At 44.7% G+C, this 144,179-nt stretch overlaps 1 protein-coding gene across 2 annotated transcripts; it reads left to right on the plus strand.

Annotated features, from left to right (window-relative positions):
• Positions 1-4,359: 4,359 nt before the first annotated feature.
• Positions 4,360-91,350, plus strand: B4GALNT4 (beta-1,4-N-acetyl-galactosaminyltransferase 4). Of its 2 annotated transcripts, none has more exons than XM_073658739.1 (21): positions 4,360-4,945; positions 9,129-9,369; positions 18,092-18,195; positions 18,270-18,362; positions 19,924-20,019; positions 20,106-20,196; positions 21,319-21,419; positions 23,630-23,697; positions 38,801-38,879; positions 40,416-40,482; positions 40,565-40,696; positions 43,012-43,121; positions 43,212-43,312; positions 43,484-43,560; positions 61,889-62,999; positions 63,125-63,414; positions 74,745-74,898; positions 80,049-80,121; positions 80,214-80,367; positions 81,784-81,910; positions 90,120-91,350. In XM_073658739.1, the coding sequence occupies exons 2-21, from the start codon at positions 9,219-9,221 to the stop codon at positions 90,235-90,237; spliced, it is 3,297 nt and encodes a 1,098-aa protein (XP_073514840.1). In that variant the 5' UTR covers positions 4,360-4,945; positions 9,129-9,218; the 3' UTR covers positions 90,238-91,350. The 2 variants fall into 2 exon arrangements, with proteins under 2 accessions (XP_073514840.1, XP_073514839.1); XM_073658738.1 differs by having other exon boundaries at positions 4,360-4,875.
• The last annotated feature ends 52,829 nt before the right edge of the window (positions 91,351-144,179 follow it).

Below are 144,179 nucleotides of genomic sequence, written 5' to 3' on the forward strand. Positions count from 1 at the left end.
GCAAAACCCGCAGGTGCGGTAGACAAGCAAAGCAGAGCAAAACCTGCATGTGTGGTAGACAAGCAGAGCAGAGCAAAACCCGCAGGTGCGGTAGACAAGCAGAGCAGAGCAAAACCTGCAGGTGCGGTAGACAAGCAGAGCAGAGGAAAACCCGCAGGTGCGGTAGACAAGCAGAGCAGAGCAAAACCCGCAGGTGAGGTAGACAAGCAGAGCAGAGCAAAACCCGCAGGTGCGGTAGACAAGCAGAGCAGAGAAAAACCCGCAGGTGCGGTAGACAAGCAGAGCAGAGCAAAACCCGCAGGTGCGGTAGACAAGAAAAGCAGAGCAAAACCCGCAGGTGCGGTAGACAAGCAAAGCAGAGCAAAACCCGCAGGTGCGGTAGACAAGCAGGGCAGAGCAAAACCCGCAGGTGCGGTAGACAAGCAGAGCAGATACACACAAGGTACTTACAATGAAGTAGCGAGTGGACACTAAACTCACAAACAGAAGTACAGAGACAACGAGTTGGAGTTAGGTGCAGGTTCAGACACTGCAGGAAAAGGAAACATAAGAACATAGACACAAACAAGTAACGGGCTAGGACAATGTTAAGACAGGAACTGAACCAGTAACAAGATACAGGAACGAGCCTGGGAACTCAGCCCCCAGGGTGGCGGAAACAGACTAGAAGTCACAGATACAGGCAACGGGCCTGGGTATACAGCCCCCAGGGAGGCGGAACAGACTAGAAGTCACAGATGCAGGTAACAGGCCTGGGTACTTAGCCCCCAGGGTGGCGGAAACAGACAAGATACAGGACAGGACCTGGCAACTCAGTTGCACAGTACACACTGAAAGAAAGTGTTGCTCAGGCACCTCCCACTGGGTGGAGGGGGTTTAAGTATCCAGTGACTCACAACAATAGGCTGGGGACGCATTAGAAGTGCGCACACAGTAACTACAAGAATCAGGCAGTAACCGCGCAGCCGCCCTAAGCAATCAGACAAGAGACATGCACACAGCAGATACTGGAGCAAAGTGTGCAGCCAGGACTGATAGGTAAGATGGTGGTCTTGCATGGTGGGAGGTGGTAAACCATGCCAGCACGCCGCCAGGGATGTTACACATACATTGATAATGAATATAAAGGATACTGTATGTCCCAAGTTACACAGTTTATTCTCCCACAATGATGATTCTGCTGAAAGCTGAAATCTACAATAAGCAGAATCTTCCAGCAGATCTTACATACTACAATATTTTTTGTGTGACTATCACACATCTTCTGTGATTATCTTCTTATATGCTGATTGTCTTGTGACCGGCTCTGCCATTGTCATCAGGCAGCTCTTCCCATGTGACACAACAGTTCAATGACTCTCAGCCGACTTCATGCTTAGAATATATTTTTTATGACTTGATAAAGGCCCGGCGAGGCCGAAACGTTGCACATTAATAAAGTTACCTAAAGTAGGACGTCTGGTGCCCTGGTACCGGGATAATTTTTGGCATTGATACAACCTCATGTAGGTTGTTGCATGGACCTGATACTTGCAGTAGATGAATCCGGTGCAAGGAATAGAGTGGTGCACGTGATTCATCCAGTGCAAGTATTAGCTAAAAATCCCACACTTTTTGCTCTTATTTTATTCTTACTGCTCCCCTGAGTATGTGATTTTTATTTTTTTAATCCACCATACGGTTCCAGAGATATTTTTATGGTCTTTACTAAAGGGCGGCGTGGCTCACAGGATACTCTGGGGTGTGTCTTTAGGCTGCTCTGCATTATTACACTGTAAGTCACGCCCCCCCATAAAAAATGAACACTAAATAAAAAGGAACCGTACAGTATATTTAAAAAATCTATATATTTAGGGGATCGGCAGGAATAAAATTACAGCAAAAACTGCTCACTGGTGCCAGATCAGCTTTAAAAAAGAAGGGTTGTTCCCCTTGCAGGGTGACATTGCAATCATCAGAGGTGGGGTGACATGACATTTTGCAGTCCGGACTTATTTCTGTAAAGCCCCCTCATTTCCCATAACTTATTCGGTACTCACCCATAATATATATATATATATATATATATATATATATATATATATATATATATATATATATATATATATATATATATATATATATATAGTACAGACCAAAAGTTTGGACACACCTTCTCATTTAAAGATCTTTCTGCATTTTCATGACTATGAAAATTGTACATTCATACTGACGGCATCAAAACTATGAATTAACACATGTGGAATTATATACTTAACAAAAAAGTGTGAAACAACTGAAAATATGTCTTATATTCTAGGTTCTTCAAAGTAGCCACCTTTTGCTTTGATGACTGCTTTGCACATTCTTGGCATTCTCTTGATGAGCTTCAAGAGGCAGTCACCGGAAATGGTCTTCCAACAATCATGAAGGAGGTCCCAGAGATGCTTAGCACTTGTTGGCCCTTTTGCCTTCACTCTGCGGTCCAGCTCACCCCAAACCATCTCGATTGGGTTCAGGTCTGGTGACTGTGGAGGCCTGGTCATCTGGCGTAGCACCCCATCACTCTCCTTCTTGGTCAAATAGCCCTTACACAGCCTGGAGGTGTGTTTGGGGTCATTGTCCTGTTGAAAACTAAATGATGGTCCAACTAAACGCAAACCGGATGGAATAGCATGCCGCTGCAAGATGCTGTGGTAGCCATGCTGGTTCAGAATGCCTTCAATTTTGAATAAATCCCCAACAGTGTCACCAGCAAAGCACCACCACACCATCACACCTCCTCCTCCATGCTTCACGGTGGGAGCCAGGCATGTAGAGTCCATCCGTTCACCTTTTCTGCGTTGCACAAAGACAAGGTGGTTGGAACCAAAGATCTCAAATTTGGACTCATCAGACCAAAGCACAGATTTCCACTGGTCTAATGTCCATTCCTTGTGTTCTTTAGCCCAAACAAGTCTCTTCTGCTTGTTGCCTGTCCTTAGCAGTGGTTTCCTAGCAGCTATTTTACCATGAAGGCCTGCAGCACACAGTCTCCTCTTAACAGTTGTTGAAGAGATGTGTCTGCTGCTAGAACTCTGTGTGGCATTGACCTGGTCTCTAATCTGAGCTGCTGTTAACCTGTGATTTCTGAGGCTGGTGACTCGGATAAACTTATTCTCAGAAGCAGAGGTGACTCTTGGTCTTCCTTTCCTGGGGCGGTCCTCATGTGAGCCAGTTTCTTTGTAGCGCTTGATGGTTTTTGCAGCTGCACTTGGGGACACTTTCAAAGTTTTCCCAATTTTTCGCACTGACTGACCTTCATTTCTTAAAGTAATGATGGCCACTCGTTTTTCTTTACTTAGCTGCTTTTTTCTTGCCATAATACAAATTCTAACAGTCTATTCAGTAGGACTATCAGCTGTGTTTCCACCAGACTTCTGCACAACACAATTGATGGTCCCAACCCCATTTATAAGGCAAGAAATCCCACTTATTAAACCTGACAGGGCACACCTGTGAAGTGAAAACCATTTCCGGTGACTACCTCTTGAAGCTCATCAAGAGAATGCCAAGAGTGTGCAAAGCAGTCATGAAAGCAAAAGGTGGCTACTTTGAAGAACCTAGAATATCAGACATATTTTCAGTTGTTTCACACTTTTTTGTTAAGTATAGAATTCCACATGTGTTAATTCATAGTTTTGATGCCTTCAGTGTGAATGTACAATTTTCAGTCATGAAAATAGAGAAAAATCTTTAAATGAGGTGTGTCCAAACTTCTGGTCTGTACTGTATATATATATATATATATATATATATATATATATATATATATATATCACTGGGGGATACAGACAGAAAAGGGCCACTGCGCAAGAACAATATATGGGGCCTTTGCAGCTCAAGAGCCCCTAAAAATGCTTTGGAGGTAGAAATGGGCCCCCTTACCTCTTGGGCCCCTATGCAGCCACACAGGTTGCACTAATGATATGTCCACCCCTGATATATACAATATATACACACTATAAATCACACATATCTTCATTGATATTATGTAACCCAGCACACCAATCCCTCATTCTCCATCCACACTCCCTATAAATGCTGCTTTTATTTCCAAAGTACACAATGCTGCATCCTGGATCAGCTCTTAGCATCACTGCAAACCACAAAGGCTCCTCTCATCAACTTGGAACCTACCATCCTATCTCATAGGGGGATATATTGTCGTGTTTATTAGACTGCAACCCAAATAACCCCTTGTATTAACTATAACCTATGTTATTTAAATCGAAATCAACTTTATAATTTAAAATGACAAAGGTTTGGAGAAAATGATATGGATAGCGGCATATATAAAAAAGCAATATTGCCTCGGCCGCCCCCGGATACAGAATGGTTTAGCCCGCAAGGTGTGCGCGCGTTGGCGTGGAGATGGACGCCGGGTGCAACTTACCTCTTTGTGGTCCCGTTAGCCTAGGCATTCGATTGGTCAGCTTCTAAATCGAAGACGTTTGATTGGATGGCGCATGCCAGTGTTCAGAGTGGTCCCGTTTCAGGGTTGGTTGCTCTGCAGCGTTGATGCTCTGTAGAGGAGACAGAGAAACAGGGAGAGAGAGAGACAGGAGGAGAAGAAAGAGACGGCTCCAGGCTGAGGCTGGGACAGCTAAGCTACTTGAGAGGAGTGAGACAAGAAGAGTTCAGGACGCTCCATTCAGTTCTCTGATTTGACGGGAATAGAGACCGCTACCAATGAGTGAAGAGAGGATGCAAAGAAAAATAGACAGTCGCTGGTAGGGAAAAAAAGAGACGTCCTGGCATTGAGACACCTGTGGGGTGAGATGGTAATCATGTGAAGAACGCGAAGAGGGGCGTGAAGGACACCCAGACAGTGAGTGACCGACCCCCGGAGAGCTGGTGAGAGGGGAGGGGGCGACCTCACACTGGGCCTGTGGATAGAATGCATCACTTGAGTGACAGCTTCAGGGTGAGTGGGAATCATGTGCGTGTCTCTCGTGTCGGCTATTTGCAGTGCAGAGACGGTGGTGGAAGGTGTCTGTGACTGCTGTGTCCTGGAGGAGGAGAGCTGCTCCTCACTGTGTGTCTGGAGAGTGTCACCTCTCACAGTGATGGCTGGCTGCATCTGCATGGTGCCTTATGTTTACTGTGTAGCCATAGATGGAAGGATTGTCAGAAGAGTGATACAGTATTCCCTGCTCAGCCTACAGTCCCTGCAAAATCTGACAGTGATCCATTGCAGCCAGGACTGGCATGTATACTGTGCCTCGTTGCAGCCAGGACTGGCATGTATACTGTGCCTCGTAGCAGCCAGGACTGGCATGTATACTGTGCCTCGTTGCAGCCAGGACTGGCATGTATACCGTGCCTCGTTGCAGCCAGGACTGGCATGTATACCGTGCCTCGTTGCAGCCAGGACTGGCATGTATACCGTGCCTCGTTGCAGCCAGGACTGGCATGTATACCGTGCCTCGTAGCAGCCAGGACTGGCATGTATACCGTGCCTCGTAGCAGCCAGGACTGGCATGTATACCGTGCCTCGTAGCAGCCAGGACTGGCATGTATACCGTGCCTCGTAGCAGCCAGGACTGGCATGTATACCGTGCCTCGTTGCAGCCAGGACTGGCATGTATACCGTGCCTCGTTGCAGCCAGGACTGGCATGTATACCGTGCCTCGTTGCAGCCAGGACTGGCATGTATACCGTGCCTCGTTGCAGCCAGGACTGGCATGTATACCGTGCCTCGTTGCAGCCAGGACTGGCATGTATACCGTGCCTCGTTGCAGCCAGGACTGGCATGTATACCGTGCCTCGTTGCAGCCAGGACTGGCATGTATACCGTGCCTCGTTGCAGCCAGGACTGGCATGTATACCGTGCCTCGTTGCAGCCAGGACTGGCATGTATACCGTGCCTCGTTGCAGCCAGGACTGGCATGTATACCGTGCCTCGTTGCAGCCAGGACTGGCATGTATACCGTGCCTCAGTGCAGGAATTCGGGCACCAGACATCCTCCATTGGTAACTTTATTAGTGTTTAAAAATCACAATGTTTCAGCCTGGCAGGGTCTATGCATATCTTGCTTTTTTATGACTTGATAAAAGCCCTGCAAGGCAAAAACATTGTGATTTTTCTGTACTGATAGTTTCCAAAGGATGACTTCTGGTGTCCTGGTCCCTGGATTTCTCAGACAGATATATACACTGCTCAAAAAAATAAGGGGAGCACTTAAACAACAGAATATAAGTAAATCAAACTTCTGTAAAATCAAACTGTCCACTTAGGAAGCAACACTGATTGACAATCAATTTCACATGCTGTTGTGCAAATGGAATAGACAATAGATGGAAATTATTGGCAATTATCAAGACACCCTCAATAAAGGAGCGGCTCTGCAGGTGGGGACCACAGACTACATCTCAGTACCAATGCTTTCTGGCTGATGTTTTGGTCACTTTTGAATGTTGGTTGTGCTTTCACACTCGTGGTAGCCTGAGACGGACTCTACAACCCACATAAGTTGCTCAGGTAGTGCAGCTCATCCAGGATGGCACATCAAGGCGAGCTATGGCAAGAAGGTTCGCTGTGTCTGTCAGCGTAGTGTCCAGAGGCTGGAGGCGCTACCAGGAGACAGACCAGTACACCAGGAGACGTGGAGGGGGCCGTAGGAGGGCAACAACCCAGCAGCAGGACCGCTACCTCCGCCTTTGTGCAAGGAAGAACAGGAGGAGCACTGCCAGAGCCCTGCAAAATGACCTCCAGCAGGACACAAATATGCATGTGTCTGCGCAAACGGTTAGAAACCGACTCCATGAGGGTGGTATGAGGGCCCGACGTCCACAGATGGGGGTTGTGCTCACAGCCCAACACCATGCAGGAAGCTTGGAATTTGCCACAGAACACCAGGATTGGCAAAATCGCCGCTGGCGCCCTATGCTCTTCACAGATGAAAGCAGGTTCACACTGAGCACATGTGACAGAGTCTGGAGACACCGTGGAGAGCGATCTGCTGCCTGCAACATCCTTCAGCATGACCTGTTTGGCAGTGAGTCAGTAATGGTGTGGGGTGGCATTTCTTTGGAGGGCCGCATAGCCCTCCATGTGCTCGCCAGAGGTAGTCTGACTGCCATTAGGTACCGAGATGAGATCCTCAGACCCCTTGTGAGACCATATGCTGGTGCGGTTGGCCCTGGGTTCCTCCTAATGCAGGACAATGCCAGACCTCATGTGGCTAGAGTGTGTCAGCAGTTCCTGCAAGATGAAGGCATTGAAGCTATGGACTGGCCCACCCGTTCCCCAGACCTGAATCCGATTGAGCACATCTGGGACATCATGTCTCGCTCCATCCACCAACGTCACGTTGCATCACAGACTGTCCAGGAGTTGGCGGATGCTTTAGTCCAGGTCTGGGAGGAGATCCCACAGGAGACCATCCGCAACCTCATCAGGAGCATGCCCAGGCATTGTAGGGAGGTCATACAGGCACGTAGAGGCTACACACAATACTGAGCCTCATTTTGACTTGTTTTAAGGACATTATATCAAAGTTGGATCAGCCTGTAGTGTGTTTTTCCACTTTAATTTTGGGGGTGACTCCAAATCCAGGCCTCCATTGGTTAATAAATTTGATTTCCATTGATGATTTTTGTGTGAGTTTGTTGTCAGCACATTTAACTTTGTACAGAACAAAGTATTCAATGAGAATATTTCATTCATTCATTCAGATCTAGGATGTGTGATTTGAGTGTTCCCTTTATATTTTTTTGAGCAGTGTAGTTACATAGGTTGAAAAAAGACCAAGGTCCTTCAAGTTCATCCTTTCTTCACCAGTCATATTGTATTAGCCATAGGGACAGCTTGGGCATGTATCATAGGTGATGACTGCCACCAACAATCCACTCTGCATTGGCCAGGGTGTTTATATACAGAGGGCACCACAGTGGGGCTTTGCACTGGTAAAAGAAAACACAGCCATGGCTCTAGTATGAGCTCTAACTAATAATTACTTTCTCTTTGTGTAAGGGTGTTTTGGTACAGAAACTCTCCAAAAACAGGATGAATTAAAAAAAACTAACTAGTTTTGGTTAAAGAGTTGGGGTATGTGCACACAATCTTTTTTGCTGATGATTTGGAGTTTCCACTCAGTTTCTGCTCCAAAATGACTCTGTGTGAACGCACCCTTTGGCTTTCTGCACATTGAGGTGTTTTTTAAGGAGATTTTGAAGCAGAAACTCCAAATCGTCCTCAAAAATTTCAAAACGCCTCCAAAAACTTGGAGTTTCCGCTCCAGAAATTCTTCAAAAAGACTTTGTGTGCACAGAGACTTTGGGTATGTGCACACAGCTCCACTTAGACGCCAGTGTAGCAGCCAAAATTTCCCAGGCGAAACTGCTTCCAGAAAAAGCCGGCGGTCATTTTCTTGAGGCGGCTTTGCCATCATCCTTGTGGTGTTTTTTAATCTATACTTGACTACATTTCACTCTTCCAACATCTTTCACTCTATACTTCCGAGTTAAAACAACCCAAAGAATGAGCATGTCACTTCTTCTAAACGCTTCAGGGTTTCCGAACCGACTTAAGACGGAAAAATGTGCACAGCAGTGTCGTTTTGATGTTCCCGCGTGTTATGTTCATTTTATTGGAAGCTTTTGCGCTCCCCCTTTTTTTTTTTTTTTAGATGGCTTCTGGGAAGACTCCATGTGCACATAACTTTGGAGAGTTTCTGCTCCAAAAAGTCCTTAAAAAAACCCCTCAGTGTGAACATAATCCGAAGTGTCATATATTGATTTGAAGATTAGCACTTAAAAATGTCCCATTCTGGGACCCACAGAGGGCTTCACAGTTTTCCGATGTCTTGCCCGCCCAGTGATAGACCTTTTGTCTTGTGAATTCAGACTACTAGATCAAATAATATTAACCTATTCCTTACCGGTAATGTTAGCCTCATCCTGTGGCAATAGCCTGGTCATGGACCCACAGAAGAGATGTGTCATATACAGTATATCTATTTTTGTTTTCCGTTGATTGCTTTATTACTTTGTTTCTTTTATGTTTACAATGTAAGATCAATATTTACAGATAAGTGAAACACATTGTTCTTAAACTGGAAAACCATATGCCCCACCTGACTGCATTTCTCCACTGACACTGACAGACAACCCCCTTTGGCTTGATGTGCTCTGAAAGTGTGTGAGGGAGGCCAGCCCGCGGCCCCACCGCTGCGCCTGGTGATGGTGCCGGCAGGATGCCTTGGTTGCCAGTGAAGAAGATCCGTAGGCAGTTTAAACTGCTGCTCTTGTTGGTGCTACTAACCTCAGCCGTCTGGGTCACCTACCTACATATCAGTCTTGCACGGCAGGGCAAAGCTCTTCGGCTGCCATTCGTCTACAGTAAAGGTAATTTCTTTTTTTTTTATTGCACCTTACCTACATTGTTTTCCTATATTGCAACTCATTGCCATAGTATTGTTCTTTTTTTGCTAAACCAGATTTTAACTCCGAATACTTAGATATTGCTTTTGCAACAGAAGAGCAGTTACTCGAGAAACGTGCATGCAGATGTAGCTGAGCCGAATCTGTGATTTAACTTTGCATTGCATCAGATTTTCATGTGTAAATCTCTTCTAGCACCTCAGTTCTGCAACATGTGGAATAGGAATACTTTTTGTACGGCAGCTGTGCAGGATCCCCATGCATAGCAATCAGGCCGCTGTGTCTTGAGAGAATCTTCATTTAGAAAATATGAAAGATTGGGATTTTGGCCACTTTTGGCTTTGTTGATGGGAGGAGCCCTGTAATTAGGGATCTCAGTGGCTTGTTATAACTCGGTATTCACTTGGCGAGCCCCGTCGCTCCCCTCCCTTTGCTGTTCCTGTGAATCAAGCATGGTTCTTCCAGCTGGCAAGAGAGGAGTAGCAGGGAGGAGGTGAAGCTGTGGGATCCCCTCACTAACAGAGGGATGTGTGTGCCCAGGAAAGACCTGCAGCACTGTACACATATGACTGGATTGTAGCAGGCAGCACTGGGAGCGGTGATATGGTTTTATATGAAAGTGATTAGTCACAGGAGATCTAATCCCCCTGACCTGTACACTCTGCTCTCCATAGCAGATCACTCTGCTCTGTGTGCAGAAGCTTCTGTATATCTTCTATCTCCTCCTACAATGGATTATGTTTATACAAACATGAAATCCTTGTGTGCCCTTGTATGTGAAGTGTCCAAATATTCCATTTCTAAGGTATCTTGGTTTCCTGCACAAGTACGATACTGCCACTTAGTCTACGTTCACATATCATGTTTTTTTCAGCGTTTTTTTTATGCAGATTTTTATGCCAAATTTCAGCTGCGTTTTGCAGTACCAGCAAAGTCTATGAGAAACCAGAATTCTCTGTTCACACATCGTTTTTTTTTGTTTTGTTCAGGATTTTGTGCTTTGCATGTTTTTTGTTTTTTTTTGGAAAATAGAGCATGGCACTTCTTTCAGCGTTTTTTCACCCATAGGAAGTAATGGGTGGTGAAAAAAAAATGCATCAAAATTTGCATCAGCGTTTTTGATGCCAAAATTGAATGGGCTTCTTTTTTTTCACAGAACTTTATGTACATGCATAAAAAGAGACAGAAGGACAGTGAAAAAAGCGCACTAAAACTGCAGGAAAAATCCTGAACAAAATGCCCTTGAAGACCATGTTTTGCAATAGATTTGTAACGCTAAAAAAAACATGATGTGTGAACATAGCCAAAGTCAGCCATTCCAATGTCTGCACAGCCCCTGCCCGGGACATAGATCTTTGTATATTTTCCCTGCTCCATGAGTTGACATTCACGAACTAGGAAGATCAGGATGAACAGTGATAAAAGGCACGTCCAGCTATGGGATTGATGCAGTGCAAATAAAACTGAATTGAAATGGTTAATAGTACTGTAAATGTGTGATAATTATCAGCTACATCCATGACTGCAGACTATGGAGGCTCCTGCATTAGCACCTTTAAAGGTAGTTTTTTTTTGGTTTTTTTTTACATAAGTAAATTACATTTTTGTACATACAGTCGCGTGGCTGTATTTCCGTGGCTCAGATTGAGCAAGGAACAATGCGGTCTATTTGCTATGTCCTTTGTTGGGCCAGTATTTAAAATGGGGGGGGGGGGGGGAACAAGGACTTGATGGTAATTGACTATATTCATTGCATACGTTGTAAATCTTATATTCCAAGACCCTTCCGATAGACAAATAAAAATCTTTAGGGTCTGTGCACACATTGCACTTTTTGTTGCGTTTTTTTTCTGCTCAGATTTCTGAAGGATTTCCTAGTATCAGCAAAGTGATTGAGATTGCAAATTAAAAGCTGCAGCCTGTGAAAATCTCATGCTTTTTTTTCCCTGGCTGAATTAGAAATCTGCAGCATGTGAATTCTTTCAGCGTTTTTTGCACATAAAGAAAGTGGGGGAAAAAAAAGCTGCAAAAAACTCAACAAATCTTTTTGTGGCATTTTTGGTCAATAAAATTAACTTTATTAAAACATGCACTATAGACTAAGTAAAATGCACCCAAAATATGCTGCGAAAACACGTTTTGAACGCAGCATATTATTGCCAAGAGAACAGGTTTTTGGCAAAAGCGCTGCATGTGAACATAGCCTAATGGATAGGAGAATTTATTTTTTTTTCAGCATATTTGAAAATGACTCCTGATAAAAATGGAGCAAAGTCTGATGAAAATCTGATCCAGCACAATGGAGATCTTTTTTTTTATTATTATTTTATTTATTTTTTTATTTCTTTTTCTCTCTTTTTTTCCATTTATGAGACAAGAGAAGTAGCACAGTTGAGCACAGAGCTCTGCTGGATGCTTGTGGGTTACTCTCAGGGCACTTTACACTTGGAGGTGTTTTGGTTTTGCTCAGCGAGTAGTGACATGTTTTACTTTAGAACAAAGGAAAGAAATGCAGGTCTGTCTGCTTGTGTTCGGACATTTTCTGCAGTCATCCAGAAGCCGGTAGTATTCTGCCTTTGATATACTTAGTGCTCGGAGATCTTCTTCTCTCACTAGCTGCTGCTGCTCCTCCTTTAGAAGTGATTGGTTTCACGGTTCCTGGTTTAAGTTTCCAAACTGAGACTAGAGGAGTTTGCCATGAAAGACTTCCATTCAGAGCAGTCTCTATTTAGTCTGGGCACGCTCACAGTCTCTCCGAGTGCCAGGAAGAGACCGCCTATGTGTTTAGGGTGCTTCATTAACTCTCTCCTTGCTCAAGAGCTAAACTACATTCTTTCTCAGTGTACTTTGTTTTGTTGGTGTAGTGGGTCCTAAAGTGAAGCTTAGCATCCATTTATAAAACCTCCAGGTACCCTACATAGGGTTCTCCCATTGTGCACGACGTGTATTGTCGCTGGATTACCCTGGATGTCACTACTTTATTTGCAGTTGGTTCACTTTAATTTCCTCATCTGACCATTATATTTTCAGCACATTGAGTACATCCTATGTTTATGAAGAAGATCACTGCTTGTGGACCAATATTTAAAGTTGTATTTAATCTTACTTGAAGGGGGTTGTCCACTACTTGGACTGCCCCTTCTGAATCCGTATGTAGCCCCTCTTCATTAAAATAACCCTTGTACTCCCCTCTGATGCCAGTGCTGTTCCATTGGTATCGGCACTAGCTCTCCCGGGGATGGCGTGACACTGTTATGTCACACAATCACTGCTGCCAATCACTTTCCTTTACCACCGACGTAATTGACGTCCAGAGAAAGTGAGAGCTGTGGCTGTTCTCTCTTTTCCTTTTGATGATCTGTAGGAGAGGAGAGTGATGCCAACGCTGAATGGCTGCAGGGCTCGCGTGACATACTGTAACAATGTCATGCCATCCCCAGGAGAGCCAGTGCCGATACCAGTGGAAAAGCGCTGTCACGAAGGTTAGTAAAGGTGTTATTATTTTACTGGGGGAAGACATAGGGATTCAGAAGGGGTTCTCCAAGTAATGGAGAACCCCTTGAAGAGTCGTCTCGGAGTATAATATTTCTGAACACTGTTGTATCATAGCATACTATTATTAAAGGGTATTTCCAGTGTCGGAAAACCACTGTGCCCCGGCAGCAGTTTGTTTAAAAATAACTTTTGCTTTTCTCATCCACCCTGGGTCTAGCGCTGAGTCTTTGCCGCTGCTCCTGGAGTCTATTACTGTCTGCTACTGACATGCTGATGTTTTTTTTATAACACTGCAGCAAATTAGCAAAACTATGGGCATCATGAATCACAGCCTGGCTGTTCAATTGTGAGAAGGTATAATATTGTCTGAAATGCTCCAACATTTCAGAGAAAATATATCTTGAATATCCAGGAACCATAGTTGGAGACCGCTCCCGGCCAGGTCTTCCCAGTGCCGCTTCAGGTGTCTGGCGGGTCTCTCCCACGTTTGTTGGTATGGAGAGACCCATCAATCACCTGAGGCAGCACTGGGCAGGGGCATTGCCGGACTAGTCTCTTCTCCAGTTATGATCCCCGTCCGGATCTTCAAAGTATATTTTCTCTGAAATGCCGAAACATTTGCGAGAATAATACAACTGGCTGCAATTCATGCTGCTCGCGGTTTGGGCAGCATGGATCAAGTGACGGGTTCCCTTTATATGTGAATCCGTCAATGAGCTAGTTCTGATCTTACTGGAGAGTTTGTCACTCTTTTATCTGTCTTTTTTACCTCTAATCAGATGATTTATGACCACAGACCACATCAAAGTCGAGTGTGCAAAGAAACAAAGAGCCTGTAAAAGACAAACGGTGCAACATTTTTAATGAAACCCAATTGCAAGAATTATTTTTAACCCCAAGTACATGCATTCATAGAGAACCTGGCAACAGATTCATGTTTCCCAAACCATGGGTGGCATAAATCAGATACTGTCTGCACATTTCAGAGAAAGCATACTTTGAAATGTTGGCTGTAGACTATCTCGGCTGACTGGTCCAAGGTGGGTTCCCTACTGGATTCTCCCTGCCCCAGTCCAGTAGACTGATAGATTTCTCCTTTTGTTTCTACATAGGGAGAGACCTGTCAATCAAAGGGATTTGGGTGGGAGAAGCCATCCGGTACTTGTCTCGCAGTAATCAGCTTAGAGAGTCCTGGCCGACTTTTAAAAGTTTGTTGTCTTTGAAACATGATGGATTCCCTCATAATTAAAACAAATTGTCCCCAAAGCTGGACAGTCTCCTGTAAGCTTAACCACGGGTCTTGTATGTAATCCTGAGCTCATCCTTCAGTATAACCTGTAACATGTACAATGCAGGCAGAACGGGATTTATGCCGCGAGGTTGAGAGCTTCGGTCTCGGGTTTTGTTTCCTAGTCATGTGTTGGAAAAACTCTGGAAAACATTATTCTCTGAAATTGGCCATAGAAATTAGATGTTTGCAGTTCACTAGAAAAACCAGGACAGATATATATTCATATATATATTCTCCAGATTTGTGGTTGCTATTGTGTTACATTCGCAGTAAGATTTGAGATTTTGCACTGAAAGAAAGAAAATGCACAGAGGAAATTGACCTAAATCTACAACATGTCGTCTTATGGATTTTACTACTCTGTATGTAACTTGTGCATATTTTATTGCAGATTTTGAAAACTATATTGTAGCAAATTTGTACTTGTGAACATGTCCTTAACGTGAGTTATGGTCCCCCATGGGTCACTAAAAGGAAGGATGCAAAAGTGCTCAACTGAGCTTTATTGTAAAGAAATCCAGATTTTCATGTATGGTTGTCCTGAAGAAGTTGGTGGACTCTGAAACGCGTTGACAATAAACCTACAATTTTATTATACCACTAATTGTGTCGTATTCCGGAGAGCGCGGAAACACTTCCAAACCTGCAGCTTAAATCAACTGAGCTTTATGCTTCTTTATCCGTTTTCTTTCCTTGGAGAAGATGGCATTGTACAATCTCCCGAACTTTTCATGATCCATAAATGCTCTGTTCTGCTCCCCCTTTATTTCCACTATTGTTGGGGACCTCCGCACTCAGACCTTCAATGGTCAAAACTTCAGATATGTCACAAGTTTTTTAAAATGTCAGTTACGCCTCAAAGAAATCTGTGAGCACAAAATGACTGTTCAAACCAAGCACAGGCGCTCAGTGCACACAGCCTAGTGCGCCTTCTTACCTACTTGGTTTCTATATATTTCTACCCCAATTTCTTCCTTCATTGACAGCCCTAACTTAATAGTCAAAGTGTAGATAGATGGAAAACAAGAATGTGGGCAGGTACACTGAACTGCTTGGCCACACCAAGGGTGCACCGAGTGCCGATGCTTGATTTAAATAGTCATTTTCTGCTGACAGGCTCGCATTTAAAGGGGTTGTCCGGTCCAAACCAAAAAGTCTGCAGTCACTCTGTGTGACAGCAGACTTATGAATCCCCCCCAGCACACACACTGTTTGCTGCCGGGATTCGCCTGTATCTGAGTCAGGACCGGAGGCTATGTATGAGTTGTACATACTCCCGTCCAGAGAGCGTGGCCTCCATCTATATAATTGTATTGAATTGTATCACTCTATTCAAGTGTATGGAGCAAGGCTGCTCCCACTGGCCGGGAGTATATATAATTCATACATGCTCTCTGGTCCTGGGTCAGAAACCGGCGACATTTCATAAGGTAAATTCACAGCCCGAACTGTCAGAATAGAGAGAGGGATATATACTGTCACAAGCCCCCAAATATAATAAACTTGCACCCTTTAGTGCCTCTCATATGGCACTAAAGGTTTTTTTTTAGCCTTGTTTAATCTAATAAATGTAAAAAAATTATGTGGGGTCTCCCCTATTTACCAGCCAAGGTAAAGCAGACAGCTGCGGGCTTATATTATTAGGCTGGTTATTGGGCACTTTCCAGCCCACAGCCACTCCTGAATTGACTCATCACATTGGATGCACCAATTCTGGTGCTTTTCCTGGCTCATCCATATTGCCTTGGTGTGATGGCAATCGGGGTAATGGTAGTTGGGGTTGATGACAGCTGTGATTTGTCCAAAAACACAGCTGACATCAAGCCCTGGAGTTAGTAATGGAGAGATGTTTATCAGACATCCCCACTACTAACCCGGTAATAAAAACACACAGAAAAAAAAAAAACGCTTTATGTGAATAAAGACACCCCCACACTAACCCTTGTTCACCAATTTATTGAAAAAAAAAAATCCCATGCAGGTCCGAAGTAATCCGCCGAATCCGAAGTAGTCCAGAAAAGAGGACCTGAAAGACATAAAAAGACAGAAATAAAGACTATAGACTTCCTCATTCACCAATTTATTACCAAAAATGTTCCCACGATACGGCCGCTGATTGCAGGGCTCACGTGACATAACAATGATATGTGAGCCCCGTCGTCGATGGAACAACACCAGAGGAGCGTATAGGCTGTTTTTATTTTACATGGGGGAATCTAGTAATTGAGAAAGGGTTGAGTAGTGGACAACCCCTTTAAGCTTGTATAAAATTCATGAGGTTTTTGGGGGGTCTTCTTCAGGAGATGAAAATATAGAAATCTTTAGGGCAAGGGAGATTTCCAGGCACGGAGAGGCCATTCTGCCGATGGCTTGCAGTGCTGCGGTATTTATGTAGGGCAGTACAGAGACTCGGCACTGTTCCCTTAGAATCCAACCAAGGGCCGCTCCGCCATGTTGTTGGGTTTCCTCCCACACTGCAAAGTCACAGTAGTACAAAAGGCCAGTTTGGAATTTAGTGTGTCCCTTGGGGGGACAAGGTCCTGTATTTTCAAGGCATATCTAAAGCTGGCCATGGACCTTAGACAGCGGTCTACCGACAGCCTTGGCTCGCATCCCCTCCGTACGCTTGCCGAGCATCGGAAGAATGGCGACAGCTTATCTCCTACAGAAGCAAAACGATGGGGCATAGTGATGTTGTATTCATTGTCTAGTTCTTCTTTCCTTCCACATCATCTGTTGGGGAAGAGTGGGGAGCCCCGCCATACTCATATAAGAAGGTTGGCCAGTGCTGGCCAAATTGGTGGGATCAGACCCCATTAATTTGATATATATGGGGGTCCAGTTCTGTGGCTTGGGCTCCAGTCTCACCATCAGTGAGATGCTCGGAAATGCTGCAAAGCTGTCAACAATTTACAAGTATCTAATGGTAAATGTTATACGTCCAATCAGAGGCTGGGATCATGCTAGCGATTTTTTAGTAGCCAGTGCTATATTACATAAAGGGGTTGTCCGGCCTTAGGGTACAAGTATGCAGTCACTCTTTATGACTGTGGATTTGTGAATCCTCGCAAAAGCAGGCACTGCGCACTGTGAAGATTTTCCAGTGCCAGAAGTGGGCAGTCATGTGAACGCAAATATACGATTTGCTTACTTCCGGCCACATTCCAACTAGACATGTCCAGCCTCTCTATACTCTTCCATTGAGCAAGGCCGCACACGTCTAGTATGCATGTGACTGCATGCATGCAAATCACATACTTGCGGTCATGCCCTTGCCGATCCCGGCACCGGAGAATCCTCACAGTACGCATTGTGCACGCTGCAAGGATTCACAAGTCTGTAGTCACATAGAGTGACTGCATACTTGTATCCTAATGCTGGACAACCTCTTTAAGACAAGAATGGTAGTGCTGGCTAGAACTTTTTTACCCCTAACAAAATGTGTAAAGTCTCCCTCCACCCAGAGTATCTCTTTTAATAGTACATTAATGATTTTATCACCTGAAAATGTGCAAACTTCTTACCTTGGTGTAACGTTCTGCACCCTGAGGTCATCAGTGTATTGGGGTGAGTAATCAATGTATTACTGTGAGCGTGCCCAGGCTAAACAGAGCTGTCATTGTATGTTCATACTGATGTGGATTTTGGAGCAGGATATAAAAAAAAAAAAAAAAAAAAAAAAAGCTTCAGATTCTGTTTGAATAAGGCTCCTATTGATTTCAATGGGAAAGCAGAGTGCACATAATGTTTTTTTCTGTTCTGTATGGGGAGAAAAAAATCAATAAAAGCACCAACATTTATTTATTTTTTTTTTTTTGATCCATGTCCAAATATGCTGTATGAACACTCGCTTAGTTGTATTTAGTTTTGTCTTACTGTAATTTTCCATTTTACGACCAGATGGAGAAAAACTTGAAGGAACGGATGCCGGCCGAAAAACGGGTAAGGTGCAGGCCTCTCCTCCTCACTCTCAAGCCGGAGACTCCAGCGAGGAACTCCCTACTGTAAGCAATACAAGGTATGGGAATGAAGGCCTTTGAGTGCTGAAGACATTTTAACACTTTGTTCCTTACTACAGATGGACGCCCTTGGATGGAAGAGAAGCCAGCGAATGCATCCGAGCCTAGAACAGGTGAACCTCACCGATACCCCTGTGCCCTGGGATGAGAAGGTAAGTGCTTTCTTCTTGCAATTCAGTAACGCAGGGCTGATTTGATCCGTGCAGCGAAATGAAGCTGCAGTGTCTGTGACCTAGTTTCTTCCTTAGGAAGACAGTAGGAAATGTTAGTACAGCCAGAGAGGTAATGACGACCATACATCAAAGCGCATTGCCACCTAAATTACCAGTAAATATATGTTCCGCACTAGAAAAGTAACATGCTGCTTTGTTCGCTGTTGACTCTGCACATCCTTTTCTGGACAGCCGCGTTCTCAGCCACTGATTATAATGGGCTGACCTTGCTGTCGCTGAGAAAAACTGAGCCGATCTGACCAGAGACAGCGGCCCACCACGTTGATCAGTTGTTGTATGTAACTAAGCACGTATACTAGGTGGACTGTAATTATCCAAATCTATAATGTAACTTAAATTGCCTCTTTTGGAAAAATCACAGAAGAAGAATGCCTTTTTTGGTGACTCCCCTTTATGAGCCAGAACACAAAGCTGCTCTGAAAATAGGTCATATAGCGGTAAACGTAAAGAGGACCTGTCACTTGCTAAAAAAAATATGTTAAATGCTTTGTAAAAATCCCCGAGCTGCCCTGATTTTGCCACTATTTTCCATTTTGCGCTGGGTTGCTCCATTGCAGAGATATTCACATTTGTTTCTTTTGGAGCGCAGCATGTGAAATCTCTGCTTGCAGTGTAACTGACCCTTTCTTATGTCTTCTTTGGCAGTGTGCACATTCACCCCTCTGTCCCAGATGCTGCCAGTCACAGCTCGGCAGCTGATCTAGCAATCTCAGACACTGGTTGGCAATGTGTGGCAGAGAGGGGTGAAAGCGTGCGCCCCCAGAAAAGACTCTAAAGAAATGCCCAGTTGGACTGCAAGCAGAGATTTCACATATTCTTCTCCAAATGCAAGAATGTGAACATCTCTGCAATTGAGCGACGCAGCGCAAAATGGAAAATAGTGGCAGAATTAGGGGAGCTCAGGGAATTATAAAAGATATTTAACACAATTTTTTGAGCAAGAAACAGATCCTGTTTTAAAAGGATGTGTCACATGCCATAAACAGGCAATTGCTTTACCTGGTGTCAGTGCACTGTTGTCCTGAATCTGGAACAGATTTTACCATTGATTGGATATGCCCCCCTCTTACCTGTATGTAAATCCATTCTTTTCAGACAAGTGGGCGTTGTCTTCAACTCTTTGTCCTCAACTCTTCTTTACGTGCGCAGTCATGAGGACCGTGCCTAATTGGCTAAAAATATAAAATTTATATATAATAATGAGCGGCCATATCTTAGGTGCCTGGCTGTTTGCAGACTAGCATAGTCAACTCTTTGCTTGAGTGAGACCCCTGGCAATGAGCTGATCGCTGCGGCACCTGAACTTTGAAAGGGGTGAGATTAACTCCCTATAAGCCATCTATAGTTAAAATTGGAAGCTTTTATTGATAGTATTGGAAATTATTCCCTGGCACAGTCACCTTGCAAGATGCTAATCATTTGCTGTAGCAGTGGTTCATAATAGGGAATGGCCATCTTTAATGAAATTCTTCTTCTAAAGTTCAAGGGCAAAGTGAACCTCCATGTATTTGAGGACTGGTGTGGAGGGTCTGTGCTGCACCTCAAGGCAAACCTCCATTTCCCCCTGTATCCTCATGTGAGTATCTTCTCTCTTTTTCACTTTCTCACTTCGTTTCTTCTCCTCCCTTCCCTTATCACTTGGTGTTTCTTTCTCTTCTGTAGACTCGCACCACCGTCACTAAACTAGCTGTATCACCCAAGTGGAAGAATTATGGATTAAGGATATTCGGGTACATTCACCCTTACAAGGATGGTGGGTGTGAAATATGGAATATTTCCATTAACCGTCTCTCTTATCACCTCTTCTTTCACACTGAGGAATGATGGACTAACCCTGGACTTAACTTGCCTATAGTTTACAAAAAAGTCCCTTCCAAAGGAACAGTATTCTAGACACCACTTTTTTTTCATGGTTTCTTTATAGGGTTAATCCCATCTTCATAAATGGGTATCACTGGGTAGTGCTTGTAAAAACAAGCACTATTGCAATTTACTGCTTACTGAAATTTTTTGCCTTTCTCGAGATATTAACATTTTACAGATCGTTACCCAGGAGACCGACCACCACTACTGTCTAGCTTTTTAAGATCTGGATTTTGAGGTAACAGCACGCGCTCGTGATCATGGCCTACTTCAGAATGGGTCTTTATAAGCTCAATAGAAAAGCACTTGTAGGCTCTACTCATGTTCTGCTATCTAGCAGCGGTGGTCGGTCTCCAAGGTAGCCAGGAAAAAAAAAGGCATTAAAATCTCAAGAATGGCTGAAAATTTTAACAAGCAGTAAATTGCAGTATTGCTTATAATTACACGCACTATCCGACAATACCATTTGAGGATGGGAATAACTCCTTAATTCCTTACACTCATCCAGATATCTCTTCTAGTTCTCGGCCGTTTTGTAGATGTTTTGACACCACATCCTGTTCTTCTCCTCTCTTGATGGGCAGAATCTTCCTTGTGGGTGTTGTGTGGATCAATATTGTAATCTCCGTTAAGACCCACAGCCTAAGAAGTGTAGAGCATGTGAATGTATGTATTTTTTATTAGGTTTACTCCTGGGGCGTCATTGTTTGTGTACATGCTGCTCCTCCAGGAGACATTGGCCATGGCTGCTTTACGCGAAGGGGTGTGGGGGATACGTAAAGCCATCTCTAATGACCCCTCTATGGACCGTCTAATTGATTCTGCAGAACGCACGTATACACATCGCCTCCTCTGCAGCACTCGGAGATTAAACCAGAACTGAGGATTTCCTTAGTTGTTGGATGTTCTCCTCGCTTCTAACCCTATTTATATAATCTCGGCGGTGGCCTGTCTTATTCCATTTTCTGCACATCACTAGTTCTTGTCTCAGCTGCTGCTTTTTCCTCTGCAGGGGACTTTCAGTTTGCTGTGGCCTCAGAAGATAACTCTGAGTTTTGGCTGGGCACAGAAGAAAGCCCATCCAGTGCCCAACTGATTGCTTATGTGGGAAAGGTAAGGGCATCATGAAATAATCCATCCTTACATATATACATTCATTTTGGCGGATAGAATTCCTGCTTCTTTACGTCTGATTTTCCACTTATTGCTTGTTGGTAAGCTGTGAAATAAATGGTAATTGCTACGTAACTAAAGAAAAATATGGATACACTGTGGTATATTTATCACCCACGCTATGCCCAAGTATTGGCAAACCTCCCCCACTGTCTAACCAAGTGCTGTGCCTCAGGGGCCGTGCATAACATGGGGGTAGTCCTTTCCTCGTACCCCGCCCCCGCAGAGCCAACCACAACACAGTATATACTCTTTACACTGAGTATTCCCTTCCTCTTCTCGCCAGAGTAGTTTTAGGTTTTTTTTGCACTTTTGTTTTTTCCTACTTGACTTCTAAGAGCTGTAACTTTTTTTTTTTTTTTATATAGATATTTTTCCATTGATATGGCTAATTAAAGGGTTTTTTATTATTTGCAAGACCAGTTTGGAGTTTTGATTGAGACCATTGACTTTACCACAAAGTGTACTAATAAACCAAAAAAAATACAAACCATCAAATTCTGCCATTGTTTTTGGGTTTTGTTTGTTCAGTGTTCATAAAGTATATATAATATACTTATGAGCACTTATATATAATTTATTTATTTATTTAGGCCTCCCACGGGACATGTGGGATCATGTGATTACTTGCACTATATATTGCAGTCCGTTGTTATTACAGTATATAGTAAGGCTTCACAGGAGTACCCAGATGGTGGTGACGGGTGTCTTTGCTAGGCCCCCCGGCAGCCATTGCAATCCATTGGCAACCTGTTAACACATCGAAGGCATCGGACCCCCGCCCCTCTGCTCCTTTCCTCTTAAATGCTGCTGTTATCTAAGAGATTAAACTGTTGCAATTAGACTTGGCTCCAGTCATAGCACTTAATTTTGGGTGCCATGTGCATAACACAGATGGCACCTGCGCTTTGTGCAGCGGGCTCTGCTCTTGAGCCTGCTCCATATACTGATGATGCATTTCTGCTGTACATGTATGGCACTTTGCCAAATGGTTAATATGTGGAAAACGAGAATAAACGCAGAGCACTACTTGGTGATAATCTTGTCTTGGCACTTAGATCAGGTATTAAAAAATAGAGGTCCTCACTTTTTTGCTGTTGTGACAGTCACACCAGCTGTAACAGTGTTTTGATTGGGCGTACTAGCAGCTGATGCACCCGGGAATTGCCACGTCGGGGTCCAAATACTAATCGGGGCATATGGTGATGTAAAAAACTACAGTGGAAACTTGGTGAACTACAAGTAGCAAAAGAACATTTGGCATCTAAAACATACACGTTGGGTAGATGTAACCCCTCTTCGAAAGACCAAGACAAGTATATGTGATCTGGTATAAGTGTTGGGTCAGGTGAAGAAGAGGTGCCCCCACACACACCTGGAAAGCAAATTTTAGCGCTGGAGCTTGGAGTGTTCTCCTGGTACCTGTAGTTCCACAAGTTGTATTTTCTTACATGACCAAAGGATTAACGGGATTGTCATTGAAATAAACATGGTGTATTTTGGTAAAAAAATACCAGAGCCCATTAGTTATTTGTTGTGTGCGTGCTGCCCATTTGAATGGTGGGGACCCCCTGGATGCATTTTTCATTAAAGCTGGATAATTCCTGGAGCTTGTCTAACACCGGAGTAATCAGTCCTTGTAATAAATTGTGCATGCAGCTGTAATTGGTCCAGGACGTGGCGGGGATTTATCCCGAGAGTTGATCTGATTGAATTTTCCAGAGTAAGCCATGAATTTCTTATGCACTGGGATTTCTCACCGCTGTCTCGCTGCACTTTTTGCCATATGACTTAGTTTGGAGAAGTGTTAATTAAGAAGTACATTTTACAAACCTGTGACTTCACAGCCGGCCCCGCTTACTTGAGTACTCGCTTGGGCGAGCAATCCCTCTGTATCCGGCATGTGGGCCATCAGCTCAGCTTCATGATGTGTATATGGGATGTGATTACAAATTTTTTTAATATGCAGACGGCAGCTGAAACTTGGTCCAGGCAGGTTTAATATTCATCATGATAAATTTGGGGCTTCCGCTCAAGAAGTGGCCTTTTCATCCAACTTTACACCACTTATTCATTGGCTTACTTTGCACCAATATTTTGCATTGCAATTGCCTCTTGCACGATCCTAACATGACTCTTTATTGCCTTAGGTCGGCTCTGAATGGACGGCTCCGGGAGAATTTACAAAATTTAGCGCTCAGGTTTCTAAACCTTTCAGGTACGGCACAATTTTATGTCCAGTCACATTGTTGTAGGCAAACGGTGCAGCCGTGTAACAATGGATGGTGATGGTAATGGGCTTTTGCCTTTGTTTCCTTGCATGTAATGTTATTTTACCTTCTCCCAATGAATCGCCCACACTTTTCTGGTTATGCTGTGGTCTGCCAGACATTTTCCCTGCTGTTAAACTGGCTTGGATGGTGGTTGTCATGTTGAGATAACGAGACAGTTCATCATTTGTGTTATGTGGCTTTCGATGCCGTATTTTGCGCCAAATTCTTCAAAATGTTGCAAGTGCTTCATGAATCAATTATTAAAAATAAAATATGTTCTATTTTTTTTTTTTTTTTTTTTTTTTTTAAATCGTTTTGCCACCTTTAGCTCAAAATGTTGCACGTTTTGCAAAATGGTACAAATTTTGCAATTAAATAACTAACGTACATAAAATTACTCCAGAGTAAGAACGGACTACATTTGATCCAAATCCAATTTTTTTTAATTATTTTTTTTTATTTTTTTTTTTTTAATCGTGTTCATTTTTTTAAGTTTCCTTTAATGAATCGGTCGAAGACATTTTGAAAAACCACAGAAAGCAGAGTTGTTGTTATTTTTTTTTTTGCATTTTAATATAAAAAAAAAAAATTTTGAACAAGAAATCTGAAAGATAACTGAACAACAAAACACAACTTTTTTTTTTTTTTTTAAAAAAAGGTGCAAATCGTTTGAATTTGTAGCAAATCAAAAAGTCACTAATTGGGAGGTATTCACATACAACAGTGATGAAAATGCCATGATGAATCAGGTCCCATGTCTGTTAAATGTGGCTTGAGATAACCTCTAACACTAAACCGCCTGCGCACCCATCCTTTACAGCTTCATGTACTAGTTGTCGTTGCACCGTTTTGTGGGTTTTCGCCAAGTGTCTGTATACCGGGAGTCATGTATGGTTGTTAGCTGTTTCTGTTGGAATCTATAGCGTAGTTTTTTAAATATTATTATACTAACAGGGAGGGAAGACTCAGCAAACTAGTGCCACCTACAAACACAAGAGTGACATAGTGTTGTGATACATATGTTTCTGCTGGGTAGCGAGCTAGTCATAATCTTAATATGTCATCAGAATATGGTCTATGGTTGAATCTGTTTTTTATCGGTCGACCATGACAGCACCACGAGAGAGGGAATCCGCCCACCAAGGACAGGAAACCTACAGGCTTAAAAGGGGGCGGCCCTCCCTCTCACCTCAGTTTGGTTTCCTGTCCTTGATGGAGGAAGCCGGTCGCAGGTGAAAAACGTGGATGGCGACGGCTACGATCCTGCGCCCCTGTTTGGGGACCGCAACTCCAGCGTTGGCCGATGCTCGTGCGCCCCTATATGGGAGAGGCACAGCATCCTGAGGCACTGGGGGTTCTTTTTTTTTTGTTTGCAGTGGGGCTGCGCCCCTGTCTGGGGTGGCATCCCCTTTTCTGCCTCAGCCAGGTGCGCCTCCCGTGGGAGTATAGGCCCTGGCTGAGCCCCAAAAGTGCGGTGGAGTCTGCATTCCAAGTGGGGGTGACAGCCCACCATCACCCTCCGTAAGTATGGGGAGGGGGGGCGAGGGCCAAGGTGATTGTGTCCCCTCGCCCTGCCCTGAGTGAACGCAGCGCGGTACATCGCGAAAGCGCGGCTTACCTGTGGAAGCCCTGACAGCATGCGTCCTTGCGCGAAGCTCGTGCAGCGCGTACTTCCGGGTCTCGGTAAGTCGCGGCCCGATGACGTCACCGCGACTCGGCGATCATGTGCAAAAGAGTGCGAAATTCCAAAAAAAAAAAAAAGGAAAAAGTGTGCTGATGCGCTGCTAGAGGGGAGGAGCCATAACCTATTTAACCTATCAGGTAACATGGCTCAGTGCTTCCCAAAGCTTCATTCTTTCATTATGGAGTCTGAAGGTGTCCAGTTGCAGCAGCAGCAGGTTGAGCAGCCGCCATCTTCACCATCTCAGCGGCTGTCTGGGGAGCCCCAAAAAACGCATCGCGCACGTGGTTCTGGTAGCCGGTCCTCAGGAAAACGGAGCTCGGGGTCTAGGTCTGGTCACCATACCTCTGGTAGAACTGACGAATCTGCAGCCTCTAGGGAAGGTCCCCCGGCTGAGAAGGGTCCTTCCTCCAATCCGGTACCAGCTGTTTTTTCTTCCTGAGCTGCCTGGGTAAGTGATCTTCGAGTAAGTTCACTTAGTAATATGGTATCCCTTCTCCCCTTCCATATTTTATCAGGGGAAGAAATGTACCGCCAAGGCAAAGCATATACAGTGTGCGCTATGCAAGTCTCTTCTTCCTGACGGATACCCTAAAAAGCTATGTCAGTTGTGCATAAACCAGACACTGGCAGAAGAGGGTCCTGCTCTAACTTCTGGTTTAAAAACCTTAGTTAAAACAGAGATTCACAAGGTCCTCTCCAAGAGAGTTAAAGAGAAAATGAACTCGGACTGTGAGATCTCCTTAGTCTTGGATGACCCCCTATCCTCTCCCTATGAGTCGGATTCAGATAGTGCAGACTTTTCCTCTGCTTCCTCCTCTGATAGTGGTGTGGGACAAAATTGCTTCCCCCTTGGTGAAGTGGACGGATTGATTAAAATGGTTCGGTCCACCATGGGCATCACAGAGGCCGGGCAGGAGAAGTCAGTCCAGGACATTATGTTCGGGGGGCTGGGTCAAAGGAAGAGAAGGAGTTTTCCGTTGAACGAAAAAATCCAGGGCTTAATCCTTAGCGAATGGAAAAAAACGGAAAGGAAGGGCGCTCTACCTCCATTCTTCAAAAGGAAGTACCCCTTTGAGGAATCGGCCTCTTCCTCCTGGGAAAAAGCCCCCAAGATTGATGTGGCCATTTCCAAAGCCTCTAAGAGTTCCTCCCTTCCTTTTGATGATATGGGAGCTCTTAAAGACCCCCTGGATAGAAAGGCTGATTCTTTCCTTAGAGGGACCTGGGAGACTTCGGCGGGAGCCCTAAAACCCGCGGTGGCAGCTACTTGTACCGCCAGGTCCCTAATGATCTGGCTGGACCAGCTTGAAGCCCATCTTAAAAACAATACCCCCAGGAAGGAAATCTTGGCGGACATGTCTCTTCTTCAGGGGGCGGCAGCCTTTCTGGCGGACGCATCAGCAGATTCCGTCAGATTAGCAGCAAGGTCGGCCGCCATGTCTAACTCGGCCCGGAGAGCCTTGTGGCTAAAATGTTGGCTGGGGGACATTCATGCGAGGACAAGACTCTGCGCTATCCCTTGTGAAGGGGGACATCTCTTTGGGTCGGTTCTGGATGAGCTACTGGATAGAGCAAGTGACACAAAAAGGGGCTTTCCTAACCTATATCTGCCCCCACGTACAAACGTCCTTTTCAGAAAAGAAGGTTTCTACGTAATAAGCGCCAGAAGGGTCAGGATAAATGGGAAGACCGTAGACCAAAAGGTAAAGGGCTCCTGTTCGGATCCTCTTCTGCTAGCCAAGGCCCCCGAAAACTGAGCCAATGACTCGCGGCCCAGGTAGGGGGGATGTTATTGGGCTTCTTACTTGCCTGGACAAATATCTCTTCTAATAATTGGATCCTTGGTCTGGTAGGTTTCGGCCTGAGACTCGACTTTCAGCGAGTCCCTTGTGGGAGGTTCGTCCTGACCCCAAACCGGTCCTCAACGCGGGAGCAGATGGCCCTACAAGTGGAGGTCCTGAATCTGGTCCATAAGGCCGTCTTAGTGGAGGTCCCTATAGCAGAGAAGGCACTGGGGTTCTACTCACCGTTGTTTTTGGTCACTAAACCTGACGGATCCTTTAGGTGTATTGTTAACCTTAAGGCCCTGAATACATTTTTGTTAATTCCCACCTTTAAAATGGAGTCCATTAAGTCTACTATAAAACTATTGTTCTCAGGCTGTCACATGGTAGTATTGGATCTAAAGGACGCATATTACCATATACCTATACACAGAAGCTTCCAAAAATACCTTAGAGTGGCCTTGGTCATAGGGGATGAAATCAGACATTTCCAATTTGCGGCCTTGCCATTCGGTCTTTCTATAGCCCCTAGAGTATTTACGAAGGTGATAGCGGAGGTGATGGCTCATGTACGGGAACATAATGTGTTAATTATCCCTTACTTAGATGATTTTTTGATCATTGGAGACTCAGCCTCTCAATGTGTCTCCCATCTTAAATTGGTCTCCTCTATTCTGGAAGGCCTGGGCTGGATCCTAAATCTGGAGAAATCCAGGGTAGTCCCTTCGAGAGTACAGCAGTTCCTAGGTATCATGCTAGACTCAGACCTCCAGATGTGTTTCCTTCCAGAAGCCAAAAAACAGAAGGTCAAAAGGCTGGTGGAAGGAGCTCTTGCGAACCCGGTCATGTCCTTTAGGGCTGTAATGTGCTTACTTGGTACCCTGATATCTTGTCTGCCGGGGGTAATGTGGGCACAATACCACTCCAGAGTTTTACAGTGGGATGTCCTACAGAATGAGGTCTCGTTACATGGGCACTTGGAGAGACGGATGTTCCTATCTCCCCGGTCTATTGACTCTCTACAGTGGTGGGTGAATTTAGAATACTTGTCTCGAGGAGTTCCCTGGGTGGTCAGAATATCTGAAATAATTACAACTGACGCAAGTCTACATGGATGGGGAGCTCACTTGGGGGATATGATTGCCCAGGGGTCCTGGTCGGACGCTGAGGGAGCTCTTTCCTCTAATACTAGGGAACTACTGGCAGTTGATAGGGCTGTTAATCATTTCTTACCATTCCTTCACAATAAGAACATTAGGATCCTGTCCGATAATAATATAGCAGTAGCTTATATTAACCATCAGGGGGGTACTCGTGCTGGATCGCTAATGAGAGTGGCGGATCATCTCTTTCAGATCTCGGAACACCATCTCCTCTCTTTAACAGCCCTCCACATCAAAGGGAAAGAAAATTCAAAGGCAGACTTCTTAAGCCGTCATTTTTTAAGGCAAGGCGAATGGGAACTAAAACAGGACATTTTTTCCCTATTAGTCCGGAAATGGGGTCTTCCGGTGGTGGATCTCTTCGCCACAAAGCAAAACCGGAAGACAAAGGTTTTTTGCTCCCTAGATCCGAGAGAAAGGCCCCTGACAGTAGACGCTCTCCAAATCCCTTGGAACTTCAGTCTGGCCTATGCCGTCCCACCGTTAAACCTTCTGCCTATGGTGCTAAGAAAGATCAGAGAGGACAAGGCAAGGGTCCTCTTGATCGCCCCCTTTTGGCCCAAAAGACCCTGGTTCTCATGCCTGAGGAACATGTCCATCTCTGACCCTTGGGTCCTGCCCGAAGTTCCGGATCTCCTCAGCCAGGGTCCAGTGCTCCATCCGCGAGCTCCGGGCCTCCACTTGACAGCGTGGAATTTGAGAGGTCCTTGCTAGAACTAAAAGGTTTTTCCCAGAGTCTGGTATCTACTTTATTACGTAGTAGAAAGCCTGTCACTATCAAAATTTATGCAAAAGTTTGGAACAAGTTTTTATCTTTTTCTAAATCTTTAGTGGATAAGGGAGCGCCAATTGGGAAGATTTTAGAGTTCCTACAAAGGGGCTTCGAGCTGGGGTTAGCAACGAGCACCTTGAAGGTCCAAGTGTCAGCACTAGGTGCCCTCTATAACTGTGTCCTCGCAGAAAACTATTGGATTTCCTGCTTTATAAAAGCAGTTGGTAGGTCCAGGCCGGTTACCAAAACTAATGTCGTTACATGGGACCTAAACCTGGTTCTGAAAGCGTTAGCTGGGGCACCCGTTCAACCGATAGATTCTGTATCCCTGAGATCTATTACCCTCAAAACAGCGCTTCTTGTAGGCCTAACATCTGCTAGGAGGATTGGTGATATTCAGGCTCTGTCCTCTGGCCCTCCCTTCACCCAGGTTCTGGACGACAGAATAATTCTTAGAGCAGATCCAGCATACTTGCCTAAGGTAGCTTCCCGGTTTCATAGACTTCAGGAAGTAATATTACCCTCTTTTTGTCTGAACCCTAGTAATCAGATAGAAGCAGATTTCCATGCTTTAGATGTGAGAAGGTGTGTGGTTAGGTACCTTGCTGTCACTCAGCCCTTTAGGAGAGAGAGTTCCTTATTTATCTCCTATCAGGGGGTTAGGAAGGGGCTTAAGGTCTCTAGATCCACCATAGCTAGATGGATTAGGGAGGCCATTACTCTAGCCTATGTATCCAGCGGAGAGGAAGCACCGCGTGGCCTGAAAGCTCACTCTACCCGGGCGGTGGCAACCTCATGGGCAGAGAGGTCTGGCGTCTCGATGGAGGACATATGTAAGGCAGCTACCTGGTCTTCTCCATCTACCTTCTATAAGCACTATAGACTAGATCTGGGTGCTTCGTCTGACCTCACATTTGGGAGAAGGGTGCTCCAAGCGGTGGTCCCTCCCTAGAATCTTCATCTCTGCAATTCTCTCGTGGTGCTGTCATGGTCGACCGATAAAGAGATTAGTTACTTACCGGTAACAGGATTTCTCGGAGACCATGACAGCACCCTTATATTCCCTCCCTTCACCCCTTTTTGGGAGCACTTCTTATCTGTTTTCATTCTTTATTCTCACACATTGGTGTTGTAAGAAAATGTATATACTGTTTGTTTCATGATTATGTTGCTATGTCTACTAACCGGGCGGTCCTCTCAATGCTCTGTAATCCAAACTGAGGCGAGAGGGAGGGCCGCCCCCTTTTAAGCCTGTAGGTTTCCTGTCCTTGGTGGGCGGATTCCCTCTCTCGTGGTGCTGTCATGGTCTCCGAGAAATCCCGTTACCGGTAAGTAACTAATCTCTTTTTTGTGCAATTTTTTTTTTCCCCCATATTACAAGTTTATTATAAATAAATAAAAGCCTTGCAATTTTCCACTTGGGCTTTTTTAGACACATTTTTCCTTTGGTTCCAGGAAACAACACATGTACATAGCCACAATGAACAGGCGCTGACCCTTTCTGTTGTATTGAAGTGTCTAATGAGCTTCTGCTCAGGTTATCGTGAAGGAAGGGGGAGCCGCTGTGATGTCCCCTATTGTGATTGGTGGACTCTGTGTTGTGTCTTTGTAAACCTCCAATTGTGGATAAGAAAACTCCAGTAAATTCTTTCTGAAAGGATAGAAAGTTTGTGTCTTTAAAAAAACAAACAAACCTCTTTAGTGTAAAAATCAGTGTAAAAATTGCAAGATTACAATTTTTTATAGATGTAAAAAAAATTGACAAATTTAAAGAAAAGAAAAATACATATAACACAAACCATGATTTTAAACAATAAGTCATTTTATGACGATATTTCCCCTTTAAGGTATTGATGCTGTTAGTATTTGAATGTAGGGGGAATTAAGAGTCGGAGTGGTGCTGAACACACTCTTGGTTGCAGTGTCATGATTTTCTGATTTATGTTTCTGACGTTCTGTGTACTTTCATGCAAAATACCCATAAAAACTACGATTAGACAAATTGGTTTTCCGTTTACCTCTATATGTGCACAACCAAATAATACATTAATGAGGACATAGGGAGAGTTTATTATAGCGACATACGTGTACCCTTAACAGGAATAACCAAGATGTAACCAGAAAGGGACTAGATAAAGGGGTTGTCCACTACTTTGACAACCACTTTTTAAATGCTGTAGCCCCCCCGGAGTAATATACAAACATATTTTACTTAACTCCCGCATTGATGCCGCTCCTGCGATGTCAGTTCTCCCAGTGCTTGCGTGGCATTGAGTGCTGCAGCTGATCAGCTCTCACACTTTCCTTAGAAGTCCAGGCAGGTTCAACCCATTAGTGGCCACTGATAGGCCACGGGAGCACTGCAGCCAAACAATGTCACGTGAGCGCAGAGTGAACAGACATCGCAGGAGCGTCACCAGTACAGGAGAGGAATATAAGCATTTAGGAAGGGGTTGTCCAAGTAGTGGACAACCTCTTCAAAGGTATTTGCCTTCATTTTTCATTCTATTGTTTTTGTTATAGAAGTTGTCCACTACTTGGACAACCCCTTCCGATACCCCACGCTTGGCACCGATAAAATTAAAAAAGCTTAGAATGACCTCCCGTGCCGGCGCCATTCCAGCGGTGTCAGCACTCGCGGTCCCAGGGCTTTCGTGCGGTTGTTATTACTTGTGAGCCCAGCGCCCAATCAGCACTGGCGTCACTGTCCCCACCTTTGGACAAATCGAACATCAGGAGGAAATCTGGGCTGCAGCTGATCTGACTTCCTCTTCACGTTCAATTTGACAGGAGGCGGGGACAGTGACGCCAGCTCTGATTGGGCACCAGGGTAAAGTGTCGCAACAACCGCACGAGAGCCCTGGGGAGAGCGAGTGCCGACACCACTGGAACGACGCCAGCACATCAACCCCTTTAAAAATTAGATCCCCTCCCAGTTACGACAAGTCAGAACTTATTGCTGGTAATCTAGAATATAAAATCTCCATTATTATTTTCTTGCTTTGGTTCCACCACTGCACGTGGTCACAGTATCTGTACACAGAGTCTGACAGTCCTATGTGGACCAGCTGCTCGTGTTTAGTCATCTTCGCTTCTTCTCCTCCAGCTCTGCTGTCACTGCGCCTTCTTTCCTATCCGTTCCTCGAGCAGCAGGAGGCGCTCAGCTCCGGCATTGTTCCCCTCCACAATGTCAGCGATGCGCGGAGCATGCCGGCAGAATGATGATTCCACTTCATCGAGCAGCGTTTCTGCCTCCCGAATATGTGGAGAGAAGCCTTCAAGTTTCTCGTCTAGCGCTGTCAGGGCTTTCCCCAGGGCATAGAGACGATCCTCTAATGGATGCCGGCGTTGTCTTATCCGTTCTGGGATTACTGAATCAACATTCACATATTCTGCAGACATCGTGACAGGAGAAACAGAGTCCATGCTCCGTACCTCCCAATCAATGGCTTCTGCTGGCACCATCCCTATTCTGTTTATGTCTATTGTGCCAGCGGACACCATGGGGATTACATCAAGGCCGACTGTGCCAAGTGCTCATGAGGCCATATTCACTGCCCCCATTTCCAAGCATTTGGCTGGCACTGAGGGCACATACCAGGCAGCACCTGCGGTATGAACCGCTATAGATGCTGCACCCATCTGTTCGTTGTTGCTTACCGCAGAGACCCGGGCCACCGGAACAGAATTTTCCCTCTCTGTATCATTTATGTCGGGAGAAGTAGTATTGCACGACGACATGTATTCTCCATCTACCAGGGGCTGGACCACCTCTGGTCCCAATATGAAAGAACCGCTGTTCTCCAAGCTGAGGCTCGAAGCCTCCAGATCTGTAGTCGTGGCTGTCGCAGACGTTTCTTCTCCTGCTGCTTCTGACGTCATCTCCCCCTGCATCGCTGTCATATGTCATTTGCTCCCACGATTCTCCACTCTGTGCTAAATCACTTAGTTCCCTGTCGGAGCTGTCAGCGTCTTCCTCTATGGCGGACTCTGGAGATTTTGTGTCTTGGAGGAAAAGGTCATTTTGCTTCACAAGTTCTGCATCCAGTATGAAGGTCTTTCTTGCTTCTCGGTTGACGCTGACTGCCTCCTTTACTACGTCACCACTCAATATTAGCTCCAAAAATCCTTTTTATCCAGTTTCTGTAATTCTCCAAAGTCCGCACCTTGAATATGCTCCTTTTATTGCCTCCATCTATTCCTCCGCACATCCTTCATGTAGATCTTCTTAGCAGCTCATGGCTTTGTCTGCAGCGGTAAATCCATGGTTAATAAGCCGGTCTGCACCCTCTGCCATAATATACGTTGCCTCCTTCTTGGCTGACCCCTCCGTGCACTTCTTAATATTCCCACGTCTGAGTCCATTGTCCTTCTCCAGGTATTACTTTCAATCAGAAAATCCTCTTATTGTGTGAGTCATACAGATGGCGTCAGAGGGAGACACACGTAAAATAGATTTTCCAGTGCTCTAACAGACGGATGTATGCGCTGATTATCCACACATGTTTGCGTCCATGCTTCTGATCTTCTACAGAGCCACCAGACTTATTTTTAGCTTTATTTTATGGGCCGTGCTGCGGTTTAGGCTTTTATTGAAGTCTTTATATTGCAAATTCCATTGTAAAACTTGGTAACGTCATGACCAGACTGAGACGCATGGAAGAGTGAAGTTCGTGCAGTAAATGGCTTCAAACCCTACGGATCATTTTGAAGGCTCTGAAGTTAGATTTAAAGGAAGTTGCCCGCCACTGGTTAAAGGGGTTTTCCCACGAACAAAAGTTGATTTTAATCAATAGATCTTGCAATAATAATAACTTCCAGAATTGGATGTATTTAAATAAAATGTTCCTGTGCTGAGATAATCTTCTAAATGTTCTCCTGCTGTGTACTGTGTAATGGCCGTGTCTGACCCTGCAGGAACATGGTGTGATCATACCACATCTCCTGGGCAGGGGAGCAAGCAAAAGAGTATACAGACAGGACAGCAGGGGATCTTAGCTGATTCTTTCTGTAAGGTGAAACATTTTACTGCCTGTATTTAAGCAATGTTTTACTTCAAAGAAGAATCAGCTATGATCCCCTGCAGCACCTCGTGCTGTCTAGATCACCAGAGCTTACTGATGTGACATCACTTCTGTAGCCAAACAGAGACCGGTAGCAGCGGTGGAGACTCGGCACCGGACCCAGCAGATATTATGTATATATATATATATTTTTTTTCTTTTACAATGAGCTGTGCATATTGGGAAAAGGTTCTGAAAAGGAACGACTTCTTTATGTGCCCCACATAAAATAAAATAAAAAAAAAATATATATATATATATATATATATATGTGTATGTAGAAAAAATATAAAGAGGCAGCACTCCAAGAAATTTTTGAAAAAAAAATGGACTTTAATGAGCCCAAAGGCGACGTTTCGGTTCACAGAACCTTTCTCAAGCCTTTGGGCTCATTAAAGTCCATTTTTTTTCAAAAATTTCTTGGAGTGCTGCCTCTTTATATTTTTTCTATTGACATGCAGCAGTTTGGACAGACTGTTTGGAGGCTTGGCACCGACTAGTGAGTAATATGAAATGGTGCTGTCTTTCATATATATATAATTTTTTACCTCCTGGGTCGGCACCACTGTGATTCCCGTCGGTCACGTGATATTGTTCTGTCCCGTGACTTCTGCAGCCAGTTAGCTACCACATAACAATGTCACGTGACTACTTGGAGTTAGTGTCAGTCTTGGAGATACATTTTTATTTTATGTGGGACACTTAAAGGGATTGTCCACTTCTAATGTTTGGCCCCCATTAAAATGAAAACACCTATACTCGCCGGTGCCGTTCCAGTGGTGTCGGCACTCTCGTTCCCGGAGGTTATGTCACCCGAGCCCTGTGCCCGATCAGCACTGTCACTGTCCCCACCTTCAGACGTAATCAAGTAGGACTGTGCGACAACCGCAGCTTTAACTTCTGCGGACAAACATTCAGGATGAGAAGGGGTTGTCCTAGTAGTGGACAACCCCTTTAAACAATTAAGAAGGGGTCATTCAGTAATGCACAAACCCTTTAAGAGTAAATACGTTTGCTTGGCGCAGTTATCAGTGTTGTAAAGAAAGTCAGTAATACATGCTTGTATCTCCCATGAAATAACAATTCTGATGCATCTTTTGTTAATCTGCATTTTATCGTTCCTCTGTTACTCCTCCTGAAAATAAATAAATTGACAGCTTGGTGTTACCATTCCTGTTGTCGATGGGGTATGTTTCTGCACCTTCTGACACAGTCCAATCAGAGCTGATGGTAGATCATGCAGTGTATGGACACATCCTATTGACGAGGAAATGGTAACACCCAATTGTCTATTTATATATGCGTTTCCAGGAAGAATAACAGAGGGACAACAATATGCAGAGTTCTAAGAAAAGATGTCCAAGAGTTTTATTGGAAATGGAAGCATTACCCAAAACTTGCTCACCATGGCGGCTGCTGGGTTTTTCTTCAAGACTAAATATTGTTATTTGCAATGAATCTGATACATCTGCGTGATGTCATTGGGATGACCTGTAATCACAGTAGGAGCCTGACTAATCTATAATTCCCTTAGCAGAAGGTCGCTGACAATAATCTGGATGCAAACATAGAGTTTATTGCATCAATGGATCCTGGGGAAATGGATAAAATCAGAAAAGGCCTATAATTTATGGGCAAATTTAATCTAAAGGCCCCTATACACATTAGATAGCTGCCGGCTGGAAGATTCTTTGGGTGAGTGCTTCTTCTTGGACTCCCCCATACACAGGATCGCTCTGCTCACCCGAGCACGCCTGTGCCCTCCTGAGAGCGGCTGCCAGGCTCCTCAGGGGCGGGTCATCTCTCCTAGAATAAAGAACTACAACTCGCAGATCCGTCACTCACTGATATCCGCGGCTTCTGCAGACTTTACTGCAATGTGTATGAGGGACTTAAAAGGAAGACATCATCAGAAAATGACCTACTGGTTTAAGTGTAATTTTTAAAAATGTTTTGTGATTTTTTTTTTTTTTTTTTCTGAATATTACTATCTGTATTAAAATAAAACTTTTGCAATTTTTACTTCGGCCATTGGGGCATTTTTAGGCTCTTGAAGGAAACCTGTCAGCAGGAATATCCATGTTTAAACTAAAGAATAGTATGGCGCTGTCATACTGATTTAATACATACCTTTTAGTTTAAAAATCTGCCTGGTTTTAGTTTCCTCTGTGCTGTGTGCATTGGGGCGGGACTGTGGTTAGGGTCTTCGGCTCAGAGGGCTCAGCCACGGCCCCTCCGCTACCTCTGTTGCATTCATTTAAAGTTTGGGCTGGTGCCGTCTTCAATGTGGACGGCGCTATCGCTGGTAGCTGTCTTTATCAAAATGGTGCATGCGCAGATCGACCTCCAGCGGTCTTCAGGAGAATGGCGCCGGAGGTGGCGCATGCACAGAATGAGATCTCGGGTTGCCATTGAGCAAAGATCTCATTACGTCAACTCTGGCGCCATTTTCCTGAAGACCGCTGGAGGTTTATCTGCTCATGCGCCATCTTCATGAAGACCGCCACCATGGCAAAGGCTGCCCCAGCCCAAAATTTAAATACAACAGAGGTAGCGGAGGGGCCATTGCTGAGCCGAAGACCCTAACCGCGTTCCCGCCCACTGGTCCTGCCACATAGCACAGAGAACACTGAAATTTATCATTATGATTTAACAAAAACCAGGCTGCAAATTTTCAAAGTATTTAGTAAATCTGTATGACAGCGCCATACTGCCTATCCTTTAGTTTAACATGACTGATCCTGGCAACAGGTTTCCTTTAACTTCCTGTTTCAGGAAATCCTCATGCACATGAAGCACAATGAACAGACTTTGATCCTTTTTTTTATATTGAAGCATCTAATGAGCGTGTGCAAAGGTCATTGTAAAGGACTGGTGGGGGAGCAGGGTCCGCTGTGACATCGCCTATTGTGATTGTGGGATCCTGTACAATCAGCCATGTATAGATGTGTTATATCAGTCACTGTAATCCTGCCTCTGAGGATCATGAAACTACTGGAAGCCTTTCCTGAAAGGACAGGAAGTATGAATCTAAGAAAAAGCCCCAGTGGCCAGTGTGAAAATTGCAGGATTATTATTTATTATTTTTTAAGAAAATCTGAAAAAAAAGTACATTTAAAAAAAAAAAAAAAATACTTGTATGATTAAAACCTGATGTAAACAATAGGTAATTTTCTGAGGGTCGGAAGGCCCCCATACACCGTACCGGATGATGCTCATTCGGTCGACAACTTTCTCCGACCCCTCCATGCACTTGCAATCTCCCTTTTAGGCACAGTTTAATACGAAGTTCCAGAAATGCTCTATGTAGGAGTATCTGCGAATAACTGTCGTCTTCTTATGTGAATTCCGATCCCACCCGCATGTCTCCCACTCCGTCCCACTGTCAGATGGGTGTTTGCGGTGGAGATGGATCGGTTTTATAAGAGAACGACTTTCACTACTTTCCTGAAAAGGTTAAAGGGTTAATTCACATCTCGACAGCTCAATAAGTTTTTATAATAAAGAGAATTTATTGACTTCATTATATCCATTCTTGCAAGTTTTTATGTGTTTCGGTAATTACATCATAATATAGATTTATCTGACTCGCCATTACCAGTGCATCCTGGATATGTATGTGTGCGCTCAGAGATGCCTCTGCCCATGAGAGCAAAGAATGCTTGAGAGCATTAAAAAAAGTTATCACATTATTAATGAGTTACTTGAATGCCTGGTAAGTTGGCGTAGCCAACTTCTAGTTCATGAACTTATTTCTGGTGTTAGGTGAGTTTTTTCCTTAAGGGTTATTTTTTTTTAGATTTTTTTTTTTTAAATATCTTTTGTAATTTTTTTTGTACTTTTCATTTTGTGTATTCTCCTTGCTTGTACTATATACTGTAATATAGTGCACAGTATTGCAGTATACAGTACAAATAATGATCTTCTGTGAAGTCCAACCTGTGGTTGGGCTTCATAGCAGCACCAAGATGGCATCATCATGGGATGGGGGTCCTTTTGCAAGGCCTCGACTGCCATGTTAACCCCCTTGGCATCCTGCAACAGCGATCGGAGGTAACTGATCTCTATTGTCAGGGGCAGGTGCCAGCTGTATATTACAGCCAGCACCTGTCCTGTATGGAGCAGGCTCAGGAGCTGAGCCTGCTCCATACACCCACAACCTCCCTACTATCCCTTCCTTGGTTAATCATTTGTATAATTGATATATGGTGCAACTTTCTAATATACTCAAGGGGGTTTTCCGCTTATAGAAAAGTGGATCCCAAATTGTTTCTGTAATGTAAAATAACAAGGCCAAATAGTACCCCCCCCCCCAACGCGCGCCATCACATTTATATGTATGTATGTATATGTAGCTAGTTCTGTCCTCAGCTGAGCCAATGCTCTGTAAGCTAAGCAGTCAGAACGGAGACTGATGCACTCTGTCGTAGCAAACTAGCAGAGCTTTGAGCTGCTGCTGTTCTTCGCTCCGAGAACTGCGAAGTTATTAAATATCCTGCATGCTTTATGGCGGTATTAATTATTTACTCTTCCTGTAGTAACATTACCTACTCTCACTCTCGTGGATACTTTCTTTTATTAGATTGATGACTTCTCGGAGATATTACTTTGAAGTTCTTCACAAACAGGATGATCGAGGCTCTGACCATGTGGAAGTGGCAGTGAGTGTTATTATCGACTCCAAGGTTTTGCGTTCCCCTCCATATTTGAGGTTTCAGTATAATTAGGCAGCTTCTGGTTCTGAAACTAAAGGGGTCTTCCAGGAATAAATTATTTAACCAATGGCTTGCTGTAGGTAAAAATAATTAAAGGGATACTTCGGGGAGATAAAAAATTATTATAATGGCCTTACCTTCATAAACTATTATGATAACATGAATAGTGCTGTGTCCCACGCTCACTACCTGTAATTTTGTGTGACGATGAAGCAGCTCCTCACTGCTCCACCTTCCTTATGGGACGTTACGTCACACATCAGGGGGCGTGGTCGGCTTCCTGATTATATCTGACCACATGCAAGCAGATAGTATTAGGGATCAGCCCACGCCCCCTAATCTGACGTAACGTCCCATGAGGGAGGGGCAGCAGTCAGGAGCAGCTGCAGCGCGCTCAGAATTACAGGTGGTGTGAGGATGGAAAACAGCGCTGTTCATGTTATCCTAAGAGTTTCTAAGGTATGGCCATTACAATAATTTTTTATCTCCCCGGAGTACCCATTTAAATCCAGTATACTCTCCCTCTGCCTTTGATTTTGGTTGTAGTGGTGCCAACATCAACTCATTGGTTGGCTGCAACGGTGATGTGCACTGTGGTCATTATGCCACCGCCTGTTAACACAGACTGAGAGCAGCAGCGCTAAAGTAGCCTAATTTTATTATTACTTACAGCAAGACATGGGATTAAAAAGGTATTGAAGGAAAAACTTTTAAAGGGATATTCTGTTAAGAAGAAATTAACGTCAATCCACAGGATAAGTGAAAACTTCTAAAGTTGTGTCCTGTATGAATGGATCAGCCATCAAGCATGTACACTACTGCTCCGCTCAGACTTTCGGGCAATCGGTGGCAGTCTCAGTGGTCAGATAGGTGATAGCTTCTTGTTGCTGGAATACCCCTTTAAAGAGGACCCTTCACTTGCCGTAGATATTTAATTTTTTACCTAGTTTAAATGCCGCTGTGCTCCTGAATCATGTGTTTTTTATTTTGTTCCTGTGCTTCTCCATTTCTGAGTTATGGCCTCCTTTTCTTAGCATATCACTTAGTCTTTTTAACCAAGTGGTTATGGTCCTAAAAAAAAAAAAATATAGGGACATATTTAAGACCATGCCCACTTGGCTAATAAGATTAGGTCTATAAGCATCGAGAATTATTTTCATATCTCAGGAATGGAGAGGCATAGGAACAAAGGAAAAACAAGGCCGGATTCAGGAGAACAGCGGTTAAAAAATATATATTATATGGCAAGTGACAGGTTCTTTTTAGGCACAATTCCCCACACTTCTTAACCCCTTAAGTCATGCTTACAGTATCCTCAAGGCCAATGTATATGGAAGTGTCAATATGGTCCTTTAAATGTACTTTCCTGAAGACCTAAATAGTGGCTCGACCGTGGCCTACTGATCCCCAGCAATGATATAGATTCAGTGCAATGAAGGTTCACCACCAGGAACTTTACTCTGTTCTGTATCTGTGTTTTAGTGGCGCCTTTCTCTCCCAGGGATGAAGTTTGAAATAGTGGATTCTCAATATTTATCTTTATATACAGGTAAGACAGTGGCACGTACGATCTGCCATCACACAATTTATCACTAGATTAGGATATTCCTCAACAAGTTCTTCTCTTCCAGATGAGACTTCTTATAAAATGAATGAGATCTCCCACATCCCACAAACAATGTCCAGTGTGATGGACCATCGCTTAACCAGAGAACCCACGGTGGATATCTTGAGACAAGATCCTCGAGACACCTTTTATAAGAGTAAGTATTGCATAGTGCACAAGTCTAATGAGATCTGTGGGTAGGTAATGGTGGCGTGAAATCATTGGATGTTCTATTTAATGGATTCATAATAACCATTTATTTATTTATTTTATTAATTTCCTAGAGGAATGACACCATGAAGAATTTTAAGAAACAATGCTTACAGATTATTTATTTGGGAATGCAAGTCTTTAACAGTAGAACTGAGAGATCTGTCACCAGGTCAGAAGTGGCCAGTTTTTGCAATTAATTTTATTCCTGCTTCTCCCTTGGATATAATATATATATATTTTTTTAAAATATCCTCTATATAGTTCAAGAGATATGGGCTCTTAATTCAGTGCTAATTTTTATTGCCTTTACAGAGGGGCGGTGCTTACAGTAATACTGCAGAGCAGCCTAAAGACACGCCCCCGAGGATCCTGCGAGCCACGCCCCCTTGTAAAAACCATAAAAAGGCCCATATCTTTGCAACCCGTATAACGGATTAAAAAAAGATGAAACAAATACTCAGGGAAGCAGACAGAATTAAATAACAGTCAAAAATGGCCACTTTTGATCCAGTGACATTTCCTCTTTAAAAAAAAAATATTTCTCAGCAGTTCTTGCATTCCCCATGAAATAATTTGTTAGCATTGTTTCTTAGAATTGTTTATTATATCATTCCTCTGTAATTCCTCCTGGAAATGATTGCCCAAATTGGCAACTAGATGTTTTCAATCTGTTCCATCAGCAGTGTGTGTGTCTGGTGTTACAGGGACTTTACAGTGAGGTGCAATTGTAGTTCTAATGATGACTCATGAAGGGAAAATTGACCTCCTTGTTTTAGATGGATTCATCTAGTCTGTTTTTAATCACGTGATGTCATAGACCTAATGGAAAAGAGAACAATTAGCTGGGTAGAAGGGTAAAATGAGCAATTGTAAGTGCACAGTGCTGTATAATATGATGATTGCAATATATTAAGAGGATAAAAACTTTGATGGGAGGAGTGCGTCTTTAATTTCTATGGGAAAGTCATTTTGTTGTTCATAAAAGGAAACTAGTGGGGGAAAAAAGAAGGGGGATGTTTGCATGTGATTTCTTTGAAGCCGATCCTGAAGGAAACCTCTCCAAAGTAGGCTTTGTCCAAGCAAAAGGCTGAAAAGAACCCTTCAGGAAATAAACTCTTCAAAATCCCCCCAAGAAATGTTTCTGGAGAATAAAAACTTCTCAAAAACTCAGTCTCCCCAAAAAAGTGTTTCCTGAAAAGGTTCCCGCTCGAAAAACTTGTCATGTTTGCACGCCTTAAAAAAAAATGTGTGTACACATAGCCTTCGGGTATGAGCACACAACATTTTTTCAGCTGGACAAAGCGGACGAGTTTTTCAAGAGCTGGACTTTTCAAGAAACGCTGACAATTTTTTTTTACTTGTTCGTTTTCTCCACTGGCGTGTTTTTTTCTTTTTACTGTTTTTTTTCCCAGCATTTTTTAGGACCTTTTTTTAACTAGTGTTTTCCAAGCATTGTGTTCACTTTATGAAGAATCCGTTATTTTTCATTTTTTTAAGCAAAAACAAAGCTAACATGACTATAAGCTTCAAAAAACGTCTGGTTGTCTTCTGGGTATATTTTAAAGGGAATCTGTCACCAGATTTTTGCTACCTCATCTGAGAGCAGCGTGATGTAGGCAAAGAGAAGCTGAATCCAATGAGGTATCACTTATATTACAGGGTGCAGCCGTTCTGACACAATCTTTTCACAATCAGAGCTTTTAGATTTAGCATGAAGCAGAGCTGAGAAAGCTAGCCCCGCCCACACCAGGCTCTGTATATACAATGTCCATAGACAGTGAGGTGCTCTGTGTCCCAGCAATGATAAGCTCCTGGTGCTAAAACAATCATTGCAAGCAAACAAAACCAGGAGCTTGATAGGAGAGGCATTGCTGAAATCTTTGTTTTAACCCCTACAACATGCTGTCTTCAGCTGGCATAGCAAAAACCTACTGACACATTCCCTTTAAGCCTTCCCATTGACTTTTATTGTAAAGTTCAGAGCGCAAAACACCTGAAAAATCGAAGGGTCTTTTTTATTTTTATTTTTTTTTTTTATAATCCACTTGGCTTCTTTGGAAACCTGAAGCTGTGAAGGCTCTCAAAGTCTGAATATATGCACAGTAAGTGTTTTTTCCATAGACATGCATATGTTCGTTCTTTTAGGCGCTTCTTCAGGCACTTTTCTGAGCAGACTCACCTGGAAAACCTGTTGGGTGCACATACCTTAAGAGTGCGGCAAACTTCGGTGTGGACCTAACACCTGTGATCTCTCTACAGCCCCTATGATTGAACAATCCAAAGTAGAGAACGTGCTGGTCCCCTGTGCGTACAATCCTACTTATGTGGTGAAGGACTTCCCCATTGCCCGTTACCAAGGCCTGCAGTTTGTAAGTGAAGACTGTATGTGTATTACCGCGCCGCACGCTCCTCCACCTCTCATCACATTTCATTATTTTGCGCGCCTTTTTCTTTTTTAGGTTTACCTTACCTTCGTCTACCCTAATGATTTTACACGTCTTACCCACATGGAAACAGAAAACAAATGCTTCTACCGGGAATCCCCAGTGTACTTGGAGAAGTGAGTCCTCCGTGGCTTGTAACCGTCTCTTGGCTGATGTCGTACATGCATTTTCTCCTGCTTTCCTTGAAATGATCACTGTCTGGAAGCCACAGCCCCGCTTCCTTAAAATTCACACTCTTGTCACGCAAATGGCCCGAGCTTTCATGCTGCTGTGTTTTCTTCCCTCAGGTTCGGATTCTATAAGTACATGAAGATGGATGACGACGATTCCCCCCAAATGCCGTTCCTCTTCTTCAATCGCCAGCGTATGTACAGACCGTCTTTACTGTTATAGAAATGGATGACTCATGTGTCTTTGTCTATTTCCTGTCACTGCTGGAAGTCATTTATAGCTGAACAGCATCAGGTTTTGACACTGAGGTTATTGTTATATATTAGGTGACTTTTCTCATCAACTGAAGCACTTGAAATACGGACACCGGAAAGAGGTTTTTAAAGGGGCTCAGTGTATAAATGACACAGACCCCAAAACTGGAGTATTCTGCTGCATCTATATACTCTGGACAGGTCGGCCACATGTACCGTGTGGTTTTCTTCATGTCTAGACGGCATGTCAATCAGCGGTGTTCAGGGGGACGGCTAAGATGCTGATTGGCTGACAGGCAGAGATTTCATACTATGCTGCATGTGAGTGGGTGGAGGCAGTATTTAACCCTTCGTGTTGCATTTTTGGGCATGTTTACCCCTTATGTCTCTGAACCTCTAAATGGCATTTTTTTTAAAAAAAAGTTTAATTTTAGAATTAGAGGACCTGTCACTTGCCATCAATATAAATGTGTAATTTTATTATCTGGTGTAAATGGCGCTCTTCTCCTGAATCTGGTGATGTTTCTCTTTTTTTCTCTTTTGTACCATTGGTTCTCCGTTCCTGAGATATGGCCCCTATTCCTTGTATGCACATCTAGTCTTGTTAGCCAAGTGGGCGTGGTTGTGTAATCTTCTCAATGTTCTTCAGGGCCATGCATATTTATTGCAACAAAAAAAAAGATTTACTTTTTTTTTTTTTGCCAAGTGGGTATGGTCCTGAAGTAGATTTTTGTAGAAAATATTTGACCACACCCACTTGGCAATAAGACTAGATTTGCTTCCAGGCAAAAAGGGCTCTATATCTCAGGAATGGAAAGGCGCAGGAACAACACCAGATTCAGGAGAACAGCAACATTTACACCAGGTAAAAAAAATACATATTTATGACCACGAGACAGGTCCTCTTTAACCCGCTACTGACATTGTCAGTAATAGTACGTCCCTGTGCCCTATTGTACCAGGTACATACTATTACGCACAATGCTATCGCGCCCTCTCAGAAGCTGTGCGTGGCGATCACTGCTGGGTGGCAGCTGATTTTCACAGCTGACACCCGGTACTATGTTTCAGGATCGGTCCCGCACCGCTCCCGGCACATTAACCCAGGAAATTCTGCGATCAAAGTCAATCCCAGCATTCCGGGAGCAGGGGGAGGTAAGCGCACCCCTCTTACCTTGTTTCTGGGGTCCGGCGCTGTGTCTGCTGTGTCCCGGTTCTTGCCATGGTGACCCGATGTTGTCATGACAACATCCGGGTCACCAGGCATCAGGAAGTTAGCTTGATCATGTGCAGTGCGTGATCAAAGTAACTTGTGCCTGTGCAGCGCTGACAGGCTGTATAGCATAGAGATGCTGCTGCATCCCTGTGCTATACAGGCGATCAAACTGCAAAGAATAAAAGTCCCATAGTGGGACAAAGTGTAAGGCTGTGTTCACACGATGCGTATTTCATGCGTTTCCGCGGCGTTTTTGCAGTTGCGTAAACGCCGCGGAAACGCATGAAAAACGCATGGTAGAAGGGAAGCAATGTTCCCCAATGGAAATCCGCATGTGCTGTGCCCATGATGCGGATTTTTCCGCAGCGTTAACGCTGCGGTCAAAAATCCGCAGCATGTCAATTAATTTTGCGGAAACGCGGCGATTTCGCCGCCATTGACTTGCATTAGAACGCGCCAATTCCGCAAGACAGCATTTGTACTTGCGTAATTGGTGCGTTCTAATGTGCGGATGGTACCCGGGTGTGGAGGAGAGGAGAGTCTCATCCACACCCAGGTACCATTAAAAAAGCTGTAAGGGTATGTGCACACGATGCAGAAATGAAGCAGAAAATTTCTGCATCATTTCTGCATCTCCCTGGCAGAAAAAAACGCATGCAGATTGTGCATGCGTTTTTCCTGCAGAATACATGCGGATCCACATGCAGATTCACATGCGTTTCCGCATGCAGATTGACAAGCGCTTTCCAGGCGATTTTAGCATCACTTGGAAAGTGCTTGACAACTAGGTCACACTATATAAATCCATGCAAACAGCATGGATTTATATAGTGTGACCCGAGAGAGTGTATATACTTACATCCGATGGCCCGCGCTGTCCTGCTCAATCTGTTCTCCCGGCTGCCGGCAACTTTGAATTGAAAGACCTGCCGACGTCAGCGTCACGTGACCCGTCACATGACTCTGACGTCACCGCAGGTCCTACAACTCACTGTAAGTGCCGGGAACCAAGCGGGAGCGCTGCGCGGGCCGACAGATGGTAAGAATACATTTATTTTTTATTTTATTCTTCTTTTACAGCTTTTTTAATGGTACCTGGGTGTGGATGAGACTCTCCTCTTCTCCACACCCGGGTACCATCCGCACATTAGAACGCACCAATTACGCAAGTACAAATGCTGTCTTGCGGAATTGGCGCGTTCTAATGCAAGTCAATGGCGGCGAAATCGCCGCGTTTCCGCAAAATTAATTGACATGCTGCGGATTTTTGACCGCAGCGTTAACGCTGCGGAAAAATCCGCATCATGGGCACAGCACATGCGGATTTCCATTGGGGAACATTGCTGCCCTTCTACCATGCGTTTTTCATGCGTTTCCGCGGCGTTTACGCAACTGCAAAAACGCCGCGGAAACGCATGAAATACGCATCGTGTGAACACAGCCTAAAAGAAGAATAAAATAAAAAATAAATGTATTCTTACCATCTGTCGGCCCGCGCAGCGCTCCCGCTTGGTTCCCGGCACTTACAGTGAGTTGTAGGACCTGCGGTGACGTCAGAGTCATGTGACGGGTCACGTGACGCTGACGTCGGCAGGTCTTTCAATTCAAAGTTGCCGGCAGCCGGGAGAACAGATTGAGCAGGACAGCGCGGGCCATCGGAGGTAAGTATATACACTCTCTCGGGTCACACTATATAAATCCATGCTGTTTGCATGGATTTATATAGTGTGACCTAGTTGTCAAGCACTTTCCAAGTGATGCTAAAATCGCCTGGAAAGCGCTTGTCAATCTGCATGCGGAAACGCATGTGAATCTGCATGTGGATCCGCATGTATTCTGCAGGAAAAACGCATGCACAATCTGCATGCGTTTTTTCTGCCAGGGAGATGCAGAAATGATGCAGAAATTTTCTGCTTCATTTCTGCATCATGTGCACATACCCTAAAAGTAAAAAAAAAAAAAAAAAAAAAAAGAGTGTGAAAGAAAAATTGTAAAAATATAAAAAATAATAAAAAAAAAATAATCCAAAAAAATAAAAATATACTGTACCCATAAATAAATATTATGAAAAAAAAAAAGTACACATGTGGGATCGCCGCATCCAGAACGACCTGACCTATAAAACTGTCCCACTAGTTAACCCCTTTAGTGAACACGGTAAAAAATAAAAATAAAAAACGAAGCAAAAAACAATGCTTTATCATCATACCACCAAACAAAAAATGGAATAAAACGCGATCAAAAAGACGAATGTAAATAAAAATGGTACCGTTAAAAACATCATCTTGTCCGACAAAAAGCAAGCCGCCATACAGTTCAATCAGCCAAAAAATAAAAAAGTTATAGCTCTCACAATAAAGCAATCCAAAAAAATTATTCTTCTATAAAATAGTTTTTGTGTAAAAGCGCCAAAAAATAAAAAAAACATATAAATGTGGTATCCCTGTAAACGTACTGACCCGAAGAATAAAGCTGCCTTATCAATTTTACCACACCCGGAGCAGAATAAAAAAAAACAATACCTGAATTGTTGGTTTTTGTTTATTCTGCCTCCCAAAAATCGAAATAGAAAACGATAAAAAAAAGTCACATGCCCGAAAATGGTACCAATAAAAACGTCAACTCGTCCCGGAAAAAACAAGCTATCACATGACTCTCTCTGCCGAAATATGGAAAAATGATTGCACAAACTAGTCTTTGCAAAAAAAAAGCGTCTGTGTGTGACAGCTGCCAAACATAATCCGATATGAATCTGGTATTGCTGTAATTGCACCGACCCGAAGAATAAAGTCGCCTAATCACTTATACCACACGAGGAATGGTGTAAAAAATAAACACTAGGGTTATGTTGAGGTTGGGATTTTTTCAAAAGTAAAGGACAAAAAAATGATGAAGATATGGCGACCAGTGTTGAGCGCAAGTGCTCGCTATTTGAGTTTGCATCGGGTGCTCGGGTATGCACGTAGAATCGCGGGTGCTCAAGTGACATGCTCGAGTCTCCGCCCCATATGTTTCACGGCTGTTATACAGCCAAAAAAACTCGTGGGGATTGCCTGCCATGCACGAGCGATTTCGCATCATGTTTTTTTTTTGGGTGACTAAGGCTATGTGCCCACGATGCGGAAATGCTCCGGATTTTTTCCTGAGCGTTTCTGCATCTCCCTGGATGAAAAAACTCATGCGGATTGTACATGCGTTTTTCCTGCCAGGGACATGCGGATGTGAAGCGTTCTTCACATGCATTTCCGCATGCGGGTTGTCAAGCGCTTTCCAAGCGATTTTAGCATCACCTGGAAAGTACTTGACAACTTGGTCACACTATATAAATCCATGCAAATGGCATGTATTTATATAGTGTGACCCCAAAGAATGTTAAAAAATAAATATCATACTTGCCTTCTGATGACCCCCGGTGTCTTTATTCGATTCGTCTCGGCTTGCCGGCAGCTCGCAGTACACTAAAGGACCTGCCGACGTCAGCGGTCGCGTGACCCGTCACATGACTAAATGATGTCATGGCAGGTCCTAGAGTCCACCGCGATCTGCCGGCAAGCCAAGACAAAGACACCAGGGGCCATCAGAATGTAAGTATAATATTTATTTTTTATTTCATTCTTTTTTTTTTTTTTTACAGGTTCTATGGTACCCGGGTCCGGAGGAGAGTCTCCTCTCCCCCACTCCGTGTCGCTTAGGGTAGTTTGGGAGGGGGGGGGGGCAGCTAGGACTGGGGCTCGGTATTTTGGAGGAAAGGCTCAGGCCTGGGATGCCCGCCTGCAGGGTCCTGTCAGTGGCTCAGAGTTCCGCTGCGCTGGTGGGCGGCCACCCCCTTAGCCCCACCTTTTCTGGCTGCACTACATCGTGCAGCAGTATTTTGAATATGGCGCCTGTGTTGGATCCTTACTTGCACTGTCCTGCTTCCGGCACTCACCAACGGACACTAGCAGCACAGAGGTGCTCTCCTGGGAACTCGGACAGAGGAGGTTGTTGACATCTGGGGGCTGATATTTGGTTCTCCTCAGCAAGTTTTCTTAAAGCACTGCTCACTGTTGTTTTTTTCCCCGCTCTTTGGTTCTTATAATGTCAGAATCCTGAGAAAACCGCGCACTCCCATCGGTGGAGTCCGCACTAGTCACTTATTATGCATTCTCAGCCTGTAATAATACGTTTTCCATGGGGCAATCGGTGGCCTACTGTACCTCCTATACTCCTCCGCCTCCGGCTTATACCTTCTCAGGGGACCTCTGTATTATCAGGAGAGAGTATAGCCTCGTCTGCTTGAGCTTGTGATCTAGGCCAGTCAGCAGCCGAAGTAACTAGGGTGTCCAGGATGCTGGTTACTGTTAAAGAGCTTTTGCCAATGGTGGTTGCCAACCCAGGAGCTGCGACCGCTGCTGCGAGTGAATCTGACCCTCCTGCCAAGCCGCACCAGTATCGTTGGTCTGAGAGCCTCGCTTTACCTCATTCTTCAGGTCTCCCTCACAGGGAAGACATCTAAGATCTTTATCCCCCTCTCAGGAAGTACACCCCCACCCCCCAACGCTCGGACTCCAGTTCCAGCACACAGTCTATGCAAGACCCATAGCAGATGGGGAAGTCGATGGAGATAATGGAAAGTTTGATTTCGGCTGTTGACTCGCTTCTAAGGGTGATGTCAGATGACCCCCTTGCCCTCTACTAAAACAGATTTCTTTCGGAGAGACAAACGCATGGCTAGGTCTTTTTCTAACCACGAGGATTTTGGGGAAGTCATACGGAAGACGCATGTCAACACCCTAATCGGCGTTTTCAGAAACGCAGTTGTACGCAGGTGTTTTACCCTTTTCCAACATAGTTGGTGGCATCCTGGTTCTCTCCGCCTATGGTAGGTACTCCCGTATCTCGCCTATCTAGGACAACTACTTTACCTCTTGCTGAAGTAGCAGCACTTAGAGACCCCACAGACAGACATACAGAGTCTGTGGCTATGTCCGCCTTTGAAGCAGTAGGCTTTGCCCTCTGCCCAGCTTTCTCTACTACTTGGTTATCAAAGGAAGATACTGCTTGGGCGAAACATTTGCGGTGCAGTATTCTGGCTGGTTCCCAGGAGGCGGATCTAGCAGATATTGCGGATCAGATCGCGCAGGCAGATATTTATGTTCAGAATTAGATGCGGCTGATTGCTCTGTTCAGGAGGAAAGCAGTTGTGTGACCATTTGTCTTATCTTATGGCTTAAAGTATGGAGAGCAGATTTGGCTTCGAAGAAGTCTCTTACGGGTTTAACCTTCCAGAAGTTGCGCCTGTTTGGTACTAAATTGGACAAGACCACTTCTGATGCCACGGGCGACAGAAGCACCCTGCTTCCCTAGGCCAGGCCCAGCCGTCCATTTAGAGGAATGTGGGCTTCCCATATGCTGGCGGCCATATACTATTGCTAATATCTATTTTTGACTCATATGCAGTAAAATTGCCTGGTTCTGAATTCTCTCTAATCAGTCATGCAACAAAAATAATTCCCAGGCGAATTACTGGGAAACAATTGTCAAAATAGTCAGGCACCTGGGTGGAGAAAATTCTAGGACCGTGATCTTTTCCACCAGGTTTTGGGTTATTTTGCTCTGCAGCCCTCATGGAATTATATGTATGTGTTTACCAAACTAACTTCTCGCATTTCACCCTTTCTGATGATCAGGATGATGGAGATGTTGACGTACCTGATTATGTACACGACTTTTCTCTCCTGTCTGCATTTCTCCTGTACACCAAATCCTCTGTCTGTTTTATGGAGGCCGCATGTCCTCTTTCCCACCTCCGATACTGTGTGTCTATATACGGCCTTGTTTATAGCTAGGCATATTCAGTTTGTGTTAACTCCGTATATGTTTAGCTTAAGACAAGAGCGGATCACAGAAGATTGGTTTTGCAATAGTTGTCTTTTCCCCTCCTTTGGAATTAGACCTATTTACTCTGTCGCCTCATTGGGGGACACAGGACCTTGGGTGTTATGCTGCTGTCCACTAGGAGGCGACACTATGCTTATCTGAAAAAGATTAAGCGTGGCTCCTCCTCTGCAGTATACACCCCCTGACGGCATCAGCCTACTCCAGTTTTTGCTTAGTGTCGCAAGGAGGCACACCTCAGACCTTCACTCGTCCCTCGCTTCAGCACGGGATTACAGATGAAGAAAAGAGGGTCTCTTAAGAGACCCCCGGCATGGCTCCTTCCTCTGCCCCCTACTACGGGGTGCACAGTTGAAGTTGAGATGGCGTAGCCACCATGCTGCTCCTTCTCCGGCCCCTCGGGTCAGGCTCGAAGTTGAGAACCCCCCCTCCTTCCCCAATACCCTCGGTTTTGGTCCGAAGTTGAGGCGAGGACAAAGCCCCCTGACAGGCGACAGCGGCACCCTCCCTAATCCCCCCCCCCCCTGGGGGTATTAGGTTGAGACACCATCAGGTAGGGCCTGGACGGCAGCATCTGCAGCTCTCACCAGCCCGCACACCGCAGCCGAGGACCAGCAGCAATACAGGAGCCCCAGTCCGTCTGTGGGACCCTGTAGGAGCCGGGGGGAGTGCAGGCAGCCATGGCACACACAGGCACAGGCCTTCACAGGCCCTGCTCCTGCGGCAGCTTTTAATCTTAAGCGCCTAAGGGGGACTCTTTTCAGAGACCCCCTTCCACTTATGTCCCCACCGCCATTCTGCCTTTCAATCCGGGGGGGTCCGGTTCTGATCCGACCCCCCCCCCCCCGGACTACCGCGCTGGCCTGGAGCCCTTTTGGGCATAGAAAATAAATTTACACCGCGGCTTCGGCCTAGCCGCCGCCCATTTTCCGCCCCCCCCGGATGACGATTTTTACTCACTGCGGTGTCACACAGGGGGCGGATCTAGGCTGCAGGGCGCGCATCTCCATAGCAACTGCCGCCCTTGCAGCGTTCCGCCCCCCTTCTCCTTCATCTCTGCAAGCAGGAAAAGAGCTACGGCGGCCATCATAAGCTGCAGGACGCATACAGGCCAGCCAAGTCTCCGGGGAGGCACAGGACCAGGCTCTTTCAGCGCTGTTCACAGGGGCACATTGGTGGGGTAAGTTCACAGTCTGAGTTACCTCAGCTGTGAATTTTATTACTCTGTATCCTCCTCTGCACAGTTAGCCCCCTTGCATAGCCACTCCAGGTGCACTATGCCAGGCTCAAAGTCTAAGAAAACCAGGCAGGACTGCTTTTACGCTTTCTGTACAGCCTGCAGTAATGTTCTTCCCAGCGGCAGCACATATCCGCATTGCAAGGATTGTACTCAGACTACTGTGCCAGAGTCCCAAGTAGCCCCTACCAACCCTTCAGTGTCTAATGCTACACCGGAATGGGTCACTCAAATGTCACAATCTATGACACAGTCCATAGATAACATGACCTCCAAATTGCTTCAGGCTCTGCAAAGCCATACCTCGACTATGAATGCTACCCAACAAAGGGAAAGCCGGACTCAGTCATATACTGACCCAGGCACATCCATGTCAAGGTCAGGACGCAAGCGCACCCATAGGTCACGCTCATCTGCGTCATCCCATAGCACACGGTCATCCCTGTCTAGAGAGAGATACCGTAGTCACAGGTCATCTACACAGTCCCCTACCAGGGACAAACATGATATTTCTCCGCACCAATCTCCGTCCAGAGAAATCCCTCATTCTGGGTCACCTAGGACACACCTTAGTGATACACAGGAGTCAGAAGGCGTCTGCGATTCTGACTCAGACAAGGAAACTGATGGATCCCTAACTCCAATCCCACCTAGCAATGCAGCGCTAGTTGAGGACATAATCTCGTCCATACATCGGTTGCTGGACATCTCTGATCCAATCCCGGACGCACCACAAAATAAGATTTCATTTGAAGGAGCTCTGAAACCACCTAAGGTTTTCTTGGATCATCCAGAATTTAAATCTATCCTCACAAAACAATTCTCACAGCCTCACAAGAAGCTTAACAATCGCAAGTTTCTGGAGGCCCGTTACCCCTTTCCAAAGGAAACCACCAAAGAATGGGCAGACCCACCAGCAGTGGACCTCCCAGTCTCCAGACTGGCAGCACAGACACTTCTTTCACTGCCAGATAGCTCAACCCTTAGGGATGCAGCAGACAGGCAGGTAGAAAGTATGGCTCGCTCAATTTGCGAAACCACAGGGGCCTCCCTAGCCCCCGCGTTCGCTTCAGTCTGGGCAGCCAAGGCCGTACTGGCTTGGGCAAAAAATCTACAAACTGGCCTCCAAGCTTCTGCCCCTGAACTGTCGGACCAAGCAGTTCAGATAGCAGTTGTGGCAGATTACATGCTTCATGCAGCTCTGGATTCTGCAAGAGGTGCAGCGGGCGCAATATCACACGCCATCACAATTCGGCGTATCCTTTGGCTGCGTGAATGGAAAGTTGACGCGGCCTCAAAGAAGTCCCTCACGCACCTTCCATACCTCAGCGGTCGACTTTTCGGTGAAAGCTTGGACACGATCATATCCAATGCCACAGGGGGTAAGAGTACCTCTCTTCCCCAACTGAAACCTAAGCGCAATTATAACAAGCGTAACCAAGCTCGATTCCGATCCTTTCGGAACTCTTCCGGCTGGTCCGTTTCATGGCCACCACAAAATAACCGCCGCTTCACACGCAGGGAAGACTCGAGGACGACACAAAGGTCGGACAAATCCTGGCAGTCAAAGGCAGGCCACTCAAAATCAAAAGGAGGAAAATCTAAGAATTTCTCATCATGACTCACGGACTCAGGAAGACACTCCACCTGTAGGAGGCCGACTTTTACTCTTTCATCAAGTCTGGCTACCTATTACAGAAGACAAGTGGGTCAGGGAACTAGTATTTTCAGGATACAAAATAGAGTTCACTTCCAACCCACCAAACAGACTCCTTATATCTGTTCCCCCAAAATCGCCAGTAAAAGCTCGCGCCTTCCACCAAGTGGTCTCATCGCTTCTTCAAGCACGAGTCATAATACCTGTTCCCGCAGCCGAGCGCTTCCAGGGGTTCTACTCCAATCTTTTCGTAGTCCCCAAGAAAGGAGGAGGGGTACGCCCCATACTAGACCTAAAACAACTCAACAAATATGTACGAGTACGTCACTTCCGTATGGAGTCCCTCCGGTCAATCATTGCATCCATGGAAAAAGGAGAATATCTCGCCTCCATAGACATACAAGATGCATACCTGCATATACCGATTGCACCTGCCCATCAGAGATTTCTCAGGTTCGCAATCGACCAGGACCACTACCAGTTCGTGGCTCTCCCGTTCGGACTCGCCACGGCTCCCAGAGTGTTTACCAAAGTCATGGCAGCCACCATGCACGTTCTACACTCCAGAGGCATAGTAGTCTTTCCATACCTGGACGATCTTCTCGTCAAGGCTTCTACCTTCAAAGACTGCGAGCTCAGTGTCTCAATCACAATCGACACCCTGAGTCGTTGGTTAGTCAACATACAAAAGTCATCACCAACCCCAAACCAGTCTCTGACGTTCTTGGGAATGCTATTCAATACCTCCAAGGGTCTAGTGCTTCTCCCCAAAGACAAGGCACTGCCTCTCCGTCTAGGAGTTCGCACCCTTCTCAGCAAACCCCCTCGATCTCTCCGGTTTGCAATGAGAGTCCTTGGCAGGATGGTGGCGGCAATAGAAGCGGTTCCATTTGCCCAGCTTCACCTCAGACCTCTCCAACTAGACATTCTCAAGTCATGGGACAGGAACCCTTCTTCTCTCGACAGGAAGTTCCAGCTGACGTCGTCAACCAGGAAGTCCCTTCACTGGTGGCTCAACCAGACCTCTCTAACAAAAGGGAAATCTTTTCTCCCAGGTCAATGGAAGGTCCTGACCACCGACGCAAGCCTGACAGGTTGGGGTGCTGTACACCTACACCACAGAGCACAGGGCAAGTGGTCCCCAGCGGAAGCAACCTTGCCCATCAACATTCTGGAGATTCGTGCCATCCTCCTGGCTTTGAGAGCCTTCCATCACTAACTGGCAGCCTCTCACATCAGAGTACAATCGGACAATGCCACAGCCGTGGCATATGTCAATCACCAAGGGGGAACCCGCAGTGCCAGAGCGATGCGAGAGGTGACACGCATCCTTCACTGGGCGGAGAAAACGAGCTCCATTATCTCTGCAGTCCACATTCCGGGTGTAGACAACTGGGAAGCAGACTTTCTCAGCCGACAAGGAATAGACTCAGGAGAGTGGGTTCTCCATCCCGAAATCTTCCAACAGATCTACCATCGTTGGGGCACTCCGGAAGTGGACCTAATGGCGTCTTACCTCAATGCCAAAGTCTCCAACTTCCCGACCGCCCGGATCTTCTGTCACAAGGCCCGTTCTACCACCAGAACTTAGAGGCCCTCAATTTGACGGCGTGGCCATTGAGACCTGGGTTCTAACCCAGGCAGGTTTAACCCAGACGTCATTAAAACCATGATCAGAGCATGAAAACCAACCTCTGCCAAGATTTACTACCGTACCTGGAAAACTTTCTTTACCTGCTGCTAATCTCGTAACCAGACCCCACTCCCTTATTCCCTACCCAGGGTACTCTGTTTTCTCCAATCGGGTCTGGAAGCCAGACTATCCCTGGCCTCCCTTAAGAGCCAGGTGTCAGCTCTTTCAGTTCTTTTTCAAAAATGCATTGCTCATAAACCGCAAGTAAGAACATTTCTCCAAGGGGTTTCCCGATTGGTTCCCCCCTACAGACGACCTCTAGAAGCGTGGGACCTCAACCTGGTGCTGACAGCATTGCAGGAAACACCCTTTGAACCCCTTAGGGAAGTCCCACTCCGTCTTCTATCCCAGAAAGTGGTTTTCCTCGTGGCAATCACCTCGCTACGCAGGGTGTCTGAACTCACGGCACTCTCCTGCAGACAGCCTTTCCTGATTTTTTTCCAGGACAAGGTAGTCCTTCGTACGGTTCCATCCTTCCTTCCGAAGGTTGTATCCAGCTTTCATCTCAATGAAGAAATTTCACTACCATCCCTCTGTCCAGTTCCGGTTCATAGAGTGGAAAAGGCTTTGCATACGCTTGACCTTGTCAGGGCACTGCGTATCTATGTGTCTAGGACTACGCCCTTCCGGAAGTCTGATTCTCTTTTCCTTCTTGTGGAAGGCAGCCGCAAGGGTCTACCAGCTTCCAAAGCTACCCTTGCCAGGTGGATCAAATCCACCATACAAGAGGCCTACCGCCTCAAAAATTCGCCTATTCCAGCAGGTATTAACGGCACATTCTACACGTGCGGTAGGGGCCTCCTGGGCCCTTCGGCACCAGGCTTCGGCACAACAAGTGTGTAAGGCAGCCACTTGGACTAGCCTACACACGTTTACAAAACACTACAACGTTCATACCCAGTCCTCAGCAGATGCAAGCCTGGGCAGACGTGTTCTGCAGGCGGCGGTGCCCCAATTGTAGGGGCCTGTCTGCACAATATTCGTCCATTGCTTCCCACCCGGGGACTGCTTTGGGACGTCCCAAGGTCCTGTGTCCCCCAATGAGGCGACAGAGTAAAGGAGATTTTTGTGTACTCACCGTAAAATCTCTTTCTCTTAGCCTCTAATTGGGGGACACAGCACCCACCCTTTGCCCGTTCCGGGCTGTTAAGTTGAGTTCTCATATTGGTTTTCCTTTGAGTTCTTACATAGTTGCCGCCTTATAGGCATGGTTATGTTATCTATGTTACGTTCCTCCTACTGCTTTTGCACAAAACTGGAGTAGGCTGATGCCGTCCGGGGGTGTATACTGCAGAGGAGGAGCCACGCTTAATCTTTTTCAGATAAGCATAGTGTCGCCTCGTAGTGGACAGCAGCATAACACCCAAGGTCCTGTGTCCCCCAATTAGAGGCTAAGAGAAAGAGATTTTGCGGTGAGTACACAAAAATCTCCTTTTTTGACCAAAAAAAAACAAAACCTGGAAAAAACACTGACTAGTAGAGGAAAATGTTTGCTATGCATGAAGTGTAGCCCTCTGATGGAGGTAAGAGGGCCACACTTGAGGACCCACTAATGCATCAGTTTACCACCATTATTAGACCTAATGGGGCAGATTTATCTAGTTGGAAAAGAAAAGAAAAAAAAGATCGATCTTTGGAGTAAATTGCGCAAAAGTTATTAAAAGACATATTCGACTTAAGAAGTTTGGCACAGGAAAAATGACTTTACACATTCTGCAGATTTGTGCCAAAATTTGCTGCAGCTTCTGGCACTTTCCACAAGAAGAAACCTTACCCCTTAGATCCCAGTCTTAGTCTCCCACCTAGCCAAATCAGATCTCATACTTTGCACTGATCAGGGGCAACACTCCAAAACACCGTGTCTCCAAATTGAGATTTTGGTTTGGCTTTTATCCTAAGCCATGTGACAAGGCTCGTTAAAAGGGGATATTGACTTGTAGGATCGCTACATCCAATAGGAGGCAATAGAGTTCAAGTCCTCTTCCTCTCTGAAGAGTCAATTTGCATATTTAATTTCCCAAAGGAGCGTGCAAGACGTTAAGTCTCCTCATACTGGCATGCAAAGCCTGGGTTGTCACTCTCCACAAGGAGAAACTTTACCCCTAAATGGCACACAGCTTAAAACTAAAAAAAAAGTTAGCCATGATCCCCGTCGACATTCTGTTTTTTTTCAACGGTTAGTGAGCATGGAACACAAATTAAAGCATTTTGTGCAATTTACAAGCTTTTGCAAAAATTGCGTCATTTTTCAGACATTGCATGCAGCAATTCCGAAAATTGGGATAAAGTTGTTGATAAATGTGGGCTACTAGTTTTTTTTTTTTGTTGTTTTTTTTTTTAATTTTAAACGATGAAAAATAATTTTTGTAATGCAGATCATTCACGTTTTAACCTTTTCCCGCATCGTTACTCTGTAATACTTTTGCTTACACTGTGTCATTTTCAGAACACAAATGTATATGAAATTTTTCCTATTTTTTTTATGAACTGTGTGTAAGTTTTTGAGTCCGTTTTGTCTGAAATGACTTGTTTGCTGGATATATTGGATAGTGTGTCATGATTTAACATTCTGGTGTTTTAGGCATCACATGTAGATGTTTCCACATAGCGTAAATGCTGCATTTTTTTTTCCACTGCGTTTTGTGTAGAAAACAGTTGCAGTTATGTGCTGCCGACTAATGAAAATTTTTTGGCCTGCATAAAAACTGTTGTCATTTCTATGTCAAAAGAGCATTAATTTGTTTGTAGGCAATTCCTGGCATGGGACAGTGATGGAGAACAAACGTTAGTGCTGCTAGTCATCTGGCCGTGTGAAAAGGCCTTTTTATTAGTGAATTCACTGTATAAACTGTAGTCACGAAGCTCCTTCTCTTGCCTAAGGTTGGCAACTGACGTGACTATGTACAGCAGGGGTCTCAAACACGCGGGCCGCATGCGGCCCCTGAGGCTGCTTTATGCGGCCCGCAGGCACAGACCCCTTGACGATCCCGACCTGGTCCAGGAGGAGCCGCCGACAGCAGCGCTGAATTGCCACACAGAGACTGTCTCCCAGCACTGCATTTCCAATGCCAGCCGCCGGCCAATCAGAGGCCAGCAGCTGATATCTGCGTGTCGGCGCAGCGAGTATGACGTCATTGCCATATGCAGATGTCAGCTGCTGGCCTCTGATTGGCCAGCGGCTGACATTGAAAATGCTGTGCTGGGAGACAGTCTCTGTGCGGCAATGCAGCGCTGCTGTCGGCGGCTCCTCCTGGACCAGGTCGGGATCGTCAAGGGGTCGGACTCTGTGGTGCCTGCGGGCCACATCTGCAGGAAGGCCGCCGAGGGAACGGAGGACAGGTGAGAATCATCTTTTTTTTTTTCTATTTTATGTGTGTGAAGAACAGCACAGGGGGCACAGAGCCACAACATGGGGACCGGGGTGGGGCACAGAGCCACAAGAGGGGACCTGGATGGGGCACATAGCCACAAGATGGGGACCTGGATGGGGCACATAGCCACAAGATGGGGACCTGGATGGGGCACATAGCCACAAGATGGGGACCTGGATGGGGCACATAGCCACAAGATGGGGACCTGGATGGGGCACATAGCCACAAGATGGGGACCTGGATGGGGCACATAGCCACAAGATGGGGACCTGGATGGGGCACATAGCCACAAGATGGGGACCTGGATGGGGCACATAGCCACAAGATGGGGACCTGGATGGGGCACATAGCCACAAGATGGGGACCTGGATGGGGCACATAGCCACAAGATGGGGACCTGGATGGGGCACATAGCCACAAGATGGGGACCTGGATGGGGCACATAGCCACAAGATGGGGACCTGGATGGGGCACATAGCCACAAGAGGGGACCTGGATGGGGCACATAGCCACAGGATGGGGACCTGGATGGGGCACAGAGCCTCAAGATGGGGACCTGGATGGGGCACAGAGCCACAAGATGGGGACCAGAGCCACAAGATGGGGACCTGGATGGGGCAAATAGCCCCAAGATGGGGACCTGGATGAGGCACATTAGTACAAGATGGGCACCAGGATGGGGAACGTTGCCACAGGATGGGGACTTGGATGGGGAACATTACTACAAGATGTTTTCCATTATTACTATATGATGCTAATTGTAAGACAATATTACTGTATGTGGCCAATTGGGGGAAATAAAATTGTAAAAAAAATAAAATAAAGCATGAAAAAATATTGGGCACTAAAAATGCTGTTTTATATGTAAACTAAAGTAAACACAAAAAAGTGCACGTTTATTATCGCCACATCCATAACGACCCAAGCCATAAAAAAATAAACACGGCAAAAATGTTCAAAAGGTGTATACAAAAAAAATGGTATCACTAAAAATGTCACATTGAACAAAGAATGCGGCCCCCCAAATTCAAATTTTTTCCATGTGCGGCCCATATACCCAGCCGAGTTTGAGACCCCTGATGTACAGTCATGGCCGAACGTGTTGGCACCCTTGAAATTGTTCCAGAAAATGAAGTATTTCTCCCAGAAAAATATTGTAATTACACATGTTTTGTTATACACATGTTTATATCCTTTGTATGTACTGGAACAACACAAAAAAAGGCAAATTGGACATAATTTCACGCAAAACCCCAAAAATGGGCCGGACAAAATTGTGGGTAAATAACTTTGTTTCAAGCATGTGATGCTCGTTCCAACTCACCTGTGACAACTAACAGGTATGGGCAATATGAAAATCACATCTGAAATCAGATAAAAAGGGGGGAAGTTGACTCAATCTTTGCATTGTGTGTCTGTGAAACACTAAGCATGGAGAACAGAAAGAGGAGAAGAGAACGGTCTGAGGACTTGAGAACCAAAATTGCCAACACTTTCGGCCATGACTGTATATGTAGAGGAATTTGAGCTCTGTATCAGAAAAATAGAAAGAGAGGTCCTCTAATCTAACTTATAACCACATCAAAGTTAAGCTAAACTTTGATGTGGTCACGAGTCAGTGTAGAGTTGTTGAGGAGAAGATATGTGTTGCAAATCCTGCTGTCAAAACAAGCTCAGTGACAGACTAACAGTTAACACATTTCCAATATTATACATATATATATGGTAAAAATAACCTTTATGGCCAAAAATGTATGTATTTAGGTAAAAAAGAATTGTTCTTGAAGGTGTCTCATTAGACTGGCTAATAAATTGCTGAATTAATGTTCATAGGAACTTTCGTTCCTGATCATTATCCTCTGTAAACGTGCCAGCGATCAGCTGATGAGCGGCAAAACATTCGCTCTTATCACTCACTTACATCTTTTGTGCTGGACTAAAGATTAATGATGGACAGCAGCACATCACTTCATAGTACAAGGATGAGTGATCATAACTAATGGTCTTTTTTCCCCCATATAGTTTGCAAATATAGAGAACTGCTGCATGTAAATCAAAGTATAACAAGCACTGTCAGGCAATGATGTATTAGCAATCATCTCTTTTATTTATTAGATTATCTGGCTGTGTAAAAGGACCCTTAGATCAGGCGTGCTAAATATTTGCAAATATTATAAACTTTGTATTATATTTTATAAGTGAAATCCGCTTCTTTTTAATTCTCCCTCCAGCACTCCTGCCTGCTGAACTGCTCATTAATGTGGTATTTTCAGCATGATAAATTTGTTAAAATTGCTAATTGCTTGCAATTTACTTACTAAAAATCCTTTCTGTTCGAAAGAACAGAGGAATTTTTAATTCTGTAATGTACTGCTTGTTTCCTAGGTTAACAACCACCTCTGCCGTCTCAGTGGTAGCCTCTCTCCTAGGCAACGAGTGCACCGCTTGCATGCACTTTACTATAGAGCTTGCGAACCCTGCTCTGAAGCTGGCCAGGTCATTGGATCTAGCTGGGTTGAGTTCCCCTACATCCTTCCGATGCTGCAGAGACAATATTGTCTCTGCCTGCAGCATGGGAATGCGCTCCGTTTGGGCCAGCAGCTCCAATATACTGCTAGCTCAAACTGTCAATCCTTAGGAGTGCACCACCGCCTGATACACAGGATGCCCGGTTGCAGGAGAGCAGTGCGCTAGTTAAGACTGATTTTGAGAAAACCCCTTTAACTCTGAAAAACTGCTAAACTCCATCTCGCTCAAGAAGTGTATGGACAGAGGAGTGAGAAAGAGGAAGTAGCAGAGTGAGTGAGAGAAGCAGAGACACACATGGTGCTACTGCTTTCTAGCCTTTTATCTTACCCCATAGCTGGATTCACAGTTGCACTGCTCAGTACTGCTAAATAAGGTCCTCAGTTCTGCTGCTGCTACTTATGAGCATGTGCTTCAAAGAGACAAAGATCAGTAATCCCTTATGGCTCCGTGTGCTGAGGGAACATCATAGCAGCTAGTCTCCACCCACCCACTAGCTCAAGAGAGAACTGAAAACTGCTGATAGAACCTGCAGAGGGGAAACTGGTAAAAGAACTTGGTGTAAATCGGTATTTTATGGATGTTTTACCTATCATAAGCCGATTACTAATATTTTTTCATGTGCTTTTGTTTTGTTAATCGACACTAATTAAATCTTGTATAAGTTCATAACTTTTTTTTGCCTCTTAGATTTCATGGATGACGATGAAGACGAGGATGACTCACTACTGCCTGGCACATTGAAGAAAAATATTCCGGAAGAGATAATGACTGCTGCCATGTCACCTGCCCCTGCGGTTCCTCAGCAGACCAACATCCACTATAATGATTCACTGGACTCTATGCCTGTAATAAATTCTAGCACAAGGTCTTCTCTCAGATCCCTCTTATGGGCACCTAGGGAAAGCCCACCTTCTGCTCTCCGGGGAAGTAGGAAACGCTTAATGCCATTGCTTGGTGGGCAAGGAATTGGTGAGGAACCTACTGTAGGAAAATCTTCTTTAAGAACTAGAGAACGAAATCATTTTGATCATAGGACAAAGGGAAAGAATTCAGACAGTAAATCAAGAGTCTTGGGAGGATCAGAAACTCGGAGGCAGGGTGAGAAATCCATGATGAGAAATAAACATGGGAAATTAGAAAAAGAAACTGAAAAGAAGGACAATGTAGAAGTAGGACCTAGTGATGAAAGCAAAACAGAGGTCACCACAAAAGAAGAGAATGTAAAACAAAACTCAAAGAACTCAAATAAGCAAGAATCAGATAAAGTCTATGTCACCCGACTCCTTTCTGGTGTTAAAAAGTCTCGAGGTCCAGTTTTCCCTGGGATGTTGTTACCGAAACCTAAACCACGAAGAACCTCTCGAGTTCATGAACACCGTCATCTCCCTACACCTCCAAAACTGTCACATGGTGCAAAGCTATCTAAACCCTGGACTCCACCTGATACCTCAGAACTTGGACTTTTCAGTTGGGAAGGTCAAACTGAAGTCCCCGGAATATCCCTCCCTACCTCACCTAGTCTTCCTGGTGGCCCTCCCTCACTCAGCTTGTCTTCAGAAGCCCCAGCCGAAGAATTACAAGACTACAGCTATGAGGACGCAGAGCCTCGGCAAACCTGGCCAGAGGATGCCATTAATTGGCAACGTACGTTTAGCGTAGGAAACGTAGACTTTGAAATGTTAAGGTCAGACTGGAATGATCTTCGCTGCAATGTGAGCGGCAACTTGCAGCTTTCTGAAGCAGAAACTGTGGATGTGGTGGCTCAGTACATGGAAAAACTGAATGAGAAGAATGGAGGGTGAGAGAATTGTTAATAGCTTCCAAAACTTGTATGTATTGTTTGTATGCTATCTTCTAAATCTCACCCATGTACCTTTTTTTTTCTCCTAAAATATTGATTTTCCTATTTACTCCGTTTTCTAGCATTTACACTCTACTCCGTATAATCAATGTGGAGAAGCGCCGTGACTCTGCGAGGGGCAACAGATACCTCATGGAACTAGAGCTGGAAGAACGAGGACGTAAAAAAGTGAGACTGGCCGAGTACGTGTATCTCCTGCTGCACCGTGGTGCCGGCGGTGACAGTGACGAGAGTCCTCCTGCAGAACCACCTGAAGTTTCCCCCAGTCCTTCAATTTACACTAAACCAATCTTGTGCCGACCGGTCAGTCTGAGCTGGAATCCTCGTGCCACAGTGCACTTTGTAGTGCCTGGTGAGTTCTCATTCCTCTTAAATGCATTATCGACATGTCTCTTTCTTTTTTTTGTGCAATTTTTTTTGCAAAATATATATTTTTTCAATTTTAAAGTGCAATTTTTTTTTTATATATATATTTTACTAATCACCTTTTTAAAAATTATCATAAACTGATAAAGTCATGTTGCATTTTGCAGAAGTAGCTTTAACCACATTGGTTTAGTTGTTGCATCATTCGAAATTTTCTGGCATAATATTGCTTTGTGCGGTAATGAAGTAAGTCAGCGGCGCTGCCTGAATATGTGGAAGCAGCGTGGAGAATGCCGGGACTTCAGATCACAGCCAGATATCACATTTTCTGCAATTTATTTTCGGTGTTTCTAAGCAGTGAGCCGCTTTTGGATCATAAAATGGGTCAGTAGGGAGACAGAGTGCAGAGTTTGCTGGATCCTTTGTTGTAACAATGCGTCTCACATCATCTATTTTACAGCAGGATGCTGCAGATTTCCAAATGGAAAATCCCAAGTTTATTTCATAGGAGTTTCCATGTGCATAATCTGTTTTTACAATAAAATTTTCTGAACAACGTAAAAGGGATTCTTTATATTTTACAATAATGTCTCACATTTAGAGTGAACTTTTAATAAACGAATCTCCAACTTGGGGAGCAGGGGTTACTTCTAGTGATGTGATTGTAAGGGTATGTGCGCACTACATCATTTTCAGGCGGATTCCGCCCGGAACCTGAAAGCCTAAAAAGAAAAGAAAAAAAAACGCCAAGAAAAATTAACATTACGCTCAGCAATGTCAAAATGACTTACTGTGCACGTTCCATCTTTTGTCACTTCTTTTAATTGCTTCAGGCTTAGAAAGCCATGACCGTGTACGGCCAACCCGGGTTCCATAGTTCTTTATGCCCCCTCCCATCTTACCGATCTCACGTACCTTAACAAATAAAGCACTGCACCTGTAATTTTCTTTGGATAAATTTGGCCACAGCGGCCATTTTATTAGCAAACAACATTAACATATAAACATTATTATCAAATAAATAAGAAGGGAGGGGTTCTTGGAGTTAAAAAATAGATCTGGCATAACTAAACCGAAATCGAACCACCATGTTACCCTCAGCCGTCCATCACCAGCTCAAGGGCACCAAAAGCTCCCAGGGTAAAACCCCGTCCAGAGCCCCAAAAACCAAATGCCAGATCACCCCGCTTAATCAAGCCACTGCCTGTAAATTTCCAATAACTTTCCCACCGACACTTCTGTGCCAACTCCAAGAACCCCACCCCCCGCCACAAACGAACAGCCCTGACCACCTCAGGCTCGTGAGCGCCCCAACACTGCCAAAGCCCTCTCAATCCCCTCCTGTATAGCCAATGCCCATAAATCAATTCGAATATCGTTCAGGTGCACACCATCCTTTGCCCAAAAATCACCAACCCCTGCCTCAAGATCAAGATGCCGAACACTTACTCCCCCGTTTCTACCAACAAAAGCTGCTATGGCTCTATTCAACTTTACTTGTGCCCTATTAATGCCCTTCACTGATCTAGCCTCCCTCCAATTTTTCCTCGGGACAATGTCAGACCAAACCGTCAACACCCCAGGAAAAGATGTCCATAACCTTAAAAGATCAATTTGAATATCCCTAGTCAATTCCCAAACCTGCCGAGCCACCAAATCATCCCCTCCCCATATGCACCACCAAAATATCCGGCGCCCGGTCCAAACGAGCCGCCTTATGGAATTCAGGCAGCACCCTTCTCCATACCATCCTTCGAAAACCCAGCCACCGGACCTCCACTTGCTCTCTGCTAAAACCCAATTGCCTACCGTTTGGCCTCACATCCGCCCGCAGCGCCCCCCAATGAACGAAAGAGTGTCCAAGAATCCAGACTACTAACGGGACGCCACCTGCAACAAGACAGCCAAAAAAGGTATTCACTTCTGGACAAAATAAAACCATAAGTCCGCACACCTAATGCCGTACATAGGAGAGATAACGATCAGAACTCCACCTCCCGATGCGTTTTATCACGTCCTTTCGTAAACCCAAACCATCCGCTTCTGACGCCGCACCGATTCTGAAAGAATGCGACCCGTACACCTCAGGGCTAAGGCCCAACTCCAGGATCCCTTTCTTAAACACTGCAATGAATTGAAAACGTGACAAAAACTTTCCGTTTTTATGACACAATAATGGGCCCTTACGTCCCGACCAAACCTGCCAGTAAGCCTTTAAACATCTCCTAGGACAAATAAAAGATCCATTAACCTCACCCAATACCACTCGCTTACCTCTGCCCAATTAATCCGTCTTCCCCCTCCTAATCCAAAATTCGATGCCCCTATCCCGACCGCTCACATCCTCAGCAAACAAACCCCCAACCTTATTCCTACTTGGTGCCACCAACTCGCCTAATCTTAGTGCGCCGAAAAACGCCAATGAAAAAGCCAATCTAAACAGTGTGGCTTCAAAAACTGAACAACAAATCTTATCCAACACAAAACCCAACCGCTCTAAAATACTAAAAGTCACTGGTCTTCGTTTATCCAACACTTTACCTCCTAAAGCCCCTAAGTGCTTGCTTCACTAAAAAGGACTTTGTAACATCTTTTATCCCCTGCAATTTAAAAGCGAATGCCAATCCTGCGACAAATTTACTAACTTTTGACACAGACCATCCAATCTCCGCTGCCCTTCCCACAAGAAACCACACTGCCATATCTCTATCTCCCTCACTTTCCACCACACCCCACTCCAGAATCCAACTTTGCCATACTCGCCACGATGCCTTGTATGATGCCCAGGTCTGCCTCGTAATGGACTCCCGTATTAACCGTCCGGCTCCTCCATAACCAGTTGCCACAAATGCGAAGGGCATTCTTGACCCACGTCCTCTGCCTCTGGTGCTAGCGCCCGAAAACGGTCCCACTGAAAACGAGACAAGGCATCTGCTATGGAATTTTGTACACCTGGAACGTGGACTGCTGTAATCCAAGTGTTCAAATTGAGACAACAATGAACTAGTTCTCTGAGCAGCCTAATCACTGGCGGGGACGAGGCCGACAAGCTGTTGATGACAGACACCACTCCCATGTTATCGCAATGAAACCGAATTCTGCTGTTGGCAAAACACTCACCCCAAATAGTAACCGCAACAACAATAGGGAACAATTCCAAAAACGCCAGGTTCCTCGTAAGACCCCTCTCCGTCCAACCAATCGGCCATGCTCCAACACTCCACCGCCCTTTCCAGTAGGCCCCATAACCAGCACTTCCTGCAGCATCCGTAAATATCTCACAATCAAAACTGCTTAAAAACTCCTGCTGGATTAACGACCTGCCGTTATAACTTTCCAAAAACAACTTCCAAACCTTCAGATCCTCTTTGTGTTCCTTATTTAAGCGAATGAAATGATGGGGAGCCCGCACTCCTGCTGTCGCGCCTGACAACCTGCGACAGAATATTCTGCCCATTGGCATAATCCTGCATGCAAAATTCAAGCTCCCCAGCAGCAATTGTAGCTCCCTCAGGGTCACCTTGCGCAACCTCCCGACTCTATCGACCTCCTGCTTGAGCAAACTCAATTTATCTTTAGGTAATCGACACTCCATCCTTTCTGTATCAGTTACAATGCCCAAGAAACTTAGGATTGTGCAAGGGCCTTCTGTCTTTTCTTTTGCCAATGGTACGCCAAAATGCTCAGCTGCCCACACCATAGTACCTAATAAATTCCTACACAACAACTATTGCTCAGGGCCTATAAACAAAAAATCATCCAAATAATGAATGACTGAATTAACTGATGCCAGGTCCTTCACCACCCATTCCAAAAAGGTACTAAACGTTTCAAACAAAGAACACGAAATTGCACAACCCATTGGCAAACACCTATCCATGTAATATGCCCCATTCCAAAAACAACCTAACAACGGGATGCTATCCGGGTGAACTGGCAGCAACCGAAAAGCCGACTCGATATCAGTCTTAGCTAGCAACGATCCTGACCCATATCGCTGTACCCATCGCACCGCCGCATCAAATGATGTATACTCAACTGAACACAATTCCTGTGCAATGCCATCATTCACCGAGAGCCTCTTCGGGTACGACAAATGCTGAATAAAACGAAACTTATTCAGCTCTTTATTTCACCATTGGGGGTTGTGCCCAAGAATCACCCTGCTGCTAGGTAATACCCGAAACGGTCCAGCCATCCTGCCCAATTCCACCTCCTTAGCCAACTTCACACTAACCACATCCGGATGAAGGGAAGCCGACGTCAATTTTTTTACTGAAAAGGGGACCTCGTGCTCAGGAGGAGGGATTCTAAAACCTTCCAAAAACCCATCCGAAATGACCTTAGCCTTCAACTGATCCGGATACCTACTTAGAAAGGGGGCCATCTTGTGCACCCTCACCGGAGTCACCCCCTTGACTGGTACCCAATGTCGGCTTTCCCTTACCCTTCTTAAAGTATTTTGATGCTCCATGTGAGCTTCCATTACAATGGGAGCACACGTGTTTGAATTTACAGGAGCTCCCGTACTTGCATTGGCCATCGTTAAATTGTCAGCAAGTTCCCACTTCCTTCTTAGTGCTTTGTGCGCTCTGGCTACTTCCCCCGTGTCCTGCTGATTGGTTACCACTACTGCTGCTCCCGTGAAAGGACTGCCCATACCTCACTGGGGCCATAACCTTTAGCCACAACCCAATGTCCTTTTGATCCCATCTAATCTCCGGGCGGACTGCCTTCCTCTGCCGAAATTGCTCGTCGTATCTTAACCACGCCTGACCCCCGTAAGTCCTATGAGCCTCCCCAATAGCATCAAGGTAGCAAAACAAACCCGAACAATTATCAGGAGCTTTTTCCCCAATAACGCTAGCCATTATTGCAAAAGCTTGTAACCAATTGACAAACGTCTGTGGAATCAACCTCCACCTACGCTTCTCCTCCTCCTCTTTTTTACTGTCGTCCTTTTTTTCCTTATCCAGGTTAAACTTTTCCAACGGAAGAAGGGAAAAAATTTCAACATACTCATCCCGCCAAATTTTCTCTTTGACCTCTTTTTTTAAATGCGCCCCCAATGGCCCCTCAAAGCACACATATACCTCCCCTTTCGCCCTATCATCCAGTTTTACAGTATCCGCATTTTCCTTTTCTGTCTGCACACAAACCGATACCCCAGAAGGTGTCCCAGCTGCATACCCTGCCGACCAGGCCCACTCGCTCCCCACCTGCGACAACACCGGTTGACTAGGTAGCCAAGCCCCCGCCGGTGACAACCCTCCTTGAATGGCTCCACCACCGTCTACTCTTGCCAAAATGCGCGACATGCTAACCAACAAATCCCTAAGCCCGCTTACATCCGACCCACTACCTCCCCTAACATCTTCCCCGCTGGGCCCAGGCACCTGCCTATCCCCCACCCCATCCGCTAATGACCCCGCAGGCGACAAACCATACATAGACCCATACTCACGAAGCTGCGCAGGTGCTGTGTCCCCGCCAGCCGTACTCCCCGAGTCCTGATGAGTCCTTGGTTCGCCTTGTTCTTCTCCATAATCCAATCCGACCGACCCCTGCCGCTCAAGGCCCGCGCCCCTGGCCTCCTCGTCACCAGGGGGGACCCGAGCCCGTGCCGATATCCCCGCCGTTCGTCCTTCGCTCCGGTCCTCACCGCCATCCGTGCAATTCCGCGATTTTCAGACCCGGACTCCCCAGCCCGATCCGTGTTGGTCCGTGAATAACTGCCAGGCAACTCCGTGCCGCTGCCCGCCGCTCCATCCCTCTGCATGGTGTGACTTGGGCCAGGCGGCAGGTCCTGGAATTGCTGCTGCCTGCCCGTGTAGCTCCGCTGCTGTCTGCCCCCTCTGGTCTGTCTGGCAGGCACCCCGACAAGAACGTTGCCAGGTGTGCCTGCCGCGCTGGTGGTCCCTCCGTTCCCCGCCTCAGAATTGGCGCTCTTTTTTTCTTTTGAATAACCGGCTTCTTGAATCGCCACGGGATCTTGGAGCGGGGGCGTGTCCATGCGCCCGCCGCTTATTGGCTGTGCGTCCCTGCCATCTGTATCCGGGGCCGGAAGTGATGTGGGCCGCATTTCTGGTGAGGCCCCGCCCCCCGGATGACGCGTCTGCGGCCCGGGCCTTGCTTCCGGCGCGGCCTGGGCTCTAGTACTGCGACGCGCTACCGGAGCAGGCCGAACCACAACGGAGCGGGGAACTTCAGTCGCGGACCGCGACCCGATGCTGGGGGAGCCTGCAGACCGGCTGGGCGGATTCCTGCCGCGGCGGGCACGCCGGCAGGGGATTCCGCCGGCATGCTCCCCGGACGCAGGGTCCCCTGAGGGGCTTCGCAGCCTGCGCCTGCTGCCTGTACTGACCATCTCCCGGGAAAGCCTCTCAGGGGGCCTCGTCCAGCATTCCCCAGCAATCCGGCCAGCTGGGACTCGAGCCACCCTCCTCGCCTGGATCTGGCAGTTTCCCTCAGCCTGGCGATAAGGGACTCCACCGACTCCATAATAGCCAGAAAAGTGTCCAAGCAATTGGAAAAAAGGTAAAATTATTATTATTATTTTATTTATTTTTTTTGAGTGGTGCTCCAGAACTTCTCTCTGACTTCTTCTCTGGACTGCCCGTTTTCCCGCACTTTTCCCTATTATACCTCCCCCCCTTACCCCACCCCCATCCAAATGCCCGCCCCTCCAAACCTATACCCAATCCCGACCATTGGGATTTAAAAATTGCACCCTCCTGGCCCATCCCGGTCATGTGGGGCTTCCTTCTAGGTTCCCATGCCTCCAACCCCCTTCTAGAAGCAGGTAAAAGAATTGATTGGTCCATTCGTAAGGCGCCTTCCTCTTGTAAGCCGCCACTATCTTTTATATATGGAATTTAAAAAAAATAAAAAATAAATAAAAGCTGGCCACAAAAACAAGGCAAAAGATATCAAAGAAGATGCTTGAGGAAAAACAACGCCGGCATTTTCCTGATGTGTCGACTGCTTCAGAAATGATGCCGATATGCCAGTGTCTAAAAGAGGTTATGTGCATTTATCCTTAAAGGGAGACAGTCATCAGGTTTCCTGTTCTTAAGCTGCTGCCAGAACATTATTTCCTTCCTAATTAGATCCTAAGATGGAAAAGAAGAAGAGGCGCATGGAATGGATCCTAATGATCCGCTCTCTGCGCCTCTGCATTACAGCATATCCAGTGACGTAACTAGAGTCTGATGGGCACCGATGCAAGATTTAGACCGGGACCCCCATGCATCCTGATATATTTGTCCTCCATCCTGGTATATATGTCCCTCATCCTGGTGTATATCCCCTATCCTGGTATATGTCCCTTATCCTGGGCCCCATCCTGGTGTGTGTGTGTGTGTGTTGTTTAATGTATAGAAAAAAAATAAACCATTATACTCACCTTTCCTCCACTCCCCCGACTTGCTGCATCCTCTTCTAAAGCCGGCAGCTGACCTCAGCGTGCAAGCAATGGGAGTGCATGATGTCACTGCCATGTCACGTGCACACTGATGTCAGCTGCTGGCTTCTGATTGGCCGGCAGTTTGTCTCGCCGCACATGGACTCGACAGGTCTGTGCGCCACAGTACACTTCAGCTGAATTTGCGTCCAGCTGACGTACTTGCTGGTGTCTAGCCGGGCCCAATCAGTGGCAACCTCTGCGACCGAGGTAGTTACGACCCTTAGCATACACCTAAAAATTATCTTTGCCTACTTCTCTCCTGCATAGTACTCGGCATCATACAGTCTGATGGGCGTGTATGGACCAACCTCTGCACCTGATGTGAGCTCGCTAATCCGGCCCCCTCTGCCTTTCATCAATGAACCCGGGTTACTGAGCTCATAGCGGGCGCTGAGGTTGATCTGTATATGCCCATCAGACCGCACGGCGCCAACTAACTTGCAGGAGCAGTAACTAAGGATAATTTTTTAGATGTATGCAGGGATGAACGGATCATTAGGATCCTATTTAAGAAGGACATTATGTGCTGGCAGCTGCCTAATAACGGGAAACCTGATGACACCTCTACCGCCCTCCAGTGACCAGAACTGTGCAATTAAAATAAAAAAATTAAAATGATACCTTACGCAGATTTCCTATATACACTCATGTAAATTTGGACATATATGGCAATTTCTGGGGAACAAGGAACAGACATGCTTTATTTGAATTCTCCTGATTCCTTGTTCCCCTGAGAGATGAGCGCTATTGGAGATGTCTGGAAGCAGCTTATTTCTTCTTCCTATTAAAATAAAATGAAGTAAGGTTGGTCGAGCGTGCATTTTTATAGGGCAGTTGGGAGCTGTTGACAATCAGGTATGTATTGTGTATGACCAACTTAATTGCTTATGGATCATCAATAGACTAAAATTTGGGTGGTCCACATATTACTCTGCAATGATGTTTTAAAATGTCATTGCAGAATTAACAGACACAGCCAAACTCCCCATAGAGAAGGCAGAGATGATGATAAACCATCTCTGCCTTCCTGATCGATGTATACTTGGTGCTAAACAAAAATGCCATGTGTACAGTATAGAAAACTGACAGTGCTTCATTCTCCGGACCCACTGATCATGTGATTTTCCAGGCGCAGGGAGAGAGCAAGAGCTGCTGAGTCTTCTTAGACACAGATCAACTCTACAGTGAAACCAGGGGGCTGAATTTGCCCTGTTAATGGCGCTAATATACCAGCCACAGTAATGGGAATATAAAATGTGTTTAAATGTTGAAATGTCCCCTAAAGTTATTTTATGAGCTTATATGGAGGCACAAATGTGTGAAAATAAATAAAAAAAAAAAATCTGCTGCCAATTCGAATTGCTGTTTCTAACTACACCCCCATCAATAAAAAAAATATATAAAAATAATTTCTACGGAAAAGGGAAGCAATTTAAAACCTATTTTGGTGTTCCTTTTGTGGCTTTGTGAAAAAAATAAATAACTAAACAATGTGAAATAGACACGTATTTCCTTTTTTTTTTTTTTTTCTGATTTCTATCTGAAAAAAAAGAGGAATATAGAAAATGACATAAAATTTAAGCCTCGTGTATCATGAGAAAAATAGAGAATTATTTCAATATCTTAGCAAGAAAAAAATCTAGAACTCCTAAAAGTTAATAAATGTGGGGAAAAAAAATGTGCCTGGTCATAAACGATAGAATATGGCTCGGTCTTGAACTTAGGAAAAGGGTTGCCTCAAGTTCATAAATTATTAAAATTGCTAAGTGCTTGTAAAAATCATCAGCTATGCAATTTCTTTCTTATTAAATAATCCTGTCCAAGAGGGATTTTTAATGTTATAGTGTTTAGCTTGTTGCCTAGATTACTGGACACCCTGCAGTCTCAGAGGGGCCGATTACCTAGCTAAGAAGCGGGTGCAGCGTGTAGGCTCTGTGCAGCGTGCAGGCTCTGTGCAGCGTGCAGGCTCTGTGCAGCGTGATTGCGAGGCTCTGAAGCTGGCTGGATTACTGGATCCAACCAGCCTTAGTGCCCCGCTCTTCTCCCATACATCCAGGGCAAAATTGCCTCTTCTAGCAGCCTGGGAGAGAGCACAGCACATGACCGTGCCACTGGTCTGAACTGTTATTCATCAGGAGCACACACTGCTCATGGCAAAGAAGGATTTTATGGAAAATTTCAATAAAAATATTTAAACACATGGCAAAGAAGGGAAGCCAGGGGCCAGGAGAGGTGCGGCCAGAAAAAAAAAACAGTCAAAAAGATCTGTTTACTGTAAAATATAGCCATGATTTAATTTTTTTTATATATATGTAGGAATATTTATGTATACATATTTTATATTTCATTTTTTTCTATGTCCAAAAAATGAAAAAAAGCCTCATTATGGGTTTTAATATACATCTTATCACCACAGAACAATTAGGCTAAGTGCCAACAATGCAGAAATGCTCCGGATTTTTCCTGAGCGTTTCTGCATCTCACTGGCAGAAAAAATGCATGCGGATTGTACATGCGGATTGTACATGCGTTTTTTCTTGCCAGGGACAAGCGGATGTGAAGCGTTCTTCACGTGCATTTCCGCATGCGGGTTATCAAGCGCTTTCCAAGCGATTTTAGCATCACTTGGAAAGTGCTTGACAACTTGGTCACACTATATAAATCCATGCAACCGGCATGGATTTATATAGTATGGCCAAGTTAGTAGTTGAAAAAAAGATTAAAAATGGTAAAAAAAAAAACCATTATACTCACCTTCTGATGGCCCCCGGTCTCCTTAGTGATGCGTCCTGTCTTCCCGGTGTCTCGCAGTGGTCTGAAAGGACCTGCCATGACGTCATTTAGTCAAGAGAAGAGACCGGACGCTGCAGAGAAAAGACCGGGGGCCATCAGAAGATGAGTATAATGTATTTTTTTTTTTTTTTAATTCTTTTTTTTTTTTTTTTTTTTTTTTACAGGTTCTATGGTACCCGGGTCTGGATGAGAGTCTCCTCTTCTCCAAACCCGGGTACCATCCGCACATTGAATCGCTTAATATCCGCATGTGCACATGTAGTCATGCGGATATTAAGTGATTCAATGCAAGTCAATGGCGGCAAAAACGCCGCGTTTACGCAAAATAATTGGTAGTGCTGCGTTTTTTTCCGCAATGATAATCCGCAGCGGAAATTTCCGGAGCATGTGTACAGCACATGCGGATTATCATTGGAGAACATGGCAGACCTACTAACAAGCGCTTTTTAAGCGTTTCTGCAGCGGAAACACTTAAACGCATAGTGGGCACACAGCCTTAGATACAGATTAGATAGTGGTAGAAGGATGTAAAAGATAAGATTACACACTCCTTAACAAATACTGCAATGTAAAAACACATTAGATGGCCGTTGACTGAATGATGGTTCAGCCAATTGTTCATCCTGAAACTATCTTGTCTGTCTCTCCCATGCACAGGAGTGCTCGCTCTGCCGAGTGCTCCTATGTTCTCTAAGAGAGAGCCGCTGCCAAACTCCTTGGGGGTGGGTTATATCTCCGAGAACAAAAAGGATTGACATTGCAAAACTGGAAATCCTGGATCCTTATCTCCCCCCAACATCATCTGTCAAGGGCCCCCCTGTACATTACACTGTCGCCAAAAGCATAGATTTCGGCCTGACGTTGGTCTTATGTATATAGGGGGATTGATACTGAATGTGGAGGTTTATTCCTGTTGTGGAAATCTCTAATGTCCAGATGAACTCAATAAATGCAGATGAGTTTGACTATGTATTTATGAAGTATGATTTGTCCAGCACTTTCTTCACCTCTATTTATGACCCATTTTCTCCTCTGTGTCCTGCTTTCCTGTCTTGCAGTTAAGAACCAGGCCCGTTGGGTCCAACAGCTGATCAATGACCTGGAGTCTCTGTATCTCCGGACTCATGACGACCAGTTCAATCTCATTCTAGTGGATTACGACAGCGAGGACATGGATGTAGAACAGGCTTTGCGTAGTGCTAAACTGCCAAGGTATTTACCATGTAACTTAGTGTTGTGAATTATTAAAGTGCACCCCCAGTTTTGAGAGTAAGAACTTGACTGTTTTTCCAGTTCCATATGCGTTGACTCCCGCTTTCTCCTACACCCGTCCTCGTGTTCTGTAGTATACTGTATGTCAGGCATCTATAATTAACGACTTTCTTGATGTTTCTGATTTGTGGCCTTTTTGAGTCATCCATGGCTATGTGCATTTGTGCAGTTAATGTCCATAAATGAGCCCACGAAGTGGAGTAGAGAAGTAGTACATGTTCTGGTGGGAATTGTAAGGTTATGGTCTTAAACATTATTCTCATTGTCCTTAAAGGGTTGTTCCAAAAAAAATAAATTAACTTTTTTTTTATCACTGATAATCGAGAATAACTAGCTGATCGCAAGGAAGTCCGACCACAGGGGGCACTTCAAAAACGGAGTGTTAGAACCCCGAGATTGGAGCTCTGCAGCACTAATCTAAATAGAGTGAATGGATAAGTGTGTTGCATCAACTCCGTTCATTATCTGTGGGTCTGCCAAGCACAGTGCTCGGATAGTCCCATAGATAATGATTGGAGCGGACGTTGAGCATGCGCATCTCCATTCCATTCAGGACAGAGCTGCAGAGTCTTGAGGTTTTAAAGCCCCAATTTCAGGATCGCTGCGGGTCTCAGAAGTCGAAACATCCTCCAAAGCCATAGAGTCTAAAGCGGAAGTAGGGAACCTTTTTTTTTTTTTTTTTTCTACCAAAGGCCATTTTGATATTTATACCATAATTTGCGGACCATGCAAAATAATCAACTTGAAAGTGATCCTGCTATATTTGGTTAAACAATTAACTCAGCCCTAATATGATGGCTGGAGCTGCTTCTCTTTAGTGCGGCTGTGGTGTTAGGTGGTATTGGTGATGTTGCTACTCGTAACTGATTTTCCAGGTTTGCGTCAGTCTGGAATGCAGTCAACTCTTGGCAATAAGTTTTGTAAAGAACTCGCAGAAGTAAGTTGTTCCGAACACAGATATATATTACACTGCATGTCTCCTCATAGTGGGAAATTCATTTCACATAGAGACACTGGGACTGCTGCATGTACATCACATAGGATACACTGAGGCTGGAGCATAAATATCACATAGTAGACAATGCAACTGGTGCATATACATCACATAGGAAACACTGGGGCTAGAGCATATACATCCCAGAGGAGACATGTGGAGTATATAAGAGACACTGGGGGCTGGATCGTGTACGTCACTAAAGGGACACTAGGGACTAGAGCATTTACATCACATAGGAGACATTGGGGCTGACGTACAATCATCACATAGGACACACTGGGGCTGGAGCATCTACATCACACATAGCAGACACTGCGAATGCTGCCTGGAATGGGACGGGAGTGCAGAGCGTGCTAACTCTGCCTGTAAAGAATTTCCTGACACTAGCACTGGCCAACATAAGGACATAATCCTTTGTATGGGCCGCAGCGTTCAGTAGCGAACGCAGTGTGCACGAACTTAGTGTAAGGAAGACCTAGAGGGCCAGCGGCCAGTAAAACGGGGCCGCCAGCCCAACAATGCAGTCCACAGGAGTCTGACCGGGGCTGGAGGAAATGACATTCCCCACCCCTGTTCTAAAACATACAGCCTGCTAGTGGCGCGTGCTCCTTGCAAAGGTAACCGGCAACTCTGAGACTGCAAGATGGCAGGTAGCTTAAGCAATGAGCTGTAAACTGTAGAAATAAAAATCCCTCTGTTCTTCAGAATAGAGAGGATTTTTATTAAGAACTATATTGCAAAGTTTCTCGTCTTTTCAAGCACTTTGCAATTTTGCCCATTTAAGAACTTGAGACATTCACTTTTATTAATGTTCACTTGGGCATAGAGGCTGGGGCTGGCTAGTCCTTATCATGTAACCCAAAAACAATCTGAGCATTCACCTCGTGCTGATGTGCATTTATGGTGCAGGGTTAAAGCTCCTGCAACTTAGTAGGAGCTGGTCTGGTTAGGGAAGACAGAAGCAGTTTATTACAACTTTTGTCTTCTATTTTGCTGGCTACATTTCGCTCAGTAAGCACTATGCAGGGAAGAAAGGCATTGACAATTTACATGATCGCCGGGTGTCTATCAGCATAGCTAAGCTGCTGGGTCCTAGCAGTCCCAGATCAACAATGCCAGCCGTGTATGGCAAAGCTGCGGACAGATTTTTCCTGTAACTGGACTCCATATAGATGCCCCAGTGACAGTGGAAAAAAATGAGTAATAAAGGGAAAAAAATGTTTCCAAGAGATCTTTTATAATCTCTTGTGGGACAAATCATGCAAAAAAAATATATATACATAAACAAAACATCCGGAATGTATAAAGAAAAAAAATCTCCCCACTGAAAAAATTGCATTTTTTTCTGATACAAAATATATCTTGTATTATATACATGTAATTAAAAACAAAATAAAATAAAAAAAAGTGTATGTATGTACAGTACTGAAGAAAAGTTTGAACACACCTTCTCATTTAAAGATTTTTCTTTATTTTCATGACTATGAAAATTGTACATTCACACTGAAGGCATCAAAACTATGAATTAACACATGTGGAATTATATACTTAACAAAAAAGTGTGAAACAACTGAAAATATGTCTTATATTCTAGGTTCTTCAAAGTAGCCACCTTTTGCTTTGATGACTGCTTTGCACACTCTTGGCATTCTCTTGATGAGCTTCAAGAGGTAGTCACCGGAAATGGTCTTCCAACAATCTTGAAGGAGTTCCCAGAGATGCTTAGCACTTGTTGGCCCTTTTGCCTTCACTCTGAGGTCCAGCTCACCCCAAACCATCTCGATTGGGTTCAGGTCTGGTGACTGTGGAGGCCAGGTCATCTGGCGTAGCACCCCATCACTCTCCTTCTTGGTCAAATAGCCCTTACACAGCCTGGAGGTGTGTTTGAGGTCATTGTCCTGTTGAAAAATAAATGATGGTCCAACTAAACTCAAACCGGATGGAATAGCATGCCGCTGCAAGATGCTGTGGTAGCCATGCTGGTTCAGTATGCCTTCAATTTTGAATAAATCCCCAACAGTGTCACCAGCAAAGCACCCCCACACCATCACACCTCCTCGTCCATGCTTCATGGTGGGAACCAGGCATGTAGAGTCCATCCTTTCACCTTATCTGCGTCGCACAAAGACACGGTGGTTGGAACCAAAGATCTCAAATTTGGACTCATCAGACCAAAGCACAGATTTCCACTGGTCTAATGTCCATTCCTTGTGTTCTTTAGCCCAAACAAGTCTCTTCTGCTTTTTGCCTGTCCTTAGCAGTGGTTCCCTAGCAGCTATTTTACCATGAAGGCCTGCTTCACAAAGTCTCCTCTTAACAGTTGTTGTAGAGATGTGTCTGCTGCTAGAACGCTGTGTGGCATTGACCTGGTCTCTAATTTGAGCTGCTGTTAACCTGCGATTTCTGAGGCTGGTGACTCTGATAAACTTATCCTCAGAAGCAGAGGTGACTCTTGGTCTTCATTTCCTGGGGTGGTCCTCATGTGAGCCAGTTTCTTTGTAGCGCTTGATGGTTTTTGCAACTGCACTTAGGGACACTTTCAAAGTTTGCCCAATTTTTCGGACTGACTGACCTTCATTTCTTAAAGTAATGATGGCCACTTATTTTTCTTTACTTAGCTGCTTTTTTCTTGCCATAATACAAATTCTACCAGTCTATTCAGTAGGACTATCAGCTGTGTATCCCCCTGACTTCTGCACAACACAACTGATGGTCCCAACCCCATTTACAAGGCAAGAAATCCCATTTATTAAACCTGACAGGGCACACCTGTGAAGTGAAAACCATTTCCGGTGACTACCTCTTGAAGCTCATCAAGAGAATGCCAAGAGTGTGTAAAGCAGTCATCAAAGCAAAAGGTGGCTACTTTGAAGAACCTAGAATATAAGACATATTTTCAGTTGTTTCACACTTTTTTGTTAAGTATATAATTCCACATGTGTTAATTCATAGTTTTGATGCCTTCAGTGTGAATGTACAATTTTCAAAGTCATGAAAATACAGAAAAATCTTTAAATGAGGTGTGTCCAAACTTTTGGTCTGTACTGTATGTATGTATGTCTGTGTATTAATAATAAATATATTTATTATTATATATAAAATATATATATACTTTATATAAATAATAATATATCATTATTTTTTTTTCATTTAACAGGATATTTGGTGTCAAAATATATAAAAAGATAAGCCTGAACCAAAAAATAGCTTTTTTTTTCCTTGTCATCACCGCAAAAAATTATTTTAAATGCACATATATATATCCAGCAACCCCGCCGATCAGCTGTTACCTCCGCCACCAATAATAGCTCATCGGTGGGGGTGTTGGACCCCGGCTGATCAGCCATTGATGACCTATCTTAAGGATAGACAATCAATGTAAAAGTTGTGGACAACCTCTTTAAGGCCTTATCAGACCTGGGCATTAATGGGTTAAGCGCAGCACTGCTTGAAAGTGCTGAAAGTATACTTGGCAATGCCTAGACAGCTGGTGTAGAAATAATTTTTTAAGAAGTTTTTCAATCAATAGCAATCAAATTAGGTTCACTTGGTTTTATGCATTATTAATAATGTGGAAGCCGATATCTGGCGACCAATTTACTTGCGCACCACTTTCCATAAAGGTATCTCTTGTTTTTAAGACGAGCAATCGTTAGAGAAGTTTCGTATGAATCAAGTTATTTGAAACAATGTTGTTCACAATTACCCTTAGGCCCAAATTCATCAATACTGGCAGTTTGCATGTCGGGCTTAAATCTGAGAGCAGCATAATTTAGAGGTAGAGACCGTGATGTGTCACTTACTGGGCTGCTTGTTGCAGTTTTGATAAAATCCCTGTTTTCTCTGCTGCAGATTTAGCTGTTCTCTGAATGATGAGCTCTGAATAGCCCTGCCCACACCACTGATTGGTAGCTTCCTGTGTACACTGCATAGGCAGAAAGTTGGGAGTTGTTCAATACGTCAGTTTGGCCCTCAAACCATAAAAGATTGTGCACCCCGATCTACATATGCTTATTGTGCCCAGAAATTCTGGTGACCTCTGGGTATCTCTTCTTATGACAAGACTTCCTACTGACATTTCATTTCTTCTTAGTTATCAGTATCTGAAGAGAAGCGGAAATTTTGAGCGGTCAGCAGGACTACAGGCGGGGGTCGACACCATACAGGTCAGAAATGAGTCCAGCTCGGAGCTCTGTAGTGATAAGATTTTTTGTATGTAGATGGCGCTATTCATCAGCTCACCGGTGTGTTTCTGCAGGACAATCATAGCATTGTGTTCCTGTGTGACCTGCACATACACTTCCCTCTTTCAGTACTGGACAGTGTGAGGAAGCATTGTGTGGAGGGACGCTTGGCTTTTGCCCCCATTGTAATGAGACTGAGTTGTGGAAGCTCGCCGCGGCAGCCCCGAGGTAAGACTGAGACTGGGACCGGACGATGTCTGCTCACAATCTGTGAAGCTCAATCTTTGTGGCCACATATATTTTCATATTTTCTTATAAATTAAATTAGCTTTAAAGGGGTCTTCCGACTTATTCAGAAATTGGGCCTTGGGGGGCGGATATCCTGTAACAATGAGACATTCTTTTCCTGACCTCTCGGTGCTCCATGGCGGTCTTTTTGATTAGTCACGCGGGTAGTCGGGTCTTCGTCAGACCAGTGCGGAGTGGTGGCAGAATTATTAGCTAAGTATTGTGTCTTACAATATTTGTGTTATTTGCTCCCCTCGGCCCAATTAACAAATACGTTGGAAGTAAGACGATCCAGTGTTAAGTCCCGCCCGCCATCTTTCTGTTTTCAGACAGTCAGGACTGGAACCGCTGGATATTCATTGAGATTGACAACATTGGATCTGTTCAGAACGGATTTGAGGCTTCTATTTAGTGAACTAAACTGTGAAATAATTTATAAGGAATTTTAGAAAAAGCCATAATGAATAGTTTCAAGGCAAAGCTCCACTTTTTTCTGCTCTCTTATGGTTTTGAGTTACAAGGGTCAGGACTGGTGATTAGGGATGAGCGGACCTATAGATGGTCGGGCACCAAAACTCTACCCGAACTTCAACCCAAAGTCAATTTGGACCCGAACTTTGCTGTAAAATTGTTGTAGTAAGGGCTAGGGGGCTGCCAAATGTAGCAGAGTACCCACAGTGTGCGTCTCTCTTCTCTCTCTCTCTTTTCTCTTTCTCTCTCTCTCTCTCTTTTCTCTCTCTTTTCTCTCTCTCTCTCTCTTTTCTCTCTCTTTTCTCTCTCTCTCTTTTCTCTCTCTTTTCTCTCTCTCTCTCTCTCTCTCTCTCTCTCTCTTTTCTCTCTCTCTCTCTCTCTTTTCTCTTCTCTCTCTCTTTTCTCTTCTCTCTCTCTTTTCTCTTCTCTCTCTCTCTTTTCTCTTCTCTCTCTCTCTTTTCTCTCTCTTTTTTTTTCTCTCTCTCTCTTTTTCTCAATACAATACAATATAATACAAATAGGCTTTATCGGCAGGACCAACATACAATTAGTGTTGCCAAAGCAAGAAAAAATAAGTGTGACAGCCAGGGGAGGGGGCTTGTGAGGATGGGATGTTGGGGGACACAATTTTGGCAGTAACAGACCATTCGGGAGTATTTCCCCACAGATGGCTAAACTAAAAGGGCTGCCATATTGTCTGGATAATCTCGTACTGCAGCTCAGCACATACAATGAGCAGGCCTGAGCGGCAGTACCGGTACTAGTCGTGGACGGCCGTATTTCCAATGATAGACGAACATCTGACGGCCTTCCTCTGCCCTCTGTTCTGCATCCAGCTGTGTACGATGCTGCAGGCTGTGTAACCGTTCTGCCTTTCCCCTGTAGGCTATTGGGAAGTTAACGGCTTTGGGCTGTTTGGCATTTACAAGTCGGACTTTGATCGGATTGGTGGGATGAATACAGAGGAATTTAAGGATCGCTGGGGCGGAGAGGACTGGGAGCTGCTGGACAGGTAATGGTCATTCAGGTTATTCTGTGTGAATGTCCTCATTTAACAATCCCCCAAAAGCCCTACACCCCACATTCATCCACTTATGATTATTACATTGTGTCCGTAAGTGGAAACACTCACAATCCTGTATTTGATGGCCTGTGTTTCAAGTGTTTTTTTTTTTTATGCCACAGATTTGTTCCCAGCAAATCAGCTGCAAAATCTGTGTGTGTTTGCACGTAGAATTAGGTGCAGATTTGCAGAAAACGTGCAGGGGTTCTCATCCATGGGCTATGGTCACACGAGCGATCATTCTCTTTTCTCACGATTTATGGTAACGACACTTGGCTCAGAGTTTGATCAGTGTCAGTTTACTGTGATCAGATACACTCGGATGAGAGAATCATATCACAGGTGCCGAGAAGACGGAGAACTTTAATTTCTCCATTATCTTTGTCCACGTAAATCAGACTGTACTCGGATCCCATCCAAGTGCAGTCCAATGTTTTACATTAGCCTTGAATAGTTGTGTGTGTAATCCGACTTGCAGAGCCACTCGCAGCATGCTGCAATTATTTTCCACACTCCGATTCGGTCTGTAAAAATAAGTGCAGATCTGCACTGCCCCATACAATAACATTGGGCTGATAAAACATCAGATAGCTCTCATCTGAGTTACACGCTCGGGGGGGGGGATCCAAGAAAAATGGTCCCATTATTCTTATCAGAGTGTGGTGTAAGTGTCATCAGTTTTTCTTGGAGGTAGAGAAAAAAAAATTCTCCACCTTCTCCATTTTGTCAGTCTATGAAAATCAGACTGCACTCTGATGTCATTCGAATGCAGTCTGATGTTTTTCATTGACCCATAGAATTGCATTGCCAATTTTGATCCAACACTCTGATGAAAATCGGACTTGTCTCTGACTTTTACCTTGGACTACTCTGTGTGATAAAAAAGTCGAACGTGTACAGCCCCATAGAGTATGAGTGCCTTCTGTCAAAACCACGGGCAGCACTCGTCCAAGATAATTTGTCGTATATGTACAAGCCCTTAGCATTGCTATATGTAACACATAGTTTTTGCTGCGGATTCAATGTGGTCAAATCCATGGAATAAAGTTCTCATATCAGAGCAAGCACACATTTTAAAATGAGCTCAAATAGTTTTATTATTTTGGCATGTTGTTTCTATGTGGCAAAACCAGAAAGAGAGCAATAACTAGAGCGTTATGTGGCCATCTAAGCGAGAAAAGTACGGAGGAAGAATTTCATGTACCACATCCGAGGTGCCCGTTCTTTTTTAGCTGGTGAGTATTTTCAGTTATGACCAGGTAGTCTATATCCAGACTGACACTGGGAGAGCAGCTCAAATACACGATCCTATGGTACGGCTCTTACACAAGTGTCAAAGTGCTTGTCCACCTTTTTGGAAATTTTTTTTTTTTACGCATTGTAAGATGGCTGCCGGACAGGTCCTCGAGGGGAGATATACATCATCAAGGCTGGTAGCCTCAGTGATGTGAGCCCGGAAAAGCCGGTTCCAGCACGTATAGTTCTGAGAGAGTTAATAGGGCGTGTCCAGAGCCGGGTTTTTACGAGCAGTCAGAGAGATGGGTAAGACTGGCTGCTCCCATATCCCACCTCGGGGTGTGGTACGACAGATAAAAAGGAGACCAGTTGTCTCATTCAGTGTCTGGAGGTGTGCAGACCTCCAGTATTGCTTGTGTTTGCTAATGGACTCAAGAGCTGGACACTAACCTGATCGGGCGAACCTGCACTACTGTATGGACTATTTACTTTCTGTTTTCACTCTGTACCGGAAAAGGCTGTTCTTTTTGTTTGTTTATGCTGAGCAGTTTATGAAGTTTTAATAAACCAGCCTGGACAATTTTCCTGAAACCGCTTCCTGTGCCTACCTCAACCACAGCTGAGTGAGTAGAAACCCTACAGCATGTATTTTTGGATAAAAATAATTTATGGTACTGAGCTTATTTTAAAAAGCTAGCACCATTTGCCTTATATAGCCTGGATATTGAAATGTGAACTCTTTCGAACTATCCAATGGGAGAGTTTGGAACTTTTTCTTCTGTCTTTTCCTGAGCTCCTCTCAAAGTTGATTGCGGTGAAACGAAAAAAAAAAAAACGGTGCAAAATTAGTAATGAAACTGAATTGCAAAAAATTATTTTTAGCCCCAAATACATGCATGTAAGTAAAAGATAAAGAGTTCCCAAAGGTGGACAACCATTTTTTAACTGCCGGCGACTTGGATATGACTCTGGTGCCAAGTTTTAGTAATCCCACACCATTCTTGTGTCCTGGGGCACAGACTATGACTATAGAGCCTAAAGTCTGAGCCCGGCGGCCATGTGCTGTGATTGGGGAACTTTTCTGATAATGTTGAGGGAGAGAAGGGCTGTTGGAATTTCAGCGGCCGATCCTTTTGTTTTCAGGGGAAATAAGTCGTTGCCTGAGGAGTCAAACAGCTTTGTCCTCTTCCGAAACACATGAACGCTCAGCCAAGCCAAAAGTTTGGCCGGCAGTTGTCCTATGTGTATGGCCAGCTTACAAGCCATTGTAGAACACTTTCTATTTGATAGGCGTTCTCCTGAAACAGACGCTATGTGACCAGGGAGAATTTCTAGAAAGTTGAGAATGTCAATTTCTGATATCTGGCCACGATCTCTGTAAAAAAATGAGTTACAGATTTAAGCCAGGTCCTCTTTACAGTAGAAGTTATGACCTATCCACAGATGATAACTTCTAAATCAATGGGGATCCGACCTTCACCGATCACCAGAATGGGACACTTTTATCCCCATCAGAATTGATCAGGGATGGGTACCGCTGCTTCATTCATTCCCTATGGGACTTACGGTAAAAGTATATCGCTCCGGCAGCCCTATAGGGAATGAATGGAGCGGTGGTCAAGCGTTTGCACTGCTGCTCCATTTTAATGGGATAAATGCCCAATTAGGGGCCGTAGCAATTGGACCCCTACCAATTTAGAACTCATCACCTATCCTATGGACATCATGTCAATGTCTACTACAACCGGGGCCAGGGAGTCTGAGATCTTCTCGACTGACATTACAAGAACCATTGTGCAGGGGAGCGCTGATCCCGTCTTCCAATATCCTTGACATCATCCGGCATTTACGACCGACCTGGAGCGTTGTATTTTTATATTTGGATGGTGATGAGGCGTCCGGGCCCAATGTCTACAGACTACAGTATTTATTTTGGGCACCTATAAAAGCTTACTTTGGCTGCCTAATTCCTGGGAAGCACAATGTGTCCTCACACCTCTGTTATTCCTTTCATGTGAACATCTTCCGTGCCTTGGTTTGGTTATACTTCCATAGAAATGATGAAAAACAAGATCTGTCAATGTCAGATTCATATACTTGTGTCAAGTCGGTGAGACTAAACTGCAATCCCAGATGCAGAATATTGGCTGCTTCTCTGTATAATCACCGGCAGACCCTCAATGGCACTAGGAACTGTGAATGGATATTTTACACTCATACATTTTATCTCTTATGGTAATCTCTTACGGTGAGCAGACACGTGCTCATTTTGCCAGCCTAGGACACCAGATAAAGCATCAGAAACTGCATTGGACCCAGTGAGGGAAGAGTGAAGCACAGCTCTTTGCTTTTGTTTTTAAAAACAAATTGCAGCCGGGAGACTGGTTTTCAAAAAAAAAAATTAATTAATTATTATATATGGTACTATGGGCAAAAATAAAAACTGTGCCCCATAATGTGCAGCTTCTCTTTTGTGTGTCCATTGTTGTTTGAAGGCAGGAGATTCTGGAGCAGTTTCTGCAGTTCAGCCATATTAGCTGACACAAGTATGTGATATATTCACCTTTAACTAGTGATATACTGTATCCTGATTGTCCACTCTGAAACATACACTACACTGTTTTTGGTGTAAACTCCAATTTATACACTTTTGGGCAGATTTATTTAGAATGGCTTTCGCTGAGTAAATCCTCACCTTCCTTGTAGAAATTAGTTTTGCTGTTCTTGAGAAATCTATAATTGAAATTGTAGATAATGAGTTACAAGTGCAGTGGGCGAGCGCTGCACTTACAGCTCTCCTGCCTCTCCCTATTCCCCACCTGTTGCTTGCCTCCTGTCTCTGATAGGTCACTGAAATATTATAGTGAACGGCCAGTCAAGATACAGGAGGCAAACAGCTGGCGGGGAACAGGGAGAGAGGGCAGGAGAACTGTAAGTGCAGCGCCCGCCCACTGCACTTGTAACTCATTAGCTACAATTTCAACTATGAATTTCTCTATAACAGCAAATCAGATTTCTTCAAGAAAGGTGAGGATTTACTTAACATTAAAGCGCCTTTACATACATGCCATTAGTTTGGGGTAAATCCTGATGACAAGTTCTCTCTTAAAGCAGAAAGTGGAATCTATTATTTGGGTGCCGCGTTTTCATTAAACCCAGACCACTTTTCTTGTTTCCTCTCAAAAGTCGCAAAATTCTAACATAAATACGGTGAATCAAAATGTACAACTTTTTAATACCATAAAACTGGCACATAATAAATTCCCAGGATGTTTCCCCTCATTTATGATAACTAGGTGACATACCACAGGTATTACTAAGCAAAAAAAGTGGCGCATACATAAGATTCCAGACTTTTTGACTCTGCCAGCTCAAATATTCTGCTCTCTTCCAGCAGGATGACTTGCCTTAAGGCTCGGTGCAGACGACCGTGTAGTCTCTCATCCGAGAGAATCGGGTAGCTTATGCTAATGAAATTCTGGTCAGAGTTTGATCCGATTCTCTCGGGTGAGGAGAAGATTGAGAAAAAAATTTCTCCATCTACTCAATTCTGTGAGTGCTCTGATGTCACGCGAGTGCAGTCCAATGATTACCATGGACTCATTGCACTTGGCCATGCAAGTCAATCCAAGTATCGGACGCAAATCGAGCATGCTGTGATTTCTGACATGTGCACGGACCCATATAATAACACTGGTCCGATTGCGATGCAATGTTTGTCGGATCACACGGGGACCAAAAGTGCAGCAGATGTTTTCTGGAAGGGTCTCCCCCAGCTTCTACACCTAGATCATCTTGATTGACAGATCTTTCTCTGTAATCCGATTTGGGTAGCCTTGACGATCAGGCTAAATTGTGCAGAAAGAAGCCTAAGGAGATCCTCCCAGCAGACTCTTGTCCTCGAGCCACGGCTATCTAAAACTATAAATTTTCTAAAACACCGCAGCACTTCAGGGTAAAACATAGTTTAATGTAACGAGGACACTCGTCACTAAATCATCATGCCGACGGTCAGGGCACCTCCAGCATGTCGACAGGTTCCCTTTAGGGGCACTGGTAAAAGGCAATTAATAACTAATTTGTAAAAGAAATATGCAAAACGAACGTTATCCGATTAAACTTTGTATTTTACACGTTCATTTAGCATTATAAAGGAACGAAAGTCTTAATAGTTTTAATTTAAGCAAACCTGATTGTTTTTTTAGGACCACATGTATACTGAGTTTTCGAAGCAGAAACTGAGCATAAATTCTCCAGATCCTCCTCCAAGTTTCAAAGCTCCTCAAAAATATTGACTTTTTGCTTCTAAAACTCAGCAAGAAGGCTCTGATTGCACATAGCCTACCATCTGCTCTATAGACAGAATGCAGGTTGCCACAAACAGCAGCATATATTCACGGGATATTGGCCGTGAGCCTAAGGGCTCATTCTGACAATTCCATTCATTACTTGTGCAAATTGTCTCTTCAGAGAGGAAGAGGACTAGAACTCTAGTGCCACCTATAGGAAGTGGCAATCCTAAAAGTCAATATCGACTCTCTAACGAGCCTTATCACATGATTTAGGATTAAAGCCTAAGCCAAAATCTCAATTTGCAGACACTGTGTTTCAGGGTACTGCCCCTCATCAGTGCAAAGTGTGAGATCCGGTTTGGCTGGGTGAGAGGCGCCTGACTGGGATCCAAGAGGTAACGTTTCTCCTTGCGGAGACTTGGATCCCGGTCAGGCGCCTCTCACCCAGCCAAACCAGATGTCACACTTTGCACTGACGAGGGGCAGTACCCCGAAACAAACTGTCTTCAAATTGAGATTTTGGTTTTGGCTTTAATCCTAAGTCATGTGACCAGGCTCATTAGAGAGTCGATATTGACTTTTAGGATCGCTGCTTCCTATAGGTGGCACTAGAGTTCTAGTCCTCTTCTTCTCTGAAGAGACAATTTGCATATTTCCCAGAGGAGCATTGGGGCTTAAGTTTCCTCACCTCGGCATGTCAGGCTTGACATGTCACTCTCCACAAGGAGAAACGTTACCTCTTGGATCCCATTCATTACTTGTAAATGACATGACCGCCTTTTTAAGCCTCATTCAGACATCCATGAGTCACATGTATGTTCTGTGGTTTTCACGGATAGAACATGTACCATTATATTCTATGGAGCTGTTCACATGTCTGTGTTTTTGCAAACCAAGCGGTCTGCAAAAAAATCACGGCGACATGTCCACTTTTGATATGAGTCAAGGATCAAAATTCTCCATACAAGTCTGCAGGGCTGTGAATATTTTGGATAGCACACGGATGGCATCAATGTTTATCCCTGTGCTGTCCATGATTAACACTGTAATGGATAGGAGAAGCTTTGCAATTTATTTATTTTATCAATTGTAAAAAGCGCTTTTTATTCCAGTGTAATAAGTTGTGAATTCAATAGGCGGCATCGGCTCTGACAGTAGATTTACATTTTTAAGGAGCAGTGTTACTGTAGGAGCTATTTTTTTTTCCTTGCAGTCTCTTTTTTTCTTTTAATGACATATTTATTTGATTACATATATTTTCCGAAAAATTTTATCATTATCAAGTGTTCAATTACTTTTAAGACTAGAATCAAATGGGTTAAAACTGTGCTACCATTAGAGAGATGATGAGGAGACAGGAATCCAAGATTGCAGTTTATTGGTCTACGCGTTTCGAAGTTTCAAACTTCATCGGGGCAAACCAAATCTGGCTGAGCCGCCAGAGTTTTCTTTCACAAAGCCGCTTCCAAGCAGAAGCCACCCAAAGTATGAGCATGTTATTTCTTTTAACCGCTCCGATACCTAAAACTGTTAAAAAAGTAACAAAAGTCTGAACATGTGCACAGCAATGTCATTTTGACATTGCTGTGCAGTATGTCTATTTTTAGGTGGTTTTGTGGCACTTTTTCAGGCAGATGAAATATGCCGTTTTCACATAGGCTATGGGCATTACGTCTTCATATGAGGATTTTTTTTTTTAAGATTTTTTTTTTTCTTTTACTGAAGAGGTGTGTGAAAAAAAGGCACTTCAAACTAAGCTTTAGGCTATGTTCACACATCATGTTTTTTTGATGCGTTTTTGATGCGTTTTTTTAATGCAAATTTTCAGCAAAGTCTGAGATTCCAGAAATTTCATGCACACATCATGGTTTTTTTTTTTTGTTCAGGATTTTGTGCTTTGCGTGTTTTTTTGCAAAATAGAGCCTGTCACTTCTTTCATCGTTTTTTCACTCATTGGAAGTAAAGGGTAGTGGAAAAAAACGCAGGTGTCAAGTTTTCAGCATTTTTTGTGCCTAAACCAGAATGAGAGATTTTTGTTTTTTTTTCACTGAACTTTAAGTACATGCATATAAGAGACAAAAGAACAGTGAAAAAAAAAAAATCACTGAAAAAACGCAACAAAAAAGCAACAAAAATCCTGAACAACCTCCTGGCAAGAGATCAGGTTTTGCTGCAGAAAAAAAAAATCATGATGCGTGAACATAGCCTTAAAAAAAAAAAAAAAAACACTCTTCAAAACCACTTTAAAAAAGAAAACTTACTCCAAAAATTTCCCAAAAATAGAGAATATTTTGAAGCAGTTTTTTATTTAAAAAGTCGCCATTTTTGAACGCCTTAAAAAATCTGTGTGTGAACATGGTCGTAAAATGAAGCGCAGCTACAAAGCACATTTCTTTCTGTGGAGAGGACCCAGCCTGTCATTAATTACATAGGACACTCTGTAATGCTTACTTTCACCAGTGGGGGGAGCTGTTGGGAAAATGAGTACTTGAATCACTCAAAGATTGAAAATGATCATTTGGGTTCTGATAGATCATTAGGTCGTCATATTATTTTTTTTTTAAAAAAAGTTCTGTGATTATTCAGACCTTTTTCGTAACGATTAACTACAAATCTAGTAATTCTTCCAGGGTGCTGCAGAATGGATTGGAGGTGGAGAGGCTGCGCCTGAGAAACTTCTTCCACTACTATCACTCCAAGAGGGGCATGTGGAACACTCAAAGCCAGGAAAATGCTACCAAGAACTGAAGTGGCGCTGAGCCTGACTGCCTGAGCGTAGTCCGCTATGGAGACCTCCCTCCCTCGGTTTGCACAGAGAGGTTGGCAGTTCTGTCCCACACACATGGTACTGCCAGAGTATGCTGCAGAGTACGTCCTTGCACATTTCACCCTCTGCAGACTACTCTGGTTGTGTTCTGAGGAGGCTGCGATACTCTGCAGAAGATGACGGAAAATAATGCATCTGAAGACACTGCTGCAGCAGAGGATTAATCTTAAGTGCACGAGCTGAGCTTCTTGTAGGAACATGGGTTTTCTCCTGCTCTGATTCATAGGAAAAAAGTAATCTGCGATCTGCTGCCAAAAGGTAGTGTTCATGTAGGATATTTCTTGTATCAAACACAGGTACGAACAGAAAAACTGTTTGATTAGTGCACCAACAAGTGTACTTGAATTAAATGACGGTGGTAGGAATATTTGCTGCACTTCCCCAGCTTACCACTGGGTGGCGCCCAATGATATCTTTATGGAGTTATTCTCAAAGGACCATTGACCAGAAGGGGGCGCTCCATGATTTTAAAAATCTTGGATTTCAATGCAAATCATGAGAAAAAATATTCGCTATCAATTTTAAACATCCAGTTCTGCGAGCCATTGTATGTCTTTGGTGCTATTTTGTAATTTTAGAATTTCGTCCTTCCTTTTAAGCTTTAGTTCTTAAAGAAGATATGTCATTTTGACCGCTAGGAATGATGAATTTGGCTGACGATGCAGTATCTCCGGTCAGGGTTTAACGCAGCTCTCGGTATGCACTTAGCATTATTTATTACGAGGCTGAATGCCAAATCTAAAGGTGTATTCTATAATATTTCTCCAGGATTTGGAAATCTGCCCAGCAGTTCCTTAAGAAAGCAGAGGGGTCCTAGTGGTTTAGAATATCCGCTAGGTAAAAAAAAAGAAAAGTTCTACTCGCAAAGTACCAGTAAACCTGCTGCTGTCATCTCCTGCAGGTATCCGGCCATGCTCAGCATTTACAATGATTTCTGTGAAATTAAAAAATGTAGCAAGAGGTTTTTAGAAGTTTTAAATATTTTTTTTTTCCTTTTTAAAACTAAAATAAAACCATTTTGAGTTTGGCTTTTATTGTCGTCTCCTGTTGATTTTTTTTCATGCCATGTCTGCTGACAGCGAGTTTACAGAATGTATTTGATGTCGATGTTTTCGGTTCCTCATGCTTTGTCCTGACATTGACAGGGGAAGGAGAAAAAAAAAAAACAAGTCCCATTCTCATTGGGGTTTTTTTTTTTTGCAATTTTTTAAAAATTCACACCATATGATGTGGTTTAAAGCGGACCGGTCACCAGGTCAGAAGTAGAAAGTTCTGCTTGCATTTTATTCCTACTGCTTCCCTGAGAATTCCGTTTTTTTTTTTGTTTTTTTTGTGGTTCTTTGCTTTTTTGTTTTTTTTTCTTTTCAAAAGCCTAAAAATTAGCACTGGATAAAAAAGGCCCATGTCTCTGGATCTGTATGCAGAATTAAAAAAAATAAAATAAAAAAGGAATACTCAGGGTAGTAGTGAAAATAAAATAACTTATGATATGTTGATGCATTTGATTTTATTTATTTTTTTATATATGGGGAGGGTTATTTTAAATTTTAATGAACTTAATTTCATTTTTGTTGTCCGACTGGAGGACTTAAAGCACCACTCCAGCGTCTGTCTGTTTTTTCAGCTCTGTAGTGGTGCTTCTAACTTAAGGTCCTTGACCGTAGTCTTAGGGAGCTTTCACATTGCATTCTGGCACGTGTTCGATGGCCCCGTTAGGCCTTACGTCTGAACCCCTGCGAAACGGGATTCGGACGTATGCGCCGATGGGGCCATAGATTATAATAATCCCGGCAGAGCGAACGTGCACTCTACCATGCATCATTTTCGGGCGTGTACGCCTACTGAAGGCGAACATCCAGACATAGTCTACTACTTCTGAGTGTCCGTCTTCAAATCCCGTTTTGCTGGGGGTCCAGACGTAAAGGGGCCACTGAATGGGTGCTGGAACACAATGTGAAATCACCATTATACTTGTCCTCTTCTGTTTTCACCTTTTATTGGCGCCACTCTGGTCCCACGGCGCCACCTTGTGACAGCAACGTCTGACTGTCCGGAAGTCAGAAGTAACAGTCACAAGCACTCTATGTAAGTCTATAAGAGCCAGAACGAGTTGCGACTTCCAGCTCATCCAACAAGCCTGGTTCCTCCTAGAGCTCCTTCCGATTGGCCTCCACCTTCCCATTCTGCATTCTTATTGTTCTTCCATCACTCATTTGGGAACTTTTGTTTTCTATTGCATCCTGTGACTGTACCCTCTATTGATAATGCCTGCTCACAGGCATCAGAGTCTAAGATCACAGCAGTGCTAGCTTGGGGAATGTGTCCCATACCCAGGAGACCAGTCTGTGTTAGGCAAGGTGGTGCCAATATCGGATTCATAGCGTGAGGCGTAGGTGAGGTAGTGTCTGAGTGGTCTGGTTTAGATGGGTGTAGAGGAGTGAGATGGTGCCAGCTGGATGGGAAGGGGGGTTGAGGGACATCTTAGTTCAAAGGGAATAAGGGAGCATGGCGCAGTTGCGTTTTTCATCAAAGAGGTGATGAAATGTTTGAGCTGCCAGTATCGAAATATTTCTTTATTGGGGAGGAGAAATTTATCCTGAAGAATAGGGAAAGGGATAATTCCATCTACATTAAATAGGTGGTGAAGTCTAGTGACGCCGGCTGCAATCTGTGTACGAAATGTGGGAAGGGATTTCCTAACTGGGAGAAATTTAATGTTTCCCCATAGAGGTGCTAGAGTAAGAAAAGGGGAGATGAGGGCAGAGGAGTATTTTAAGGCGTCCCAGATTTTGAGTGGGATATTATTGGATTGGTGATATGCTTATGTTGAGTAGAAAGAAGCCATAATAGGGTGTCAAGGGTCAGTGGGTGACATTCTGGAGCCTCTAGGGAGAGTCAAAGAGGTGGCTCCGAATATACATTGTTTATGGTTTAGGGTTAATTTAGCGGCTTGATAATAGTTAGATTGGGAATTCCTAGGCCTCCTTTCGAGTGGTGGTGGTACACTATGGCCCTATTTACTCGTCGGAAACTTCCTTTCCAAACAAAGGAATCAATCATGCGTTGGCTAATTTTAAGGTAATGGGATGGGGATTGGTAAGACATGAAAGAAAGTAGTTTGGGGGGGGGGGTAATGTCATTTTAAGGGTATTTATGCGGCAAGCCAGGAGAGTTGGCGTTTACCCAACTTTTGTAGTAAGTAATAGAGTTTATGTAATATTTGGGGATAATTTGCAGTAAAAAGTGACTTGAGGTTGGCAGTCAGTTTGACACCAAGATAGTCCATTTTGTTGGTAGCCCAATGAAGGGGGAATTCCTGTTTTGTGTGTGTTACAAGAGGGGCTGGAATAGAAATAAATCAAGGCATTTGATTTAGAGGGGTTATCCTCTAGTCCAGATACTGACTTGAATCTGGACAACGCCTGAAATAAAGGAGGTAATGAGGTTTGGGGTCTGGTGAAAAGGAACAGGATATTGTCAGCAAACATAAAAGGTTTATGCGGCATTGACACTACCTCTGCACCTCGAATATTTAAGTCTGACCGAAGACTGATTGCTAGTGGTTCAATGGCAAGTAAAAAATGTAATGGGGAGAGCAGGCAACCCTGGCAAGTACCTCTTTTGATTGCAAAGGAGTCTGGCAAAAACCCGTTATGGCGCACATGGGCTATCTGATTACTATATAATGCATGAATCCAAAATAAAAATTGTTCAGGCAATTTCCATTTCTGCAGCACTGCAAACAGATTATGTCCAAGAGACCTGAGTCCAAGGATTTACCTACAGGAGGTTTTATTACCTCAAATTCTAAGTCCATAGACATTAATATGGAGTAGGTCCACTTTTTGCAGCTATAACAGCTTCCACTTTTTGGAAAGGCTTTCTAAAAGATTTTGGATGTGTCTGTGGGAATTTTTGTCCATCCAGAAGAGCATTTGTGAGGTCAGACCCCGATGCAGGAGAGTGCCTGGGTTGTCATCTCCGTTCTAGTTATCCCAGAGATGTTGGATGGGGATGAGGTCCGGGCTCTGTGCAACCTGTCATGTTCTGCCACACCAAACTCATGCAACCATGTCTTTGTGAACCAACCTTTGTGCCCTGGGCACAGACATGGGAAATAGAAAAGGACCTTCCCCAAACTGTTCCCACAAGGAAAAACAATTATCCAAAATGTCTTGTATGCTGAAGCATTAAGATTTCCCTTCACTGGAGGGGTTCTTCTGGCACTGGCCAAATCCAGACTCGTCCATCAGACGCCAGATAGAAAAGTGTGATCAGTTTCCACTGCTACAGAGTCCAGTGGTGGCTGCTTTACACCACTCCATTCAACACTTGGCATTGTGCTTGGTGATGTAAGACTTGAATGCTGCTGCTCAGTCTTGGAAACCCATGTCATGAAGCTCCAGGCACTTTTTGTGCTGATGTTAATACTCGAGAAGGGCTTAGTAGTTGTGGAGTCAGCAGAGGGTTGGTGACTTTTATTCACTTATGTTCCTCAGCCCTCAGTGACCCCGCTCTGTAACTTTACAAGGTCTCCACTACTGCTTTGCTCTGACTCCTAAACTCTTTTTACACTTTTTAATAATACCTCTCACAAATGCTCGTGGAGGCTACATGAACTAACTTGTTCCACTGGTGGTGTCGTAGTACAGGATCACGCTGGTATCAAGGAGATCTTTCCAATGAGGAATTTTGTCACAAAGGTTAGTGAAGGCAGATGGCATGGCGAGGGGGGCAGATTTTATACACTTGTGGTCATGAGACTGGGTGAAAAACCTGAATTCTATAATTAAGACATGTGATCCCAATACTTTTGTCCATATACCTGTAGTGTTCTTACTCTTATTCAAGCCATGAAGCATATAGATATTGATCCGTTTGCCGGTTTGTATTCAGACTAAAGTTAGGATGAGACATCATGAGAATCTGTTTTCAGACAGATGTGTAAGACATTATGAATTCTTTGTCACTTTTTTAAAGCCCTTCAGCCCATGACTCATACTGTACATATGTATATCAGTTATAGAGCAGGTCTGGGGTGGTAGGAGGCTGTCATTTGTACTGTGACACTTAAGTGCCTCATCATATAATACAAGCGATGATCAAACAATAACAGGTTTAGTCCCATATGGAGCAATTTAAAGTGTATTGTAAATTCAAAAAAAAATTTTTTAAAAATTGGAATTCTCTCAGTTAACAATAAAGAAATGTAAAAAAAAAATAAGCATGCCCTGTATCGTCGTGTCTGTGAATGTCCGATGTATGAAAATATAAAATCATTTAACCCATATAGTAAACTCTTAAAGAGAAAAAAAAAATCGAAACCCCAAAATTGCCAATTTTTTGGTGACCACATTGTTACATGCACGCCGCCTAAGTTCAGATAGGGGCGAGACGGGTTTCATGAATTCTTTGGAATCCTGGGGAAACTGTTAGTCAAGGCGACCATAGGCTGCAGCTTCTCTCAGGCACACGATGGATTCACTTGCTTGCACAGACACATCTGACGAGAGTCCTTCTGAATGATTTAACAGTAACGTTTACTGAAGCACAGCAAGTGCAACTTAAATGTCCTTTGAGCAACAGGCTCCAGTACAGCAATACAGTTTCCTTAGCAGCACAGTAGTACACAGTCTTTTCAGTAGTACAGTACAGCACACAGTCCATCCATTAGCACAATGCTCCTACCAGCAGTCCCCGGTCCACATCGTCCCAGACTTTACATTTAGTGCAGTCACGTACGGTGAGGGGGTTGAACGGCAGGGTAAGCCTAGTGGTGTTTGATCCCTGCACCTGCTCTGCAGCAGATAACTCCTTGCTCCACTACTTTCTTCTGTGGAGACCATGAACAACCCCACGGCAGTTGCAGTGGGAGAGTGTTCCAGGACCCTAGTCAGCCTGGTGAAAAGAGGTCTGCATCGTTTCAGCTTGCTCCCCAACTCAGAACTGACTCTGCTCAATCCCTCTGAGGCAGGCCTGGCCATTCCCCCCTAGCTGCACCCTGTTAACCCCTCCGGTTGCTGGATGCTTCTGTACCATGTGTGGTATCTACCCGTAACACTATATCTCCAAACAAAAAATATTGATTAAACCAGTGTTTCCCAAACTCTAGTCCTCACGGAGCCCACAGGTCATGTTTTCAGGATTTCCATAGTATTGCACAGGTGAGAGAATTCCTGATGCATTGATGATACTTCCATCACCTGTGCAATACTAAGGAAATCCTGAAAACATGACCTGTGGGCTCCGTGAGGACTGGAGTTTGGGAAACACTGGATTAAACTATCAAATGTACTCCAAAATGGTTCCGTTAAAAACTAGAGCTCCGCATGGAAAAGAAACACTCATACAGATTCATCAATTAATAAAAAATTTAGAAAAGTTACTGGATTCTGTTCAGAATTTTTTTAAACCATTAACCCCTGAGCCTGTTTTCACCTTCATGACAAGGCGAAAGTTTACAATTCTGACCACTGTCACTTTATGAGGTAATTACTCTGGAACGCTTCAATGGATCCCACTGTTTTTTCTTGACATCTTGTACCTCATGATAGTGGTAAAATTTCTTCGATATGACTTGCATTTATTTGTGAAAAAAAGGAAATTTGGTAAATTTTTAAAATTTCGCAATTTTCAAACTTTACATTTTTATACCTTTTAACTCAGAGAGTTATGTCACACAAAATAGTTAATAAATAACATTTCCCACATGTCTACTTTACATCAGCACAATTTTTTAAACATTTTTTTTTGTTGTTAGGGAGCTATAAGGGTTAAAAGTTGACCAGCGATTTCTCATTTTTACAGCAAAATTTACAAAACCATTTTTTAGGGACCACATCACATTTGAAGTGACTTTGAGAGGTCTTTATGACAGAAAATACCCAAAAGTGACACCATTCTAAAAACTGCACCCCTCAAGGTGCTCAAAACCACATTCAAGAAGTTTATTAAAGCGCACCTGTCAGCAGGATTGTGCTCAGTAAACTACATACACTTTCAGGTGGGTGCCGTTACACTGAGTTAAATGATACCTTTGATGATGAAATCCGTCCAGTGGTTCTTTTATAATCTTTTAGTTTCAGTTCTGCCATAATGATATGCATGTGCTCTGGAGCTCTGCCTCTGTATTCATGTATTCCTATCTCTGGCTTCTGACAGGTCACTGTCCTTTAAGTGACCTGCCTACTGTTTTAAATATTGCCTGTGTAATTTCCCTGCCCACGTGAAATTTACATATCCCAAAATGGCCGCCCAGGCATGCGCAGTAATATCTGTCGGTTGCCGAGAGATGCTACTGCGCACGTGCGGGCGCTATTTTGCTTTTGGAAAAAGTGTGGGTGCAGCAATATGGCGCCACGCATGCGCAGTAGCATCTTGGCAATTGAGACATGCTACTGTGCAAGCGCGGGCGGCGGGCGCCATATTGCTGCAGGCACGTTTCTTTTTCTTGTAGCAAAATGGCACGTGCACAGTAGCATCGGCAAGCGATAGATGCTACTGCGCACGTGCGGGCGCCATTTTGCTAGAGGAAAAATAAATTTGCCTGCAGCAATATGGCCCGCGCTTGCGCAGTAGCATCTCTCGGCTACTACGCAGGCGTCGGGCGACCATTTTGGGATATGTAAATTTCACATGGGCATAGAAATTACATAGTCAGTTTTTAAAATAATAGGCAGGTCACTGAAAGCGCAGTGACCCGTCAGAAGCCAGAGATAGGAATATATGAATACAGAAGCATAGCTCCAGAGCACATGCATATCATTATGGCAGTTTAATAATTTTCATACTGAACAAAATTATTAAAAAAAAGTTTAGATACTTTTTAAGAGCTTAGAAGTGCCAAGATGCATGGCTGGATGTCTAAGTCTTTTGTTCAAAGACCCGTTTATTAATTGTTTACAAGAAAGGTGATACATTTCTGCTGGGATATCAACTCCTCACCGGAAAGGGCGTCCCGATCCACCGCTCTTCTTCACTGTGGTGGTGATTGAATAGAACGGCATAGTTGTGCATGATCACAGCTTCTCCATTTATGGAGTGAATTTATTAATCAATCTGCTCTAGTTTTTGTTGTATGGAGCGCCAAAAAATGTTTCAAATAGTTGCTGGTGCAAAAATTACACACAACTTTTCTGTTCAGCTGACGCTCAACAAAATTGAATTACATATTTTTATCAAAATTTTAATGCTGAAACGTAATGGGAAAGGCAAGGCGAGGACTTGAGCTGGGGAGGCAGAGGCTTGGGAAGTGCTCAGTCACACCCAGAGCACTTGCAGCCTAATTTGCATATTGATAAATACATGGATTATTCTATTATTGAGTTTAAGACTTGCTTATATAAAAGACTATTCTAAATAAATCTATCCCGGTGCTTATGGGACTGTAGGCAGTAACAGTACCACTGACATTAATGGCATGGCCGCAGGCATAGGCAACTATGCTGCTCTTTTCCATCTTCTTTTGGGACCCCCGTTCTTTGAATTGGTGGTACTCCCAACAATCAGACACTTATCACCTATCCCCTGGATTGGTGATTTATGTCTGTCATGGGAAAAACCTCTTTAGGCCAAAGCTTTTTCCATCACTTTCTGCTGCCACATTAGACTCTGCTTACATTTCATTATTGCCCTACTTTAGAGTGTCCAAGGGACTCTATTTCTGGGCAAAGTCCAAAAGCGTGTCTTTATAGCACACCAAAATAAAAAATGTAGAATGGCTTAGAATAATTTTTAATGACGTCACTTTTTCAGGAAGTTCCCACAGAAAGTGGAGATCTTCCAGAACGTCTGTTGAGACTCCTTAGTGCCACAAGTTCCTACTTTCCATTCCTTGTTCCTGTGGTTCCTCTTTACTCCATGGCACTACCGCGGACACGTTTTGAGGCCATATCAGGCTATAGGATGTTCTGTGCAGTTCGGCCTAGAAAAAAGGTGAGGGCCCACTCCTCTCCTACATGCCAAGAGTCCTGATTTAGTGGAAAAGTTCTCATTTTGTTTTGAAGTTTATATTGGGTCAACATTTCTTCACAATGTCTGATCTGGGATCCGTATTCATCATGGGGTGTAGTGGAATGTACCCACAACTTGTGATTTCATGGGAGGCTCTCTTATGAGCCACGGCTGCAGATTGCTTTGATTTTGGCAGAATAGTGCTGAATGAATCTTCATTTTTCCCTTCAAATCGAGTGGCTCTGCGGTGGAACCCGAAGGATTGCATGGTAAATCAATGGGGGCCGCAAGTTGCTGAGGGTGTCTGACACAGGAGGAATCCAACATTGCATTATGGTTTCAGCTAATGATGGAAAACGTTGAGGTTGCCAACAGAGAATTCTGTAAAATGTTTTTGTAAAAGTGAATAAAACGAGTGAGTTGACCTCTATGGTTGGGGGAGTAGATCGTCTGTACAGGCAACAACCTGTTTTGGCAAGGAAAGCTGTGTGCAGCCCATTAGGAAACCAGCCAGTGTCAAAGGCCTACAAATGTATCACACAACTCTGACATAAGCTTCCATCCGCTGAGTGCACATTTTATCTTTCCAGGGCCTGCTCCAAGCCAGTGGGCATGAGAACAATGACATATCCTCTGATATGAAATACAACTTTACCCGATGTTCAGTCCCTTGAATTATTGATATGTCTGATGAATATTACATTACCTGAGTCACTGTCTTCCAGGAGTACTGTGGTTTACAGATAGATACTGTGTCCACACAACACTGATGATTGAGGCCTGTACATTCATTAATTTGATATAATTATGGGGAAGGGAGTTTTCTTTTACATAGACGTTAAAGGACGTTCAATCAAAGCTTAAAGGGAAGCTGTCACTTGAGTCATGCTGCCCAGATGGTGGACAGCATACATCAGAGCTGGTTGCACAATTGCAGCCAGGTATATTTTTCCCTGAAACGTTCCGGCCTCTCATAGAAAATATATTTAGACGAGCAAGCAGGAGACCATAAGAAGTGACGACACTATTCTGGTGCCGCCCCCAGCCTCCTTCTCCGTTGCTGCTGCTATGAGAATGACCTGTCAATTACCTGCATCAGTTCTGGAAAAACTGGCCCGGGGGAGGTGTCGGACTAGTCTCGTCTCTGGATATGGTCACCGGCCTCATCTTCTGTCTATATTTTCTCTGGAACACTGGAATGTTTCAGAAAAAATATCTACTTGTCTGCAGTCTTGGCTCAGTTCATGAAATGAACAAAATGCACAGGACTGACAAAACGAGTTTGCTGTGCGCATATCCCTTCTTATGTCACAACTTTCTACCACTTCAGGTTTCGTAAAAGAAGTGATATACTCCGTATACGCCAGAATGTTGGAAAGCCCGCCAGCGAAGACGCTTCAAGGAAGCAGCCACCAGCGTCTTCCTGAAGCGGCTTTGCTTGGGATGCCGACTTGTTGGATGCGCCGGCTTCTAAAAGATGGTGTGTGCACACAGCCAAACAGTCAGAGGATTACACAAGATGGCATACAGGTAAGTGATGTTCATCCAAACTTTACCATCCGGATGCAGATGGTTCGATCTCCTTTTGTCCCTTTTTCAGACGTCCGTAATTTTTCCCTTACGACATTTGAGCGTAGTCTGATTTTCACAAACTGTCAGAAAGGAGAAGCTAGAGAAACCTTTTGGGGCTTTTACTCCACGGACAAGAAAAACTGATGACACTTGGACCACCCTCTGATCAAAATAACCTGTCTATTTTTCTCGTACGTGCAAAATACTGACGTCTGAATGAGTCCTTAAGCTATAACGTAATTTTCCAATAATGGAGCTTGTTTTAGTCCACAGCAGTATCAAATTATTGGAAACTCCAAACTTTTGCAAGCTCAGATGCCAAAATTTACTTGCGCAAGGCACACGTATGTATATGGATCTGTCCACTGTAACGGTCCCTCCATGACATGATCTGCTATAAAGCTGCACCAGGTATGCTGTACTACAGGATTTCCAAACTATTGTGCATCTCATGAATAGATTCATGAAGTTTTACGTTGCTTGCCAGCTTGTTTGCTTAGTTAATAAGTCAATGCCCGTTGAAGGCAAACCGTCAGGTCCCCCAAGGGTGCCAAGCCGCTTCTATAATGTTAAATTGTCTTATACCTGCACTCCAAAACGGTGCTTGATGTCCCACACAAATGTTTCTATATTGTAAAAAAAAAAAAAAAAAAAAAAAACTTTTATGTGCCATTCAGGAGCCAGGACTACTTGCTTCCCCTAGACTAGTTCTGCCTCAGACCCTGTAATCACATCCACAGGGGTCATAATTGATATCTTCTATACTAACATCAGCATAATATCATCCAGGCGCACCCTCCCCAGAGTTATCAGCACACTGTGCATGCAAAGGAAGGCACGGTAACGCCAAGTACACACTGAAAAGCTGGAGCGCTCTACTCAGCTGCTAGCTCTGTGTCTATGCCTTTCTGGAGAGAGTGCTTCAGGCTTCATTGGGGTAGAGTGCTGCCCATGAAAACAAATTATCCGAGTTTTCTGGATGAAACTCAGACAATATTTTATATGCTTGTGTGAACCTGGCCTTACACATTCCCAGGCAGTTCTAAGATGCTGATGCTGCAGAATGAGTAAAGGATGTCAATCAAGACACATAATCCAAGTCAGGACTATTCTGGTGGTAGCGATGCTTTGCCATACTATTCTCAGTTCATTTGCATATAATGATCTGTGCATAAAGCCCCCGTCTCACATAGCGAGATCGCTGCTGTGTCACGGTTTTGGTGACGCAACAGCGACCTCACCAGCGATGTCGCTATGTGTGACACTTTGCAACGATCAGGCACCTGCTGTGAGGTCGCTGATCGCGGCAAAGTGTCCTGGACCATTTTTTGGTCTTTGCCCTCCCGCTGGTCAGCACACATCGCTGTGTGTGACCAGCGGGAGCAGCGATCAGGCTGGTAACTATGGTAAACATCGGGTTACTAGGGGCACACGCGCACCTAGTAACCCGCTGTTTATCATGGCTACGAGCCTGCTAAAGTGAGCGGTAACCTCCCGCTCACTGTAGCAGAGTGGTAACCATGATAAGCAACGGGTTACTAGGAGCTCGTGTGCCCCTAGTAACCCGATGTTTACCATAGTTACCAGCCTGCTCCTGATTCAGCAGGCTCGTAACCAGGAGCAGGACATCGTGGAAAGATTCTTTCCACGATGTCGCTGCTCCCCTGATCGTTGGTGAGCCTGCCTGTTTGACAGCTCACCAGCGACCACATAGCGACGCAGCAACGATCCCTGACAGGTCGTATCGTTGTCGGGATCGTTGCAGCGTCGCTAAGTGTGACGGGCCTTAAGACGTGTTTTCTTCCAATATAAGAACATTGTGTGGGACATCAATCACTGTGGTGCAATGCATGGATAAGCCAATTTAACACTGTATTGGCGGTTTGACTTGCTTCGAGGATGTAACAGGTTCCCTTTAAAGGAAATTTGCCTGTGTATGGGAGAGATGGCTGTCGGCCGTACAATCGGCCGAAGTATAGTTCGATGGGCCGAAGTATAGTTCGATCTATGGCCTCCTAATGTCTATAGCCAGCTTTTGTCTACGCTGCTGGCGAGCATATGAAAAATTGTCCAAGCTTCATCCAGAAAACTCGGACGAAATTTTTTAAATTTACATCCGATTTTCATCCATGTGTCTATGTGACATCTGTGTGATGTCCATATGACGTCCGTGTGTGATCTGTTTTCACATATCTACATTAATAAATCTGCATGATCACATACAGTGTCCTAGGTTTATAGTAGAAATGTAGCCGTAAAAATCGGATTCCACTCGGATGTTCTGTGTGGGATCCGATTTTTTTTTTAACGCACCCATAGACTTGAATAGATGAGTCTCATCAGTACATGTTGCGATTTTTTTCTCATGGATGAAAAAAAATCATTCATCTGAACAGCCGTATTGATTAACATGGGTCAGTGTGCTATCTGATGAAAAATTTGATATCGCATGTCCGATTTATATGCTTGTCTGCATGAGCCTTTAGGCCTCATTCACACATCAGCATTTTTACATCAATGTTTGTATGCCAAACAAACTCAGAGTAGCTAAGAGCTTTGGCCTGGTCGCCGCGCCCTCCCTCTGGCTTTGGCCTGGTCGCCGCACCCTCCCTCTGGCTTTGGCCTGGTCGCCGCGACCTCCCTCTGGCTTTGGCCTGGTCGCCGCGACCTCCCTCTGGCTTTGGCCTGGTCGCCGCGACCTCCCTCTGGCTTTGGCCTGGTCGCCGCGACCTCCCTCTGGCTTTGGCCTGGTCGCCGCGACCTCCCTCTGGCTTTGGCCTGGTCGCCGCGACCTCCCTCTGGCTTTGGCCTGGTCGCCGCGACCTCCCTCTGGCTTTGGCCTGGTCGCCGCGACCTCCCTCTGGCTTTGGCCTGGTCGCCACGACCTCTCTCTGGCTTTGGCCTGATCGTGCTCTCTCTCTGGCTTTGACCTGGTCACGCCCTCTCTCTCTCTCTGGATTTGGCCTGGTCACCATGACATCTCTCTGGCTTTGGCCTGGTCGCCACGACCTCCCTCTGGCTTTGGCCTGGTCGCCGTGACCTCTCTCTGGCTTTGGTCTGGTCGCCACGACCTCTCTCTGGCTTTGGTCTGGTCGCCACGACCTCTCTCTGGCTTTGGTCTGGTCGCCGCGACCTCTCTCTGGCTTTGGTCTGGTCGCCGCGACCTCTTTCTGGCTTTGGCTTAGTCGCACAGCAGTGTGTATATTAGATTGTAAACTCGTTGGAGCAGGATGTAGATTTTTCTGTAAGCTCTCAGCAGCATGTATATTGTATATTAGATTGTAAGCTCCTCTTGAGCAGGGTGTATTTATCTTTTCATTTCCAAGTCGGCTCTCCTGAGCTTATAATACATACAGATATACAGAAATATGCAGCAGGACAGACGTGATCCAGGGAAATATCCGATCGCCACAACTGGGGTCAGGAAGGAATTTTTTCCCCCCTGAGGCAGAACTCTCCGGGGGGTTTCTTCTCCTTCCTCTGGATCTTTGGTTCCAGTGCCTCTCAACCGGTCCTCAATGGCCACAGCTAGTTCTGTGGTCTCCATGGGGTCTGACCTGAGAATCATTGTGATCATGGTTTAATTTCTTAAAGGGCCGGTAATAGTTTTATTACAATGTTTCTTACTGCTATTTCAATAAAAAAAAGAAAGAAAATAAGTATCCTGAGTTTTTTTTGTCTTGACTTTTTTTTTTTTCTTTCTTTTTACAATATTCCACAAGTAGAATCAGGAATTATGGGGGGACATCATTTACAGAAGGCAGACCACATACAGTGGAGAAAATAAGTATTTGATACACTGCTGATTTTTCTAGTTTTCCCACCTACAAAGAATGGAGAGGTCTGTATTTTTTATCGCAGGAACACTTCAACTGTGAGAGACAGAATCTAAAAATAAAAAACAGAAAATCACATTGTATGATTTTTAAATAATTAAATTGCATTTTATTGCATGATATAAGTATTTGATCACCTACCAACCAGCAAGAATTCTGGCTGTCACAGACCTGTTAGTTTTTCTTTAAGAAGCCCTCCTACTCTGCACTCATTACCTGTATTAAGTGCACCTGTTTGAACTCGTTAACTGTATAAAAGACACCTGTTCACACACTCAATCAAACACACTCCAATCTCTCCACCATGGCCAAGACCAAAGAGCTGTCTAAGGACACTAGGGGCAAAATTGTAGACCTGCACAAGGCTGGGATGGGCTACAGGACAATAGGCAAGCAGCTAGGTGAGAAGGCAACAACTGTTGGCACAATTATTAGAAAATGGAAGAAACACAAGATGACTGTCAATCTTCCTTGGTCTGGGGCTCCATGCAAGATCTCACCTTGTGGGGTAAGGATGATTCTGAGAATGATCAGGAATCAGCCCAGAACTACATGGGAGGACCTGGTCAATGACCTGAAAATAGCTGGTACCACAGTCTCAAACATTATCGTTAGTAACACACTAAGCCATCATGGATTAAAATCCTGCAGGGCACGCAAGATCCCGCTGCTCACGCCACCACATGTCTAGGCTCCTTTGAAGTACACAAATGACCATCTGGATGATCCAGAGGAGGCATGGGAGAAGGTCATGTGGTCAGATGAGGCCAAAATAGAACTTTTTGGTATCAACTCCTCTTGATGTGTTTTCTAGGAAGAAGGATGAGTACAACCCCAAGAACAGCTTCCCAACCGTGAAGCACGGTGAGAGAAACATCCTACCTTGGGGGTACTTTTCTGCAAAGGGGACAGGACGACTGCATTGTACTGAAGGGAGGATGGATAGAGTCATATATCGCGAGATTTTGGCCAACAACCTCCTTACCTCAGTAAGAGCATTGTAGATGGGTCGTGGCTGGGTCTTCCTGCATGACAAGGACCTGAAACACACAACCAGGGCAACTAAGGAGTGGCTTTGTAAAAAGCATTTTAAGGTACTGGGGTGGCCTAGCCAGTCTCCAGACATGTACCCAATAGAAAATCTTTGGAGGGAGCTGAAACTCAATGTTGCCCAGCGACAGCCCCAAAACCTGAAAGAACTGGAGGAGATCTGTATGGAGGAGTGGGCCAAAATCCCTGCTGCAGTGTGTGCAAACTTGGTTAAAAACTACAGGAAATGTCTGACCTCTGTACTTGCAAACAAAGGTTTCTGTACCAAATAATAAGTTCTGTTTTTCTATTGTATGAAATACTTATTTCATGCAATAAAATGCAAATTAATTATGTAAAAATCATAAAATGTGATTTTCAGGATTGTTTTTACGATTCTGTCTCTCACAGTTCAAAAGTACCTACGATAAAAATTACAGGCCTCTCCATTCTTTGTAGGTGGGAAAACTAGAAAAATGGGCAGTGTATCAAATACTTATTTTTCCCCACTGTATATTTCCACCAATAGTGGTATCATAATCTCAACTACTGTCCCAAGTAACATTACAAGTGTTATTGAGGGCAATCTCTGTGATGGGGGCAGGGCCATAAAATAGTATACCGTAATTTGCTGACTATAAGGGCCCATTATACTGTATGGAGGACTATGTGGTGCCCCTAATACTGTATGGAGGACTATGTGGTGCCCCTAATACTGTATGGAGGGCTATGTGGGGCCCATTATACTGAATCGAGGGCTATGTGGGGGCCATTATACTGTCTGCAGGTCTATATGGGAGGGGGGATTATACTGTTTTCAGGACTATATGGGGGGGCATTATACTCTTTGTAAGATTATGTAGGGGTCATTATACTGTTTCCAGGACTATGTGGGGAGGGGCATTATACTGTAAGCAGGACTATGTTGGAGGGGCATTATATTGTTTGCAGGGCTATGTCAGGGGTCATTATACTGTTTGGAGGGCTATCTGGGGATCATTATAATGTATGTAAACAATTATACAGTGTGAAAGTTTTTTCAGGGGCCATAATACTGTATAGAGGGTTGTGTGGGGGTCATTATGCTGTTTAGAGGGCTTGGTGGGGGCCTATATACTATTTGGAGGGCTAGTGGGGACCATTATACAGTGTGGATAGTTGTATTGGGGCCATCATACTGAGTGGAGGGATGTGGGGGCCATTATACTGTGCGGCGGCCCATTATACTGTATAGAGGGCTGTGTGGCGATCACAGTCGGGGCATCATTCTGTGTTGGGGTCACTATACTTTTCCGGGCGAAGGGTTGAGGGGGAGGTGGGTATAGAAGAGTCATCATACCATGTGTATGGTTGGTACCGTGGAAGAATTCACTGTGGGGTGTCATACTGTGTTTCGGGGGGACACTATAGTTGGCATCATACTTTATAGGGGCAATGAATGGGCAATCTAGGGGCTTCAATAGGAGGAAAATTACTTTGTAAGGGCTGAAAAGCTGTGAGATATGGTCTTCTGTGACCCAGGCAAATAGTAAGGGCTTTTTTTGGGGTGGGCCCAATTGCTGCGTACGCCCCTGCATACATGTGTATGTAAAAAAAATGCAAATATCACTGTGATCTAATATCTGGAAACACCTGTAGAATCGTAATGCTTACAACACTCATTAGTGAATTCTAGGAGGAGGGTAGTTTCCAAAATGAGGTCACTGTACATGTACCTCAAGAGAAATGCAAATCCAACAAGGCTCCCGAAAACTATTCCAGTAAAATCTGTGCTACAAAAGCCAAAAGGTGTTCCTAAACTTCTGAGCCCCACTGTTTTATGGCCACACATTGGGTACTGCCTTACTTAGCAGAAATTGCATAACAAAAAATGCAAGGTGCATTGTTTCTCATTACCTCTTCTCAAAATTAATAATGTGAGGCTAAATAACATTTTATTGGAAAAAAATATATTTTTCATTTTAACTTCCCAATGTTATAACATTCTGTGAAACACCTGTGCGGTCAAAATAATTATTACCTTCACAGATGAATTCCTTGAGGAGTTTAGTTTCCAAGATTGGGATCGCTTTGGAGAGTTTTCTGCTTTCTAGCAGCTTGACGGCTCTGCAAAAGCAGCATGGTGCCCACAACCTGTTCCAGCAAAATCTAAGCTACAAAAGTCAAATAGGCTCCTTCCCTTCTGAGCCCAGCCGTGTATCCAAACAGTAGTTTCTGACAACATATCGGAAAAAATTATATAACAAATAGTAGGACTAATTTTCTCCTATTAGCTCTTGTGAAAATGTAGAATTTGGGGATAAATTAACATTTTAAGAGAGATATAAAATTTTTTTTTCAGTTTCTCATTAATTAATGTGAAGCACCTGAAAGAAACATAAATGCAAAAAAAGGTTTTAAAAGGGACCTTTCACAAGTCTGAGCGTATTAAGCTGACCACACTATGGAATAGAGACTGCAGAACTGAATAAAGCTTATTTTTATTTTTTTTAATTTCTCATCTCTGTGGTGGAGACATTAGCTTGAAAAGTTTAGGTTATAATATATGTTAATTCCAAGGGGGCATTACCAGAGATTAATCTCTGGGGCATGCACTTTTTCTCCTGTATGATGTTGCCCAATCATAAGCAGGCAGCAAAAAGAACACGCCCCCACAATAACTTAGAAGAGGTTTCTCCTGTGTGAGACATGTAATACATGATACTTGGGGACAAATTTTTATGTTATTTTCATATTCTTTTTTACTAATCTGAGTCTACTAGGATGCAATAGCTCCTGCTCTCTCCTGGCAACCAACGATTACAGGGACTTTTGCAGTGACTCATGACTCATATAGGGTAAAATAGACCTCCTGTTTCTACATAGAGCTTAGAAGGATTCAGCTAGTCAGTTTTTAATCACGTGATATCATGAACCTAATGGAAAAGAGAAGAATTATCTGGGTAGAAAGGCAAAATAAGCAATTGTAAGTACACAGTGCTATATAATATGATGACTGCAATATACTGATGATAAATATTTTGATGCGAGTGCTTCTTTAACCCCTTCACTTCACAGCAATTTCCCGTTTTTCAGTTTTGTTTTTTTCCTCCCCTTCTTCCAAGTGCCAGAACTTTTTTACTTTTCCGTCAATATGGCTGTATCAGGGCTTGTTTTTTGCAGGACGAGTTGTACTTTTGGACAACACTAATCATTTTACCATATAGTATGCTGGAAAATTAGAAAAAAGATTCCAAGTGCGTTGAAATTGCAAAATAAAATGCAATTTCACAATTGATTTTTGGGTTTTCCTATTTACCATGTTCACTGTATGGTAAAACTAACCTGCCATTCTAATTCTCCAGGTCAGTACGAGTACACAGATACCAAACATGTATAGTTTTTCTCTAAATGGTGAAAAAAATTGGGAAATTTGTAAAAAAATATATATATATATTTTGTTTTATCACCATTTTCCAAGAACCCGTAAGGTTTTCATTTTTCGGGATATGTAGCTGTGTGAGGGCTTATTTTTTGCGCTCTGAGCTGACTTTTTTATTGATACCATTTTGTGGTAGATACAATGTTTTGATCGCCTTTTATTTCAAGGTTGCGGTGGCCCAAAAAAAAATATTTCTGGCGTTTTGATGTTTTTATCTCATTACGCCGTTTAGCGATCGGATTAAGTTCTTTTATATTTTGATAGATCGGATATTTCTGAACGCAGAAATACCAAATATGTGTATATTATTTTTTAATTGATTTATTTTTAATGGTGCAAAAGGGGGTTCATATGAACTTTTGTGTTTGTTTTTTTACTTTTTTCATATTTTTAAAAACTTTTTTTTTTTTTTTTTTTAGTTTTTACTGTCTTCAATAGTCCCCTTTGGAAATTTGAAGCTGCAGTTGTTCGATCGCTTGTGCTATACATAGCAGGGCTTCAGCTCTGCTATATATAGCAGAAATCACGATCTATGAGAAATCCGGCGTTCACAGAAGGTTCATGGTGACAGGTGCGAGGGTCATCAGCAGACAACCCATCGGCGCCCCGCGATCACGTGACGGGGCTGTTGGGTGGGATGAATGATGCTCTTCCGGCTGGCGCGTGTTAAATCCTGCTGTCAGTGACTGATGGCGGGATTAACTGTTTAACAGCCGCAGGTGGAGCCTGTTAAAGGCACATGATGGCTGATTAAATCAGTCAGCATGTGTAGGGAAAAATGCAGCTTCAGCGTGAGAGCTAACAATCACAGGCAGGGACACTGTCTTTGACGTACATTTTTAATGGCAGCGATTGACATATAAAGAATAAACCTTCCATAAAAACTCTTGGCACATATACACATTGGTTTGAATCCCAGTAAGTGTCATTGAAAGTGATGTCTTATCATTTGTCGGTGGTTAAACCAGTGTTGCTAGGTGTATTTCAGCGACATGCGCACATTCCCACCATGTCCCCAGGCTCTCCTAAGATGAATATACATACAATGTTTAGTATTCTTAGCTCCCTATCAGTGATAGGACAAAATGCTGGAGGCAAAGATACCAAGCACCCGTCACAACTATAATGCATAAACAAAGCCTCTGTATAATCCATAGATGATTAATGATAATGTGCTGCTCTGCAAAGAGCAGGGAAATCTTCCGGCTGAAGGAGTCTGCTGCAGGATTTGTCTACAGCAATTCTACATAAAGGTTTAGTAACTTCTTACATCATTTGCTTTATCATTGCTCATGGAAACAGCTTTGTGCTTTCAGACATGTCCTATAAGAATAGTTCTGTGTAATTGTCATCTGTGCTGCCATCATGCACTGTTCCTTGTCTCTTTAAGGGGAATCTGTCAGCAGTTTTTTTTTTTACAATGGAATCTGTGATCTTATAATATAGAGGCAGAGATCCTGATTCTAGCGATATATTACTTAGTGGTCTGCATGCAGTCATTATGATAGAATCCCTATTTTCTCTGCTGCAGGTCTAGCAGTGCTCAGAATGCTAAGCCCTGTATTACCCCGCCACACCACTGATTGGCAGCTTTCTGGGTACACTGTGCATTGACATAAACCTCCTAATCAGTGGGGAGGCGGTGTTATACAGCACAGGAGGACTACATGGCACGTGACACCTAGTCCTGTAGTGAAAATGTCCCACTGCTAAAACACTGATTTTATTGCATTACCAACACACAGCCCCACAAGTGATACATCACTGGAATCAGGGTCCCAGTTCCTGCATCAAACTACTGTCAAATTACATAGCAAAAACATGGTAACAGATTCCCTTTACTGTTATTACTTTTTAAACAATTACATCCAGTGACTAGAGGGTAACTGCAGCATTTCAGAGAAAAACATACTTTAAAACAATCTGGGGACCGAGCCGCACGGGAGGCTAGTCGGACAGGCTGGTCCGGAGCGGCTTCTCCCCACCCACTGCCAGTGAGTGACAGTTCTCTCCCTACACACGCAAGAAAAGAGAGACCTGTCACTCCAGGGGAGAAGTCCATGAGGATCCGTCCTATCCAACTAGTCAACCATGGGGCTCGTTCCTCGACGGCTTTTGCAGTATGTTTTTCTCTGACACGTAGAAGTTTTTCGTAGTCAAACATATCTTGGAGCTAGTGTCTGATACATGCTGCCCTTGGTTCCTTGTGTTCCTCAAAGATCCCTAAAGCAAAGTACCTTCTCCCTCCTGCTGACAGTCTCCAAAGCATAACCTACCCTCATCCCGATACCCCCACATCTCCACCTGGTAACAGTCCTTATCACCTCATAGTCCTCATCCCCTCATAATTACCCTACCCTTCTGACAGACATGGTACATCAATAGACACCAATTTAAATAAATCCTGTAGGCCAAACAAAGAGACCAATAACACCAAAACATCCGACAAAAATTAATTATATGGCCAAAGTTAAAATTGCAAAACTTTATTGAAATATATAAAAAATAAATATAATGTAAACCTAATTAAAACATAGAAACCACCACAGAGGAAAAAATGGGTGGGTGAGCCTGGACATACAAAATGTAAACGGTAATCACAGAATTGGTACAAAAATCACAGCAGGTAGATATATAAAGATAAAAGTTGTAGAAAAAAGAGTATTTACATATTATGGTCAGTCATATGTTTTATTATAACAACAGATATATATATATATATATATAATCACATCCAGTTTGTTTCCATGTATAGGGAGGTCATATAGACCCATGAGTAAACATCAGGGTATATGTAATATATACTAAAGTGCAACCAACTGAATATTATCAATCCTATAGTAGGGATATATTTAATGGTCACTCCCTATATACCCACGATAACAGCACATATATCAATAAATGGTCAATACAACATATTAATGACAATCCAATACTACGTGAAGTAAATATATAGAACAGAAAAGATATTTACCAAAGAACGTATGTATGAAGTCCAGGCACCCACCTCACCAGACGCGCGTTTCGCACAGAAATGCTTCGTCCAGGGGTGATGGGGTGCTGGAAAGAGTGGATATTTAAATGGTACCTGGCCAATGAACGCTCAGTATTGATAATTTTCGGGTGCCCAATGTACCTTGACTAATAATTCTTACTTTCTTAGCTCCTTTTTCCCCTCATCAAAACCCAGGAATTCCCAGGAAAGCTGTGGAGCAGGTGGGTTGAGGCAAAGTGGGCTAGAAGTGTGTGTGCATACACAGGAGTCGCAAGCAGGCCCTTTACCCACTCCTGAGACATGCATTCTTGTGGGCTGTGGGCCAGCGGATGGCTCTTGATCCTATTGCAGCCTCTATCTTCATCTGCGTCCTGAGGACTTGGATAAAATTTGAAGTAGCACTCAGCACTCAATTTACCTGAGACCCATTGGCAATTTACTGATCTATCGCAATTGACAGATTGTCAATCACTAGTATATAGGAAAGACTTTTACTTCTCTTTCTTTAATCTACTCTTCCAATACAGGATGAGTTGAAAATGAAAATGTCATGTATTTGATTTTAGTTTCTAATATGTGTGAAGAAAATAAAAATGTAGAATAGAAAAATGTTGATATATTTTTATGTTGTGGCTTTTTATTTTTGCTCTATTGGCATCATCTCTTGGCTCTGCACCATGTTGACCATACTAATGCCATCATAGTGCAGCACTAAGTGGAGATGTCAGTAGAGTATGGTATGTGACCGCTGCTGCCACTGATTGGCTGCAGCAGCCACATGTAGGCTGTTTATAAACAAAGACCATGTGGACCGACTTAGCATCAGTGCCGGATCACTGGAGAAAAAGGAAGAGGTAGTTAGTGTTTACTTTTTGTTTTATAACGTTTGCAGTTATTTTAATCACCTCTCACACAAAATCTTGCCATAGACATTAGATATCTGGTAAATCCCACCAAAAGTGGATGGATCTGCCAACAAATATCTGTTTGTCAGCACCTGACATGTTGGGATGGTTGGTTCTAGCCCAGAGAATCTGTTTGTCTGTTTTTGATAGAGTCAGTGAAGTTTGCATGTGGCCAGGGGCATATATAAAAATCATGGGGCTTAATAGCATAACTTCTGATTGGGCCCCCCAGCAAAAAAAAAAAAAAAATTATATATATATATATATATTATTATTCGGCAGGTCACAGAAGAGCATATCTCACAACTTTGCAGGCTTTACGAAGTAATTTTCCTCTTACTGAAGCCCTAGATTTCCTTTTCATTGCCCCCATAAAGTATGATGCAAACAAAAGTGCCACACAAACACTGTATGATACCCCAAAAGTGAATTTATCCACAGTACCCTCCACACGCACAGTATGATGACCCTACTGTGCTCCACCAACTCCCCCTGCAAAGGATGGTGACCCTCAACACAGTATGATCCCCCAACTGTGACCCCCACACAGCCCTCGATGCAGTATAACAGCCCCACACCTCATTACACAGTATAATAGCCCACACTAACCCTCCAAAAAGTATAATGACCCCACACAGCCCTGCACACAGTATGATGGACCGCACAGAAAAATTCACACTGTATAATTGCTTGCATACAGTATAATGGCCCCTACATAGCCCTCCATAAAGTGTAAAGACTCCAACATAGCCCTCAAAATAATATAATAGCCTCCACAGAGCCCTACAAATGTTATAATAGCCCTCATGTAGCCCTCCATATAGTATAATGGGTCCCACAGTCCTCCATATAGTATACTGCACCCCATAATCCTTCATATAGTATAATGCACTCTCCATAGTCCTCAATATAGTATAATGCACTCCCCATAGTCCTCCATATAGTATAATGCACTCCCCATAGTCCTCCATATAGTATAATGCACTCCCCATAGTCCTCCATATAGTATAATGCACTCCCCATAGTCCTCCATATAGTATAATGCACTCCTCATAATCCTTCATATAGTATAATGCACTCCTCATAATCCTCCATATAGTATAATGCACTCCTCATAGTCCTCCATATAGTATAATGCACTCCCATAGTCCTCCATATAGTATAATGCACTCTACATAGACCTCTATATAATATAATGGAGTCCTCATAGTTCTCCATATAGTATAATGCACTCCACATAGTCCTCCAGACAGTATCATGCACTTCCCATAGTCCTCCATACAGTATTATGGCCACCACAATGTACTCACTGATTTAACAAAAAAAAAAATAACAATATTAACCTTTCCTCATTCCCCCGCTGTTCTAGTCTCTGCAGTGAGCGTTTTGAAGTGCCATACATCTCATTGCAGTGGGGCGGCATGTAGTGACGTCATTGCGCCCGCTATGCTGAGACGTCAGACGCCGAGGAAGAATGATGGAGGAGGAAGCGTCAACTGACACTCCCTCTTTCATCATTGCTTTCAATAATAAACCTAAAGTGCCCACTTAATAGGTAGAGATTTATTGAAGTCACTTTTCTTTTTTTGTCTTGTGACATTCGGTTCCCTTTTTTGTGGCAAGTTCTTCAAATTGGTGCAATGGTGCAATGGTGTGGCTTTTTAGCACCAAAAGTTTCAAATCCTTTAAAAAGTTGTAAAATATAAAACTTCTCCAGAAACCTTACTCTGTCAATGGGACTGGAGTGAAGTTCACCTAAATAAAAAAAAATATGCGACATTTAGTACAAGTCGCATTTCATGAACCTGTCTTAAACATCTGGAGAATCAAAGTTGTCGAAGAGAGAAAAAAAAAAGACTTAAAGACTTGAAAAAAGAAAGAAAACTTAAAGTGGCATAAAGCGTATAGAAAACAAGGTGCAAATGTGAAGTCGTTAAAAAGGAGGAAATTAATCCAGAAAAGTGGAAAAATAGAAAATAATGACTTGGAGGGACCATGCTTACTATCCTATTCATTGCCCAGCCTGCCAGCTCCTGAAGTGATGAAGCACCCACATTGTCATGGCATTGTTATTAGGAGGCGTTTGATCCTGGTATTACTAATTGGTAAAATAAATACATAAAGGCTGTGCTTGGTTTTCCTCTTGGCATTCTGGTTTCAAAATTGGACTTCCTCCGAAACCTGTCCTGGTGTGTAGGCATTGGGGTGTGTGTTGTTTGCAGATAAATTAAAGGAAGGTGAATAAATAAGGAGTAATGAGAATAAATTTAGTAGATGTTTAATACAATAAGAGCCGCCCCATTAATCAGCTTTTATTTTACCGTGAAATTTTGATCTGTTTGCTGCAAAGTAAAATGTTGGATTCTGTAGGGCCTGGTCTAAAGAATGAGTGATCATCTCATTCATTGCTGAGTCTGTGGGGGCTGCTGCTGCCTCACGGATCTCCCCTCGACTTATTATAGACATTTGTATGGGGGGATGGGTTGATAATTATTAACTGCAATGTTTTTGATTTGGAAATCATCAAATATGTCACCCTCCAACTTTATAGTTGAACATGATAATTGCATCTAGAAGCTCAAGACAATATACTGTAATATATTATTTTCTGTTGTTTATGTAGCACCGACATATACTGCAACACTGTACAGAGATCATCAATGCTCACATCAGTTCTTGTCGCCGATGGAGCTCACAATCAAATTTCCCTTATGCACATGCACTGCAGCCAATTTCACAGCATGCTATGCATAATGTAGAGGCAGAGACCCTGATTCCAGCTATGTATCTCTTACTTTAATATTTAGTTTTGATTAAAAAACAACTGTTTTCTCTGCTGCAGATCTAGCTGTTTTCTAATGCTGATCTCTGTATAGCCCCGTCCACACCACTGATTGGCAGGTTTCTGTGTACACTGCGCATAGGCAGAAAGCAGCCAATCAGTGGTGGGGGTGGGGTTATACAGAGCTCATGAATATGGAGGACTACATGGTAGCAGGTTTACTAGTTCTCTAGTGATAATTTCCTGCTGATAAATCAGTGATTTTATCAAAACTACATTAACCAGACCAGTAAGTGACTCATCGCTGTAATCAGGGTCTCTGTCTCTACATCATGCTGCTCTCAGATTAGGTGGAAAAAACCTACTGACAAATTCTGTTTAAAGGAGTTGTCCAGTGAAAATGATTCGCCCCCTGGGCTGTGGGGTACCCGGAACCGGGCTTCTGTACGATGCTGAGGGTTGTAGTGGCAACCCGATCCCGTGGCTCAGGGTGGTCAGACCAAATGTTGTGGCAGTCTATTTATCAGTGTTATGAATGTCCGACTACGCCACCCGTGGATTGCGGTCAGAGATAACCGCCGCTGCAAGGCAGACCGCTGAGACTGGTGCTGGTGTGCAGCACAGGGATAGGATAACTCCCCACGGGAAGAGTGTAGCCTCAGGGCAGTGTAATTGGATTCTGGGGGTGATGGTGCAGGCGCAACAGTAATCACACAGAGTCCAATGATGCAGTCCAGGGTCTTTTACTCACAGTTGTTATCCAAGTCACTTCTGTCAGCAAGGACTGCCTGAGCCGTGCTACTTCCACCAGGTGAGGAGCTCTGTCAACCCCCAGGCAATTCAGGAGTATGGCACAGGACCCCCTTCTGTCCTTTCTCTGGCCTCTCGTGCCCCACCAGTGTCCTGGCTTCTGTCCGGCTACCGCAGACCGTGTCGGGTAAGCGTTGGCCTTCACTTCCCGCTATCCTATATGGTGCCTTCCTAGCAGGTTTAGCGGGGGGTCGCACCAATAAATGGTCACAACCTCCGGTTCTTGGCTGAGGGTAGATTCGCCTTCACCAATTTAGGGATCCGGTACCTTTCCACAGCCTGACCCTTTCACCCGGTATAATGGGGTATGCAACGGTTGCTGGCCGTTCTGCACTCTTAGGGTCCCTTCTGCCTTCTTGTTTCTGGAGCCCTTCCACTCCTCTGTCTCTTCTCCTTCCTTCTTTCTCCTTCTTCTCCTCTCTGGCCCCGGCCTTCTCTCTAGGCCTGCCTCGTGGAGCTGAGCTCAGGCTGAGCCGCTGCTCCCTGTCAGCTCTCTCTCCCGCTGACTGAACCACTTCTCTCCTCTACTACTTGATTTAAGATGGCTTCCACCTTTTATCTGCTTCTCTGTGTCCGAGCTCAGGTGACCTGCACCCAATGAGCTCCTTCCTGTGCTCCAGAAACCGCCCCCTTTCTACTCCTACACCACTGGGTTCTCTCCCCCCTCCCCACTCCAGCCAGGGACATAGTCAGTTGTGCCCGCAGCTGGGAGCACCGTCGAGCTGTCCCCCGGAAATGGGGTGAGTGTGTGTATGCAGCTAACTGAGCCCTGGTCCACACTCCATCCTTACCTGGGAGTGGAATATCACACCTCTGGTTGAGGTGCAATACCCCTATAGCAACCGAACCCTCGGGGCGCTACAAAAACAAGTTATCATCAATCTGTAGGTTAACACACAGATCTGTGGCGGTCTGATGGCCAGAATCTGCACTGATTGGAAAAAGGGAATTTTTACCCTGTCGGGGAACTTTTGTAGCTGTTACAAAATGGTGCGGCAGGTCAAATGTTCGACTGCCGTTCCTTTAAGTCTCTATGGGACTGCCGGAAAAAGCCAAGCACAACGTTCAGCAGCCCATAGGGAATGAATGGAGAGGTGGCAGTGGAGCATCCGCACTGCCACACCACTCTAAGGCCGGTTTCACACGTCCGTATATTTCTGGTACCGGAAAAACCAGTACCGGAGATATCCATGTCCCATGTGTGTCACACGTGTGGCAACAGTGTGCCGCCAATGTGCCGCATCAGGATCACACGGACCGGTGCCTGGGAATCAGCGGTACAGTTCACGCTGTTCCCAAACGCCGGGTTCTGAACACTGCTCTCATCATGGTTTCCTGCCGGCGTTGCAATCAGCACCAGCAGGGATAATGATGAGGGTAGTAGTGTCCCTGTGTAAAAATAAGAATAAAATAATAAAATCGATATACTCACCTGTCCAGAGATGTCCCGCGCTGTAATCCTCAGACCGCTGACTCCGGGGAGAATGAGCCGCTCCAGCGAGCGGGCCGTGGAGCTAAGCTCAGGAGTGGAGTCCTGTAACTTGCTTAGCGCAGCTCCGGAGCAGCTCATTCTCTCCGGCTCCGCGGCGTCAACATTCAGAGGATTACAGCGGGGGACAATTAGGTGAGTATAAGGATTTTATTATTTTATTCTTATTTTTACACAGGAACACTGTGAGAGCAGACACTACTACCCTCATCATTGTCCCTGCTGGTGCGGATCACAGTGCCGGCAAGGAACCATGATGAGGGCAGTGTTCAGCACTCGGCGCTTGGGAACAGCTAACTGTAGCGCTTATTCCCAGGCGCCAGTACGTGTCACACTCATGACACACGGATGTCATCTGTGTGGGATGTTTTGAGGACCGTGCATCCGCAAAAAAACGGACATGTCAGTGTGTGGAGTACACGGACACATGGTCCGTGGAAACACACTGACATTTGAATGGGTCTGTGTGTGTCAGTATCTCCAGCACATGTGGAAACTGTCACCACACTTACTGGAAACACAGACGTGTGAACGAGCTCTAACAGGGATAAAAGTGCCCTGCTCTGATTGGCCCAGCTCCCAGAATTCAGACCCCCCACCAATCAACTAGGTGATAAATTGTCTTCACCAGACTACCCCATTATCCCACTATGTTGCCATAGTATAGAGAAGCAAGATGGTGCATGTTAATCAATATTCTTACATAGTAACATAGGTTGAAAAAAGACCTAGGTCCATCAAGTTCAAACTTCTTCCACCAATTATGCATTTTTTTGTCTCTAAATTATCCATAACCTACAATGTTATGTACCATTAAAAGTTATTTTGCGTACCTCAAATCTGTTTTCAGACCTCATTTCCATGTTTTAAGGGGTACTACAGGCATCCTGCAAACACAAACCCAAAATAAATCAATCTTCAGGTTAATCTCATCAAACACTTGCTTTACTTACTGATACCCTAACACGAGAGTAGTAAAGTGCTGAGTCCTGTAATTTTTAGGTGGATGTGTAGCAGTTTACTCATCCTGTTTGCTAATAGCATTTTTTAGCCAATAGTTTATTGATACAATCTGTCTAATCTTTCAGTGCGGCTCTTTTTATGTGACTGATGAGAACCTTGCTCTATGGAAGGTGTAGTCACAATGAAGAAATCAGTGCAGTGATTCACAATGCAGGCGGGTCCTAGGTACTGACAGGTACTCGCAATTACTGCCTTGTGTATTACAATGCAAACTTTATTGCAGCCAATGCAAACACTTCTTTTTAGTTCGAGTTGAATAATAACAGATCTTCAACCAATCAATGCCCAGTGATTGAAATCTGATGACACCTGAACAAGCGACCTGGATTAATAGGTGCGGACAGCCGGAGTCTGTAGCTATGAGCAGCTACAGCTTTCAACTGCGCGGCTGCCAGAGATACGACAATATTATTAACATAAATCATTGACTTCATTCGTAGAACATGGTTAAAAACTCTCTTGTCCACCTCTGGGTGCAATTTTTTTACTTAATTTATCATAATAATCCCATCTGTGGCTCCTTATAATGATAATAATGTCCTCCTGTGCCTCCTTACAATAATAATGCCTCATTTTAATATTTGACCTCCTTCGCCTTCTTTGACTTCCTTTTTAATCTAATCCTCTAACTGTGCCTACTTTTAATACTGCCCCCCGCTTTGCTTTCTTTTAATAATAATGCCCCTATGACTCCTTATAATGATAATAATGTCCCCCTGTGCCTCCTTACAATAATACTGCCTCATTTTAATATTTGACCTCCTCTTCCTTTGACCTCCTTTTTAATAATAATCCTCTAACTGTGCCTACTTTTAATACTGACACCCTAGCTATGCCTCCTTTTAATAATAATTACCCCTATGACTCCTTATAATGATAATAATGTCCCCCTGTGCCTCCTTACAATAATAATGCCTCATTTTAATATTTCACCTCCTCTTCCTTTGACCTCCTTTTTAATAATAATCCTCTAACTGTGCCTACTTTTAATACTGCCCCCCGCTTTGCTTTCTTTTAATAATAATTACCCCATGACTCCTTATAATGACAATAATGTCCCCCTGTGCCTCCTTACAATAATACTGCCTCATTTTAATATTTGACCTCCTCTTCCTTTGACCTCCTTTTTAATAATAATCCTCTAACTGTGCCTACTTTTAATACTGACACCCCAGCTATGCCTCCTTTTAATAATAATTATCCCTATGACTCCTTATAATGATAGTAATGTCCCCCTGTGCCTCCTTACAATAATACTGCCTCATTTTAATATTTGACCTCCTCTTCCTTTGACCTCCTTTTTAATAATAATCCTCTAACTGTGCCTACTTTTAATACTGCCCCCCGCTTTGCTTTCTTTTAATAATAATGCCCCTATGACTCCTTATAATGATAATAATGTCCCCCTGTGCCTCCTTACAATAATACTGCCTCATTTTAATATTTGACCTCCTCTTCCTTTGACCTCCTTTTTAATAATAATCCTCTAACTGTGCCTACTTTTAATAATGACGCTCCGCTATGCCTCCTTTTAATAATGATATCCCGTTGAGCCTCCTTTTAAAACTGACTCCCTGTTGTGCCTCTCAACTGACTGCCTATTGTGTGTAAAATACTAATGCCTTCCCATGCCGAGCGGTCATGTGCTCCTCCTTGGAGGAGTCACTACTGTTGAATGTGTTTGCCAGATGGTCAGTATAACCCTATGTATGCACCAAGTAAAAAAAAAAATTCTCTCACAATATCTGAGTGCTGATGATTCTGCTGAAAGCTGAAATCTGCAACAACATGTTCCATCGGATTTCGTATTACAAAAATATTTACTCTTCGAAGAGTACATGCGCAAAAACTGCTTTGCCATGTGCACGAGCCACAGTCATTCAGTAAATCCACTAATTGGCCCATACTAGCATGTCATTATGTATGACACCATCAGCAGCAAGCCCTTGCATATAACCATCATCACCAAATCTTGCTCACACCATGTAGGCAAATTTAGAATAGAACAATATTGCGAATTTTGTCAACTGAGAATTATGAGGTGTCGAGGTGTCACAAAAGAAATTGTGTATATGCATGTTTTACGTATATGTAAACATTTTATATAAGCTGGTTATTGTGAACAGGCAAGTCTGTTTAAGATGAAATGATCTCTAAAAGGCCTAAAGTTAAAAATGACACATTTTCCTTTTATTTTAGGCAAAAAAAATATATATACTGTCAATTTTTACATTTTAAAAATTACAAAAAGGAAAATGGACTGATGCAAAAGTTTGGCAGCCTTGGAGATTTGTGTGCTCAGTTAACTTTGACCAAGTTTTCAGACTTTAATTAGCCTGTTAGAGATATGGGTTGTTCACTATCATCGTTAGGAAAGGCCAGGTTATGCAGATTTTCCAGCTTTATAAAAACGCAGCCTCCTCTAACCTTGTGCCAAAAAACAGCAGCCATGGGTTCTTCTAAGCAGCTGCCCAGCACTCTGAAAATGAAAATGGTGGAGGCCCACAATGCAGGAGAAGGCTATAAGAAGATAGCAAAGCGTTTTCAAGTTGTCCTTTCCTCAGTTCAAAATGTAATTAAGAGATGGCAGTTAACAGGAACATTAGAGGTCAAGATAAGGTCTGGAAGACCAAGCTAAATTTCACTGAGAGCTGCTCGTAGGATTGGTATAGAAGCAAATCAGAACCCCCGCTTGACTACAAAAGACTTTCAGAAAGATTTAGCAGACTCTGGAGTTGTGTTACATTGTTCTACTGTTCAGAGACACCAGCACAAATATGACCTTCATGGAAGAGTCATCAGAAAAAAAGCTCTCCTGCGTCCTCATCATAAAATTCAGTGTGAAAAGTATGCAAAAGAACATCTAAACAAGTCTGTTCCTTTTTGGAAACAAGTCCTGTCGACTGATGAGATTAAAATAGAACTCTTTGGCCACAATGATCAAAGATATGTGTGTAGAAAAAAGGGCAAAGAATTTAACCCTTTCGCAACCCTGGGATTTTCCAGTTTTGCATTTTCGTTTTTTGCCCCCCTTGTTCCCAGAGCCATAGCGTTTTTATTTTTTGGTCAATATGGCCGTGTGAGGGCTTATTTTTTGCGGGAAGAGTTGTACTTTTCAACGCCATTACTAGTTTTACCATATCGCGTACGGGAAAACGGGAAAAAAATTCCAAGTGCTGTGAAATTGCAAAAAAAGTGCAATACCACAGATGTTTGTTTTTTGTTTTCTTTTTACCACGTTCACTGAATGCTAAAGCTGACCTGCCATTATTATTCTCGAGGTCATTATAAGTTCGTAGACACCAAACATATATAGGTTCTTTTTTATTTAAGTGGTGAAAAACAATTTAAAAGTTTGCTATAAAAAAAAAATAAAAATGGCGCCATTTTCCAAGACCCGTAGCATCTCCATTTTTCGGGATCTGGGGCCGGGTGAGGGCTTATTGTTTGCGCACTGAGCTGATGTTTTTATTGATACCATTTTGGGGTAGATCCGATGTTTTGATCGCCCCTTATTGCATTTTATTGCAATGTTGCGGCGACCAAAAAACGTAATTCTGGCGTTTTGAATTTTTTTCTCGTTATGCCGTTTACTGATCGGATTAATTCTTTTTTATATTGATAGATCGAGGAATTCTGAACTCAGCTATACCAAATATGTGTATGTGGGTTTTTTTTTATTATTTTATTTTGAATGGGGCTAAAGGGGGGTGATTTAAACTTTTATATTTTTTTAATATTTTTAAAAACATTTTTTTTTCACTTTTTCCTTGTCTTCTATAGGAGACTAGAAGCAGCATTTGACTGATCGCCTCTGCTACATAGAGATGATCAGCAGATCACCTCTATGCAGCAGAAATGGTCCTGTGCTATGAGCGCCGACCACTAGGTGGCACTCATAGCGACCAGCTCATGACAACCACTGGAGTCGGCTGCAGACCCAGGGTTGTCATGCCAACCCATTGGTGACCCGCGATCGTGTGACGGTGTCGCCGATGGGCGTGGTAAGTGACGCGCATCCGGTTTGCGCAAGTTAAATGCCGCTGTCAGAGATTGACAGCGGCGTTTAAAATGTTAACAGCCGCGGGTGGATCGCTATTCCACCCGCGGCTGTTGCGGGCACATGTCAGCTGTAATAATCAGCTGACATGTGCCCGGTTCAGTGCGGGCTCAGCGCCGATGCCCTCACTGAACCGGGGGTTACAGCCTTGTGCATACAAATACGGCACAGGCTGTAAAGGGGTTATTAAGGAAAAGAACATCTCGCCAACCATCAAGCATAGGGGTGGATCAATCATGCTTTGGGGTTGTGTTACAGCCAAAGGCACGGGGATCATTTCACGGGTAGAGGGAAGAATGGATTCAATGAAATTTCAACAAATTCTTGATGCAAACATAACACCATCTGTAAAAAAGCTGAAGTTGAAAAGAAGATGGCTTCTACAAATGGATTATGATTCTAAACATACGTCAAAATCTGCAATAGACGACCTCAAAAGGTGCAAGCTGAAGGTTTTACAATAGCCCTCACAGTCCCTTGATCTGAACATCATTGAAAATCTGTGCCTAGACCTCAGAATAGCAGAGCATGCAAGACGACCCAGGAATCTCACAGAACTGGAAGAATTTTCCAAGGAAGAATCGAGGAGAATCCCTCAAACAAGAATTGAAAGACTCTTGTCTGGCAACAAAAAGCGTTTACAAACTGTGATACTTTAAAAAGGAGGAGCTACTAGGTACTAACCATACAGGGTGCCAAAACTTTTGCCTCTGCTCATTTTCCTTTTAGTAATTTTTAAAATGTAAAAAAATGAATCTATAAATTTGTTTGCCTAAAATACAAAGGAAATGTGTCATCTTTCACTTTAGCCCTTTTAGAGATCATTTCATCTTCAGCTTGCTTAAAGGGAATCTGTCACCCCCTAGGACTTTTCAGACCGCTAATATGGCCATACAGGTGATAGAAATGTAAATCTATACTTATCTCTATGGCCCATATTAGCGGTCAGGTTGTTGTGTAATAGCAGAAATAATTTAATAAAAAAGCTAAGCTTCGCATCCCCCGGAGGTGGGGTGAGTATGGAAATAGGGCTTGTAGGCAGGCATTTCTTGGCGTTCGGGGGATGCGAAGCTTAGCTTTTTTATTAAATTATTTCTGCTATTACACAACAACCAGACCGCTAATATGGGCCATTCAGGTAAGTATAGATTTACATTTCTATCACCTGTATGCCAATATTAGCGGTCTGAAAAGTCCCAGGGGGTGACAGATTCGCTTTAACTGTTCACAATAACAGTAATTTTGACCAGGGGTGTCCAAACCTTTACATGACACTGTATGTGTGCGTAACGTGAATAAGCATGTAAATATGCATGTGTATATGCAAGTGGGGCCCGGTGGAGGGTGTGCCAAGATGCAAGTTGTAAAAGGGGCCCTTTACTCTGTGTCCAACCCTGCTCCCAACAGTCAAGTTTTATTTCAGGATAGTCCTGCCAATGGGAGCCCAATAGGACATTGGTTATACATTTCTCAAGACGTTTTCGAATGAATTGGGGACAGATTATGTTGCATGATAGAGGTATGAGCACATGCCCAGTTCTATATAATTTGTGTGACAATGGTGGGAAACCATGAAGACCCCACGTGGTCAAATGGTTTTTGTATCCTCTGTTGCTAAGCAGCAGTGTACACATATTTGAGCTGCCGCTTAGTAATTATTACTGCAGAAAAATGATTCATTCGAGACTGAAAGGCTCCAATAATTACAATGGGAAAAAAATATATTTTACACTTTCCATTTAATGTAAAGTAGAACTGCAAGGGTGGGTGCAGAGAGTTTTAGCAAGAAATTTGTAGTTAGTCATACATCTCTGAGCCAGTCTTACTGCATTGCTGGACTTTTGAACTTGTCTCACAAAAAGCCCCTGCAGGCAGAGAGAGAGGGGCCGCAACTAGTGTCACTGGGAAATCATGCTTAGACACCGACTGGCCCGTCATCGTGTGATACTTAGGAGTAATGGTGATGGTTAGCAGGCTCAATATGAGTGATCGTGATTAGCCTGTGTGGAATGCATTTTTTTTTATTATTAGTTTCAAGGACTATTCCCAGAGAGCCTAGAAGATCTAGTATGACAGGCTAGGGGCTCACCGAGGGAGGAGTCATGAGTCCTAGAAGACTAGGCAGCTGTTATAGGGACCATGGAAGGTAGGCCATAGCTCAGGTTGTTTCCAATGGGCAAAAAGGTCTTCATAGAAATGGGGCCTTCTCAAATTTTTTCTGTGAGAGTGGCTATTTGGTCACCAGGGATGGGGTACTAAAGTGTACTGCTAAAGGTATTGTATATTTCTTAACCGGCTATAGTGGGTTTATTGTGTAGACATCTTGTTTACTGTAAAGCCTCCATACAGTTTATATGGTTTGGCCGATCATTCACCCATCAGCTATTTCTCACAACTCTCCCATACATGGGAATGTTCAACTGGCCGACCGCATCATTGTTTTCTATGAGAGAGCCGCTGACATAAATCGCTGGCGGTGGCTTATCTCTTGGGTAACAAAAAGATTCACAGTCCAAAATCGGTCATGCCAGATCTCCACCAGCTGGATCATATCTATCTTCACCAGGGTGGTCCTCTTCCTCATCGGAACCACAATGTGCGCAAGGACTACTCCTCTTACAAAGGATTTAATAAGGCAAAAACGCGTTGGATCTTCCTGTCGCTACATAGGTCATATGGGTTTATGAACACCTCCAGAAGTGGAGGAAAGTTTAATTTTTGATCATATCTATCTTCAGCAGGGTGGTCCTTTTCCTCTCCGGAACTACAATGTTGGCAAGGACTACTCCTCTTACAAAGGATTTAATAAGGCAAAAACGCGTTGGATCTTCCTGTCTCTACATAGGTCATGTGGGTTCCTGAACAGCTCCAGAAGTGGAGGAAATGTTAATTTTTGATCTGGGTTCCCTCCTTCTTCTTCTCTCATATCACAAATTTACCAATCTTGTATAGGAACTTGGAGAATGATTAAACAGTTCTGATATGTGACACCCATGTGGTATCATTTAACAGTTACTATATGATTATCCCAGTCATGCAATAATTATATGAACAATTTGTAGGCTGTGTGTCCCATGCAAACAATAATAGAAATAGGGTGTACCGTCATTCCAGGCATTGTACTGTACTTTCTGTAATGGATTTGATGATGATTAAGCATTGCGTATTTGTCTGACAGAGCAGGATTTAGGGCCTGAGGTGAAACTCATTTTCTGTCTTAAATGGTAACCAATCAAAACTTGGTGCAAGAAACTAGTCATTTTTCAAACTAAGGGTGGGTGGATGAATTTGAAAAGTAAATATACAAAAATTGTAAAAAAGGAGGTGCAGATAGTAAAAAAAATGTCATAGAACGGAACTCCTAATTCTTGCTGTTGTTCTTCCATTCCACTCCTGGGTGAGGTTCCTACTATGCAGAAATCAGAACAGCAGGAGACATGGTTATGGTACCAAGATGTAGCATTCCTAAACACAAAAATTGGCTACCTATAGTAAAGGCTTATTCACACACCAGGGGTTTTTCTTGTGTGCAAAAAAATGTTAGGAGTTTAATCAGTGTTTTTGATCAGAGTGTCATCAGACTTTAGTCAGTGTTAGTTTTAAAAATCAGAGTTTGGCCAGAGTTTCATCAATTTTCTCAGATAAAAAAAACTGGTGGAGGTTTCTCAAGCTTTTCCAATCAAACAGTCCTTGACAAAATGGACAGTACACAGAGGGCACATTGATTGCATTGAAGAGTTGGATCTGACATTTGGATTAATATCGGACAAGTCTCCATTCTTATGTGCGGAGCACTTGATCCTAGGAAAATATCAGACATGTGAACTACCACATAGACGTTCTTAGATATGAGTGCCAGTGGCGTACCGCCAATGGCGGCAGACCATGTGACTGCTATGGGGCTCGTGAGCTGGGGGGGCCCATAGCAGTCCAGGGGCGGACATACCGCTGCTGGTGCTGCTGCGCCGGGAGACCCGCCGGTGCAGCATCTGCCTGCTCGTGGCGTGCAGGGAGCGATCCCTGCAGCTCCGCTGCTGACAGGACAGAGTGGCAGCGGAGCTGCAGAGATCCGTCCTCTGCTTCCTGCCCGCTGCTTCCTCCCCCACACAGGCATGCGCTGCTTGATGACGTCGTCATGCAGCGCGGGCCTGCGTGAGGGAGGAAATTGCCGACAACAAGGATGCTGCGGCCTGCGGGGGAATGGGCAGAGAGGTAAGTGTTTTTTTTAATTATTTTTACTGAAACGCTGGGGAGAGCAATAATGGGGCTGATGGGGCTGGAGAGAGCAATGGTGGGGCTATGGAGAGCAATTGTGGGGCTGATGGGGCTGGGGAGAGCAATTGTGGGGCTGGGGAGAGCAATCGTGGGGCTGATGGGGCTGGGGAGAGCAATGGTGGGGCTGATGGGGCTGGGGAGAGCGCTGATGGGTCTGGGGAGAGCAATGGTGGGGCTGGGAAGAGCAGTGATGCTGCAGCTTGTGGGGGAACGGGCAGAGAGGTAAGTGTTTTTTTGTTTTTTTTTACTGAAATGCTGGGGAGAGCAATAATGGGGCTGATTGGGCTGAAGAGAGCAATAGTGTGGCTGATGGGGCTGGGGAGAGCAATGTTAGGGCTGATGGGGCTGGGTAGAGCAATGTTAGGGATGATGGGGCTGGGGAGAGCAATCGTGGGGCTGATGGGGCTGGGGAGAGCGCTGATGGGTCTGGGGAGAGCAATGGTGGGGCTGGGAAGAGCAGTGATGGGTCTGATGGGGCGGGGAGAGCAATGATGGGGATTAGTAGACCAATGATGGGGATGGGGAGAGCAATGACGGGTTGCTGGGAGAGAGCAATGATGGAGGTGCTGGGAGAGAGCAATGATGGAGGTGCTGGGAGAGTAATGACGGGGGTTGCTGGGAGAGAACAATGACGGGGGTGCTGGAAAACAGCAATGACGGGAGTGCTGGGAGAGAGCAATGATGGGGGTGCTGGGAGAGAGCAATGACGGGGGTGCTGGGAGACAACAATGACGGGGGTGCAGGGAGAGAGCAATGACGGGGGTGCTGGGAGAGAGGAATGACAGGGGTGCTGGGAATGAGCAATTACGAGAGTGCTGGGAGAGAGCAATGACAGGGGTGCTGGGACAGAGCAATGTTGGGGGTGCTGGTAGAGAGCAATGACGGGAGGTGCTGGGACATAGCAATGACGGGGGTGTTGGGAGAGAGCAATGATGGAGGTGCTGGGACAGAGCAATGATGAGGGTGCTTGTGTGGCACCCCAGAGGGTCTGGTTGCCACAGTGGTGGTAATACCATGTCTGGGAGCAAAACAGGAGTTTCCTGGTCAGGAACACATTACATTCAACACCTCCTGCCCCACACCAGAAAGGGGAGGATCCTGCCCTATATAACTGGATCTGGAGGCGGGGTTAGGGCAGTCTAGTGTCAGGAGTCAAGTAAGACACGAAGGAATAAAGAGCCAGGGACTCGAGCTGGAGTTAGCTCGTCCTGGATAGTAACTACAGAGGACCGGACACCGGAGTCCGAGGCTGTGGGGGATTACGTACCCAGCAGCAGATACCGCAGGGTAGGAAATTTGAAGGTCTCCTGGCCCAACAGAAGCCCGGAGGCTCAGCCACACGGAAGGACCCATACCGCCACAGAGGAGCAATGAATCCACAAGGTCCGAGTCGCCAGCCATACGGGTGAGCGCAGCACGTTACACTCAGGGACGTGGGCTACAACACGACTATAGCGGGATAGCCAAAGAGTATAGTCAAAACGGCAGGCCTACAACTTCACCTGACCAGGAGGACTCTAGGATTGTTCCCAGACTTATCAGGCCCTCATCACTAGCCGGTACTCCCGTTGGGGCCCATATAATTGCCAACAGTAAAGACCCTGGGACTGCACTGCAAAGACTCCGTGTTGTTATTACTGATACATTGCACTACCACCACCATCTTCCATACACGCTGCCCTGAAGCTCCACTCTTCCTGTGGGGAGTTACATCACCTTGCTGCACATACCACCAGCTTCAGCGGACTGCTCCGCAGCGGCGGTTCCCAATAACCGCATTCCACAGGTGGCGTAGTCGGACTATATATAATCTATACACATAGACTACCCTGGTTTGACCGCCCTGGGTCACGGACTGGGTCGCCGCCACGGTGACTAGAACCCCCAGCATCTACAAGGCCCGGCTCCGGGTATCCTTACGGCCCAGGGGGCGCGCCACTTGTATATTTTCCGTGTGCCTTACAGTTAATTGGGGAGAGTCACAGAGACTCAATAATTTATATCATTGGCAGGTGGAGATTATAGTTAATGGGGGGCATAGTGCTGCTTATCACTTTATATTTTGATTACTAAGTGGCTAATAGTATATTAATGGGGGGGTTACAGATCTGTATTCAGGGGCGCAGTGCGGGGGAGACACATGTATATATACAATATATGTGACCTTGTTATTATCTAGGCTGGAGATCATCATGACAAGACGAATCGTGACTGGGAGATGTCGACATGAAGGTCTGACCAGATGGAGAAGAAGCAGCAGAAACCGACTCTGATCAGTTGAGTCGTCAGCGGTAAGTGCCTGGATGTACATATTATTCTGTATCTGCGCTGTGTGACTTGGAGTGATAATGTTACATGTAAAATCCCTTAGGCTGCATTCTCACATTTGTGTGAAATGTCAGATTTTTTTTATCGGATTGACCACGGACTTGTAGAGTTTTATAGATCCATTCACACATCCATGAAAATCACGGATCTGAGAATTAGATCTGTGAGGGTCAGAGAATGTCCTGTTCTGATCCGATTTTGAGGATTAGAATAGGACATGCTCAATGCATCTGTAAAACAGGGCAGCACACTGACACTGCACATGACTCGCCCCCTGGGCTGTGGGGCACTCGGAACCGGGCAGTAGGGAGACGATGGGGGTAGTAGTGGCGACCCGGTCCCGTGGCTCAGGGTGGTCAGACCAGTGGCAGTCTTTTAGATGTTTTAAGTGATGTCCGACTACGCCACCCGTGGATTTGCGGTCCTCAGGAACCGCCGCTGCAGGGCAGACCGCTGGGGCCGATGGTGGGTGCAACAGAGGTTGTGTGACTCCCCACGGGAAGAGTGCAGCCCCAGGGCAGTGTAGTGAATGGTGGGAGTGATGGTGGTGAGAGTCCCAGTACCGGTAGTGCTGGAGGCGCGAAGGAGCACACAGACAACAAGTTACAGTCCAGGGTCTTTACTCACAGTTCATTTGTTCCGGGTCACTTCTGTCAGCAGTGACCGCCCGAGCCGTGCTGCGTCCACCAGGTGTGGGGCTCGGTCAACTCCCAGGCAGCTCAGAAGTCTGGCTCAGGGCCCCCTTTTGTCCTTTCTCTGGCCTGCCTCACCAGTGACCCACTGCCGCGGATCTGCCGCGGATCTGCGCGGGTAAGTGTGGGCCCCGTTCCCCGCTGTCCTATATGGTGCCTTCCTAGCAGGTTTGATGAGGTGTCGCACCAATAAATGATCACGACGTCCGGTCTTTGGCTGAGGGTAGTTTCTCCTCCACCAACTTGGGATCCGGTACCCTTAATCTGCCTGACCCTTCACCCGGTATTCTCGTGGGTTCTTGGGGTCCCTTCCACCTTCTTGTTCCTGAGCCCCTCTGTTCCTCTGTCTGTTCTTCTCCTCTTTTCTGTTCCTCCTTCTTCTCCTTTCCCATGGAGCTGGGCTGAGAGGAACCACAGCTCCCCTTCACCTCCTCTCTCTCTCTCCACTCTCCTCCTCGGCCTCTCACTAGGCCCACTCTGGAGTAGAGCTCCTACAGAGCCTCTACTCCCTGTCTCTACTCAACAACCCAGAGCTAAGATGGTGCCCACCTTTTATACCTCCCTGTAGCCATGAGCCCAGGTGACCAGCAACCAATGGGCTCCTATCTACGCTCAGGAACCAACCCCTATCTGCTCCTACATCACTGGGTTTTCCTCCCCCCTCCCCACTCCAGCCAGGGACATGGTCCGTCGTACCTGCATTTCTGTCTAATGGGAGTACCGTTGAGCTGTCCCTCGGAAATGGGGTGAGTGTGCTGTATGCAGCTAACTGAGCCCTGGTCCATACTCCATCCTTACCCGGGAGTGGAATACCACACCTCTGGCAGAGGTGCAATACCCCTGTAGCGGCCGAACCCTCGGGGCGCCACATTCCCCCCTGGTAAACCACAGCACGTCCTCGGGCTGAAAAAGAGCAAAAACAGTTAAATACAGGACATACAAACTTTTTCAATAACCTTTTACATTTAGAAACGGACGACACAGATGAATTCCCTTTATGGGACACACTTTTCTTTCACTAGGCATTATAAAATATTTTCAACACTACTGGAACTCTTTTGTCACTTGTCATATAAAACGGTTTCAAGATCATGTAAAACATTTTCTAGCAGCATATTAAACTTCTTCATATAAAACACATTTAAGTAAACATTCTTGGATCTTGGATCATGGCCTCGGTGCAACTTGTGACCAGGTGTTCTTTCCTCCTAAAGGTGCAACAGTCCAGCAAATTTATCTTGAGGTAGATATTGCAGTCTTTTTATAAAACCAGTAGGGGGCGCTTTAAGAAGCGCAACTATATATAGGGGATTGGCCGTTCCCAGTCCTCGGCCGGTTAGAAAGGGGGAGGGGAATGGCTGCTCACAGTCCTCAGCCTGGTAGGGGATATAGGGGATAACTTTCACGCAGTCAACAGTTCCATAACAGTCCCAACGGGGACCACGCTTTACTCTGGAAACAGTTCCAAAACAGCTCTCTGTACCCAGACGGGTAACTATGTACACTGGTATACCACTGTTCACTGGTAGCGATACCCTCCAGCTGCTCCTTGCTCCTCATAATCTTCAGGCCCGTCCGGGCCCTCTCGGTACTCGGGGTCCGAGTGGTACTGCTCCTCCTCTTCTACCACTCTGCGGACGTGGAGGGCGTACCATCCTTTCACGCCTTGGTGTCGGGTGTAAGACACCACGTCCCCTGGATATAGATCCCGCCCTCGATGACCTTCTGGCAGGTGGCTTTCTACATCCCTCCGGGTCACAAATACGTCACTGATGGTGTCCGGATCCCTGATGAAGCCCCAGCCATGCTCCATCTGAAATTTCACGACAGTCCCGGTGACTCGGGGACCACGGGCAGTTCGGGGATCTCGCCGGGCCTGCAACTTCTCCTGCTTCACGCGCCGCTCTCGCTGCTCCCTCTCGAACATCTCTAGCTGTTGGCGGCAGGTCTCCTGTCGGCTGGCTGCGTCCGCCCGTGTTTCCTGCGTGAACCCCATCAAGTCCTCTCCGGTCGGATCCCACTCGTACTGAGCATCCTCCAATGGAAGCTGGGAGACTTCCAGAGGCTCCGGAGCGGGTATGAGGGGCTCAGATGGTACTCCAGCCTTCGCGGACAGGCCTCTCCGAAGGCGGGGGTTAACATACTCGGGGGGCCTGCTGAAGGGGAGCCCATCCGGACCGGTATGTTGGGCGAACAGATCCGCGCCCAGAGGTGGTATTACAGGAGCAGGGGGAGAGAGCGGGTCGGCGGCACCCGGGGGTACTCGGCCTTGCGACCAGGCCCGCGGTGGTCGTTTCCTGGTTGCACCCGGGGGTGGCACAGCGGAAGCAGGGGGCTCAGGCGGGGCAGCGGTGCCCGGGGGTGCTAGCCCTTGCGACCAGGCTCGCGATGGTGGTCTCTTGATCACGCCCGGGGTCAGAGGGCACGGCGTGGGGCGGGGCTCGCTGGCGGTGTCGACGGCCTGGGAACCGGTTGGTAGCGGTGGAGACACGGCGTCTGCAGTGGTTTCAGGTATGCCGGGCTCCGCAACGGGGCGCAGGGGCAGGTCGGCGGCCCTAGTGCTCGGGGTAAGGGCGTCTCCGTTACCTGCCTCTGCTGTCGCGGCCTCCTCCGCGGCGTCGTCCTCAGCCTCCGCTCTGTTCTCACTGCTCTTGGAGGCAGGCATGCTGCTGGGTGCCGGCGGCGCCTCCTGCTGCGGGACCACAGCCCGCCGGGCCATCTCCTCCTTCCACCCGGCAATCACGTCCCGCTGCGCCCGGACCATCCTCTGGTCCAGCTCCTCCAGCGCAGCGCGCGCATACTCGGGGTCTTCCTTGGGGAGGTGTTCTAGCAGCTCCGTGAAGCTGCATGGTGATTCGGCCTGCAGCAGGCCCCTCGCCAAGGTGTTGGAGCTGGCTCCTCTCTCCATCTCCAGGTGTGGTCTGGCCAGACTGATCCAGACCACCCCCTGCCCCACAGTTTTCTTCTCTTTCCGCCCCCATGGGGGGTGGTCCTGGGGCATTCTGCTGACAATCACTCTCAGGGGCAGCCCCCCCACGTTGACGGACATTTCCACAGCTGTACTCATGGCTGTTGGGGGTGGACTCCTTCTTTGGCGCCATTCTGGGACCTGGCCCACGATGGGAGGTGGCTTCCTGTTGTCTTTCGGCATGCACATTATGGCGCTCATTCTTCTGGGGCGGGCGCCATCTTTAGTACAGTGAAACAGTCTCTTTTCAGGCGCGCAGTACCCGTTGTTAGCGGGCACGAAATCCTGCCGACTACGCCAAAGCTGACTCACCCCCTGGGCCGTGGAGCACTCGGAACCGGGCAGTAGGGAGACGATGGGGGTAGTAGTGGCGACCCGGTCCCGTGGCTCAGGGTGGTCAGACCAGTGGCAGTCTTTTAGACGTTTTAAGTGATGTCCGACTATGCCACCCGTGGATTTGCAGTCATTAGGAACCGCCGCTGCAGGGCAGACCGCTGGGGCCGATAGTGGATGCAGCGGAGGTGGTGTGACTCCCCACGGGAAGAGTGCAGCCCCAGGGCAGTGTAGTGAATGGTGGGAGTGATGGTGGTGAGAGTCCCAGTACCGGTAGTGCTGGAGGCGCGAAGGAGCACACAGACAACAAGTTACAGTCCAGGGTCTTTACTCACAGTTCATTTGTTCCGGGTCACTTCTGTCAGCAGTGACCGCCCGAGCCGTGCTGCGTCCACCAGGTGTGGGGCTCGGTCAACTCCCAGGCAGCTCAGAAGTCTGGCTCAGGGCCCCCTTTTGTCCTTTCTCTGGCCTGCCTCACCAGTGACCCACTTTTGTCCAGCTGCCGCGGATCTGTGCGGGTAAACGTGGGCCCCGTTCCCCGCTGTCCTATATGGTGCCTTCCTAGCAGGTTTGATGAGGTGTCGCACCAATAAATGATCACGACGTCCGGTCTTTGGCTGAGGGTAGTTTCTCCTCCACGAACTTGGGATCCGGTACCCTTAATCTGCCTGACTCTTCACCCGGTATTCTCGTGGGTTCTTAGGGTCCCTTCCACCTTCTTGTTCCTGAGCCCCTCTGTTCCTCTGTCTCTTCTTCTCCTCTTTTCTGTTCCTCCTTCTTCTCCTTTCCCGTGGAGCTGGGCTGAGAGGAACCACAGCTCCTCTTCACCTCCTCTCTCTCTCTCCACTCTCCTCCTCGGCCTCTCACTAGGCCCACTCTGGAGTAGAGCTCCTACAGAGCCTCTACTCCCTGTCTCTACTCAACAACCCAGAGCTAAGATGGTGCCCACCTTTTATACCTCCCTCTAGCCATGAGCCCAGGTGACCAGCAACCAATGGGCTCCTATCTATGCTCAGGAACCAACCCCTATCTGCTCCTACATCACTGGGTTTTCCTCCCCCCTCCCCACTCCAGCCAGGGACATGGTCTGTTGTACCTGCATTTCTGTCTAATGGGAGTACCATTGAGCTGTCCCTCGGAAATGGGGTGAGTGTGCTGTATGCAGCTAACTGAGCCCTGGTCCATACTCCATCCTTACCCGGGAGTGGAATGCCACACCTCTGGCAGAGGTGCAATACCCCTGTAGCGGCCGAACCCTCGGGGCGCTACACACACAGATGCAGGAATGTAGCCATATTATGTATAGCACAGTCCCTTAGTACATAGTGTACTCACTTATTATGTATAGCATACCCCCTTAGCATATAGTGTACTTGCTTATTATGTATAGCGCCGTCCTTAGTTATATAGTTTCATCTTTTATTATGTATAACTCCCTCCCTTATTACCTACCATCCTCTCTAGCTCTAGGGCTCACAATTGTGGGTTCATGCTGTGTTGGGGTCAGCAAACTTTGTCCTGGGAGTTGAGGTGAGGTAAAGTAGGGTCATTATACTGTGCATGTGGAGGAATTCACCATGGTATCATACTGTGTTCGGGGGACACTTTTGTTGGTATCACACTCTATGGGACAATGAAAGAGGGGCCTAGGACGTCAGCAGGAGGAAAATTAACTATGTAAAGGCTGGAAGGTTGTGTGATCTGCTCTTCTGTGACCCTGACAATTATTTACATTTTTTTTGGGGGGGGGGGGGCATTTGAACTTCTGCTATGGGGCCCCATGAATCCTATGTACGCCCCTGATGAGTGCTATCTGTGAAAAGCATGACTAGCACTTAGATTAGAAAAACTGATATCTGAATGAGCCCTTAAGGCTATGTGCCCACATAGCAGATTTGATGCAGAGCGTTTTTGCCTCTCTCTGGCAGAAAAAAACGCATGCAGATTTACATGTGTTGTTTCTGCCAGAGAGAAGCGTTTTTTCAGCGTTTTTGCATGCGTTTTTTCAAGCACTTTTCCAAGCGATTTTGAGCATCACTTGGAAAAGTATTTGACAAGTTGGTCACACAATCGGCATGGATTTATATTGTGTGACCAACTTAGATGCTTTAAATGCAGCACGCGCTGAAAAAAGAAATAAAAAAGTTAAAAATAAAAAAAAAACTGTATATTCACCTCTCCGGCGGCCCCCTGTCTGCTCCCGGCGGCGATCCTCTCTCCTTGGCGTCCCGCGGTGTACTGGCAGGACCTGCGGTGACATCATTTAGTCAGCTGATGGTCACGCGATCATCACCTGACCTCCGACGTCAGCGATCGCGTGACCATCAGGTGACTAAATGACGTCACCGCAGGTCCTGCAAGTACACCGCGGGGCGCCGAGGAGAGAGGACGCCGCCGGGAGCAGACCGGGGGCCGCCGGAGAGGTGAATATACAGGTTATTTTATTTTTTTTTTTTAACTTCTTTATTTCTTTTTTTCAGCGCGTGGTAGCTGGGATGAAGAGGAGTTGTAGTCTCCTCTTCATCCTGGGTACCACATGCACTGCGATTATGTTGCAAATTCGCAGCCATTCAATTAAATAATTGAAATGCAGCAAATCCACATATACCTGCGGGTTTGCTGCGTTTCAATGTTACTCAATGGCCGCGAATTTGCAGCGTAATCGCGGTAGAAATGGTCATGCTGCATTTTGCAATGCAATGCGAATTCGGCGCTCTAATTAGCGCATCATGTGCACAGCCCATCCGAATTCACATTGCTTTGCATGGCAGACAGTTTTACAAGCATTTTCACGGCCATAAAAACGCCGCAAAAACGCTACAAAAACGCTACGTGGGCACATGGCCTAAGACGTCCACACTGGGTTTAAGCATTTGACTGGCAATTCAGAACAAATTATATTTTGTAATCCAAGATAACCAGATATGTAGCTGTTCCACTTAAGGTTCCCCAAGCCTCTATGGTACTTGGGCTCACCAGACAGAACATGATGTTACCCGGGCCGTACAATTGATTGATGCCCAAGCCAACATTAAAATGTATCTAATTTCTTATTTAATTTGCCTATTGATCCCAATTTAACTTTAAAATAAGCACAAAATAAGTTAAAAATGTTACTAAACCACAGAAAGTACTGTGTAGCATAATTACTTTTAGCACTCTGGGCTGTTTCTCACCTCCTAACTAGGGTTGAGCGAGTATGTTCTGTCCGAGTATGCTCAGGCCGAGCTCCAAGTATTTATAGCTGCTCGGTGATATGGTTAAATCGCTCCCGTGTGCATGATTTGCAACTGTTTGACAGCTTTAGTACATGTAAGGAATGTCTATTTCTTACACATTCCTCCCATGTAATAAAGCTGTCAAACTGTTGCAAATCATGCACATGGGAGCGATTTAACCTTATCACCGAGCAGCTGTAAATACTCGGAGCTCGGCCCGAGCATACTCGGCGAAACGGTTAATAGAACATACTTGCTCAACACTACTCCTAACTGGAAATTGTCACTTTCCCTTCACATTTACACACTGTAAGGGACTTAGCCTCTATAGAAAACATACCAGTAACATACATATTAGTGGTGTAGTTGCTGAAAAAAATCACTTTTAATCCATATGAAAATGAGGGTGCTTTGGTGCACCCTTGGTGTGACCAAGGTCTCAGTGCACTGTTACACCCTCCAATTTGCATATCCAGCGCTGTCCCTGAGCTTGGTTCACAGCGTTTGCTTAAGCTGAAATCCTGTTCCTACACATGAGTACTGACACTTCGGGAGCCCAGTGGCGCACTCAGTGTCAGTGCAGTCGTGGCCATGCTCTGATCTCTGCTTCCTCTCTGAAGCTGCTCGCTTGCTACACTTCTGGGTATAGTGAGCAAGAGACCACAGCCTGGTAGGAGCCAGAGATTAGAGCGTTAGTTGCAACTCTGATCTCTAGCTCCTCTCTGAAACAGTTTGCTCTCTACACTTTTGGATTTAGCGAGAAGCAGCCACATACTGGCAGGAGCAGGAGAGCAGAGCGTGACTGCACCCACACTGAGTGCGCGCCCACACCGACACTGCGAGTATGTGTAAGGGTGGTGGACTCTGCTATCGCGTTCCTGCCCCTGAAGACACCAATCGCGTCATGTGTATTATGTCATGCGTCTTTTGTATATATTGTCATGTGAATTGTATTGAATTGTTGTGTTTGCCTATGTAATGTATAGAGTGTGATAAGTATGGTTAGTATAATATCCATAGTGTGCAGCAGAGTTATAGGGAATGTATAGTGTAAGATACGTAATTCAGTGCATAGTGTGTAGTGTAAGGAAGTTCTGCCCAGCAACAGACAGCAGGGTCAGAAGTAGTTAAGAGTTGGGGCTAGTCCACAAGGGGAGGGCTTAGTCATGGGGTTAGGACTGTGTTTCCTGAATAGAGTTAGATAGAGTTTGGAGAGTAACAAGTGTGCAGTGCTAACTGGGCTGTGATCCACAGCTAGAAGAGACTGGAGCGAGGAATAGCGAGATCCTAAAGAGAATTACTGATGAGAATGAGAGACCTTCCAGAAGGCGTTATAGGATAGGATGACGTGTCATGAGAAACCCGAGAGCTTTCTAGTGCCGAAGGTAGCGGACCTAAAGAGAACTGAGAGCGTGGGACTTAGTGGGGGTCCCAAGCGGTAGATCCAGGGCGTCCTTAGTGATAGGATGCAGAACCACTGAGCGAGTATAGAAACTCGCTGATCAAGACTGTGGTATAGAAGTTGGGTTGTGGTGACGTAGAAACGAAAAAGTTAATCTGCAGAGCCCTGGAGTATCCTACAGAGGAAGGATACCGTGGGACGGGAAAGGCTTCTTACTGTGAAGGAGACGTGCTTGAGACTGTGTATCCGCTATCCCTTGTACATAACCCTTATCAAGTTCAGAGAAGTCTCCATCCATGAACGGAAGTCTCCTTTATTAATCTGTGGAATTTGTGGTCCTGGCCTGCCAACACGATCGGCTAAAGGCGGCCTGCACGGGTGTAAGGCCCACACAACACTAACACCAACACCCAGCCAGGACCCACTCTTTGATGTATGGTGTCGGGGCATGACAGGAGAAGACGAGTGCCTTGTCTGCGGCTACCGCCCCACCGTGTTACACATGATGCTGGACTCCTCCAGTGTCAGTGCGCACCTGCAGGGGCAAGGATTTGAGCTTAGGCAGCACTCGATTTCTCACAGTGTAAGCTGTCAATCAAGCTCAGGGACAGTGCTTAATATACAAATCAGAGGGAGTAACGGGTGCACCGAGACCTTGGTCACTCCAAGGGTGCACAAAACCACCCTCATTTGCATATGGATTAAAAGTGATTTTTTTTCAGCAACTAAAACAATAAAATGTACATATGTTACTGGTATGATTTTTATAGGGCTTAAATCTCCTATATAAATGTTTAAGTAACTGAATTTACATTTTGGAGGTGACAGATTCCCTTTAAATTCACTATGGTAATTTTCAGTGGCCACTAGGGACATTTTTGCACATCAGATGCTAGAAACATGCAGATAATAATAATTTAATGTACAGGGTGGGCCATTTATATGGATACACCTAAATTAAATGGGAATGGTTGCTGATATCAACTTCCTGTTTGTGGCACATTAGTATATGGGAGGGGGAAAACTTTTCCAGTTGGGTGGTGACCATGGTGGCCATTTTGAAGTCGGCCATTTTGGATCCAACTATATTTTTTTCAATGGGAAGAGGGTCATGTGACACATCAAACTTATTGAGAATTTCATAACAAAAACAATGGTGTGCTTGGTTTCAACTTAACTTTATTCTTTCATGAGTTTTTTACAAGTTTATGACCACTTATAAAATGTGTTCAAAGTGCTGCCCATTGTGTTGGATTGTCAATGTAGTGTGATATAATTAACAGTAAGATATAAAAATGGCAAAAAAAATGCCAGCATTTTTTGCCATAGATAGATAGGTAGATGTATATTTATGTATCTGAACAAATCCCCATTGCTTCTCACTGCGGGATTTTCTTGGTGTCAGTATGGGAGTTGCTTGGGTGGAGAATATATTGAGAATTGGGTGTGGCTATAATAACCTTTCATACAAGCTTCTACCTGCTTGGGAGTACGGTAATAACTATCCCCCTCCACACCCTGTGAATAGCAAAAAACAAGGCTGAACTTGAGTTTCCCGCAGGGGTTTTCAGACAGCCAAGGTGCTTCTTAGCAGCCTCAGTGATACCTGCCCGGATTATCCACCTTGCTTTCCTCTGCAGTCTAAAGCTCGCCATTGTTACTGTACAGTGGTTATTTGCATTCAGTAGTCTGGGAAAGCCGGCAGACAATCTCTACAAGGAAAATACAGCCGCCATAATCAGTTGATGATAAATGAAAGGTTTCGTTGTATGAGAGTGGAAAAAAAGATCAGCTTTTTTTTTTTACGCTTATAAACAGCGCCACTCTTGCATATGGGCTGTGTCTGGAATTGCACTCCAGTTAGATACAACCTATAGACAAGAGTTACAGTGCTTCACCAAGTGCTACAATGTTGTGTTAAAGAAATTCATGGGTTTTTAGGAGTGAAACATAAAATAAATCTGTCTCCCCAGTAAAAATCACGCAGCTGAAAAACGTATCACAAAGCCACAGTGATTTACAGTTATACCCTGTGCAGTATCGTTTTGTCAGCATTGTGGTAAAATACCTTCAGAAACTTTTGCATTTGCAATTCCTCATAAAACAAGCGTTACATGGAGACATGGATGATTATGCTTTAATTAAAACGAAAAACCTCTTAAAACCCCTTAAGGACCATTTGGGGCCTTAACGGTACAGTGGGGCAGATTCATTAAGACTAGCATTGTACACATCAGACTAATGAAGGGCTCGCTGGAGTGTGATACGCTTAAAGAGATTGCCACTCCTTAGGATAGATCATAAACCCCTGATCGGTTGAGGTTCGACACCCGGCACCCCCACTGATCTGTTGTTCTCGGTGTCGGGGGGCACCGGCAGGAAGTACCTACTTGTTGAGATGCTCCATCTTCGGATAGTGGCCGCCGCAGGGTACTACATATCCGCCTCCTATTGATTTGAATAGGAGGCGGATGTATAGTACTCGTCCGCGGCCACTATGAGAAGACGAAGCATCTGTACAAGTGAGTACTTCCGGCCGGAGGCTGCCGCCACCTATAACAGCTGATCTGTGGGGGTGCCACGTGTCAGACCCCAACCAAGAAGACATTTATGATCTATCCTAAGGACAGGTCATTAATAAAAAAGTAGTGGACAATCTCTTTAATGAATTCAGCGCAACTTTTCAGGGACTGGTGTAGCATTTCTGGCCTACAAAATGTCTGCACTTTTATAAATGTAATAGGTGGGCATAGCCTGCCCCCCAAGCTCCACCCATTTTGACAGAGAAGTTTCAAACTGGCGTGAAAGCGTTAAAAGTCACAGATCCTTTGCGCAACTCCATGTTGCACAAAGATTTTGCAACTTTTCAATGCTTTTTACGCCAGTTTTCATTTTTTATGTTTTTTTTCTCATTGTCACATTCCAGAAGCTGTAACATCACAATAAGATCTACTATGACATCACTACTACTTCATTATTACTGTATATTACTATTGCATTAGAATATGATCAACTTTTATTTTGTATGTCTACTAGTACATTGCTAATGCGCCATTATGCCTCGCTATTCCCTAAATCATTACCATTGTGATTATCAATATTTCATCTAGTATTCTAGTATTCTATAATTAATGTATCATTACTTTGCTGCTGCTGAATCACAGTTATTACATAATTATTGTATTACACTCACATTAAATATTACTCCACCACTTTGCTGATTATGCGCTGGCCTCCTGTATGGAGCATGGTGAATTATAAGCATCTGGCGAGCTTACATTTATATGCAGAGAAAGTGCATAAATAGCAATTCCTTGTATTTTTTTTATTAGCTAGAGTTCAGCAAAAAGATTTGCAGGACCCTGGTCCACGTTGGTAGCCCATGGCCGCCGGACCAGAGCCCTACCTATGAACCTCCTCCAAACTGCTGGCTTACTGGGCTGCTTACTGGAGTTTCAATACAATCAGTGTTTTATCATCAGGAGATTATCACTACAGGACTAGGTGCCATGTGCAAGACAGTCCAGCTATTCTGTGTAACCCCGCCCCCAACACTGATTGAAAGCTTGCTGAAAATTTATAGTGTATGCAGGAAGCTGCCAATCAGGGGTGTGGGCGGGGTTAAACACAGCTCAGCATTCTGACCTGCAGTCAGGGAGAACATCCATTGGGCTCATTATAATGTTGTTCTAACTCTTTAAAGAGAGCACAGCATAGGGGGGACCCTGCCACTGAGTGAACAATATTAATATGTGTAGGAAAATGGTAACACCCAATCTTAAATTTATTCTGCATATTAAGGAGGAACAGCACAATTGAGACCTAGTGAAGCTGCTGTAGAAATATGGTTTGGGGAAAATAAGTATTTAATAATATGGCAGAAGAGTAGACAGGTCCCCTTTAAGGACAAAAGCCTAGTTTGGGCATTAACCCCTTCCCATCCAGGCAATTTTCCATTTTTGCGCTTTTGTTTTTTTCCTCCCCTTCTTCAAAGAGCCATAACATTTTTTTAATCATTCCATTGATATAGCCACGTGAGGGCTTGTTTTTTGCAGGACGAGTTGTAGTTTTGAATGATATCATCTATTTTATCATGATGTACTGGAAATCGGGGGAAAAAATTCCAAGTGTGGCGAAATATTGAAACAATTCTGCAATTGTTTTTGGGGGTTTTATTTACAATGTACATTGTACAATAAAAATGACCTGGCACAATGATTCTCAACGTCAGTACAATTACAGCAATACCAAACATGCATAGTTTTAAGCAATTGTGTAACTAGAGTCTGATGGGCCTCGGTGCAAAATTTGGACCGGGGCCCCCCCATCCTGATATATACACTGCTCAAAAAAAATAAAGGGAACACTTAAACAACAGAATATAACTCCAAGTAAATCAAACTTCTGTGAAATCAAACTGTCCACTTAGGAAGCAACACTGATTGACAATCAATTTCACATGCTGTTGTGCAAATGGAATAGACAATAGATGGAAATTATTGGCAATTATCAAGACACCCTCAATAAAGGAGTGGATCAACAGGTGGGGACTACAGACCACATCTCAGTACCAATGCTTTCTGGCAGATGTTTTGGCCACTTTTGAATGTTGGTTGTGCTTTCACACTTGTGGTAGCATGAGACGGACTCTACAACCCACAGAAGTTACTCAGGTAGTGCAGCTCACCCAGGATGGCACATCAATGCAAGCTGTGGCAAGAAGGTTTGCTTTGTCTGTCAGCATAGTGTCCAGAGGCTGGAGGCGCTATCAGGAGACAGGCCTGTACACCAGGAGACGTGAAGGGGGCCGTAGGAGGGCAACAACCCAGTAACAGGACCGCTACCTCTTCCTTTGTGCAAGGAGGAAGAGGAGGAGCACTGCCAGAGCCCTGCAAAATGACCTCCAGCAGGCCACAAATGTGCATGTGTCTGCACAAACGGTTAGAAACCGACTCCATGAGGGTGGTATGAGGGCCCGACGTCCACAGTTGAAGGTTGTGCTCACAGCCCAACACCGTGCAGGACGCTTGGCATTTGCCACAGAACACCAGGATTGACAAGGTCGCCACTGGCGCCCTGTGCTCTTCACAGATGAAAGCAGGTTCACACTGAGCACATGTGACAGATGTGACAGAGTCTGGAGACGTCATGGAGAGCGATCTGCAGCCTGCAACATCCTTCAGCATGACCGGTTTGGCAGTGGGTCAGTAATGGTGTGGGGTGGCATTTCTTTGGAGGGCCGCACAGCCCTCCATGTGCTCGCCAGAGGTAGCCTGACTGCCATTAGGTACCAAGATGAGATCCTCAGACCCCTTGTGAGATCATATGCTGGTGCGGTTGGCCCTGGGTTCCTCCTAATGCAGGACAATGCCAGACCTCATTTGGCTGGAGTGTGTCAGCAGTTCCTGCAAGATGAAGGCATTGAAGCTATGGACTGGCCCGCCCGTTCCCCAGACCTCAATCCGATTGAGCACATCTGGGACATCATGTCTCACTCCATCCACCAACGTCACGTTGCTCCACAAACTGTCCAGGAGTTGGCGGATGCTTTAGTCCAGGTCTGGGAGGAGATCCCACAGGAGACCATCCGCAACCTCATCAGGAGCATGCCCAGGTGTTGTAGGGAGGTCATACAGGCACGTGGAGGCCACACACAATACTGAGCCTCATTTTGACTTCTTTTAAGGACATTACGTCAAAGTTGGATCACCCTGTAGTGTGTTTTTCCACTTTAATTTTGGGGGTGACTCAAATCCAGGTCTCCATTGGTTAA

The sequence above is a fragment of the Phyllobates terribilis genome, unplaced genomic scaffold, assembly GCF_046119375.1.
Source record: "Phyllobates terribilis strain yellow unplaced genomic scaffold, ASM4611937v1 Scaffold_13__5_contigs__length_258822181, whole genome shotgun sequence".
Classification (NCBI taxonomy): domain Eukaryota; kingdom Metazoa; phylum Chordata; class Amphibia; order Anura; family Dendrobatidae; genus Phyllobates; species Phyllobates terribilis.

Excerpts from the sequence above, each read along its gene's own strand:
- B4GALNT4 (XM_073658739.1), top strand. The coding sequence starts at position 9,219 with ATGCCTTGGTTGCCAGTGAAGAAGATCCGTAGGCAGTTTAAACTGCTG. Across the intron at positions 18,196-18,269 it reads CCAGCGAGGAACTCCCTACT|ATGGACGCCCTTGGATGGAA; the intron begins GTAAGCAATACA and ends TCCTTACTACAG. Across the intron at positions 38,880-40,415 it reads CTGACCATGTGGAAGTGGCA|TGGCGCCTTTCTCTCCCAGG; the intron begins GTGAGTGTTATT and ends TCTGTGTTTTAG.